This window comes from Pogona vitticeps, chromosome 2, assembly GCF_051106095.1.
Source record: "Pogona vitticeps strain Pit_001003342236 chromosome 2, PviZW2.1, whole genome shotgun sequence".
NCBI classification, from domain to species: Eukaryota; Metazoa; Chordata; class Lepidosauria; order Squamata; family Agamidae; genus Pogona; species Pogona vitticeps.
Genome location: NC_135784.1, coordinates 105126019 through 105243174, shown reverse-complemented (window position 1 = coordinate 105243174; position 117156 = coordinate 105126019). Strand labels below are relative to the sequence as shown.

Genomic DNA, 117156 nt, shown 5'->3' with positions numbered 1-117156 from the left:
GTGGTGTATTAATGGATTTCTTGCAATTAATTCATTGCCAAATGGAAGCAACATGGAAAAAAAATCCAGCCTACCATTTTCCTATTGACATGAAATTGTTTTGACTTTGTTATGTAATATGCATTTATATTCTGAAGTGAGAAGATAATACTATATGCATTTTCTAAATATTTTTAAGTGGCTTGTTGCAGTGTCACATATAATTCATTATGTTAATCAGACCTGCTAGAAAGCATCCTAATGACACTTAGGAGTCATCCTCATGTATTTTGTTATGTGGGGTTTTAAGTTTTTACCTATAAACTGGTAGTGTTTGTACTAATGGGCTGGTATATAAATCAAATAAATATACTGTACATGCGAGGCAGATAAATATTTCAGTAACTATTTGCCCTTTGTTTTCGCTAAGGCTTTCATGGCCGGGATCTAATGGTTATGGATTTTTCGGGCTCTTTGGCCGTGTTCTGAAGGTTGTTCTTCCTAACGTTTCGCCAGTCTCTGTGGCCGGCATCTTCAGAGGACAGCACTCTGTGCTCTAGTGTAGTTTGCTTGGGAGTGGAATATTTATGGCTGTGAGATAGGATTTGTCCTATTCAGGGGATGGGTGATTAGTGTGTCTTGTTGTGGGTGTATTGTTGTGATAAGGAGGAGAAATTATTATGATAAGGAGGAGAGGGACAAAAGCCTATCTCACAGCCATAAATACTCCACTCCCAAGCCAACTACACCAGAGCACAGAGTGCTGTCCTCTGAAGATGCCGGCCACAGAGACTGGCAAAACGTTAGGAACAACAACCTTCAGAACACGGCCAGAGAGCCCGAAAAACAATGCTCTTTCATTGTAATGTTATTATAGTGACTTTCCTGTTCTCATGCTAAAGAGGAATGGTACAAAGCCTACAGTGCCTAGTAGGCTGTGTTTTCACTTAGCTACCTGAGGTCCAGCAACTAGAATCAGGAGAAAAAAGCAGGGGGGAATGCATATAATTAAGGAAAAGAGTCCCTCTGAGCATATGCATAACCCAAGTGTTTGCTTTTGTACTTAATTTAACCAGACAGACTCACACACTCTATGTACTTTTACAATGTTATAACGAAATATAATATTTTTGCCCCTAAATTTGTACTGTCCTTAAATTTATAACTGTATATCTTGTCAATCTATTGTAAAACAGCCCAATTTTTACTAGTTCAAGGAAGCGAGGTGGTAAAAAATAGTGGAGTTTGCTAAGGGATATAAAATTCTGGAATGGGCATCTCCCCAATCAAAGAGAGTGAACAAACTTCAGATTTAATTAGAGAAGTAACCACGTTTTGCTGTTAAGAACATTAATTTGCTTGTTTAATCTCAAAGTTAAGACTTGATCATAGGACATAAAAATGGTCATTATCTTTCAATGGGAGCTAGAACAGCTGTAATCAATAAATGGAAAAAGATGAGTCTTGTTTGCTATACACTTTAAAATAAGCAATTTAGGCTTGTAGCCAACTATGTACTGAACTAACAATACAAGACACAGTGAACCAACAGTGGCAACTTTCCAGAGTTAGTATGAGAGTTGTTGCGTGAGAGAGGTGGTTCAAGTGTTTGGGCAACTTCCAAAATTTGTACAACTACTTAACATGAGCTTGTGCTACGTATAGCTAAAGGAATTCCTTAAGTAGTTCCTGGTGTAATTCCTTGCACAACCACATGCATAAATGGTATAATCTGCTGGAACTCTGTTGGCAGAGATTTTCATTCTAGTAATATTACACTGGATTTAAGCTATAGATTACTGTATATGATATATGATAAGTTAACAAACTCTGAGTAAGAAAACAATAGTATATACAGTGGGGTCTCGACTTACGAACGGCTCGACATACGAACGTTTCACTTACGACCCACTCTCATAGGAATATATGGTCTCGACTTGCGAACTTAGATTCGAGTTACGAAAATCTTTTTTTCCCTTTTTTAAAAGCTAAGTCATCTTAGGTTAAAAGAAAAAAGAAAAAAATATCCCCCTCTAGTGGCAGAAGGCGGAATAGCAGCTTCCCATTAGTTTCTATGGACGAAAAGAGCAGGTACGGATTAAATGGTTTTCAATGCATTCCTATGGGAAATGCAGATTCGATTTAAGAACTTTTCGACCTGAGAACTGCCTTCCAATACGGATTAAGTTCGTAAGTTGAGACCCCACTGTAATGGTGTGCGCTCAAGTCAGTTCTGACTTAGAGACTCTTTCCATGGTTTTCTAGGTAGAGAGTACTAAAAAATAATTTACCATTCCCTTCTTCTGGGGGTGCCCTGGGACTGTGCAGCTTGCCCATATCTCTGCAGACTAGCTTTTCTGCCTGGAGACAAAGTGTGGAATTGAACTTCCAACCTCTCACTCCACATCCAGATAGATGCCTAATTCACTGAGCTATCCAATCCCCCTAAGAAAACATTGAAAAGTAAATAACTCTGGAATATGCTTGTAATATTCTAGAATTTTAAAAATGCAAGGTAATGCATGCATATATTCTTCAGAGTAATATTTAGGGACTTATATTGAGATCATTGCTCATATATTCTTTAAGTGTTAGGAGATCACTGCCTAAATGTTCTTTAAAATTAGACACTAATACAGTATAGCTATCTCTTACTTTTAAAAAAATGTTGGCCAAAAACTTCTTGTGTAAATCACACTGGAGGAAGGGAAATGACATCATCTCCCCCTCTGAGTCCTTACTGCTTAAATATAATCTCATTGCATGTGATTGGTGACTTCACTTGTGACCCGGAACTGAACACAAGAATTTTTAACTATTAACAATTTAATTCATTCAAGAATCCAAAACGATAGCACTCTTTTTGGATTCCTGAATGACTTAGATTGCCACTGATTAGAGAGTGCATGTTTCAGTTCCTCAGGTCCTCTGCGATACCACCCAACTTGTACACAATGAGATTATATTGAAGCAATGAAGAATCAAAGCAAGGACCCTCATAGCAATCCACTAATGCAGGTGATGTAATTTCCTTTATACCAGTGAAATTTTTATCAGAGGATTTGGGCCATTACAAAGTAAAGGAAGACCTTCTAACCCTAGACATTTCAGTGAGAAAACAAATATAAATAAGGTTGATGAATTTATTTTCTTGGTTTAACTTTTACATAGACACCTTTGGTATGGTATACAAAGACACTTGGTGAACTGAAGGCATTAAATGAGTGTTATCACTGAATATCATATAACATGGAACATCCTGCACATATATCCCCATGCCAGTCTTACGTAGCTAAGCTACTCATGTAAACATTTAGAACAAAATAGATTTTTAACAAGGGCACGAGACAATATGCAAAATATTTATAGATATTGAGTGCTAGGTATTTTTCTCATGACTTTTTCAACCTATCTCTTGATAATTGGTTCCAAATTATTTGAAGTATAACTTTTGATGTCTTTTTTTTCAGGCTAGGAATGGCAAACCTATCATGCAAACAATTCAACTTTATTTTAATAATTAATTACAAGGAAGGACAAAGAACCAAGACATCAAAGGGAAAGAAATGAAAGCAGCTTGTCTCTGACCGTCAAGGCCAATTAATGTCCTAATCTAACCTTATGCATCTGAGACTAGCACATGGTGTGCACAGATGTTGACAGAATAGTGTCCTATTAACTCTTTGGGGTTTGTATCCATAATCTGCTTTGCCATTAATAACATGTTTTTTTAAAGACTTCTTGGTTCTTTATGCTGGGGGAAGGGGGCAACACTTCTGTGAATCATAATGGTACTTTCTATTGTCTAATAAAAATAAACTCTTTTATAAGACAATAGTTTCTATTGTTTCTATATGAAACAATTTCCTGCGACTTGATCTTTGTTACCATTTTTTCTACTAAAAGTCTAAAACACATGAAGGCATGATAATAGGAGTTCCTTACTATATAGCACAGAAAACACTTTTAAAAATGCAGCATATTTTCCTTCCACCTACGACGAGCTCATACATGAGTTTCCTGCTGTTGCAATTAGAATAATTTGAACTTTCTGTGACAACTTAGCAGGAGGAAGCAAAATCCCACTTTTTTCTATTACGACATAATTACCGAACAGTGATTGTACAGTGTTCATTTTTGGTGGGCTTGGGAACTGGGATAATAGCAGAGACACTCCAAGGAAATCAGAGCTAGGCTTTGTGTCCATAAGGAAAATGTGGAATCTTATGTGGCCTCTTGACAAGGAGAAGCCTCATATAAGCTTCAAAAGCAGTGTTATTTCCTTTTGCAGAATCTGTCCTGCTTTATAGGTTAATACAGTGTGTTCCACCTGTCCCCAGCTCAATGTGTTAATTTGCAAACACATAAATGATTGAAACATATTTCCTTCAGACACATTCCTGAAGGAAAATTATCCAGAAAAGACTGCTTTTAATTTTTTTCCTGGGAAAACAAAAGACATGGTTTGCTTTTATTTGCTTTCTTGTTTAATACAGACACTAGATGGAATGATAGACTGATGAAAAATTATGGTGCTAGCTCATAAGAAGGCCCAAGTATGGGCCCATTGTTGTATAACTTCATGTTCTCTCTCCTTGCTAAGTACCGTATTTCAACTTATCTTTGTTTCTTAAGGAAACTGTTCAGGAGGCGTAACAGAATAAAGATGCATGCCTATTTAGGTTTAAAAGAAAGAGAATATTGTTATTTCTATCCATTTAGTTTTAAACAGAATGCATATATCGACTCACACAATACTGCTGATATGGGAAGTGAATTGTCTTCAAAAATTATTTTAGAATGATTAGAAATTAAATATTAATGTGACATGTTCAGTTCTATTTTCAGTTAGGCACTTTTGGATGTTTTTTAAAAATGGGGCTAGACAGAAGAACATCACATGGATTCAGGAGTACTGCCAGATATCACTTTAACTATCTCAACATATTTGTTAGGTGAATTTCCTTTTGCTATCTATTTGAACCTAATGTACTTGTAGTTTGGTACTGTAGTTTATTTTCAGAGCAAACTGCTAACTGCAGAGAGCAGTTCTTTCTCCAGCAAAAACTTATAAATGCATTTGTGAGTTTCACAGACATTAATATTTCTATACCTGACCACATGACTGTTTTCTTTCAGCTGTTAAGCATAACAGTAACAGTCTCTGAAAAATCATTTTTAGAATCCAATTAAGCTAGTGCTAATCAAGATTTCTTATAGCAAAAAATGCTATAGGTTAAGCAGCAGAGAAGGTAAAATGATGGCAGAAAGAAGAGCCAAGAGGTGAAGTTTAACTATATTACCTGTCCAGACTATTTTGCTTCCAGTGGCAATTAACAATCTATCATTGAGCAATCACAATCAGTAAGAAAAGTTCTGTGATATTATGTCTATAGCTGGTGAACAGAATCTGTCTCAGTACATGTCAACAACCTCAGATATGCAGATGATACCACGCTGATGGCAGAAAGTGAGGAGGAATTAAAGAACCTCTTAATGAGGGTGAAGAGAGCGGAAAAAATGGTCTGAAGCTCAACATCAAAAAAACTAAGATCATAGCCACTGGTCCCAAAATAGTAGCTATGATAATCGTCTCAACTGAATTCACCCATTCCTATGTATTTTAGTTCACTGACGCCCAGGATGTCAATGTTTATTATTGCCATCTCCTTTTTGACCACGTCCAGCTTACCAAGGTTCATAGATCTTACATTCCAGTTTCCTATGCAGTATTTTTCTTTGCAGCATTGGACTTCCCTTTCACTTCCAGGCGCGTCTGCAGCTGAGCGTCCTTTTGGGTTTTTCCCAACCACTTCATTAGCTCTGGAGCTACTTGTCCTTGTCCTCTGCTCTTCCTCAATAGCATGTTGGACGCCTTCCGACCTGAGGGGCTCATCTTCCAGCATCATATCTTTTTATCCTTTTGTTTCTGTTCATGGGGTTTTCTTGGCAAAAATACTGGAGTGGTTTGCCAATGCCTGCTCCAGGTGGATCACATTTAGTCAGAACTCTCCACTATGACCTGTCCGTCTTGGGTGTCTCTGAACGGCATAGCCCATACCTTCTCTGACTTACTCAAAGGGTTACTCAAAGGCATTGTCATGGGTTGTTGACAATAGTTAACTGGTCTTGGGTGTCCCTTCATGGCATAGCCCATAGCTTCTCTGAATTACTCAAGCCCCTTCTCCACAACAAAGCAGCAATCCGTGAAGGGGCTTCTTAGATAATTATAAATATTAATTTCACTGTTCTCATAATCTTGTATGTGGACTCTATGAACAGGCAGCCATCTAGCAAGCTTGGGAACAACAATCAACACCACCAAGGGTAGAATTTAAAACCTACACTCCTGATTAGTCTTTACAATTCCCATTTTGAAATGTGATTTTAACAAAGGAAGCTGTCATGATCCAGGATTCTTAGGCTTTTTTGTTTTATTTTATTGGTGTATTTCGAAATATTGTTTTAACAAAGGAAGCTGACATCAACATCTGGGCACCATTTTGGAAATTGTTATGTACTTTCTCCACCATTCAGTTCTCTGTGGTGCCCAGCATGGCAAAGACTTGTAGAAGCTGAAAGCTAACTTCTGTTTCTTTTTTTTTTTTTTAGTGGTCTAGTCTCACCTACCCTTGCCTTCAGATTGTATTCAATGACCACATGGATTTTTAAATTTGTTTTGTTGGGGTATTTTGAAGTTCTCTATTCACTTCCCATGCTTTTTAACATGTTATTCGAACTGCTATGAAGTGTATTAATGCTCTTAGTTTTATTCTGTAAGTTGCTTAAGAATAATTTTTATTTTGAGTCATGTTTACATACACATGAATGATGAAATCCCATCTTGCACTTAGATGCTGTATACACATGCAAAGAGATGAAATATGAGTCAAGAATAAGTTATTACTGAATTTGAAATCCTACATTGATTCTTGTGTCAACAACGCTATTGTTACCTGGTAGATTAATACAGTAGTTGTAATTTATTCTCAGCCTAATAGTCCTATTCCTCTACGAACCACTGTCACCTTCCCTATTATCTGCATCTGGTCAGAAGCCCATGTGATTAAATGCCAGTTGTAGTTTCCCTGACGGAGACGGTTTTCTTCTAAAAACGAGGGCCGAATTATTAGTTTCATGTCTGAGCAAATGGACCCAATGCACAAAAGCGCGCCTTAAAATATACCAATATTTCTTGAAGGTGCCACAATGGTTTTTTTTTTTTTTTTGGTCTCTTATTTTGTTTGGCTTTGTGTCTGATATCCTGGGTTGAATGCTTCCTTATCCATTCTGAACCTGCTCTTCTCTGCCGCCTGGGTCTGGGACTCAGTCCCCCCTCATTGTCCTTGCACGTAGGAAGAGCCCCGTCCGTCGGAAGGGCGTTGTCCACGTCCCTTCACAAGCCAAGGACGCCCACTTCCCGTTTTAGTTTTTCCCCCCCCTCTTGCGCGCGTTCTCGGGAGTCTCGCGCATCCCCGGTCACATGTCCCACCCGCCCTTTCGGGCTGAAGTCGGCTCTCCTCCTCCTCCTCCCTCGGCGGCCTTCGTGGAGCGTCATGGTCGGGCCCCTCCTCCTCCTCCTCCTCTCAGCGGCCGGACGCTGCGGCGGCGGCGGCGGGGCTGTGTTTGGCGCGGGGGATGCTGGGTAATCCGACTCCACAGAGAAGGAGAGAGAGCGAGGGAAGGGGAGGAGGAGGAGGAGGAGGCGGCCGAAGAAGCTGGCAGCCCCCCCCACCCCACCCCCTCAACAGCAGCGCCACCGCCCGCTTCCGTCCAGCCGTAGCTCAGCGGCCGCCAGCCATGGAGCGGCGGGAGAACCGGAGAGGGTGCTGCTGTCCCGCCGCCGCCGCCGCCGCCGCCGCTCCTGCCTTCTCCCGGTGATCCGCGCTGGCCCGCCCTTCTCTCCGCCCGTGGCTCCGACTCCAGGGGCCTACTTGGCCCTCGTCGTCACACTAACCCGGCTGCGCCAACCGGGAAATGGTTGCGGCGTAGGAAAACCGGCAGCGGAGGTGAGTGGCGGGCGGGCGGGCCGGCTGGCCTGGCTGGCGGGCGGCTCGGGGCTCCGGCCGATGCCTGAAGAGCCGGCGGGGTGGGGTGGGGCTGGGCGGGGCGAGGCGAGGCGATTCAAAGCAAGGTAGGCCCCGTTGGCCCAGGTAGCGTGGGAGGCCGAGGCCGAGGCGGCGGCGGCGCTGGCGCTGCTCCCTTCTGCTCTCCGGTGGGCCAGGCGGGCCTGCTTGTCACGGTCTCCAACAAGGCCCGACGTCGCCTCCGGCTGCTTGCTTGCTTGCTTGCTTGCTTCCGTGCCCCATCCCGTCGGAGAGTCGTCGGGTCAACGTGTTCCTGTTTCCTAGTTTGCGAGAGCTGCCTTCCTCTCTTTTCCTTCTCCCACGGGCGGGGGGGGGGGAGGCGCTGACTTAGCCGCCGCTTCGTTTTTTCCACATGGAGGGATTTCGCCCCCCGCCTGCCTGCCTCCCCTTCTTCCCCTTCCCTTCCTTGTGTCTCTTGTGTCTTGAGGGGTTCTCCGAAGGACGGGAAGTGCCGAGATTCCGAGGCCTGCGTGCGAGATGAACCCACAAGGGGCTTTGTGGGACAGAGATTTTGTAATCAATAAACATATAATCCATGCACAGATCCAAGCAAGTATTTACGTTTTTCTGCATTTAAAAGTAGAAGCGAGGGTGAGATGACAGCACCTTTCTTTCCCGGAATTCTGGCGAAATGAGCAGAGATAAAGTACCTTTAGGTTTTTCCAGGGTGGTTTTGCTAACTAAGCCATCTCATTTCCCCCTTTTGCCTTAGTTGGGTTTAATCCTCCTCTGGTGCTTGACGTCAGTGCTTTTGTTTTTTCAGTTTGCTGTCTTTTAAAGTACTGAGCAGCTTTCTGAAGCAAACAGGGAGGGCTAGCCAGTGGCCTTTCTGACCAACTTCATTTGTTTTTCCAAGTAAGTGCAGTACTGTAATTTGATCTTCAGAAGGAGAGTTTAATCACCACTATTCCCATCCAAAACCCTAGTTTGAGGAGACTTACTGGTTATAACAGGCCTCATGCAAGTACCTGTATTCTTTTCCTAATGGTTGAATTGAGGGCAGGTTTATATAATACTTGTTTTGTGAGATGTGTCAACTGCCTTTGAGCCTGAATGGATATAATACATGAATTGGTTACATTTGGATAATTGAGCAGCATATTGGTATGACTCCTGATATTTTCCTAAAAGCTGTTAAAACTGCTGAGTGGCATATAAATATACATGAAAAGCTTTCTGATTACTTGCATAAGAGTACAAAATTGTTTTGACCAAAGTGGAGGTTGGAAAGAGGCTAAAAGATTTAAATCAGGAGTGAGCAACTTCCAGAGGCTTTGGTTTGCCCAGAACATATGGGGAAGCAACCCCTGATCAGGTTTGCTGCTTTTCTACATGTAAAGAAGAGGGAGGAGAGTACCTTATCTTTAAGGCAAATTTTGCTTCCTGAGGCCTCCAAGAAGCACAGATATTGTTTGAAACAGTTTGTGCGTCCTGCATTTATTTTAACATGTAAAAAGCTGACAGTTCCACTGCTGAGATGAATTTAGCATTAGGATCCTAGTTAAGATTGCAAAGATGCTCCAGAAATGGTGTCCTGCTCTGATCTTAAATAATGGAATTGTAGATTAATACTGTTATTATACTGAAAGATTTCTTGCTAGAAATATGTTTTCTTTATATCTACCGTATTGTCCGAGCTTCTCAGAGGCCTGGGCCACTTATATTTTTCATGCATCCTGGTATATTAAAAATGAAGGAATGCCAAAACAGAATTTTAAGAATTTGTGATATGTTTTTAATATAAGGCCCTCCAAGAATGTGAAGGCCCACACCAAGTGCCCCCTTTGTAATGGGCCCTGTCATTAGGCTACTGTACAGTAGAATCATTCTGGCTTACAATTGTGTCATCAGAGTTTTAACATGGTTATGCTTGTTGGGATCTACAGGAGAAATGCAAAAAAATAAGTATTTTTACATAGACTCATATCTTGATTTAAATTAATGTGGCTTAATTTAATTGAATATGCTCCAAATTTGAGTTGGAACAAACTCCATATTGAATAAAGGTGTCAGAACATCATTCTTTTAGCACTATGATATGAAACATGGTGAAAGAATATGAGGAGCAAAAGTTGTCTATCAAAAATATGAGTGAGTACAAAAAAATATTTATCCTCATTCATGTTTCCTTCTTTGATTTGTTACTCTGCCTTGCTTTATCTGTTTGTCCTACTGACAGTTGAGGTGGAATATTTATGTGTACATTGGCTGGTTCCACTAAAGATAAAAAGATAAAAAAAATGCAGTTTGACTGCTTTAACTATTGGTTGGTTTGAAACCTAAATTCTGTACCTTGGATGGACTTCATTTTTAAGTGTACTGCCAAATAACAACGGGCTGAATACAGATTTAACCAGAGTAGACTCATTAATGAGTCACTAGTAGAGATGGGGGTATTCACATTCATATACGAATACCCCCACACAGGTGGACATAATGAAGATCCAGACCCATGGGGCCAGACGGTCCACTCACTGACTCGCCGCAGGCGCCGTGGAGCCTTCCAATGGTTCCGGAGACCATGTTCGGTGAGCCACTCTTCGACCTAGCAGAGAGGCTTGTCGTCCCACCTCCTGCCAGAAGCTGCCCCAAACGCAATCTCCAGAGCCATTGGAAGGCTCCGCAGCACCTGCGGGAGATTGGTGAGTGGTCTGTTCAGCCCCATGGGGCTGGACCCTCATTATGTCCACCTGTGCTGGGGTATTCATATACGGATCTGAATACCCCCATCTCTAGTCACAACCTTTCCTACCACTGATTTCAACAAGTCTGCTCAACCAAAATATGAACTATCCATTATAGAATAATATCTTAGTTTATTTTAGCATGTGTATGGTATTACTCTGAGATATAGCAGCCTGTAGAATGATCAAATCTAAATGCATTCGATTTTAAATTTATTAGGATTCCCCACTGGAAACGATCTGTTGGCATATTTAAGTATATGTACAATATTACTGTAAAGTGTAACAACAGGATGTTGCTGTAGTTATAAAAGCATACCCTTCATTGTCAATTAATAAAAGTAACTTCCCTTTCAACTTGAATCCACTCCTAGCAAGAGATATTAGCTGCAGCGTAAACACCTTATATGTTAATTCAGCCTTCTTCATGTAAGGCTGTCCAGATCATTTGGATAAGAAATCCTGTCATTTCCAACATCAGGGTCTGTGGATGGTACCATGCTGGAGAAGGCTGAATTAAGTTATGTATTGTTATGTTAGCTTTGTGAATATGGCCTCAGAAGTCACTAGCCTGTAAAAATGTTTACTAACCTGGTGGGAGGAGACTAGCAGTAGAGTGATGAAGAAATCTGTGTCATGCGTTCCACTTGTATGTGAAGGAAATTTATGTAACCCACAGGGTTAGTATATAACAAGAAGAGTCCCTTTATCACCTGTCTGTTCATTTTTTGCAAGTATTTTATTGGCATTTGTGGTTCCTGGGTTGGTGCTAGTATATGCTTTCCCTTCTCTTGGAGGTAATAGTAGTTTCTAAGTGGTGTGATCTTAAATCAGAGCCATAGCAAGGATACAGAAGATTAGACAATTTATGTATTTATTGGATTTATATTACATCTTAGTGCAAAATATGGGTTTGAAGGTAGCTCACAGTAATGTTAGACACAAGAACACAATTGAAACAGGAAAGACAACTAAGCACAGTGTAAGAACCCAATTATTTTTTTGTTCATGTCAGAGGCACTGCAGTTCAATTTATAAATATATCACATAATTTGTACCCAATAATGGTAACATCAGAATCATTTGCGGTAGCTGACATCAAATTTTCCATAGTACACATTGAGTGGCAGAGAGGTCACTGGTGTAGATGTGAAGTTGTATGTTTGTTTGTTTGTTTGTTTATTTATTTATTTATTTATTTAATTATTTATTTAATTATTTAATTATTTAATTATTTAATTATTTAATTATTTAATTAATTTATTAGATTTATACCCTGCTCCATATGGCAGCCAGGCCACTCTGGCTGGCTAACAACAGGACAAACAATGCAATATTAAAATACAATAAGAATAAAATAATGCAAACATTGAACAGATACAATAACTAGTAGGATAAATTAAAGCAGGTGGCTATAAAGATGGTAGAAAGGATGATGAAAGGATGGCAAAAAGGATGATAAAAGGGAAGCAGAAATATCAGCAACGTAACGCTCAGGGAAAGCCTGATGGAAGAGCCACGTTTTCAGTGCTCGTGTTCTTCTCCATTCCTTCAAAGGACTATTGGTATGAAAACCCAGTTTCTTAGGTTTACCTTAGTTCTGCGAACTTTGGTCTGTAGCCTATGAATTGACTTCCAGGTAACTCAGTTCTGTGTATGATCAGGGGGTTAGACTTGCTTAAGTTCCATCCATTTTAAGAAATGTAAACATCTTTCTTTTCACATTATAATACTGATGTTCTCTGTTGTTCCTTCAGAATTTACAGATGTTCTGAAAAAACTTTTCTTTGATTTTAATATCATCGGAATAGGATGGCTGTTGAAGAGTATATGATGTTTTGAATTTATCACTATTAACTGCTACTTCTGTTCCTGTGTCACTAGGTGCAATGCCTGCTAGGTAATTGATTTATCAATGTGCCCCAATAAAAAAAAAGCTCAAATAAAAACTATGAGCGGAAGGTGCTGAGATCTGCTATAGCAGTGATCCCCAACCTTGGGCCTCCAGATGTTCTTGGACTTCAGCTCCCAGAAATCCTGACCAGCAGAAGTGGTGGTGAAGGCTTCTGGGAGTTGTAGTCCAAGAACATCTGAAGGCCCAAGGTTGGGGATCGCTGTGCTATAGGACTCTCATGTCATATCAGACATAGTTTGACTCTTGACTGAATTCAACTTGCAATTCAATGTGTCATGCCAGACAGAGGGATGTCTCTATTTCACTTGGATTTGAGAGAGAGCTTAGTGTTAGCAGTATATTAACTAAAACAAAAACAACAATAAGGAGATCAGAAAGTAAAGATGTTTAACTGAACAATGATAAGGACATCAGAGAGTAAAGGAGTTTTTACTGAACAATTCAAACTTGGAAAACTTCTGAATCATTAGTGATTGGTTATAGTGATTGGGATAGTGGAATATACTTGTGTAGTCTCATTCATTAAAAGCTACTTTTGATTTTACTTACATCTGCAATCTGTTTGGTGGAACAGGAAATTCAGTTCATTTTTTTATTTGCAACCAGACAGTGGAGTATGTGCATTTTCAGTTTTTTTAACTGTCTACAAATAAGTAATATGTATGGTTTTTAGTTTGAACTAACTCCAGGAGACAGTGGAAGACAGGAGGGCCTGGCGTACTCTGGTCCATGGGGTCACAAAGAGTCGGACATGACTTAACAACTAAACAACAACAATGGTTTTTAGTATATGTTTCATTTAAATTTCCCAATGATGATTATCCCAGAAAAAGTTTTCACATTTGCAACTTCTCAGATTGATTAGTATTGATCTGTTTTGTTGCCTGTGGGATGTTATGAAACACTGTATTTTTCAAAACAAATTTTTTTTGACAGAAAACAGTAATTAATTATGGACAATCAATTAGTTTCTGATTTATGGTGACAATCATGGAGTTTATCACTAGAAACTATTTACAAGTAGTTTACACGTCCTTCCTTCTGGTGATACTTTGGCACTATACATGTAGCCAGATCAGCTACTTGTGTTCTGGGAGATATCTGATGGCTTAGCTCCTAGAAAGCACAGTGAGGATTAAAATTTCATGCTCCTGGCTCTGTAACTAGCCACTCCAACCCAATGAGGTATACTAGGAATAGGCACACTTCAGTCTTGAGAGACTATGGTATCGTGCTCTACGTGGATACTTGGAACAGCGTCTAGTGTGGTTAAGGCCAATTTGAGAGTGACAATCCCTTCCACACTGAGGACAAATACAATCTGTACCCCGTCTGGCTCCCTGATTTTGCTGCTTTTGTGACTGCCTCTTTGCCTCGGCCTGCTGGACAAGGGTCTCTTCAAATTGGGAGAGGCCATGATGCACCACCTGCCTCCAGGCTGAATGCTCAGATGTCAGGGTTTCCCATCTGTTGAGATCCATTTCCAAGGCCTTCAGATCCCACTTGCAGATATCCTTGTATCGCAGCTGTGGTCTCCCTCTGGGGCAATGTCTCTACACTAATTCTCCATACAGGAGATCCTCTGGAATCCGACCATCAGCCATTCTTACAACATGCCCAGGCCAATGCAGACATTGCTGTTTCAGTAATGTATACATGCTGAAAATTCCAACTCTATCTAGGACTACTCTGTTTGGAACTTTGTCCTGCCACATGATACCAAAAATGTGTTGGAGGCAATTCATATGGAACGTGTACAGCTTTCTCTCCTGCCGTGCATGAAGGGTCCAGGACTCACTGCAGTAGAGGAGTGTGCTCAGGACACAGGCTCTATAGACCTGGATCTTGGTGTATGTCATCAGCTTCTTATTGAGCCATACTCTCTTTGTGAGTCTTGAGAACATGGTAGCTGCTTTGCCAATGCGTCTATCCAGCTTGACATCTAGGGAGAGAGTGTCAAGGTACACAAATTCATGGACAACCTCCAATAATTGCTTGGAGATGATAATAGAGGGAGGTGAGTCCACACCCTGGCCCATGACTTGTGTTTTCTTCAGGCTGATAGTCCAAAGTCTTGACAGGCCTTGCTAAAACGATTCATGAGTTGTTGGAGATCTTCAGCAGAGTGGGCAACAATGGCTGCATCACTGGCGAACAGGAAGTCCTGCATGCATTTCAGCTGGACTTTGGTCTTTGCTCTCAATCTAGAGAGATTAAAGAACTTTCCATCTGATCTAGTCCGGAGATAGATACCTTCTGTTGCAGTTCCAAAGGCATGCTTCAGCATGACAACAAAAAATATCCCAAACAGGGTCAGCACGAGGACACAGCCCTGCTTCACTCCGCTTCATATGTCAAAGGGATCTGATATTGAGCCATCAAAAACTACAGTGCCCTTCATTCCCTCATGAAAGGACCTGATGATGCTAAGGAGTTGAGGAGGACATCCAATCTTAGGAGGTATTTTAAAAAGGCCATCCCTGCTAACCAAGTCAAATGCTTTTGTAAGATCTGTAAAGGCCACTAAGAGTGGCTGTTGTTGTTCCCTGCATTTCTCCTGCAACTGTCTGAGGGAGAATACCATGTCAATGGTGGATCTATTAGCTCGAAATCCACACTGTGATTCTGGATAGACTCTGCAAGCACCTGTAGCCTCTTCAGCACAACACAGGCAAGCAGCTTTCCTACTAGCTTTCCAAAATAATACAGTACAGTAATGAAAAAAGAATATTCTGTGACATAGCCTGGCATTTTCATTAAAATAGTCAGGAAACAGAATTTAGCTTGAAGGGTTAATATAAAATGAATGTATTTTTTTATCAAGCAGTAGTTAAAAATCTTGTTGCTTACTGTAGTAAGTTGCAGCTAGAGTAGGCCTGTTGACTCATGCAACTTATGGAGGAGTTATCAAATCTGCATTGATTAGGTGGGTTTGCTCTAGTTGCAAACTGCTATTCTAAACAAGTATCGTTTGTTATGTAGTTCTGTAGGCCTGATTGTTGTCTTTAAAATTTTCAACTGTTGTCCTGCTTTTGCACTTTTTTCTTTCACCTTCACTAGCAGTCATTTTAGATCATTGCTATTTTTTGCCAATGTTATGGTGTCATCTGCATATCTTAAATTATTGATGTTCCTTCCAATTTTTACTCCCCCATCTGAATATAATCCAGCTTTCCTTATGACATGTTCTGCATATGGATTGAACAGATAGGGAAATAAAATACACTCTTATCTGACCCTTTGCCTATAGAAAACTATTCTGTTTCTGCATATTCTGTCCTAACACTAGCTGCTTGTCCAGAATATAGGTCGCACATGAGAGCAATTAAGTGTTGAGGCGCATTCATAAGATTATAAGAGGAGCCCTGCTGGATCAGGCCAAGAGCCCATCTAGGCCAGCTTCCAGTGGCCCTATCAGATGCCTCTGGGAGCACATGAGACTACCAGACACCTGTCTCCTGACACCCCTTCCCTGCACCTGGCATTTGGAGGTACCTTCCTTTTAAGTCTGGACATTATACATTCCCATCATGGCTTGTAACCTGCAATGGACCTTTTCTCCAAGAATCTGTCCAGTCCCATTTTAAAGGCATTTAGCCAGATGCCACCACCACATCCTGTGGCAAGGAGTTTCATGAACTAACAACACACTGAGTAAAGAAATATTTTCTTTTTTCTGTTCTCACTCTCTCAACACTTAATTTGAGTGGATGTCCCCTGGTTCTGGTATTGTGAGAGAGGGAAAAGAGCTTCCCTCTCTCCACTTTATCCATTTCCTGCATAATTTTATATGTCTCAGTCATGTCCCTCAGGTGCCTTTTCTCTACACTAAAGAGCCCAAAACGCTGTAGCCTTTCCTCATAAGGGAGGTGCCCCAGCCCAGTCATCATTTTAGTTGCTCACTTCTGCCCCTTTTCTAGTTAAGGTGCAGCGACCAGAACTGTACGCAGTACTCCAAGTGTGATCTTATCATTTTGTACAATGGCATTAGAATGTTAGCTATTTTCAATTCCCTTTTAATGATACCTAGCTTACTGTATTTTTCCATGGATAAGATGCCACTTTTGTCTAAAATCGTTAGACTAAAAATTGAAGATAGTCTTATACATGGAAAGACGTGTATAAGAGAGATGTGTGGAGAGAACAAAAACAAATGGAGGGGAAAGGAGGGATCAAAGCGATCATTCAGCTCTTTAATCCCTGCTTCTCCCTCCTTTTGCTAAGACTTAGCAAGTGGAGGGGAAAAGCAGGGATCAAAGTGATAGTGCAGCGTTTTGATCCCTGCTTTCCCTTCCTTTTGCTAAGCCTTAGCAAAAGGAGGGGAAAGCAGGGATGAAAGTGCTGCACGATCGCTTTGATCCCTGCTTTCCCCTCTACTTGCTAAGTCCCATGGGGCTTAGCAAAAGGAGAGGGGGAAAGGATCAAAACAATCCCGTGGTTGCATGAGGGGGAAAGGGATCAAATTGATCGTGCAGCCATGGGATTGCTTTGATCCCTTTTCCCCACCTTTTGAAGAAAGCAGGGGTCAAAGCGATCCTGCAGCACTTTGATCCCTTTCCCCCTCCACTTGTTAAGCCCTGGTTGGATTTCTTAATTTTGGGTTAGAAAAGTGGTGAGGCGTCTTATACATGGAGGTGTCTTATACACAAAAAATACAGTATTTCTTTTAGAACAACTCATAGCTTCTCATGGTTTACACAGTCAAAGGTTTTGCTATATTCTATAAAGCAGCAAATGATCTGAAAATCTTTCATATGTTTCAGTAGGCAATTTATATTTGCAATGTGATATCTAGTGCCTTTTCTTTTCAAAATCCAGCCTGAATATTTGACATATATCTCCATATAGGGTAGAAGTCTTTACCGCAAAACCTTGACCATCATTTTGCTTGCATGGAAAATTAATACACTTGTTTTGCAGTTACTGCACTCATTTCTGTTTCCTTTCTGGAGATTATAATGTATATTGAACATTTCCAATCTGTTGGCCACGGTTTTGTTTACCATATTTGTCAGTAAATTCTTGTTAGGATTTCAACATTCAATGTATCTGTAGCTTGGAACGGTTGTCTTGTTTCTCTTCTGTTCATGATGAATTATTTCCTCTAAGTCAGAGGTCCCCAACCTCTGGTCCGCAGCCCAGTGCCAGTCTGTGGCCTGAGCTGGACCAGGCCATGGAGACAGACACCCTGCCCCTGCATGCAGTCACCCCCACACAGTTGATTTGCACATGCACGCATGCTCCAGCATGCCCGTATGAGCGTTGCGCCGCCATTTGTGCATGTGCTAGAGTTGAGTGTCATTTGTGTGTTGGTGGCCCAAAAATCTCAGGGGTTTTGTGTATTAGATAGAATGGCAAATAGAATGTAAACCTGAAGAACCCCATAGGTCAACATCAGAACATCACACATAGAGACCCAAGTATCACTATCTGAGCTCACCCTTCCAGGAGGGTGAACTTTAACAATAACATAAATAAAATCCAGAGATGAGGTTCCTGTCCTTAAGAATCTGTAGCCTAGGTGAGGCCAGGAATATGGAAAAGCGGAAGTAATGGCAGGCATAGGTAGCAAGCAGTGAATGCAAATGTAGATGTACAGTGGTGCCTCGCACAACGAGTGCTTCACACAACGATAAATTCACACAACGATGGCTTTTCCTGAAAAATTTGCTGCCTCACACAACGATGTTTCCTATGGGGAATTTTCGCACAACGATGTCCCTTTTCGCTCCTGTAAAAGTGCCTTAAACTGTTTGAAAAGTGTTTTAAATGCTTGCTATCATTAGCCCACCTCCTGAAACCTATGCAAACTTAATTTGGTGTTGTTCTGAGGCGTCCTTAATTTTTGGTGATTTTTTTTTCTCTTATTGAACTGTCTCCAATGCATTTCAATGAGAGAAAAAACAAAAAAATCACCAAAAATTAAGGACGCCTCAGAACAACACCAAATTAAGTTTGCATACGTTTCAGGAGGTGGGCTAACGATTGCAAGCATTTAAAACACTTTTCAAACAGTTTAAGGCTCTTTTACAGGAGCGAAAAGGGACATCGGAAAGAGCTCTTTGATCTCCGTTTCCCTGCTTTTGAAGCTCTTTCCGATGTCAATTTTCGCTCCTGTAGAAGTGCCTTAAACTGTTTGAAACCTGTTTTAAATACTTGGCATCGATAGTCCAGCTTGTGAAACGTATGCAAACGTAATTTGGTGTTGTTCTGAGGCGTCCTTAATTTTTGGTGATTTTTTGTTTTCTCCATTGAAAGCGATTGGACAGACCATTCAATGGCTTTCAATGGAGAAAACAAAAAATCACCAAAAATTAAGGACGCCTCAGAACAACACCAAATTAAGTTTGCATAGGTTTCAGGAGGTGGGCTAACGATTGCAAGCATTTAAAACACTTTTCAAACAGTTTAAGGCACTTTTACAGGAGCGAAAAGGGACTTCGCAAACCCATTCAAATGCATTGAGTCGGCTTCAATGCATTTCAATTGGGGAACCGCGTTTCCCTCAACGATGTTTCCTATGGGGATTTTCGCTTAAGGACGGCAATCCGTTCCAATTGGAACAGATTAACCGGTTTTCAATGCATTCCTATGGGAAATGGTGTTTCACAGAACGATGTTTCACAGAACTGTGTTTTTTTGGAACCAATTAACATCGTTGTGCGAGGCACCACTGTATATGCTTTGGCTTAGTTTTAGCTGAAAATATGGACTGAAATATTATGTCAAAGGCTTTATGTTAGGGGTGGTTTGTGTGTTGAGGTTTGAAGTAAATTCAGTAGTGAGAAAAAGGGACATGAGCATCAGATGCTAACAGAGGGGGACATAGGCAGCCATTACCCAAAGTGGTAACACAGTGCAGTTGTGACAATATAGTAAGACTGAATTTTCATGGAGATGGAAAAGTAGCTAAGAGGGTTAGGTTCTTCAGGAGCTGCAATCCATTAGAAATTTGATAGTTTCCTAGAGCAGGGGTCCCCAATTCCTGGTTTGCTCATGCGCATACACCCGCGCAAGCACCCCCGAGCGCCATGCCCCTTCACGCATGCATATGAGTGCGCCCCCCCGTGTGAGCACCCCTTCATGCATGCACCCAAGTGCCTGAGGTGCCCCACCTTCCCCGCACATGGATCCTGGCCTTCCCCCGGTGACAAAAAGGTTGGGGACCACTGTCCTAAGGCATAATGGACACAGGGACTCCCAGATTCCCAATGCCTTGTAGTTCCCACACATAAAGTACTATGTAAGACCATCACAAAGAATTTAGCTTTCTTTGTTGTGTCTCCATCCTTATAGAATGGGCTCCCATTAGAGCTTCTCCAGGTCCCCTCTCTTCCAGCCTTCATGAGGATGCTTAAGACACTGCTGTTTAAAGAATCCTTTAAGGGGATCCTCAATTGAATCACAATGTATTTGAGCTGCTGGTCCGATTATATGTTATGTGTTTGAATATTTTCTTTTACTGTAAACCATCTTGAGTAGCGCCCATCAGTTAATTGGGTGGTAAATAAATAGACAGACAAACAAACTATTTCCAGTTCTTGCCGTAGTGGGTCACTCTAATGTGAACAAATAACTTTGCAAGATTTGATTTCATGGTTATCTTTACGCTAAGGTAATGGAATTACAGTGGTGCCTCGCACAACGGGTGCCTCACACAACGATGAATTCACACAACGATGGCTTTTTCTGATAAATTTGCCGCCTAACACAACGATGTTTCCTATGGGGGATTTTCACACAACAATGTCTTTTCCCTCATTTAAAAGTGCCTTAAACTGTTTGAAACCTGTTTTAAATGCTTGCAATCGTTAGCCCACCTCCTGAAACCTATGCAAACTTAATTTGGTGTTGTTCTGAGTCATTGTTAATTTTTGGTGATTTTTTGTTTTTCCCTCATTGAACTCTATTGAACTGTCTGTCCAATACATTTCAATGAGAGAGAAAACAAAAAATCACCAAAAATTAACGAAGACTCAGAACAACACCAAATTAAGTTTGCGTAGGGTTCAGAAGGTGGGCTAATGATTGCAAGCATTTAAAACAGGCTTCAAACAGTTTAAGACACTTTTACAGGAGCGAAAATGCACATCGGAAAGAGCTTCAAAAGCAGGGAAACGGAGATCAAAGAGCCCTTTCCGATGTGCCTTTTCGCTCCTGTAAAAGTGTCTTAAACTGTTTGAAGCCTGTTTTAAATGCTTGCAATTGTTAGCCCACCTCCTGAAACGTATGCAAACTTAATTTGGTGTTGTTCTGAGTCTTCGTTAATTTTTGGTGATTTTTTGTTTTCTCCATTGAAAGCCATTGAATGGTCTGTCTAATGGCTTTCAATGGAGAAAACAAAAAATCACCAAAAATTAAGGACGCCTCAGAACAACACCAAATTAAGTTTGCGTACGTTTCACAAGCTGGACTATCGATGCCAAGCATTTAAAACAGGTTTCAAACAGTTTAAGGCACTTTTAAATGAGGGAAAAGAGACATCGGAATGCCATTCAAATGCATTGAGTCGGCTTCAATACATTTGAATGGAGGAAACATTGTTTCACTCAACGATGTTTCCTATGGGGATTTTCGCTCAAGGACGGCAATCCGTTCCAATTGGAAAGGATTAACCGGTTTTCAATGCATTCCTATGGGAAATGGTGTTTCACAGAACGATGTTTCACACAACGTTGATTTTTTTGGAACCAATTAACATCGTTGTGTGAGGCACCACTGTAGTTGTACTGGTGAGTGCTATATGGTATGGCTTTTATTTCTTAGAATGGGGTAAAACATTGGGAACTGTCATATATATAAAATGTATTCAGTTCATGAATAGATCTACCATAGAAAGGACTTGGTGATTGTTCCTCTGTACAAGTACAAGAGCTAAAAATATAAAGACAGGATTCTCTGGAATGATGATTAGCCTGTTTCCAAATACGGTTGATATAATTTCTCTGTCCTGCAGTTATTGTCCTGAATGCTGTGGCTTGTAGATTTATAGGCCAAAATTATACTGTGAAATACATGTAAGGGCAGTCATACAAATGGTTTTTGTATTTTGCTGTCTATCACATAGTCAGTTGCTCAACCTGGACATGTCAGGGCTTGCAGTGGACAGCTGACAAAATTACACATACCACCTGCATGATTGCCAGTTTAGACTTTGTGATTCCAACAAATATTAGGATGCATAAATTAAGTTGAGATATGCTCCTATCACCTAACAGTGAATTTGCTGTGATAATATTGAATTTTGGTCATGCAGTGATGGCAAAATAGTAGTAGTCGTAGTCGTAGTCGTAGTCATTGTCATCCTCATTATCATCCATGTGTTTGCTTTAAAACCTTTCTTTTTTAAAAGATGAATGGAGCACCTTAAAGTTCAGATTGGCATAAAACAAAGTGTGTGTGCTCTCTTCATATCTTGTTTTAAAGCAAAAATGTCCCTTCTGTGAAAGGAAGGGCTTCTGGCCATGCATGAATTTGAGGTTTAATACAGACTCCAATTGAAGGGATGGGATAAAGGCAAATTTTGCATATTCTGTCTTCCTTCTGCATTCCACCATGATGTCTCCCACAGTGTTCCAGAGTAGGGCAAAGCAAGAATCAACTAAAGTAGTGTCTGTCATATTCTCGAAGGCTTTCACGGCCAGGATCCGATGGTTGTTGTGGGTTTTCCGGGCTGTTTGGCTGTGTTCTTAATTTTTTTTTGTTCCTAACGTTTCACCAGTGTTTGTAGCCGGCACCTTCAGAGGACAGGAGTCTTCTTCCAGCTGGAACAGTCGGTAAGCGGAATTCCACTAATAGGAATTCTGTATCCATGCTAATAGGTTTCAGAAACAATGGCTAGAGTTCAGCCCTAATAAAATGTGTGTTAAACTATAATTTTGATTACAACAGTTTCTAATATATTTTTATCTAGGAACAGTCTTTATTTTGAAAAATGTATCCCATAGGATTGAGCTACTCAGTCAGCGGTGGTAATAATTTCATGATTTTGCATTTTCAGAGTTCTTTCATACATGATAAACAATCATTTTTTTTACCAGACGTAATACATTTTTAGAAGCAAGGTTTTACAACTTTTCGTGACACAAAATATGTTATTGCCTATAGGGAAGACTAATAGCTTATTGTTTATGTCTGAGGAAGTGGACTTGTCCATGAAAGCTCACATTAAAAATAGCAGTTAGTCTTTAAAGTGTCACACAATGTTTGTCATCTTGATGATGATGATGATGTGTGGTATATATATTGTGTCTTAGTTTTTTGTAGAAAATTGAGTTTAAAGGTATGTTATTGTAGCAACCCCAGACCTACTGGAGTATCCCACCCTGTAGTTATGCTGCCACCAACCATTCGCTCTCTCAAGTCACCCAGACCAGGAATGGATTTTAATAAACAAGAGAACAAGGTTTATTGAAAAAACAAACAGGGTAAATAAAAGGATCAGGTAAATAGGATACTGGAACTTGGGATAGTCCCAATCATACACATACAACAGATTGGTTCCCACGGAACACTTTAAGGTAACGCACAGACCCTGAACTTATCCGTTCTGGCTACCTAGATAGAAACCTGAACCTATCAGGTATGTACTATCTGACGAACAGTTGTACCCAGTCTGACCCACAGACTCCAACTCCACTTCTCCACGTCAGCTCTCTTACGAAGGACTTCCCCCAAATATATACAGTACAGCTCCTCCCCCCTGATGTCCCGCCTTCCACTCCCCATAGGATGGAACTTTCCCTCCAAACCCATGACAGACAGGTACCATCAGTGCTGTATGTGACAGTTATATACAAACTTTCAGTATATATGTGGAATGTATTAATGTTTTATTGAGTCTGCTATAGAATCTGTAGCTACTTCTGCCTGTAGTTTGTGGCTAGACATCATATTGTACATGTTTGAGGATATCCAGCATAGTTCAGTGTTACAGAGAGCTAGTTATTTATAGTTGTGCTGAAAGCTTATTTATCATTCATATCCAAATATTGGCAAGTGGGAATCACATTGCATCATGTCTCATTCACTGGCATTGAATGTGATGAGCTGTTTGTTCTTTTGCTAGTGGAAACTTTTAGACAACAATCTCATCTCTAAACCCTCAGACTTCTGTGGTAGTGATTTCATCACAAGGAGATACTTTGAAAGCTGGTAACGCTGAATATGTGAATGACTGTTTCTTTTTGGCATGATACATGGCGGTCACCTGTACATTTGTTTCGGTCAGGTTCAGGCTGTTGTTAACCATGAAGAAATTAAGAAATTCTCAAAGCAGTCAAAAGTATTTGTGATGCCCAACCTGTGAGCATGTTGTCCCTTCTCGGATCCAATGACTCAGTACTCATCATGGAAAGATTTTGCAGAGGTGGGCTGAGTTTTTTTCAAAAAGTTTTGAACAGACCATTTGAACTCTTTGAGAAGTTAATTGGCAGGCTGCTGCATGTGCCAATCAACGTGGATTTAAAAAAATGATTTTTAAAAAATTCAAATTGATTTAAATTGCTGCCAGTTGCTGGTGGTTCAACGGTTTTGTGGAACCCCCGCCCCCCTTCTCTCCTCTCTGGAAAAAAACATAAAACACAGTTAATCAACTTTTCCATGAAAAAGCCCCAGGGGCAGATGCAGTTCCAGCAGAGATATGTAAAAAAACAGTAGTGATAAACTTCAACACTTGACACACCTATTTCAAGAAATGTGGGCAGAAGGTGAAATCTTCAGGACTTCAAAAATGCAACAACGATACATTTTTACAAAAGAAACGGCGACCGCCAACTTTGTGACAGTCACCGAGGCATCTCGCTCCTGAATGCTGCTGGGAAAATTCTGGCAGGAATCTTTCTGAATCACTTCATAGGGCACTTGGAAAGAGGCCTTTTACCAGAAACTCTTTACGGCTTTTGTTAAGGGACAAGGGACTTTGTCATTTGTTAGCTGCAAGAAAAGTGTCAAGCAATGTTCCCCCTAAGCTGCATGGCTGTACTTCTGCAGTTAGTGTTGTTGCTCATTTGGTTCTGATTGCCGCTGGAACTTTGCATGCACAGGGAGGGTTTCCCCTCAATGCTGGTGGAAGATTAGAGGGAACGTTGGTGTCAAGAGGAGCATATAAACTTCATACAAGTCATTCTTTGATTTAACTAAAGCTTTTGACATGGTGTGCAGAGGAGTCTGTGGAAGATTATGAAGGAAATTGGGTGTCCTGAGGCATTCACACATATCATTTGAAAAATTACATGATAATACATAAATGTCCTCTCTGATCCATTTTCTGTTACAAACAGAGTAAAACAAGCTTTTATTTATTGATGACTTAATGCAATCACACATCTGGGTTTTCATAGAATCATAGAATAATGAAGTTGGAAAGGGCCTGTGCGGCCATCAAGTCCAACCCCCTGCTCAATGCAGGAATATTCAAAGAAGTCTTGATCTGTTCTTTTCAGCTTGTAACAACTTCAGCCTGAAGATCAATACTGATGAGATGGTGGTGATGTATCAACCTGCTCCAGGTTTATCTTTGAGGAACCAGTTTTGAAGGTATACAAACATCCCTTTGTGCAATAGATAATATATATTGGGAGCACTATCTCCTGCTGTATTCTCTTTGCTGATATAGTAACCTCATGGATCTAAACCCTTTGGAATGCTTTTTCATCCTCTGTATGAAGTCAGAATCAGATTTTCTATTAAGCTGAAGATGTACAAAGCTTTTGTTCCATCCTTTCTACTTTATGGAATGGAGACTTGGACTATTTATTAATGCCATACAAAAAGGTTCATTCATTTTTAACTTAGCTGTATTTGAAGAATTCTCAGCATCAAATGGGAGGATAGACTCCCTTGCAGTGAAGCAAGCACAGATGACAGGCATCTTTACAATCTTGAACCATTTACAGCTTCATTGAACTGGCCGTTTTTGTTAGGATGTTGGGTAACCATCTCCCAAAATGTATTTTCTATGGAAAGTTGGGGGGGGGGGCTTGATTGTGTGATGTACAAAAGAAACAATTCAAGGACACGCTGAAGACAACATTGAAAGTCTGTCACATTGTCCATGTCAACTGGGAAGTTCTTACTCAAGACTGAAATGTCTGTTGAAATATTTCAAACAAGGGGTCAAAGAATCTAAACTAAAAAAAAGTCAAGGATGCACAAGGGAAAAATGAGGAAGCCTAGAATTAGCTAACCTGCCCCCACTGTTTCTGTGTCTTCTGGGCTTGTATTGGGCTAATTAGTCACCTGCATCTCCATCAATGTGCTGTTGAATGCTTACTACTTTTCCCCCCTTAATGATGAATCTGATGGATTTTTGTTTTTAAAAATGAAGTGTGGACTGCATCTATAAGGGCCGTATTGTAGAGGCAGAGTTACTTTGTATGAAAAAAAAATGTACATACAGTTTCTCAGCTACCGTCCAGGATGCTCAGACTGCGAAAGACTCTATAGAAAGCCATTGCCAATCAGTCCCCACAGTTGATGGACTGATACATTATTGATTACTCTGTTCTAGGAACAAGTAATGTAGTTTAGACCTTGATAGTCAAGGTAGTTAAATAGATTGATTTTGATGTCCTTGATTTGTGTCAAACAGCAGAGCAGGCATATTTCCTAGAGTGCTTTGTTTTGCTACATATGATAAGATTTACATCAGCTCCATTGGCTGTCAATCTGTTTCCAGCACAATTACAAGTGCTAGTTTTAACCTATAAACCTATATAACCTAAGGTTGGGTCAAAGTTATCTCAGTTATGAGCCTGCCCAGATGTTGAGATCGTCAGGAGGCTTTTCTCTCAGTTCTACCACTCTCTTGATGGGAACATGGGAGAGGGCCTTCCCTGTTGCTGCTTCCAGACTCTTGAACTCCCTCCCAAAGGAGGCCAGGCTGGCCTCATCTTTGCTGTCCTTTCACAAGCTTCTGAATCTGTTTTTGTAAGGCCTTTACCTAACATTTTAAACATAGTACTATTCTTCTTTGATATTTGAATAATTTACTGTTTTTAGCTTTCAGTGTTGTGTTTTAAATGATGAAAGATGCCTTGCAGAGTGGATTTGATTTAAATCATGATATAAATTTTAAAATTGGAAATTTTTAATGACAAACTAAAAAACCAAATCTTTTAAGTTTAAGTCATGTTTTAAATCGTGATTTTAATCAATTTGATTTTTTAATTTTTTTTCTCCACCCTGTTTGGGTCCTTTTTTAAGGAGAAAGGCAAAGAAAATTATTTAAATAAATAATAATATATAGCCTGTGAAATTGGATGAAATGCTAAGTGTTTCAGAAAAATGTTCAGTCTTATACTGTCACATAGCTTCTTTACTAAAAGTTGCTGTCATGAGTTGGTAGTGCTTATTTCGGTATTTAATATTTCTGACTTCTGTTGGAATGTAGAGTAGAAACTTCATTATGGAATTATCAGAGAGCTACTTTGAAAATACATGTTGGGGGAGGAGGGAAAGAACTTACCATTTCTATTATTGTTCTTGTCAGTAAGTACCACAAAGAGATTGTTGTTACTGTTAACAGTTTTATTCAAAGCAATATGTTATACAGTTGCTTTCACTAAACGGAAGCACAAAAGTGCTACAAGATTAAAGTTCATGCATGTGATGATACTAAGCCAGGATTTAGTTCTGAATAGACATGAGATATTCGTATATGTATCCCTGGGAATACTAATACAAATATCTGCACCACAGGTGCCCAAGAGGTCCAGTCCCTCCCACCTCCATTGGCAGGTCCAATTAATGGTTGGTGTGTGGTATGTAGGTCCGGCGTCATTCCTGTCATGCCAGTTGCAGAAGTAGTTCTTCTGGCGCTTCCCTGCCTCCCTGTGCAGCTTGACCACTCCCGCAAGGAGGCAGGATGACGTGTCCCCTTGCTCAGCTGTTGAATAGGAATATCCCATGTCTAGTTCTGAATACAGTGAATAGCTACAGTGCTTGTGCTTCATCTTCTTTTCTGGAGAACAATTTACAGTTTTGACAATATAACTCTAAAATTAAGAGAATTTAATTGAAGATAGAGATCTGGTGTGGTGGATATGACCCCAGAGACGTTGTTTTAAATCCTTGCTTGGCCACGGTAATTCAGTGGGAGATTGGGGTGGTAAATTACTCATTAAATATTTCACAAATCTTGAAAACCTTTCTCCATAACTTGGGAACAATATCATGTGCATAACATATTAAAACATATTTAAAAGGCAGTACACTTTTTTTGTAGGGGGGACGTGACAAATAAAGCTTATTATATCTAATTTTAGTTATTCTCTCTTGATAACTTTTAAAGTAATACACATTAAAGTTTTTGTTTAACTTTGGAGTCAGATTGTCACCACTCATGTTGTGTTGTTACCCAGTGTGATGTAGTGATGTAGTGACAGACAAGGACTCGGGAGATCTAGGTTCAAATCCCCTTTAGCCATGGAAACTCACAAGAGTTGGTGGTGGTTTGGAACTAATTAAAATTACTCCTTAAATATCTTACTTTGAAAACCCTTTTAGTGTCATGTAAGTTGGCTCCAACTTGGTGGCAGATAATACACATAAGATGTTGTATTTAGTAAGTGGTTCTCTTTTTAAGTCCTTTGGTAGTGTATGTTTTATAGATTATACACAGGATTTGAAATTTTAGTCTGCACAACAATTTATATGCATGCATTTTTTTAAAAAATGTATTTGATATGAAAGCCTTGTCTCACCAAAAAAGTACTGAAACATTTATAATATGACCTTACTTAGATGTGTTGTATTCTTTGTGGGTTATTTAAATTGCAATCCTATTTATTTATTTATTTATTTATTTATTTATTTATTTATTTACTTATTTACTTATTTACTTATTTACTTATTTATTTACTTACTTGCTTATTTATTTATTTATTTATTTATTTATTTATTTATTTATTTATTTATTTATTTATTTATATATATCCCGCCTATCTGGTCGTGTCAGGACCACTCTAGGCGGCTAACAACATTAAAAAGTCATACAATAAGTATACGTATAAAAACAATTTTACATAACAGAAATACTAAACAGAATGGGGAAAACTGAAGGAGAGGGAGAAGGGAGGGAAAAAGGGGCATCAGGAATTATCTGATGGGAAGGCCTGCCTAAACATCCATGTTTTTAATTAATTCTTGAAAATACCCAGCGAGGGAGCCATGCGAATCTTAGGAGGTAGGTTGTTCCAGAGGCGAGGAGCCACCGCCGAGAAGGCCCGATTTCTTGTCTTCTCCTTCCGGGCCTCCCTCGGCGTTAGGTTCCTCAGCCTCACCTCCTGGCTTGCGCGAGTGACATGGGTAGTTCTTGGCGGGAGAAGGCGTTCCGCCAAGTATCAAGGTCCTAAACTGTTTAGGGCTTTATATGTGAGCATCAACACTTTGAAGTCGATGCGGAATCGGATGGGCAGCCAATGCAATGCGGCCAGAGTGGGTGAAATATGTTGGTATTTTCTCACTCCACTGAGTAATCTGGCCGCCGCATTCTGCACCACCTGCAGTTTCCGCAGCAGCCTCAAAGGTAGCCCCACGTAGATTGCATTACAGTAGTCTAATCTTGAGATTACGAGCGCATGCACCAAGGTGGTGAGCGCCCCAACATCAAGGTAGGAAACCAGCTGGGCTATCCGCCTAAAATGAAAAAAAGGCGGTGCGGACCACAGACGCCACCTGGGATTCCATAGTGAGCGCTGGGTCCAGATGGATCCCCAAGCTGTGGACCCCATCCTTGGCGGGCAGGGTCACCCCCCCAAAGGAGAGGGAGTTTCCCAAATCCCCAACTGTCGGGGCGCCCATCCTTAGTACCTCCGTCTTGTCCGTGTTCAGCCTCAGCCCGTTCTGCATCCATTGCAGTACAGTCCCCAGGCAGCTCTGAAGGGACAGAACGGTATCTCCTGCAGTTGGTGAAAAGGAGATGTAGAGCTGCGTGTCGTCCGCATACTGGTGACACGAAGCACCACACCCCCTGATGACCCCACCCAGCGGCCTCATATAGATGTTAAATAGCATTGGGGAGATAATCGACCCCTGTGGAACCCCACAATTGAGGCTCCACGGGGCCGAGATTCTCTCCCCAAGCTGAACTCTCTGGGGGCGGTCCTCCAAGAAGGAACGGAGCCAGGACAATGCCAGGCCACCTATTCCCAACTCGGAGAGCCTCCCCAGGAGGATACCATGGTCAATGGTATCAAAGGCCGCTGAGATGTCGAGGAAGACCAACAGGGACATTTTTCCCCTGTCGGCCTCCCTCAATAGGTCATCACACAGGGCGACCAAAGCCGTTTCTGTGCCGTGGCGCGGTCTGAAGCCCGACTGGAATGGATCCAGGGCATCCTATGTACATTTAAATTGTAAATCTTGTTGCTTGATGGTACTTAATTCTTTGCCATCATGTATAACAGAAGTGGATGAAGAGGAAGATGTGACTCAACTTCCTACAAATGTTCATATTTTTAAAAAATTCAGAAAAGCCCCTTGTGTCCTTCAAGAATCACAGGAAGCAATTTTGTCATGGTTGTTGTGGGTTTTTCGGGCTCTTTGGCCGTGTTCTGAAGGTTGTTCTTCCTAACGTTTCGCCAGACTCTGTGGCCGGCATCTTCAGAGGACAGGAGTAGCACTGACCAGAGCACAGAGTGCAAAGAGTCCAAAAAACCCACAACAACTATTAGATCCCGGCTGTGAAAGCCTTCACGAATACAATTTTGTCATGTTTGCAAGGATCAAGCATTTCTCATCACAAACATATAGCAGCAGTATAGTAATTTTTTAAAATAAATGGCCACCAGAGGATTGAGTGGCATTTTCAGAGAAGAAACATTTTTAAAGAAAAGCATTTTTAGACTAGTGAGGGCATAGGAGTGTGTGTTGTCTTATAGGGTCCAGAGCTAGGCATACATGCAGTTCTCAGGCCTCTGGAAGCTGCCCACCCTGATATGTAGGATTGCAGTTATTTACCACTTTATTTCAGTTATTTTACTTGATACACGCTGGTTCCCTTAGTACAAAATCACTATCTTTGAATTGTCTGTAAAGGAAGGAAACTGTCGTATAATTGATTGCATCTTTCATTTGGGCTGTCAGACTTGAGTATGGTTATGAGTTGTGTCTGCTTTTCACACTAATGGCTTGCCATTTGTAACATCTAAGGGTGGGGTAGATGTTATGAGTGTCTCCATTGCCTAGCACCAAAATTCTCAGTACTGTATCACCATTCTCACCCTAGTTTCCCAGTGCATTGCTTTCTTTGAGCTATGAAAGCTCAAAGATCAGTTAGTTTAATACATGTAATGTGAATATATTCATAAAATACATTTACGATTACTGATATTACATGAGTTAACAATCTATACAGTTAATATTTAATTATGTTATTGTATATGTTGAGGCTATGATATCCATATTTTGAGGGATATTTAGCCCATTTGACTATGGACTGCTACTAAATTCACTAATATTATATCACATTTTTTTTAATGAATGAGAGCTTATTTATTACATTTTCTTGACTTAGGCAATTGACAGATGTGCAGGAATGAACCCAACTCCAATATAAATGTTCTAGTGTGGGACCACAATTGGACTCCAATGTTTATACTGTATATTTTAATATAGTTGACTCCCTCAGGGTAAACTTAGTGTTTGAAGGACCCTTTTATGTTCTCCAGCTCCTCTATTAGGAAAAAGAAATGAGTACAGCTTGCAGCTTGCTTTTGGTTTTGTCGTAAAGCTAATTTTGTATGCAACTATTGGCAATTTAGTCTACTGAAACACTAATTAAAGCTGCTTGTTTAATTGTATGTCCTCTAGCCATGTTTAAAGTAAAAATAAGACTGGAAGAACTTCATTGTTTCCAACATACCCTGACAGGTACACAGGTCAAACGGTTCCGGATAAGCTGTGGATGCTGCTCAAATTTTTTAATTTCATTTCTGTTTAAGAGGGAAATCATTATTATTTTATTTAAGGCAATAGGTTATGCTTATATATTTTATGCATTCATTTTAAGGAGACAGAGTTGAAATCAGTGCATTATTTACAGTTTATGCAAGGATCATTCTGCAGCTAGTAGTAAACTCACTAATGGGGTAAATCTACTGTGATATAATCTGTGTAATAACTCATTTGCCAGATTTCTGTTGTGAAGAAACTTTGAACTTGTCATATCTGGTATTTTTTCAATGGCAGTTTATAACACTCAAAATTTTACTGTGGGGCATCTATTTTTGTGTCTAGCTGTTACACTTTAAACATTGTTTTCCCTCCCCCAAAAAGTGAGTATAATGGAAAGTTCAGGTGTTATTTTCCAGCTCTTTTGAACTGCTGCCTTGTGCAAAGCAGTCAAGCAATTGAACTTTTGAGAACAGTGCTGTTACTGAAGTTGGCATACCATTGCATCTACTGTTACAGAAGAAAAGTTTATGCAATGGGGATTTCCTTCCACTTTCTCCCTACTCAAGTTTCAGTGCCATCTATTGAACATTAGGGTATCCTTAAAATTTAGAAACTTTCAGAAATTTGTCAGTCTTCCTTTTACCACGCTCAAACTTGATTGAAAATAATGAATGGGCTAAATCAGGGGTGTCCAACCTTTCACCTTCCCTGGGCCACATGAGAAGATGAAAATTTGGTTTGGGCCACACATAAAATAAAATAACACTAACAATACCTGATCATCCAAAAAAACCCCCCATAGAAAACATAGTTAACATATTAAACTTACTTGGAAATGAAGTTAGTGAGATGTTTGACATTGTTTCTCAGGGAGTGAAATACACTAGCTTTTACTGACATTCTCGACACCATTAATTTTCCCCATGGAGATGATCAAACATAAGCCCACAAGGACTTGCTTTCAGCCAATATAATCTCTTTTCTGTACTTCTTTTCATGTTAAAGTTAGTGACATATAATATGCCAGTTTAAGGGGAGGTCTATTGCCAGAAGAAAATCAAATCTAACTTTTCTGAGTTGATTTGTGGTCTATTTGCAAGAAGGTCCAGCAGCTAGCAAGGACCCGGCATCTCTGTTTGAGCTGCTTTTCCCCTCTCAGCACCATACATACCAACCAGTCTCGTGAGGTAGAGAAGACACAACCACAGATGGAAGACACAGTCAGCTCCTTTCAGGAGGGTCTTTTGAAAGTTTGCTGTAAACCAAAAGTTGAGCTGGCAGCACACAACAGTTGTACAGAGGGCCATATGTCCTCCATCATCAAAATGCCAGCTATGACTACAACCACAAACACACACACCATTTGTACATGGGCCTGACAGGAAAAATTGCCATTAAAAGTGGTGCACCAGCTGCACCTGTTCCATGAGATGTCTGACTTGGCTACAGTGCCACATGCCTTATGACATCACGCTTGGATGTCTGGAAAGGGCTCTATGCGGGGTTGCCTCTAAAGATGGTTCGGAAACTTCAGCTGGTTGAAAATGCAATAGCAAGACTACTGATTAGGGCTGGTGATAGGGAACATATCCTGCTACAAGAGCCGGACTCGCGTGCTTTCTAGTTTTTCCTTCTGGGTGTCTCCCGGGGGGGGGGGGAGTCAGAGAAGATGGCCGAGGTGGGGCTGGGCGCAGCTGGGATTCAAGCTCCGCTGGGGGGACTCCTGAGCCTTGGCATTGGCAGGGCCAGGAGAGGAGTCATCAGACAGTGAGGGGGAGCACGAGGGACCCCAGAAACTCATTCGTAAAGTGTCCACCTCAGGCCAGATCCAGAGCAAGGTGGGCGAGTGAGTGAGTGAGAGAATGGGGTGCGCTGCTGTCTTGGCGCGGAGAAAGGGGGGGGTCGGGCAAGGCAGGGATACTGGAGTGGAGCTCAGTGGAAGTGGTAGTGCTGCCCGAGCCGCGCCTGAGGTATGTAGCTCGGAGTGCTTTCCCTTGGAGTCGGTGGGAGCGAGGAGGGCACTGATGGGCAGTGGACAGAACCCGAGTGCCTTCCACTGATTTGTCAACGGAAGAAGGGGTGGTTGTTTGTCTTTTTTGGGGGAAGGGCTAGTTTGTTCCGAGAAAGACCCCGCCAATGGTCTCTGTCCAGAGCTGCCAGCGGCTTCTTGTTTTGTTTTATGTACTCTCTCCCTCTCCCCCCTTTCTTGGCCCGATGGTGAGAGACTTGGATCTCTTCCGTTCCTCTTCATCCTCCTCCGTCCAGCTGCATCCGCACCTGTCTCCCTCCCCCTCCTTGTGTGGCTGGAGCTTTGCCACTCCTGCTCCAGAGGAAAAGCGACTGCTGCAACCCCGGTGAATGTCAGTCCTGCTCGTTGTCGTTGCTTCTGTTTCCTTGTTTCCCTCCTCCCAGAGCTTGATGGAGAAACTAGCTGCAAGCTGAATCTGTCCAAACAAGCCGCTTCAACATTTCCCTTCCTTGGCTGCACCACAGTTTTGAAACTCACACTGTTGCTCAGGGGGACCTTTCCTTAGCTGAATCCTTCCCTTCCCTTTTTTTCAGAGTCGAGGTGGAGAACAGAAGAGTTTTTTAAAGAAGTGTTTGTGTTATGTGCCTTTTATTCATCCCCCTTGTCTCTTCCCAAGTGTTTGTTTTCTCTGTGTTTGGACAGTACTGGAATGAAATAATCCAGATCTGTCCCCAAAGGAATACTTAAGAAGGACATGAGGCTCATGGTAACATTTTTAAAACTTCACAGGGAAAACACTCCTTTTGTCTGCAGAGCCAAGGAGACATATCCCGCGCTCCCACGGGGCGGAGGCAAGGTCCAGCAGTGCCTTTTGTTGTTTTTCTCCCAGCGGGGAGGGAAGAGGAGGGGACGGGAGGCAACGGCTCCGCTGCGTTCTGCAGTCACGTTCTGCATTTCCTGCGTTTCGGCTTCCAAACAGCCCTGGGTGCCCAGGCAGGAAGAAGCGGCCGACCGCGGGGGAGAAGGGTTGGGTCGCGCGGCGGCTGCAGCAACGCGCCTGCCCCAGATGAGCTCAGCACTGGGCGAGGGGGCAGGTGCTCAGCTGCTAGAGGGATGATGATGATGATGACGACGATGACTCGGAAGCGCCCTTGTGGTTGCGTTGCACTGGGCCACATTATGAGCCGACCTGGGCCGCATGCGGCCCGGGGGCCGTGGGTTGGATAAGACTGGTCTAAATACTAAACAGTTGTAATGTGGCTTCTTTTCTTTGACAACAGAGAGTCTCAAGGCACCTCAAAGACTAGAGGTTTTATGTACTATAAGCTTTATGAAGAAATGAGTTATGCACTGTGGAAAGCTTAAGCCAGAAAATTTATTAGGCTTTTAAGTTCACAAGACTGTTTTTGCTCTGACAGACTGACATAGTGATCCCTCAGAAGTCTTTGTGCATCTTCTAGTTCTATGCAGAGTAAATAGCAAACTAATTGTATAGTACAATTTACAAATGATGTAAATGTAATCTATTTCTTGGCTTAAATGATTCCTTGAACTTGATGGGAATCCTATTAGACTCTTCTGTTAGATGCATGACTTATATTTAGAGCAGTAGGTCAAATAAAGCAAGGTTCTGTTACATTAGATTTCAGTAAGCTCATTATATAAGAAAATCTCTCAAATTCTTTACGCACAAAGGCCAATAGCTTTTGATTCTGTGAGGAAGCATAGGTATGTTTAGAGGTTGCTGTAATTTTGGATATGTTTACTGAAATACATATTTAGAGTAGAAATGTCATTTTTAGGGAACCTAGAAACAGCAAAGCTGACAGCATGCAACGGAGGATGGACACGAAGGAGGCTCTGTTGGGAACAGAAAGAAAGAAAAATGAGGTAGATCAAAAGTAGATGGCACTTGTTATATATGGGGATGTCTCTTTAACAGGCTGCTGGTGGGAGGTGAATGGCATAAGCAATAAAAAGAAAAGGTGGATTTTAATATTGTTTTAATTTTGATAGTGCTTTTCATTCTGTTCTCAATCTGCCTATTTTAACTATGGAGATTTGTTTTAAAAATACAGTGGGAGGGGGTTTCATACCAGAGAAATTGTAGACATTTTGCCAGTGTCATGTCAGTACTTGACATGCCTAGGCAGCATAGTTTTAAAGAAAACCCACTGGCACATGTTTAAAGAGGAGAGGGGATTCTTAATACATCTTATATACTTTCAAGGTTATCACTTACCTGCCTTTCTTGTTTTATGTAATCAAATTGTTTTTGTTCATAGCAACATGAACCGTGAAGACCGGAATGCGCTGCGTATCAAAGAAAGAGAGAGGCGCAATCAAGAGATTCAACAGGGTGAAGAAGCTTTTCCACCAAACTCTCCTCTCTTTGCTGAACCATATAAAGTTGTAAGTGCATTTTAAAAAAGTTTTACTGTACTCCAGTGATTTGAAGATGATTCAGAGTTTTCTGTAATCTAATAAAGCAGGTATTTCTTTGAAAATACTTTAAATATATGTATTTAATATTGCAACTCCAAGTCTCACACCCACAAGAATTCTGTAATAGTGAGACATTCCTAAGGGGTTGCAGAATGAGAGATTTATACCTTGTGCTCCAAATGCAAGTAACACTAGAAGGAGGATCATTTTGGTAATTAAAATACCTTTAAGGTACTTGGTCCTTTTGAAATATGCTAGTGAAATATCAAAATTCAATGTAAATGGAATTGAGGAGGCTCCCTACACTTTGCAGCCCTCCTCTGTAACTTCAAAACAAACCCTATCGTGCCTGGGGATGGTGTTGGTGCCTTTCTGTTGGGGCTGCCAGGACATATTAGTGTTCTGGTGCTGTAACCATATCAACAGATCAACAATCTGTTTAAAAGAAAGAATGAAAAATGCCAGTATGCAGTTTTCCACACTTGAAAGTAGTCTGCAATTGACAAGTCCAAATGTAAGACGTCAGAATAGAAATAACTGAAATATTTGTGAAGATTATAGTTACTGTACTTTTTATCTTTGAAACAAAAATTGCAACTTTTGTTTCAAAGATAAACTGCTCTGTAGATGATAACTGGTTGAGCTTAAAGTTTTCAGTGTATGAGGATATGATTCATTATGTGTATGATATCCATTGTGATAATTTCCATCTGCTTTGTTGATGCGATTACCTAATTGTACTAATGATAACCACATTTGAAACTAGGCTTGAAGAAAAGCTGGGTTACAAAACTTGGGTCGATATAGGGTGCATTTTGTTTTTTAGTTTATTCCATTTGTCTCTGTTTTCAGTATTCTGTTCTATGAAGCTGTAGACCAGTTCTGAAATAAAAGCTATTTACGTTAAAGTTTTTTTAAACAATGAAGCATAGTAGTTGTCATTTGCAAGACATAGAGCTGTAATGAGTATTCTTGCCACTGACCATGAGACAATTCTATATGTATGTAGGCAGGCTAGATAAACTTTCTATTTTAATGCTCAGTAAAGCAGTAGTTTGCAGTTACCTTCCTCCAAGAGATCCTGTAATGTGCATGTGGATCCCACCCTCTGTTCTTGTTTGATTTCCAGTCAGCTGCCAATTGATTATATAATCTGAACACAGAAATGTGTTAGCACTTTCCTGTTGGAAATGCAGAGGTCCTTGGGGAATGGAAGAAGCATGGGGAAGAATCAGTTCTTTTCTTCCATTTTCACTTTTCTCTAGTGCTTCTCTAACTGAGGAGGAGAGTGAGAAAGGAGAGAGGAAAGAGTACAATGTGGTGCTTCTGCTCCTTTTGCATCTTGCCCTTGTGTTTTTCAAAACAATTACCTCTCCATACAGAGTTGAAGTGTAGGATGTTCTAGAAAATGGTTTTTGCCTTCCTAAGAGAGATCATTATTCTGGTTGACCAGCAGACACTGAAGAAATGTTGTAAATCTTTTAACTGTTAAATATGTTTGAAAGAGATGACGGGAAATGCAGACGTTGCCAAAAGTAAAAAATTCTTCAATTTTTTTTATATTTTATTTGAAACATCAGGTATAATGTAGGCATGACTGGAGGTGACAGATATAGAGTGTGATTAAGCAAGAGTAGAACACATGTTACCTAGAACCAACTGTATTAATGAAGGTTATGAGCATTATAGTGAATCTTTGCAGTCCAAAGAAATACATTTTTGTCTAGTGTGTTTATATATTGTGCTTATATTTTACAGCTTTTAGGAATTTTTGAATTTTGAAGGATATTTTATTAATTTATTTTACTTTGAAGCTTAGTTTATATTTAAGTGGACAGTTTCAAGTCAGAAGTTCACACAGCATTTCTTCTGACGTAAGAAGCTTTTGGAGCCTTCGAAGTAAACCAAATATAGCTTGGCTGGCAGCTGTCTCATTGGGTTTGATTCTAGGGCTGCATAGATCCTAAGTGGACATGGCATGTCCTGAGGGTTTTAAAGGAGGGATCCTGAAAGTCCGGAAGCAAAGTTCACCTTCTGGTCTTCTGCAAAGTCAATCAGCACAGGAAGCAACAATGTATCTTACAAGTAGAGGGATCTCCTAAGACAGTTTATCACTGATTATATATCGTGACCTTATTTGCTCATTACTACAATAATAAATAGAAGGACTATTTTATTATTTTCTTTACTTTAAAGAGCTGTTACTTTATGAGATTTAAGTGTTGATAATATGTACATTTTAAAACATTTTAAAGGCATTTCATTATCTTGTTTCTAATGTATTAAATTTTTACTGTAAAATTGAAATTAAAGCTTTTTTTGAATATGTCAAAAGAGAGAAAGTTTCACAAGAGCAATATGGTTTAGAACTTTAAAAAGTAATTATTAATTGCTGGAATTTAATATATATTAAATATATTTTCTATTACACTCACAGACCAGCAAAGAAGATAAATTGTCTAGCCGTATCCAAAGTATGCTTGGAAATTATGATGAAATGAAGGATTTTATAGGTGACCGGTCACTGCAGAAGCTTGTTGGAACAGTACCATCAACACCAGATGAAAAATCAAATCCAAGTTTCTTTGGTGATCAGAGGCACAATACTGGTTCGCATCAGAGCAACAAATGGACACCTGTGGGTCCAGCACCTAGCACTTCTTCCCAGTCACAGAAACGGTCTTCAGGTTTACAGAGTGGACATGGTAGCCAACGCAGCAGTGGCAGCAGCTCTAGCAGTAGTGGTCAGAGGCATGATCGTGACACATATGGCAGTAGCGGGAGCAGCAGTAGCCGCAAAAAAGCCCAGCATGGATCTGAACACTCAAAGTCCCGTTCCTCCAGCCCTGGAAAACAATCAGCTGTTTCTTCTCTGAACCCTACTCATTCCAGATCTCATGGAAGTGATCATCACAGCAAAGAGCATCAGCGCTCAAAATCTCCACGAGACCCTGATGCCAACTGGGATTCACCCTCCCGTGTACATTCATTTTCTAGTGGTAGCCAATCTTTTCCTCCTTCACTCATGTCAAAATCTAACACAATGTTGCAGAAGCCTACTGCCTATGTAAGGCCTATGGATGGTCAGGAATCCATGGAACCAAAGCTATCATCTGAACACTACAGTAGCCAGACTCACAACAACAATATGAATGAACTGAAACCTAGTAGCAAAGCACATCTAACAAAACTGAAAATTCCTTCTCAGCCACTTGATGTAAGTTGACTTTTAAAAATGAGTTACGGAGTGGAGAGAGTTATTACATAGTCACTCTCATGACTTATTCCATAGATTAAGGAAGTTTACCAAAAGAATACCTGCACCAGAATTGAAATTCAGTAGTAATAAATGCATTTAACTGAATAGAAGAGTAAAGATTTTTAAAGCTTCAATTTCCCCCATGTTTGTTCTAATTCTTTGATGGTTGAAAGATTTATAACCTTCTCTACTGTCATTTTGTTACTGAGCATTGATAATGTTTGCACAGCAGCGTTTTAGTTTTGTGAACACATGGCTCTAATAGCTTGAAATGCACACTGGTTTTGAAGTCATAATCAATATAAAACATTACATTGATTTTAATTACAGCTCAAGTGAGCTTCTGGTCAGATATAAAATGGTGCTAAACATTAATGTGTAATATATAGTAGTTTGCTAAGAAACATGGCCTCATCTTCATCCTAGTCACAGATTACTGTAAGATGGATTCCTTCCATTCACAGAAAACCTTTGATCTGAAGGAAGAGTCCCACACACAGAATGAGGTGGGAAGAGAAAAGAATTTTCATCTGCCTCTCCTGCCCCCTAATGCCTCCTGCAGATAATGTTCCAAAGGATTGGAAAACAGTATCTGATAGTGTTGAGGGCTTCTGAGAGAGGGGAGAGTTCAGCAGGAACTGCTTCCCCATCTTCTGTCAAAAGCATTCAGAGTGGGTGCTTGTTTCAGTAGAAGGAAACTGGATCCAGCATTCCATGTTTAAATAACAAAAGCAAAATATGTCTGTATTGTTCCTCTTTGCATTAGGCACACCTCTTCTGCAAAAACTGGGGGTGTTACTTTTCAGTCTGTTACATACCCTGTTTCCCTGAAAATAAGCCCTAGTATGATTTTTCAGGATGCTCATAATATAAGCCCTAACCCAAAAATACAGTGGTGCCTCGCTTAATAACGATAACCCGTTCCAGGGAAATTGCCTTGCGAAAACATCGTAAAGTGAAATTAAAAACCCCATTGAAACGCATTGAATGGGTTCCAGTGGGGTAAAAACTCACCGTCCAGCGAAGATCCTCCATATGGCAGCCATTTTTGCTGCTGTATAGTGAGGAATCCGTCCCTAAACACAGCGGGGATCCATTTTAAGCACCCGGTGGCCATTTTGAAATACCGATGATCAGCTGTTTTTGATAGTCATAAAGCAAAAAACAGTTCCCGAAGCAGGGAACCGATCATCGCTAAGCGAAATCCCCCCATTTAGACCATTGTTTTGCAATCGCAATTGCGATAGCAAAAAGATCACCGTAAAGCGGATTTGTTGTAATGCAGGGCAATCGTTAAGCGAGGCACCACTGTAAGCCCCAGTTAAGTGAAACCCCACCCTCCACCATTGTGTAGCAAACCAGAAGATGACATGACTGTATTTGAATAAATGTAGATTGTTGTACATGAAAAAAATTACACATCCCCTGAGAATAAGCCCTAATGCGTTTTTGGGAGCAAAAATTAATATAAAAGTGTGTCATTTTTGGGAAAACAAGACATTAAGATAAAATTAAGAGATAATATACGTAATTGCAACTATAAATTGCAGTATTTATTTTTGTACTTTGAATTAAATAATTCTTTATACCTCTGGGATTTTCTTTTTTCTCTGAGGGGGCCAAGAATGAATGGATATAAAAACTGGGTTGTATCAAAATATTTTCAGTGTACCTCAGAAAGAAGGTAATGAAATCTATATTGTTTAGAATGCTGTTTTTTAGTGGGAATTTAGAAAGGGATTTTTTTCTTTTAAATTGTATGTAAGGGACATTGAATGAGAAATTAAAGTTAAGTGTGTTTGCAAATTATTAAAGGAGGTGCCACTAGAAAAGTTAAGCGTGAAAGCTGGAGTTAGAGAGAAAGTTGTGACTTCGGCATTCTTTTAAATACTGTACATCTGGGTCTACCTGCTTCTTGTACCATAAGTGTCAGTTCCTTTCAGTACTTGTTTTGGATAGTCAGTCCTGAATTTGAACTGTTTATTAGGTTGTCTTTAGAATAAGGAATTTTCTACATGTGTTCAAATATTGAAATAGAGATAAATTTGTTAGCATTGACAGTGTTTGTCTCATTGCTGATTTGCAGGCGTCAGCATCTGGTGACATGAGCAGTGTGGATGAAATTCTAAAAGTAAGTTGCATGCTTATTTTGACTTTCAGGATTTATTAGGTAAATATATGGATTTTTTTTCATTCAGTCAAAATAGATTGCTTTAATATATTACTAAAATTTTCATTCATATTTAAATATTTGTGTAGGAAAAGTATATTTGGATTTTAAAACTAGTAATGAAAAAGAAGTCAGAAAATTCTTTAGTTTGTTTGGACATTGCAGAGTTTCTGCTGTATGCATAAAAAGTGCTACCTGCCTATTGTAGATTTTATTAGATTATATTACATTATATTAGATCCAGACTTAATCTTCTGTTTGCAGAAGACTAAATTCAGCACAAGAGAATATGATGGAAAATCCTTAGACCCTTTGAATGTGCTTTTTGAGTGCAGCAAGAGAAAACAGAATCACCCTGTTTCCCTTCTCCAGTGAGGGGTAGCCTATGAGTGGATTTTTAAAATGTTATTTATTTATCAAATTTCATTCTTCAGAATATCAGAAGGCTGTAAAATGGGCTCTAGGCAGAATGACTAATACTGGTTTTTAGGAGAACAAAAGAAAGCCTTCAGTAAAATGGCTATATCTAAAGACATGAATCACTTAATACAAGGAAGGACACTCCTCCAGAAATTAAGTGTCTTGAATCATTACTGTTTCAAAGGTACAGGCAAGTACAGTGGTGCCTCGCATAGCGAGGTGAATCCGTTCCGGATTCACCCTCGCTATGGGAAACATCGCTCAACGGAACAAAAAAATCCGTTAAAACGCATTAAACCAAGTTTAATGCGTTCCATTGGGCCCTAAACTTACCGTTGAGTGAAGCTTCTCCATAGGGGCGGCCATTTTCGCGCCCTCGGTAAGCGAGGGCGCGGCGGGAAAAGTTGCGGCAGCCATTTTGGAACTGCCGATCAGCTGTTCTCCCCGCTTCGTTGTGCGAAAATCGCTAAGCGAATCGCTTAGCGATCGTCGCACAGTGAAAAAACGCCATAGGGGCCATCGCCGAGCGAACGCTCCAGCGATGGCCCGAACCCCCTCGCTATACGAATTCATCGCTCAATGGAGCGATCGCTAAGCGAGGCACCACTGTATCTTGTTTTGGACTCAAAAGCAAAACAGGCAGTCAGTGCGAGTCCTTTGAAGTTAGTGTAATATGATTTTCCCCAGCAACATATTAGAATTCTGATAGTTGCATCAAGTGAAGCAACCTAATGTGTAAGGTTTTACTGAAATCTGACTGGAAAATTACCAGGCAATCAATTACAGTGACTAAGATGTCCCTGTCTAGAAATGGTTGTAATTGTCGAGCCAGCTGAAGCTGGCAATATATACTCAATGCTGCTTCAGTTTAAGTTACCTTTCCAGTGTAGGAAGTACCCACAATCAGTGCTATCGAGAACAAGTGCCCTCATTTTCTAAATATGTGACTTAACCTTCCACAGTGCCCATCCTGTTAGGATTTAGGTTATATATTGGCCCCCATTATCAAAGCTGGATATTGATTTAGCACCTACATGAGACACCTGACTGTGGTGACAGCAAGAACTGGAGTTTGCAGATAGTCTGAATCCAGTCCAATATCTGAAATCCTGTTGGCGGAGCTGCATGTTGAAAATTGTAATTATGTCATCATTAGGCAGTGCTAATCTTTAATTTTGTTTAATTTAAAAGTTTCCTATCGCACTTCCCTCAGGTTCTGAGGCTCCCTACGGATCTCTCTTGACCTGGGGAAGCCTCTGGGAGCTTTGGGACAGTGGAAGCCTTTCATATTTGAAAATCACTGCCAAGACCAGGACTGCTGGTGTCATTTTCCAGTTATTAAAGGCTCCATTCCCACTATCTTGAGGCTCCTGAAGATTTCCTCCCTAGGGACCCTCAAAATCTGGGTAGGGGCAGGAATAGGCAACTTTAAATTAAATTAAAGGTTAAATTGCCTAATAATAATATAATTTATTGTCATTGTAAGTATATACTAATGATTACTTTATCAGCATTTATGACATTCAGTTCCGCTAATGGAATTTTAGTTATTGAATTTTTAAATTATATTTAAGAAACAATTGTTATTCCCTATCTGTTTGTCCCCTTGCCCACTCCTTCAAAGCTAAACCATTTTAGTAAGTTTTATTCTCTGAATTATGTGCTGTCAATTGGTCATTGATGGTTTCCTAGCATTGATAGTAATTCAGACATTTTTAGTATTTAAATTTTAATGTCTTAAGATGGTTCTTTCCTTTTACAATAAAATGAAAGTAAACTAATGTTGCCTATCATTGATTTATATTCACAACAGGAGATGACTCATATTTGGCCGCCTCCACTTACTGCTATTCATACACCTTGCAAAAGTGAACCTTCAAAGTTTCCATTCCCAACAAAGGTTAGTGAACATTGTAACAGTTTAATAATTGTAGATAGATCTACAGTTGGAAGTCTGCTTTTTATTAATTTCAATTTCCATATTAAGGTTGTAATCGTCTATCTTATCATTGTGTGCTCTTTTATTGGCATCAGCCTGTTTGTGGTCTTGAAAGTCCTGGCTTTTTCACTATTGGTTCTACCAACTGTAATTTTTTTCCCTAGAACAAGTTTACATATCCTTTCTAACAGGCATATATTTAATGCATTCAGACCAATAGGTTACAAATGATTTATTGACATTCTTTTTCTGTTAAGTCATTCTGGCTGTGTCTTTCCCTGTTTATAGTACTTTGTGTTCATTTAGATGTCTTCGTATCTTGTTGGACCAGTTAAACATAAATCATCAGAAGTAAATTTGTGAGGCTTATCCTTGCCCTCCTCGACATACTGCAGGTCACTAAAGTGGTCCAAAAAGATACTACAATTGTGTGGTACATTTAAAGTTGGTGTGGACTGTCTCAGTGGGACTGAGGGCCATTTTACAGGAGGAGGATGCTCCTGAGGTTTTATCTAAAGACATGAGCAGATTAATATAAGGAAAGGGACTCCTTTAGGAATTCGTGCCTGATTCATTAAGCTTTCAAAGGTACGAACAGGTATCTTGTTCTGGACTCAAAAACAAAATAGGTGGTCAATACCGGTCCTTCAAGGACTCCAAGGGCTAATTTGTTATGTACTATAAAGGGGTGTGTGCATTATGGTTGTGTATGGTGAAGTTTGCTGCAATTGAATTATGTTAGTTGAAAAATAGGTCTAACAGAAAAATGTTTTTAAATTTTAAAAAATCCTCCTAGTGCTCATTAGTAGCAAAAATAAAAAATAAAAAAATCGGGAGGAATGAAGGGGTATGGGAAGGGCATTGGTGTTGTCCCCCTTCCTTGTAAAACATGACTGTTATCTAACCATATTTTATTGCAACTAAATGAAGTACAAACAGTAGTGGATTTCTCTCAGTCATTTAATGTGGCTACTAGTGACAAGTAACCACAGTAGCTTGTCAGCTTACATCAAGTCATTTCTGTTTTCCAGGAGGGACATGTTAATAGATTCTGTGTAATCCTACACAAGGCAAATACGTATTTCATCCACCTTCTTCATGCTTAGAAATAGTCACTTGGTTATTTCAGTAAAGATTACTTTGGTAAGAGGATCTGTCATATGAACAGTGACCCTAAACATAGGAGGCAAATGATAAATTTTCAAGATTTTTGTGGCAGTGGAGTTTGGAGAAGATTCAGATTTAAGTGGCATGTTAAAATAGGAGTATGCAACTTGGTTTCCTTCAACTATTGAGGATAACGGCTTCCATCACTCAAACCCTCATGTTCTGTAGTAAGTCAAAACATCAGAAGGCTGCCAGGTTGCTTTTCCCAGGTTTAAATAAAGTCATTGTAGTTTTCATGTACTGTATGTATTATTTTAAAAATTAAATGATGAAAGAAAAGCTTTCCTTTTTTCAGTATTTTCTGTTAAAATGCTGAGTAGCTTTTTTTTTTACAGGAAACTCAGCAGTCTAATTTTGGTACTGGAGAACAAAGTAAGTGTGTGTCCAATTTCTCTGTGCTTCTAGTGATCTACACATTGCCTTTTTATGTTCTGATTCTCTTGAGATGCTGCCCTTTCTCCAAGTAAATATTTAGCAGTGGCTTCTTGGAATACTGGGCATCTTCAAGATTGTGGGAAGATTATATTCTTTCTTTACATTATTCTAGCAGTTATTGCTAATACATGATTTAAGAATATTTAGTGAAGTGCATAGTAATTATTTTATTCACCTTAAGAATTTGTTAGAGTTACAGGTTTCTCAAGATATATCATTAGTACTTTTTTAGAGTTGTGGGTATCAAAATTTTTCTTCCTCCTTTAGGTGAGAAAGATAAGTAGCAGAACAGCTACACTTCCAGCCTACTTATGTTTCCCTTATTGGGGCATAATTCAAAGCAACCAGCGCCTGTTAGAAATTTGTTTGAGCCTCTGCCAGCTCTTGCTCTTCTGTGTTATTGAGCTGCTTCCAGCTATTTAAACAAAAGTGCTGGCTTTTTCTAAAATGTTAACCAAATGTCAACTGTCGGTAAAACAGGACCGCACCATTTAATTTGTAGGATCACGCTGTATCTTTTTAAACTCCAACAGCTAATCTGATTAAGTAGGCAAAGCGGAAGTTGTTATTTTTGGAATGTGGCTCAATTCAGACGCCAGAGAACAGATTGCCAACTGTGGTCTGGTGATCAAGTAGATGCCTGCAGACTCTCAAACCTTAGCCTTCCTTCATTCTTCCTCATGCCCCCCCTTTCTTGGGATATACATGAGTAGTGTCGCATGATGGCTGAATCAAGTGGATGGTGGTTAGTACTGAGTCAGCCATCACTTAAGTTATTTGAAGCCACAAGCTGTGGTAACTGTTTTCAAATTTGAATGTTTCGAGCCTTGCTTCTCTGTGTTCTTCTTTATTCTTGGCATTCTTCCTAATGATTAATCAATCAATCAATCAATTAATCCCATTAGGAATTAGAATAGAGTAATTCTGACATTCTCCAAAAAAAATCAGAACAATAGTGTTCTGTTTGAATGTTTTCTTGCTTCTGTCCACTAGAGACTTTTCTAAGAATAGTAAGCCTACTGCTGGCGGCACTACCATGACTGCAGCAGCTAGAGAATCACTTGCTTTATTCAGTTATTTGTTGAAAGTTGCATTGCTTGCAGCCCCACCTAGTGCATCTCTTAGTGACACAGATAATCTCAGTGTAAATATTCTCTCCTTCAGGTACAAATAAAACAAATATTGAAGGTACACAATAATTGTCTCTGTTAATTCTTGCAATCCTGTTGGGTGTGGTCCAGCTGCACAATAGAAACGACATCAGCAGCTGCTTCAGTTTTCCCCCCGTTAAAGGTTTTCTTATGAAGTTTCAGGGTTTATATGGTTTTGTCACATTTTGTGTGAGCTGTGTGCATTCTAAAATCACAAAGGAAGCCTTTAGTCAGCGGCAACCTGCCATGGCTCATGATGTCATTTCCTTTGCACAAGTTGACTGCACCCAACAGGATTTCAGCTATTCTTGCTCTGTAAAAGCATATGATTATTTAATTGGGGGCAGCATGCTAGGATGAAGTGTTTTAAGTTATGCATATTACTTTTATTATGGCCGGGAAAAGGCTTCTTGCTTAGCTGTTTCAGACCAGTGATGATAATGCTGCTGGTGCAGCAAAGAGAACAGTGTTGCCAGCCAGTGCGTTACTCGGTTGTACTTTTTGTCTAGGTGTATATCTGAACTTTTGTTAAGAGAAGAATTTCTTTATATTTACAAGTGAAACAAGACATATATGGTTGTATCACTTCCTAGTCTTTGAATCGTGTCATTCTTAGTTTTTTCACTTCTAGGACTCATCTAGGGCAGAGGTGTCAAATTCAGTTTCATCTTGGACCACATCAGCATTAGGGTTGCCCTCAAAGGGCCAATTGTATCTCTTAGACCAGTGGTCCCCAACCTTGGGCCTCCAGATGTTCCTGGACTACAACTCTCAGAAGCCTTCACCACCACCTCTGCTGGCCAGGATTTCTGGGAATTGAAGTCCAAGAACATCTGGAGGCCCAAGGCTGGGGACCACTGTGTTAGACTACGTAAATGTATCTACTCTTTATCATATTAAATATAATCCTCCTCATTTCATTATTATTAGTTTTTGTAATAACGTAAGTAATAACTAGCTCTGGGAGTAAAAGTCTTTGATCCAAGTCTAGAAATATAAGAACGGGAGTGGGCAATAGCGAGGACTACATTTCCCAAGGTGCTGTATGCTGCCCAAGTGGCTGCACTTTCTGACTCTTCATTGCTTGGAATGCTGGGATTAGAAGTCCCGTTGGGTAGATTCCCAGCATCCTTGTAGAGCATTATGGGTGACTGAGTAAGTGCCTGTGTATTGTATACTATACAGTAGGTGGCAACACTGTGAGGGTCACATGAAATGGGTGGGCGGGCCGGGTTCAGCCCACGGGCCTTGTGTTTAACACATGATCTAGGGTATACTTAATTGTATAATGTGTTTTCAAGATAATGATGGTGAATTGTGTTGCTCAGGGAATTGAGTAAGAGGAACAGGAAAAGATTAATGTATCAGGATTGAGATGTATCTGCTGGACCGTTACACGGTAACACCATTGCATTGTGTCTGATGTAATGCAGTAGTATAGCACAGACTCTGTCTGACTCTAACCAAGGGGTGTCCAACCTTTCACCTTCCCTGGGCCACATTAGAAGATGAAAATTTTGTTTGGGCCGCACATACATTTGGTTTGGGACGCATGGGGGGGCAGCTCTAGCCGTCCTCTGCAGCCCCGCTCCAAGCATGCTTACCAGCAGCTGCGATCTCAGACAGCAGAGGCTGCCAGCTTCGACTCTGGTGGCTTTATGGGGCCGGGAGGGGGTCCACCTATTGACGGAGACGGCGCAATGCAGTCACGCAGCCCCCTCTCCCCGCCCCTCCCGCTCCTTCCTTCCTTCCCTCTCTCCCCCCCTACCGTTGTGATGTGCCCCAGCTGCATTCGGCCGCAAGTGCCGGCAGTGTAACTTGAAATTTTGGAATTTTTTTAAAAATAAAAAATTGCACTGGGCCGCATTATGAGCTGACCTGGGCCGCATGCGGCCCTCGGGCCGCAGGTTGGACAAGCCATCATGTTTCCAAATGTATCATTGGATAGTTTATATGCCTTTATAGGCTGGAATCCTGTTTGTTGAGGGGTGATCTAACACACCAGCATAAATGTGTCAGGCATTCCACCTCAGGAACAAGGACTGCACAAGTTGATTGCACAGTCTTTTGTGCATTTCATGTTTTGACCAGTTACATAATGTTCTAGTGGAACTGCATCATAAACAGCACTTCTGCCTTGGTGTGATTGCAGATACTGTAGGTGTAATGTCAACAAGATTTCAGCCATAGTTTAGTTTTAAATTGCTCTTAGTTTTAAGTTTCTATTGTATTTCGTTTCCTTACATTTTAGAACGATACAATCCTTCATCAAAAGCATCAAATGGCCATCAGTCTAAACCGTAAGTGTGCCATATTAGTTTCTTTCCAATGTTCATAGAATATGGCGAGTGTATTTGTGTGTGTGTGTGTGTGTGTGTGTGTGTGTGTGTGTGTGTGTGTGTGTGCGTGCGTGCGCGTGCGTGCGTGCGAGTGAAATAGAAACAGCCAGATCAGTTCCCTGGGGAGTAATTATTACAAAGAACCTGTGTAATTATATGTCTTTTACTCTTTTATCCTCAATATATGTTTAAGAGTAAAGTGGGAGTTGTTAGTACTTACATTGTTAGTATACAAAGCTGTCACTTCCATATGAACATGTAGTATCAGAGTGCACTTAATTCTGAATATGTTACTTTATATACTTATCAACCATGGCACCTGTCCTAGAAGGCCCTAGTTAAGCCAAAATTTGTCCCCAGGACTTCTCCCTGAGCATTCTGACTTGGTGCTCATAATATCTTGAAAGTGCAGCACAACTGTTGGGCCAGCCTCTTCCCACTTTCTCTAAACCTGCAGTCTAGGAAGAGAGTCGGGGAGAGAGTGGTTGTTACGACCAGATAGGCAGGGTATAAATGAAATAAATAAATAAATAAATAAATAAATAAAAATAAATTCTTTGGGAGTGGAGCTACAAAAGCACTACATGCCATTTAGTGATGCAAAATCTGAACCCTCAGTCTTTCTGTCAAAGTTTTTCTCTGTACTTGCAAGCATAGTGTTACCACAGAGCTGCTCCTATCTTTCCACCAACTGTGTGCTGAAGAGAAAGGCAGGAGATTCTTTGCATCTTGTTTCCCAGAGATGGTTGCAACACTCACTTTCACAAGCACAGTGAATGTGATTTTTTTGGTCCTTGACTAAAACTTTCAGAAGTTTGAAAAACATATACTTTCCTGTTCTTCCTTGAAATTATTTCAGATAATCCTGGGGGCTTGCAGCTGCTTTTGATTTTCCCAAATAAAGGCATGTTCAAATCTGAAAACATGACTATCAGTGTTTCATTTGGACCTTTATAAATTTGGAAGGCTAATCATTAATTTCCATTTGAGGTGTTCCCTTGAGCTGTGAATACTGAGATTAGGTTATTTGAAATCCTCCACCCACCCCAGAGCCCTTCATCATCATTTATTTTCCTTTTAGGTTTTCATGGATTTCCAGAAGTTAGAGCTAGTCTACTGACAATCTTTAGGAATGGTCAGGCTGAATGCTGGGATAGTTATATTGTCTGGTATTTATCACTAGTAATCATTGCACCATCAGTATACATGACATTTTACAAAGTTTGTTTACTCATTGGGACTTTCTTCATTTCTTATAGTCAGTTGACGAACTAAATTAAATTTAATCTTTAAGATAATAGGTCCTTTCCCAAGGAATACAGTTTAGAAGGGAGTGGTATACAAGAAGATATGATTGCACTTATTTTTCTGTATCACTGTTTTGTTTTGGGAACATGATAGGCAAAGGGTTGAACTAAAATTACAGAAGAAAGATGTTAAACTGCTGAGTGGTCAGATGTTCCTTCAGGGATGGTGGCAGAGTTGCTTTGAAAAGCTTTCTTATGTTCAAAACTCGTGGCGCAGTGGTTAAAACGCTGTACTGCAGCTAAAACTGTGCTCACGACCTGGGGTTCAAATCCCAGGTAGCCGGCTCAAGGTTGACTCAGCCTTCCATCCTTCCGAGGTCGGTAAAATGAGTACCCAGCTTGCTGGGGGGGCAATGTGTAGCCTGTATAATTAAATTGTAAACCGCCCAGAGAGTGCTTGTAGCGCTATGGGGCAGTATATAAGTCCAATAAATAAATAAAATAAATAAATAAAACTCTCTGCAAATAGAAAACTAACCTAGAAGGCAACTAAGAAGGTGAAATTTCTCCCCAGTGAAATGTTTTTGATCTGGAGGGATGTTGGTGTGTATGTGTGTGTCTGCAAGAGGCTGAATTTTTAAACTGTTGTCCTCACAAGGAATTTGAAATGGATTACATGTTCTGCTGTCTTTATTTGAATCTCATTCTGCTTCATGTGGATGTCTAACTTGAGTATAGTAAACTCTTTAGCAACCAGTGTTCATGTTTATTTGCACTGCAAAACTACCTGTTAAAGAATTGTAATCCTGTTTCTGTTTCTGTTCCAGTTGTGAACCAAACCAGACAGAGTAAGATGCCATGTTTCTTCCGGTGATGTCATGTATTGTTCTTAAATTCTTAATTTAAATTAATTCTGATGCTACTTTTTAAATACAATTAGTTACAATTTAGACAAGATGCAGGAGCTTTTTTCCAATTTAGTACTGTAATGTGTAAATTGTTAATTCACATATTAGCTAGGGCTTTCATAGCAAGAAAAGTATGAAAGAACTCAAGTATTGGCTTTTAATTTTGTTCAAAATAGTTAAAGAAATGATGAATCTAGAAATGGTTTATTCACTTAGGATGCCAATACTGTGGACACTGTATCTCCATCTATACTAATCAAGCTTCCCATTCTGCTAGACCCATATCTGTTGTGTGATCCCTTTATTCAACATTTTTCTTACCCACTCTGATTTCCTTCTTCCCTTCCCCTTTTAGTGCTGATTATATTAGTTTATGACAGCATCTAATCATGACGGCAGACTAAACTTCATTCATACCCTCTTTGCCCAGAGTATGAAGTATCAATCCATGAATTTGATACTTGCTTTTTTGAGTTAATATTAATTTATTATAGCAGCATTACACTGGTACAAGTAGAGATCCCTGACTTTATTGATATGAATAGGGTTCTGTTCAAGGCCACTGTCAGTATTCAGCCCACACTGTGCTGCTTTTCCATTGACATCTTGTATAGTGCAGTTTTATAGATGCAGTTGCACCATCCAGAGCTTTTGCACTGATGCCTTGTGGGGCTTCTTTGTTGCATCGGTGTCACGGCAACTATTTAATGCCTTCTACCATAAATTATCTTGCATTTGTTTTTGTCTGTTTTTTTCCTTCTCTGGCAAGTCAGAGTCAGACTGTTGAGTATCTTACTTCCTGTTAATGATATATGCACTTAACTTCAGGATAATTGTTCACTAGAGTACCATTCCATTGTGAAAATACTGTGAAATAAATCATTACAAAGTTTCAGTTAGTTTCTGGTAGACAATTTTAACAACTCTTTCTTTTTTCTAGCGTTCTGATAAATGACTTGAAACTCAGCAGCAGTGAAGATAGCGATGGTGAACAGGTTATTGTTGTGTTTGTTTCTTTATTTTTGTATTACCACCTCTATGACTACTGTTCTGTTTTCTGCTATTCTGTCCAGCTATGCAAAGGGATTTACAAAATAACTGAAACTGTGGAATGAAAAGTATTAACTATAGATAGGTGTAACTAAAATAAACACAACATTCTTAGATGATAACAGTGAAACAAAAGTCCCAGGCAGATACATATCAAGGAATTCTGGCATACTTCATCTGCTTTATTTAAATTGGTGGGGGGAGATGGTGGAGGACCTCCAAGCACCACAATATTAATTTCCTGATTGCCAAGTTATTTAAGACTTCAGAGGTTAAAACAGTACATTGGGTTGTACTCACAAATGTACCTGTGTCAGGTGCTTGGTAGATATACTGTAAGAGAATAAGTAGAATAATAACACAGATTTGAGAATATAGGAAAGCAGGTATTTCTGTGCATATGAAAGACATGTCAGTTGACATGCAGAGCCTACAAAAGATGTTTGAAGTAGTATGTCCCTCTTTGGACTATTCATTGATCTCATGTTGATCTCTAATTCTATTCACTTGTAAATCTGACAAATATTTTATTGCCTTCATTTTTATAGATGGGTGGTATTTATTTGAATCACATACAGTTACTACATTATTTCAGTGCCCTTAATGAGTGTTCTGAACTTGGTGCAAGGATAGTGAAATATTAATTTGGGTCTTTTATTTTAATTACAGGACTCTGATAAGACAGTGCCAAGAAGTACACCTGGAAGGTATTATAAATTAATATCCAGTTTTATATAATGGCATTGAACTGGCAGTGATGGACAGTTCAAATCCAGGGTGTAATGTTTGTATTAAAGCAAGGCTCAGTTAGGGTGTAACTGAGTGATAGAACAAATACACTGAGTTCAGAGTGTCCCAAATTCAGTCCCTGGCTGGAAGTTCTGGAGAGTCATGATTTACTAGCCACAGGTCTGATGTTTCTTGGGTACCTATAGTGTGCTTCAGCAGGCTAGGAAAAACATTACGATTTTTCTTAAGAGTTAAGGATTATTTGTGTTTTCATAGCATGGGTAATAAAGATACCAGTCTCTCTTTGTTCTGTTTCCTTTCCCCCTAGTAATTCTGAACCATCCCAACATACAAGTGAAGGAGCAGATAATTCTAGGGATGACTCAAGCAGTCATAGTGGATCTGAGAGCAGCTCTGGTTCAGACTCTGAAAGTGAAAGTAGTTCCAGTGACAGTGAGGCAAATGAGCCATCGCAGAGTGCATCTCCAGAGGTAAGGTTTTCCTGTTCAAGCTATCGGTGATACTTTGGTCCCTCTGTTCTCAATACAGCAATGATTAAAATAAAATAGAGTAAATTAATATTTGAAGGGGGGGGAAACACTTGAATGTTTCATTTCAGCTCTTTATCTAATTGTAACCCTAACCTTAAGTTTCATCTTCACTCTTTCTTTTCTAAGTTGGAACATCCAGCATAAAGTATAATTACGTTAAACATCCCATAATTTAAATGACAGTCTATTCCAACAAGTCTGTCACCAGATATGACATTTTTTATCCTAATAGCAAAAATGTTGGTTGCTGGCCTTTCATTTTGGAAGCAAAATGGGGCTACACAAAGTTAAGGTTGGATTTGTACGCATTTGTACATGGAGAATAAAAAACCCCATTTAACCAAAAGGGAGCTAGGAGAAACAAATCCCAGTAGCCCTGTGAGCATACCAGGCTTCCAGCATATTGAATGTTTTATGGGGAATGAATTATAGAGTAATTCGTTAAACTCTTTGGAGAGATCCCACAAAGTTCATATTGAGTGCCAAAAAGAGGAAGTCCTGCCTTTGTTGCCACCTTTTTGGGGGAACCAGCAATGAACTGTTAACCAGTCACAGATACGGTGGAGTGTCAACTGTTTTATAATTTGCTCTTATCTCTGTCTTCAAGAAAGGAGAGGAAAGGCCCTAAAGAAACTAGATAGCATTAATTACAGTGGTCACTGAAATTTACAGTGCGTGATTGTCAGTGTGCATGTTGGGAACTGGATTTATTTGATCCAATTACTGACAGCTTATAATAAGTCTTTGAGAGATTGGGCATGGATGATACTTATCTTGAGTTTGAAACCTTCCTTCTGTGTGGTATGAAAGGATATTTAAGGAACGAGGAATTTTAAAAATGATAGCATATCCCATCTCCCACTTCTTTAGCAAATAATGTGCTTGTGCCCACTTGAATTGGTAGTTTGCCTATAAATTGATAGGCAGCCAGTAAGTTAAAGAGCAAAAGCCTTATGTTTTAGGTCCCATTTATTTGTTACAAAATTGCCAAATATTCCATACAATCTGAAGCAACTATGCTTGTCTGGGAGAAGTGTCTTTTTTAGACAGATTCCCAAGTGGCAAGCTGTTTCTGCTACAGCTGTTTGATCAAGACCACCCAGCATTCATTAGAATTGGCAGTTACTTCTCTAGGACCACAGGAATGGGAAAGATAATAGAAAGCCACAGCCTCAAATTTGCAGGACTGTATTGAAAGGTTCCCATTTTTCATTGGCACAGCTTATTAACCACAAAAAAGAAAGAAAGAAAAAAGAAAAAGATCATAGAGGTTTTGTCATTGTTTCTTTCTTTTCTTTAGCCTGAGCCGCCTCCAGCAAACAAGTGGCAGCTTGACAACTGGCTGAACAAGGTGAATCCACACAAAGTATCCCCAGCTTCTTCTGTGGACAGTAACATCCCACCCACCCAGAGTTACAAAAAAGAAAGTAGAGATCAGAACACAGGAAGTGGCTATGGAGATCAGAGTGGATCTAAAGATTCCATTTCTTCCACTCCTGGAAGAGATTCCAAAACCAGCCAGAAAGGATCAGAAAGCAACCGTGGCAGACAAAGGTCACCTGCTCAGAGTGATAGCATGACCCAAAGGAGGACTGTAGGTAAAAAGCAGCCCAAAAAGACAGAGAAACCGTCTGTAGAAGAGCCAAGAGGGGGACTAAAAATAGAAAGTGAAACCCCATTGGATATGACAACAAACATACCCTCTAACAGGCACAAAGCAGCGACAAAGGGCTCCAGAAAGCCCAACATAAAGAAAGAGCCTAAGTCTTCTCCTCGGCCTACAACAGAGAAAAAGAAATGCAAGGTTACAGCCAAGCCCACCCAGAAGTCTAAGGAATTCATAGAAACAGATACCTCATCTTCTGATTCTGATGAGAATGAGAGCCTCCCTCCTTCATCACAAACTCCTAAATATTCTGAGAGCAATAGGACTCCTGTTAAACCCTCCATGGAGGAGGATGACAGCTTTTTGCGGCAAAAAATATTCTCTCCTATGGAAGAGAAGGAACTCCTTTCACCACTCAGTGATCCTGATGAAAGATACCCTCTTATTGTGAAGATTGACTTAAGCCTCTTAACCAGAATACCAGGGAAGCCTTACAAAGACACAGATCCATCAAAAGTTGAGAGGAAGAACGTGTCTGAAAAACATCCAAAGGAGCCCCAGAAAACATCTTCTGACAAAAACTCCAACAAGGGCAAAAGAAAGCATAAGTTATGTCAGGTCAGTTTTCAGTATCCCATTTTAGTTTTCTCAGCCAAGTGGTGGGTGAAGTTGTCTTTTAAACTTGATGGCCTTTCTGTGTAATGTAGCAGCTTCCAACCTTGGGTAACCCAAATGTTCTTGGACTGCAACTCCCAGAAACCCTGGCCAGCACATCTGATAGTGAAGGCTTCTGGGAAGTCCAAGAACTCCCGGATTGCCCAAGGTTGGGAAATCACTAATGTAATACATGGTTAACTGGCCTCATTAAAAAACACTGGGAGCTGATCTGGGGTTTTTAATTTTTGAAAGATACACATGCACTTAATAGAAAATGTTTTAACTTCTGTGAGTGTGCAGTGGTGAAGGATATTTGAAACAAAAGACATTGTTATTCATTATAATGTGAATTTGCTGTTGTACTTTGAAGGAACCAAAGGACTATTCTTAGTGACTAAAACTTGTAAATAGTGGTGTGATTAGTAGGTTGACCAAAATGTGTGTTGATATCTGTCTGACTATATATAATCTAATGAAACATGTAGTCAACAAAGAATGTGCTCAATCCACTCAACTTCAGAGACAGTGAAAGGAGACAACCAATATTGCCCAAATTTATTCTACTTCTGATATTCATCCATGCTTCCAATATCTAAACATGTGTACATTCAGAGAGTAAAGGTTTGACTTTCCATACGCAACATTGCAGTCAAACAGTAGGTAGGGTTGCTAGTCTGGAGGAATGATAATCACCAGGGCTAGAAAAATGCACCCGTCCACTCATCTGTGACAAGTGAAAAATGCTGCTCAGCAAGCCTCTCTCTCTCTCTCTCTCTCTCTCTCTCACACACACACACACTCTCTCATCCTCCCCTCCCCCCTCCCATTGCAAAAAGAAAACTGCTTGCGAGAACAGAGTTCGAGCGGCGCATAGAGATATAGATCTGCAGGAGAATGTAGAGTAGCCCCATGCTGGAGAATATGGAGATTCCCTGTTCCCTATTGCAACCAAACGAGGACACATGCTGGGGTGGGAGGGAACCGTGGCTCCTTAAGAGGCCAGGCGCTTTTGCTTTCAGTATTATTTTTGCTGGAGACATTCAAAAGAAAGGCATTCAAAATACAAGCTTTATGACCCCACAGGCATGCAGGTAATTAAGCAACCCAAGTAATATAATTTATTTTGGGTTTGTATGCATTGTTACGTAGAAATAAAAATGAACAAGTGCCTAGTTTAAATTTGTTAACATAAATTGCAAGACTATAGTCCGGTCATGCTGACTGGTGAAGTTTTTGACTGACTGTTGAGACATTCTAAAATTTTTCAAGCCCTGATAATCACTCAAAGGAAAAAGAGAAGGCAAACCTGGAGATTTTAATATGCCCCCCAAGAATATCCAATATTATATCATGTCAAGAAAGAAAAAGAGCTCCAGGAATAACTTTAGTCAAAGTTGAGGAATCAGAGCTGATCAAATCTGTTATTTCCATAACAGACTTAATAAAAATAAGAACAGACATGTTAATAAGAATGTATGTCTAAGACACAAAAGCAGTTTGAGAATTGCAGTTTTTTCTAGTAGTGTCTGCTATACTATGTGATTAAAAACAACAAAATATTAGCCTAAATAGTTTATACAGGGATCTGTGGAACTTATTAGAATTGAAGATCCAGCCCAGTAATTGTTGAGACTTATTTTCAGTGGGAATTTGGTGAGTCAACTCCACCATATGTTCCATTGATTGAGTGGCCCTACTTTATTCTGGTTTACTGCTAGATTTCAGCCGGTGTCTCAATACAGAATTAGGATTTACACTGTTTTCTCCATAATGAGACATTTGAGCTGTAACACGTTTTAAATTAAAGCTGTCATCACACAGGTTTTTTTTGGGGAAATTATCAATAAAAATTTTACCAAAAAATTTAAAAACCTGATTTAAATTTAAAAATCCAATTTAAATTAATTTTTAAAAAATATATATTTTCATCTGCTCTGTTTGTTAGCCGTAGTTTCTTGTTTTGTCCAAATGTTAAACCACTCTTGGATGAATTAGGGAGCTACAGCTAGTAAGAGTTCTTGATTTGAATGTTCATGCACAAGAGGTGCTGTGTGCGTGTACAAAAGGGTCATTTGCATTTGAGGCATAATAGATGATATAGAGTGAGCACATGAAATTAGAGTGAATTTTTAAAATTATGTTTAATTACTTTTACAGTTCATCCAAAGTTTTTTTTTAAAGTTAAAAAACACAGTTAATTGCTATGGAAATGTTTCCTTTTCATTTTAAAAGGCCTATTCCTCCACTGTTTGGGACTACATAATCAAATTTTGATGTTCAATTATTATGTAAAATGTATGTTGGTAGAAATCTCCAAGTGGAGGGGATTTGGTCTTTAATGTGCCCTATAATTATGCAAGAGAAGATTGACAGGTTTCTCAAGACACTACATTTAATATGAAATGTAAACAATCTTTGTGTTGGATGTGTTTTTGTAGGCCATAGTACAGAGATGGTGAACCTTTTTGAGCCCGAGTGCCCAAACGGCAACACAAAGCCAAGTTATTTATTTTGAAGTGCCAACACTGCAATTAAGCCTGAATACTGAGTTTTTAGTTTAGAAAAAATAACTCATGTCATTTACACATTTTGTCTGTCTGGTTCTTTATTGATTCCTCCAACTGACAGCTCTTTTAGAAAAAAGTCAAGTGGAAAATGCTACACTGAATTAAATGTACCCTATTTATAAAGCTTATTAAGTACATTGAAATCCTGAACTTGTTTCCTCCAAAGTAAGCTACCCTCAGAAAAGCAGCTATATATAGGAATGCAAATTTTTAAAGGGTATACCTACATTTTATACACTACATAAAGCGTATACACACATTTCACTTGTTTGAAATGTAGTGTTGGAAAAGAGATTTACAGATATCATGACTTGTCAGAAAGATAAGTAAAGCAAATTAAGTGTGGACTCTCACTAGAAGCTAAAATAACCAAGCAAAGGGTCTTGTACTACAGTGGTGTCATGAGAAGACAAGCTCGCTGGAAAAGGCAGCAATGCAGGAAAAAGTGCAATGCAGGAGGAAAAGAGGAAGACTGCACATGAGATGGATTGACTCAATAAAGAAAGCCACAGTCTTTTGTTTGTAAGACCTTTTGTTTGGTGTTGCAGTCAAAGCAGGACCAGGAGCAGAGAGACTGGGATTCAGATTTGGGGAATAAATTATGATACTTTTGCCTGCTTTGGGGATGAGAAACAGAGAAATAAGATTGCTACACACTTCAGAAATCTAGTCCCAGGTGTGTTGGTTGTCTTTTACTAGGTGTTTGCTGTTAGTGAGACTCTGCTGAATATTCCAGTTCTGCCCAGTTCACTTTAGTCTAAACAGAATCTTGAAATACTGTACTGGCTGTTCTAAATGCAGAACTAAATGCAGTGGAGATGAGCTTTGGAAGGTTCCTTTTTTCATGGTTTTATTTATATTTATTTATATTTAATTTATGTACCACCCCATTAGTCCCAAGGCACTATTATGCGAGGCTTACCGACTATTACAAACCAGGACTAACAAACTATGGACACTAAAATGTAACAGAAACAGCAATGACAAATCAAAACCATAAAAGCCAATGGTACCTACAAATTTACACAATAAAGAGGACCGGATGGGAGGCGCTCATACAGGGTTGGATTGAAGAGTAGTGTTTTTTAAATGTTCAGCTCCCATCTCTGTTGTATGCTTTTCTTAGAAAAGCTACTTTTGTTTTCACTTCACCAGTTTGTTTTGCAGAGTATCCCGTGACTGGTCACAACTATTATGGCAGCGTTTCTCAATGTTCCCAGTTTGGGAAACCTGGGAATAAAAAACAGAGTCTGGGGACTTTGCTGAAGCCTCAGATGATCGGGATCTAACCAGTATCTTAACGAAGATCACCTAAGGAACCTGTTAAATGGCATAACTGAATTCAATTAAAGAGAGGTGGAGGCATTCTGATATTATACTTAACCAATGAATGGTTTAAGTACTCATACTGTTACTTCGTCCTTTAAAAAGTCTGAAAGATTAATGAATAATAATTTATCAAGCCCGTCTTTCTGTAAACCTCCTGGGAATAAGCACCATTGACTACAAGGGACTTACACTTGTATAAACATGGATAACATTGCATTTTAGAAGTGTTACATCACAGGATTGCAGAGCTGCATCCCATAACATATGGTGAAGCTCTAATGATATATTTCTGATATATTTCTATCGTACTATAATTTTTCAAACCTTGACCTGTTGCTGCCATGTTAAAACTTTCTTTCTTTCTTTCTTTCTTTCTTTCTTTCTTTCTTTCTTTCTTTCTTTCTTTCTTTCTTATGCACGCACGCACGCACGCACGCATGCTACCCATCTAGCCAGGCTATTTTGGGTGGTCCACAACACAATCAAACAAAAACATAATTACAAGTATAAAATGAATTCAGCATATAAAACATCATAAAATATAATGACAATTAAATAATCACATAATAAAATATTAGATATTTAAATATTTCAAATGGTGCAGAGGGCAGAAAAATCTTTTCATCAAAGGCTGTTTTAAGACAAACATGTTTAGGCTTCTTTTGTTAATTTCCCTACTTACCAGAAAAAGATATTGCATATTTTGGATTAAAAATAAAACTATGTGGAAAATGCCTTAAAATTGCTTCCACCTCCCACTCTGTCAAACAGAAAGCAATTTGTAAGGCTGGCAAAAAAAAAAAGTGTGTACCATATAATACAATCTTACCGAAATCCTTTACTGGGTACTTTTGAATGCAATGCAATCCAGCAATTGTGAATAGCTTTTGATGCCTTTTTAATTCTTGCTATATGAGTCAAGTCTCTCTGTGTCTCTCTTTCTCTCACACACAGATACACACACACAAACACTTTGGAAAGTTCCTTTTTTCATAGTTTTACGAAAGAATCAGTTTCTCACATACAGAACCTACCTACCTCCCTAAATTTTTAGCAGTCATTTGCATCAGTTCAGTATGTCCATTTCCTCTCATTACAAGCTGATGAATCCACCCGTCCCTCTCTCACACCTTCCTTCCCACCTTAATTGGAGCCTTCCATCCTGCTTGCATCAGTTCCTTTTTTCATAATTTTGACTCAGTGTCTCTCTCTCTCACACACACACATGCCCTCCCCCCCTCTCTGTTTTCTACAATCTTACATTTAAACAAGCTTGATGAATCCACCCGTACCTCTCTCGCACCTTCTTTCCTGCCTTAATTGGAGCTTTCCCTCCTGCTTGCAGTTACCGCCAGTGGAAGTAGTAATTCACAAGCGGGATTTACTGCCCCAGGCTGTTATACAGCAGAAAACAATAAAGCAGCTTTATGTCCGATCTCTAAAAGAACTGATTTACAAGTGCTGCAGCCGAGGAAGGTAGCAGGGATAGGTGGCTTACAGTCATGTAGTTTGAGGTTCGGGTGCAGGGTGGCAGTGGGGGGGTAATGCTCCGCTTGTGTGCCCAGGGAGAGGTCTCCGCATGCCAGCTGTGCCATCACTGCCATAGTATATTTCTTAGGGTCAAGCTAGATGATATGCTTAGCACTTATACTGCCATAGTATGTTTTTAGGGCCAAGCAGATGATATGCTTAGTATGGTACATGTTTTTCCTTACTTCTGTATTTTGCATTCCATCTTGCTTTATTTTGTGATTGGTCATTAACACGTTACCATGGGCTTACTTTGCAAGTCTTGTTGCTAAGACACATATCTCTGAGCAAATTGCATTGGTGGGCCAGGAAAAAATAGGGAGGGAGATAATTTTAAGGAATCCATATTTGCACTAATGTCTATTAAACTGCCAAAAGGTTCCTCTGGGTTTTCTTTTTAATTGAAGCCAGCAGGGACAGCTGAGGAGCCTAACGCCGAGAAGCCCGGAAGGAAAGAAGAAGAAACTGGGCCTTCTTGGCAGTGGCCCCTCGTTTGTGGAACACTCTCCCAACGGAAATCCACCTGGCTGGGCGTTTTTTAAAAGCCATTTAAAAACTTGGCTCTTTAGGCAGGCCTTCCCTCCAGTAAATTAATTGAATTTTCTTTCTCAATTATCTCATCTTGATAATCTATATATGCATCTGTTAGTAGGTTTTATTATTATGTATCTTATTGTATCGTATTTTATTGTATTTTATTGCTCCTGTAAGCCACCCCGAGTAGACTTTGTCTAGAGGGGCGGGGTATAAGTCTAAATAAAGTAAAGTAAAGTAAAGATTAGTGGTCAAACTTGATGGATTTATTTTTAGGATTTAGATACTTTAGTTCAAGATTCTCAGAAGGGATTCCCATAAAGTTTTTGCCCCTGATGTAAAAAGGTTCTATTTTTATACTCATTGTTGTATTCCAGCTATGATACTTCCTAGCACCAGTCTTTCAGAGGGAATTGCCTGATTTCCAATATGGACTACTCATGCAAAGAGCAGGAAACCTATCTGAATCTCTTGGCTCATTCTGCCAAATCATATAGAAGACTTGCCATGTTAACTTTCACAAGTTCATTTTTGGATCATTGTCGATAGTATAAACCAGACTTGTCTGGAAGATCAATACTGTTATCCTTGTACTGCAAAGTGACCTCCGGAATCTGGAGCTCATTATTAGCCCTAGACAGAATAGCCTCCCAGACATTCACTGACATCTATAGAAGGAAGCTTCTGAGCATAAGAGCTGGTGTCAGGTTACAGGTTCAGCGTATGCAGCTCCATTCTCTCCTCAGGATAGGACAGATGTGTGGAAGGAGTGTCCACAATGAGCCCTAGTCTCAGTTGCTATTACATGTACTCAAAACTTCATCTGGAGTAACAAGCACCCTTCATTACTTGGTGTAGCTATTTCATGATCTGGTTTATACCACATATTGGTCCCATGTTAGTGGCAAAAAGAAAAGTCATTTCATACTTCATTTTTCTGTTTCTGTGATTATGAATTTAGTACTACATTAAAAATATCAGATTTTACAGGTGCAGAAACTGATTTTGTCTTTTCATTTTCAAAAATGTTAATCTGTGGAGGCTTTCATATCTGCCTGATAAGACCAGTTGTTGTTTTTGATAGTCCCTAGTAGAAGTAAACTGAGCGCTCTTTTTGCATTCAAGAATCTTTCTCAGCCACAGCTCAGTTTTTATAGTTTAGGAGTAAGAGATCTATAGTGTACTTACGCTGTCTGCTAGCAATCAATGAATCCTACTGGGAAAAAAAATTGTAGCATTTTCCCTACAAATGCTACACTATTGATCTTATGATGGGTTTGAATTTGTTGTGAGGGTGCATAGAATATTTCTGCAGTCATTGTGAAAAAGTCAAACTGTCCCCTCCAACAGGTATTTTATGTTTATTTATTTATTTTTAGAGTGGAGAAGAAAGCCGAGGTACTGAAAGCAAGAAAACTAAGCTGGAAGAAAAGCCTTCTTCTGTACACAGAACTTCTAGTAAAAGAGAGTGAGTGCCTTTCCTCAGTATAAAAAATCCAAAATGTGTGAAAAAGGAAAATTGCTGAAGGGCATCAAGTTTTCAAGCACAAAGGGCCCACGTGTTCCAGATTTCATTTCATGTACTCCCTTTCCTGGCAGAATTGGCAAACTTACGTGAAGTTCCCAGTTTATGACTTGTTGAAAAGGGAAATTGGAAGTACAGTATAAGTTTTTGGTGGAATTTTAATTGCTGGGAGAAACGGGGTCTATATATCTGTATGGTGAGTGTTGTGTATATTGTAACTTTTTTTTTGTAGTGGTGTTGTCCAGTTTTACCTTGAGGAAGAGCACCTCATTTCGTTGCACCCACTTGTGAGTGCAATGACAAATAAATTTCTTATGTCTTATGTCTTAATGTTCCTTGAATCAGTTGCTATGCCAAATTGTACCATCCATATCTTTTACGTTAAGTTTAAATTTCATTTTTTTTGTTTCTGTAGTAGAGCAACATTTTGCAGAAATACTCCATAGTGGAGATTAGGTGAACCATCCTGCAAAGTCCAGAGTATAATTCCATAGATTTAGATCAGCTAGTTTTTGTTCAGATTTTATGATATCCAGAACTTCCTTCTACTTGTCAAGTTGAAACTTGAGTTTTCAAACTCTTTTTTTTTTTAATTTAAAAATAATACATTTGGAAGAATAATCTGTGTGCTTAGGGTTGGTGAAGCACAGGAATGGAAAAGTATCTTTTACTTAATGCTATGATTGCAATGACATTTTTGTCAGCAGGGCATCAAAGCAAAGTGCTGCTAAAGAGAAGGATCTTCTGCCATCTCCAGCCACAACACCAATAATCCAGAAAGATTTGAAGCAAGAGCATGGGTCTCGGAAGAGAACCATCAGTCAGTCCTCCTCCTTGAAATCAAGCAGCAACAGTAATAAGGAGAGTAGCAGCAGTAAAAGTAGCTCATCTAAACAAAAGAAGACTGAAGGGAAGGCCTTGAGTAATACTAAGGAAGCAAAGGTAAGGAAGTTATATTTTAGCCATGTATTTTCCTTTTATTTTTTTAAATCTCTTGGACATCATTGTCTGAGGAGCCAAGCATGTAAGCCTTAATGCTTATATGTTGAGTAAAACACAGAAGTGGGGCCAACCAATTAGGCCTATTGGTTTAGTTTTACAGTTGTACGTGCAAAGGATTTCCTGCAGGTATCTCTGCTATGTACAGAGTGGTCGGAGGATGGAGCAGGCAGATTTGTCTCATGTTGGGCACAAAGGTAGTCAATCAGAACTGTTGACTTCTTCGTCCCCTCTCCCCAAAAAGCTGTAGGTTCACAGCAATTCTTTGAATCATGAGAATATTTGGTTCATAAAATAATATGAACTCTTAAGTAGCAGCAGAAATTGGTAGGTTATAGCTGCCTGAACTGACAGATACTGATGATTACAGTAGAGCCCCCATATCTACAGAATCAGTATCCACAGTTTCACTTATCCACAGTCTGAAAATATTAAAAGGACAAATTCCAGAAAAAACTGTTTTCACATGTATTAGCAAAAAGTCACGGGATGGAGCCAGAGACTGTGCTATAATAAGATGCTCTCTGGCACCCTCTAGCGGCCAATTCTGGTAATGCATATGACAATTTTTTTTCCTTTTACCATTAGAGAGAGAGATTGAGAGAGAGAGAGAGCATATACTATAATCCATAGTTTTCAGTATTCATGGGGAGGGTGTGTGTGTGTGGAACCAACCTCCACCAGATATGGGGGCCCTACTGTATTATGATTAGAGGAGGTGTTTTATCAATCAGAGGATAGCATTTCATTCCAAGGAAGATATTAGCTGTAAGTGAATTGCCTAATGTAAAATAAAAGTAAAAGTACTTGCGCCTGAGGAAAAACTGTGTAGAAATTAGGACAATGAGAGGATTTTGGCAAATCAAAAAGTAGGTAAATTACTCAACCAAGGAATGTAGTTACAATAGTTAACATGTATACTGCCCAGAGTGGCCTAGTAGCCAGATGGGCAGTATAGAAGATGAATGAGTGAGTGAGTGAATGAATGAATGAAATAAAATAAAATAATACAACTTCTTGAGAGTCTTACATTTTGTGAGCAAACTGGAGTTGGTTTAAAGTAGTGGATTCTTAGGGGAAATTGTCACCAGCTTGTACATATGGCAAAAGCTTGTTTTTAATAAATTTTTTGGCATCCTTTTTTCTGACCCCACACTGAGTCATATCTGGATCAATGTTTAGCTAGAATGATCAGTATCCCTTCATAGTTCTGCTAGATTTAAGATCATTTTCCAAAAAAGGATGGTTTTGTTATGTTTAATTACAAGGTTTGTCTAATCAGCTAAGTTTCAGTCTTGAAATCTTTGCATATTTCTGAAGGGTGACATTGACTGTGATTTGCTTTCTTTGCAAATATTTTCCCATGAAAAGCCTTTAAGATATGTACCAAAGCAAAAAAAGAAAAAGAAAAGAAAAAGAAAAGAAGGAAAGTCGTGCACTCCATTCAGATGGGAAAAGAGTTGCTCCTCTGTGGGAAAGAAAGAAAGAGTGGCTAAAAACCTGTGGAGAATAACTTGTCAGTTATATCTCTGTTGGTGTAATGCATCTTGCCTCATGCTGTTGTGAGTTTTGAATAGGTGAAGGAGTGGAAGAAGATTGCAAGAGGGAGGGAAGAAATAGTGGTGACTAGGGGAAATTGTTGAAGAAAAGTTATCTGTACGAAGAATGGCAGCCATACAGTTAATTTGGAAAGTGATGTTTTCTTGGTTATAAGCTGTACAGTTATATAAAGGTAAAATTAACCCTTGGCTGTGGCAGCTGACTGTAAATTGATCTTCCCTGCATAATTCTGCAGCGTATGTTGGAACAGCAGTGAGTATGGAAACCTGTCAGAGCTCTGTATATATGAATGCTAAAAGATGCAAACTAAATGACACATTAACTATTTATATGCAACTCTATCAATTGTTCTTATCTGCTGTTTTTGAAATGTATCAACCTTGTTTCTTTTAAATTGTGTGTGTGGTAAACATAAATAATGATGTTCATCTGGATAGCATTTAAATGCAGAAAGTGAACCATGTGCAACAAGCATTTGTTAGCCAAACACTGATATTTTAACTAAATGTGGACTGTCTTCTTTCAAGGAAAAGGTTTTAAATAATTCTTCAAACTGCCCTTCTGCCTCCATTGCGACTCCAGATAATTCGAAGTCCCGGAGAGCGAAGCTAGTGTTTGACGACAGGTGAGAACAAAATTAGAAAGGACTAATACATTTATATGCTAATGTTTCTATGTAGTCAATTAAAGTGTTTTATAATTTTTTATTAATATGGTAGTTGATTATTCATGTGTGTGTGCTCGCAGAGGCTACAATTGCCTAGAAAAACATGCATGGTTTTCTCTTTTCCTGTTTGAAGAACTGCTTACTTGTGATGGTAAGTGTTCTAAATTTGCCTGTGTTCTTGAGGCAGGTTGCTGTTTCAAAGAACTTTATTCTCTGACTTTAGGGAGAAGACACTACCTTGAATTACTGATACATAAATATGGCAAAGGAGTAACACAGTCTTGACTCTTGAACTTGACTCTCCACTTTGAAATAGTTCATACTCTTCTGTGTGCAGTCTTGCATATTTGGTCCCAATCCCTTTCCATAACCATAAATTTTATTTTATGTTTGCAGGACTTATTCAGCAGATCACTACCTGCAAGAAGCAAAGAAGCTAAAGCATAATGCAGATGCACTGGTAAAGAAAACACTGTTCATTGCATACTAGAGACATTGCTGATATTTTAGATTTATTTATATTTTTTGGGGGGGGGGCTATTCCTCTAACAGTAGTAATACTCCCTTTTATTGCTGATTTGTATTTTAAATATTTTATATTTCTTTAGTCTGACAGGTTTGAGAAAGCTGTGTTCTACCTTGATGCTGTAGTATCCTTCATTGAATGTGGGAATGCATTGGAGAAAAATGCTCAGGAATCAAAGTCCCCATTCCCTATGTATTCCGAAACTGTGGAGTTGATCAAGTAAGTGATAAGGAGCACTAGTAAAGAGACTTGTCAATGTAGAGAGTAGAAACTCTTGAAATCTGATTTATAGATATAATTTTGTTACTTGCTTAGATGAGTTTTTAAAAAATGAATCTTGTGGATTTTCTTTTTTAAAACCTTGACTGTCATTTTTCACCTCCTTCCCAGTGTTATGCATCTTTCTATATTATTAAGCTTTGAACACTTCAGTAAAACATTAGGCAAAATGTAATCTGATGCCTCACCTTGGAATTGACCAAAACTTTTGACACAGTGTATAGGACCAACCTAAAAGGCATCACAGCATTCTTTGTAAAAGAAAAGTGAACAAGAATGGGCAGTTCTGATGTCTTGTTGCTTACTCTGTGATTCCCCCCCCCTCCATTGCAGATACACTATGAAATTGAAGAATTACTCAGCACCGGATGCAACTGCTGCAGACAAAAGGCTAGCAGTGCTCTGGTATGTCTACATTAAGTTCAATTAATGTGATTAGACTAGCTGAAGGCAGAGTAGCTCTATAGAAATGTAAATGTTATGGAAAGGGCAAGGTGGATGAAGCTGTTCTTTTCTGCCCAGACTTATAGACACTGACTGGTAGCAGCTCTTTAGGGTCTCTTCCATAGATATCTCTTCCACTTGACACTTTTTTGTTTGGTGGTAGAACTTAACAGGATTAGAACTAGGAGCCTTCTGCAAGCTATGTATGTGATCTATCGCTAAACAAGATAATACCTTATTTCTGAACTGAATCACAACATATTTTTTTACTGATGAATGATAGAATTAAGATAACTCACAAAGCCAATAATAGAAATGTAAACCTATATTGTCATTTTGAAGGACATTGGGGTAAATCCAAGAATTCACTAGTTGACACTTAAATGTTCTTCTCTCCTTATCTCCACACTGCCTCAAAACTACCTCCAAAGGATTTCCTAGATCTGCAGATTGGGTTTTTTTTTCGGGGGGGGGGGAGGGAGTTCCCCTTCTGCTGGATTCTGCCTTAAGTGAAAAATTTAAATGGTTGCATGGGCTATATGTTCTTCATCTAAATTTTGTGGGGAGAAAATCAGGATGATTTGAGTCTTTGCTGAAGATGAACTCTTTATCCTTGGCTATCCTTGCCCTTTCAATATTGTGCACTGTGTGTTTGCTGAACACAATTTTAAAAACTATTTTTAACTGCTGTTGACAAGATTTCATACTACTAGTGTTGTTTCTTTTACTAGTCTGAGGTGCCAGTCCCTTTTATACTTAAGACTTTTCAAACTGAAGAAGGAAAGTGCTTTAAAGTATTCCAAGACACTAACTGAACATTTAAAGGTAAGTGGTTTCACTGTTTGTTTTTAAAAAAATCATTTGAAACTGTAACACAAAGGGTCACCCATTCCTTTAGTTTTCCTAAATGCATATCAGTTGCAAATGTATTATAAATAGTTTTGAAGGAATAGAAGCCAATTATTGCAAACTGTCCAGAAACAGTTCTAGAGGATTCAAATATGTACTTCAAATATGTCCATTTAAAAATATATATTAATAGTTTTACAGTATTTTATTTATTTATTTATTTATTTATTTAATTTAATTTAATTTAATTTAATTTATATCCCGCCTATCTGGTCATGTGAGGACCACTCTAGGCGGCTGTATCAGTGCTACAGTAGGCTGTAGCACTGATAGTCCTGGCTAATTTACCTATCTTTGCTATCCTATATTTCTTATTCTATCACTTATTTCCTAATGCGTTGTTTCAAAAGTACTAACAGTCAAAACCTGTTGGCCAGTCAACTATACTGAAAAGGGTATTGCTGAATCATGTGCAGCAACACAATTTATTGCAAAGATCATCTTCTATACCATTGTTCCATTTTACTCATTTGGTCACATATGTGATGTAGCCTGAGGTAATTCTTTAATGCATTGAACAGTTCAGCTGTTTTTGACCAGTACTTTCCAGTTTACCATCCTCTTGCAGTAACAATAGGATGAAATGGGACTTTTCAAAAGGATAGTTAATGTGCTGTGAGCAGACTTTGGCCTTTTAGAAGACAATGGACCATGGCTCTTAGCCTTCCTTACTGTTGGCTATACTGACCAGGCCTGATGGGAGCTGCAGTTGCACAACATCTGGAGGGTAAAAGTTTGTAGTAAAATGTGTGATCCCACATACTGATCCCACATACTAATTTACATAAGCCTTAGATAATATTTACCTGTTATTTTAAACAAGAAGTGGCCTTACTTTCTTAATTTCTTATCTCTAAGGTGAAAGGTAAAAAAAATAATATGGGATGATCAAGACCTCTCCCCAGATGACCAATTCTTTGATCTCAGAGCTTTAATTTAAACACAGCATTAGTATAATAGAAAATGTAGAGAGAATTCTCGCTATAGCATTTTAAAGGCTTTCACCTGTAACTGTTTAATTGAATTGGGCTTCTTGTAAGTTGCAATGATTATAATCTCTAATTGTTGTTTTAATTTTGTCTTGAATCAGCATCAGTCAATTAAACTCTCAGTGTTGTGTTTTTTAAAAGTGATTATTTTAAGTCACTTAATGATTTTACTGTATCTTTCTGTTTCAGTTGTACAGTTCACAATTTCCATTCAGTCAGCATTTAATTTAGTTTGTTTTTTCCTAAGCAGAATTCATATAACAATTCTCAAGCACCATCACCTGGTATGGGAAGGTAAGAATTTATTTAATGTATGTTTGTATTGTTTCCATAAACATATGATTTTAGAAGTGACAGATCTAGACATATGTATTTGAAACTCTGGTAAAGCAATGTTTCTATGTTGTTATCTTAGGGATTGTCTACATGCCCATTTTGGAGCTGGCTGGAGTGGGCTAAACAGGGTTGCTAGTAGGTCTGGTATACCATTTGATGTGAGCCTTGTATCCAAATGGCATATAGACCTTAGATGACCTGTTAGGTCTGCATATCTCTCCAGTCACTTTACAGTATTGACACTTCAAACAGGAAGGCTTGTTTTTGGTTCATTTCCAACAATTACATGTGCTGGAAATGAACCAGAACACAGTGATCCTACCGAAATCCAAAAAGTAGAAAACTGACAAGGGCCAGAAAGGTGTGGGTAGGAACAGTGTGGGGACAGGCTGGTTCCCAGCAAAGATGTCATTTGATTGCCTTCTTTAGGAGTGAACCAGCCAATCTTTAGTGGATCAAACATTGGGCTAAGTGTAGTCACCCCCTTTTATTTTTGTCACTTTCTCCAAAAGTCCATGAGCTGTTAATTGGTGCTTCTGGCTTCAGAGTTCAGTTGATCTGTGGTGTTTTCATACTACTTGATTTTTCAGAAATGTAATACAGTTTTATCTTTTGTCTTCTGTAATTCATGTTTTCACAAAATTCTCACAAATCAGTAGGAAATAACTAATGTTTAATTTGCAAAATTGTATAATAGAACAGGCGTATCACTTGTACTGCTTACTAGAATAATGTGTAATGTAAATTAAAATTTTGCACTTTTGAGACCTAATTCATTAGCAAGCTGTTAATGTATTTCTCACAATGAACACACGTACCTTGATGAAGAAGATCCTCGACATTAGGTTACATCCATAAAAATTGTGCCATATGGATAGTTAATCATACATGCAACATCCTGAATGGCACACATACATTTGTGCTGGATTGAGCCCAAGAGATAATGGATTCTACCAGTTTAAAAATTCAACTAGACACTGTAGAATTAAAGTCAGTATGCAGTTTTTACATTATATAACTAACATCTGTAACCAGCTCTATCTTGGTTTAATATGGGTGATAGCAAACTAAAGTTTGTTACCTATTTAAATTTTAGCAAACCTGTCAGCATGCCATCTCCAGTCTCCCCAAAGTTGTCTCCAGGAAATTCAGGAAATTACTCTACAGGATCAACCAACCCTTCAGGGAGCACATCTTCAGTAACTATTCCACAGAGGATACACCAGATGGCAGCCAGCTATGTCCAGGTTACTTCCAATTTTCTGTATGCCACTGAAATTTGGGACCAAGCTGATCAGCTTGCCAGAGAGCAAAAAGGTAACACTGTGCTGCATTAATTTCTGACTAGATCTGCTGGATTTTGTCACATTAGTAAACCCAGATATGTATTTCGTTCTAATTTTAAGAGATTGTTGCTGTTGATTCACTTAAGATAGCAAAACCACTATATTGGAAAATATATTGTCTTTGATTCTTGAACTTTAATCCCCTACATTTAACCTATGGCAGTTATCTGCTGAAAGCTATGGCTCTGGAATTATGCCAGCAGAAGTATACAATAGGAGTCTGGCCATTTTATTGCCGCATGGGGGAAGGGCATTTTACTTGTGCCCCCAAGTGTAACAGGGCAAGGTTCAGGTCCAAACTCTGCTAGAATCATATAATATGGCCTGTAAGGCCATCAAGGTCAATTCCTGTACAGTGGTGCCTCGCATAGCGAGGTTAATCCGTTCCGGATTAACCTTCGCTATAGCGACACATTGCTAAACGGAATTTTAAAAGCCATAGAAACGTTCAATGCTTTCCTATGGCTTTAAAACTCACCGTTAAGCGATGTTCCTCCATAGCGCCGCCATTTTCGCGCCCTCGGTAAGCGAGGGCAGGGCGCGAAAATGCGGCGCGGACCTTCTGGCGGCCATTTTGGAACCGCCAATCAGCTGTTCTCCCCGCTTCATTAAGCGAATCGCTTAGTGAATATCGCAAAGCGAAAAAACGCCATAGGGGCCATCGCTGAGCAAATGCTCCAGCGATGGCCCAGAGCCCCTCGTTAAGCGATTTCATCGCTCAGCGAGGCGCTCGTTAAGCGAGGCACCACTGTATTATGATCAACAGTCTAAGGCCATTGAGTCCAAACCCCTGCTCGGTGCAGGAATCCAAATCAAATTAGATCTGACAGATGGTTGTCCAATTTTCTCTTGAATGCTTCCAGCATTGGAGCACTTACTACCTGCCAAGGGCAATTGGCTTTGTTGTCATGCTGCTGTAACAAGACCTTTTTCCTGATAGTCAGCCGAAATTTGGGCTTCCTGTAACTTGAGCCATTATTATGTCTCCTGCACTCTGTGATGATTGAGCACAGCTCCAGCCCCTCCTCAGTCTGACAGTCTTTCAAATATTTGAAAAGTGTTATCAAATTTTCCCTCAGTCTTCTTTTCTCAAGGCTAAACATGCCCAGAACACAGCCAAGAAGCCCGAAAAACCCACAACAACCACTACTCATTTTTACTGCACAGATTCTGTTCTTTGGGTTATGAATGTGATTTACCAGTGGGTTTGTAGTTCTCTTCATTAAGAAGGATTCTGTATAATATTTTCCAATAGTAACAAAGGAAAAACTATTACTCTGTGTGAGATGTGTGTTGTGGAACAAAGGAAATGATAAGAAATTGCTGCTTTAATTAAACAGAACGGCTCAAATGTAACTTTTTCGTCAATCAGTGTGTGATTCTTGCTCAAGCGAGAACTTTTTAACACTGAACCTGAATGATAAAGTTCAGCTCAGATATTGTTAGATCTTCAGAAATATTTCACAACCTTTTTACTGTACTCTGCTTCTTTAAGAACTCAGCCCATAATGAGCATTTTAATCAGAAATTGTAATACCTGTAAGAGAATTCACCAGTTTAATGCTGGAAGATGCCGTATGGAAATATGTGTATTTCAATTGGTTATTTCTTCTTTTCTGTAGAATTCTTTGCTGAACTGGATAAAGTTATGGGCCCTCTGGTCTTTAATGCAAGTGTCATGACAGACCTAGTACGTTACACCAGACAGGGGCTGCACTGGTTGCGTTTGGATTCCAAGTGATAACTGGACTGAAGACATTTAAAGCATAGAAGATCCTTTTCTTGCTGCCTCTGATTTTTTTTTCAACACTGTGTCATAAAAAAAAGGAAGACTGCCATAATGCATTGCTTAGTGCAAGCTTAGATTAAGGAATACTTTCGTATGTCTCCCAGCATCATGTCTAAGAACCTCCAAACCATCATGTTAGTGAACTTTTTTTTGTCATTGTCCTATTTTAAAGATATTTAAGGATAGTTTAAAACTGTGCAACATTTTAATGTGAGATGGATTCACTGAAGCTGCAATGGATTGGAATTCTAGTAATTATGCCTAACAAATCTGTTTTAAATTTTATTTATTTTAATCTGTTTTTAAGAGCTCTATTTTTGGGCTGTTTCAAGATTTAGCTGTTTTTCCTATAAATTTTTCCTGATCAAGTACTTAGTGAAGATTAAATGTAGACACTTTATTTAAGTATTTTGTGGACTTTGTTATTCTGTAATGTCTTGTGGTAGAGCTTGTAAAGAGAAAGTCAGGGTTGATAGATTCTGAAGTGTAGGGACACATTTTTGTAAGTATCAGAGTCAACGACTAAATGACAGCCACAATTTTCCTGATGTACTAAATTTCATGGATCTTCTGTTCATTTAGCCATTTTATTTAAGTAAAATGTTAAAATATATATGGAAAATTAGCTTCAAAACACTAATAACTAACAATCTCAAAACATTACAGGAAGTTGCATTTAATGCAACATCAAAATAATGTGGGTCACAATGAGCTTTAGTCTGCAGGGGTAGGCTAGGAATGGTGTCAAATGGACAATCTTGTGCTTTTGTACAGCCTCTGTTTTCATTGTTAGACACTGAAGCCACTAACTTTAACTCCTGTATGAAACTAAAGTACATAATCTGAAAATGTGTGTAGTGACTAGCATGTTTGTTTTCTCTCAGACAGGATTACAGGATGTGCAACATGGGGTAGAAACTAGATCTATGATTACAGGGGCATTTTAAACTGTTTTGTCCAACTCATTTGGAATCTTTCTTTCCTGCCAATTTAAGTTACCTTCATTAATATTAAATGTTTGTGATGGGAACAGAATTTTTAACTTAAGAAAAAATTACTGTGATCAGCAAGAATTGTGTGTGGAATTCTAAATAATTGCTTTAAAATTACTAACCAAAGTACCTTTTTGTAGAAGGTGCTTCTCTGAGTGAAAGAATTTTACTTAGTGTCCCTATCATGTCTGGTGTGCCTTATGCCTTTTTAGATGAAGATTTTGAATACTGTTTACAAGTGGTTTTACATTTAAGACTTGGTATACTATATCCAGTTGGTCTCCTGCAGTACTTCAGTAAAATTCCACTTCCTTTTCATAATATTAGTGGCTGTCAGATGTTGACAATGCACATAGGTTGTTTTGTGGAGTCAAACTCTCAACCATTCAGTGTGGGATCATGGAATGCTGCTTTACCTGCCCTTGTCCCTGAACCCCTGTTCTAGTTCTGAACGTGCATGTTCAAGAAAACGATTGCACTAAATTTATGTCGAGCTCTATAGCTATGTGCCAAAATGATGGCAAACTTTACAAGAAGGAATAGAATTCAACATTAATCAGTACTGCAGTGTGTCCTTGGGACATTGAGAAATGAGGAGCTTCATAAATTAGAGTAACTTCACTAAGCAATAGCTGATTTATTCACAGAGCCTAGCATACTGACATTTTGTACTTCTAGGGATGCATGACTTTATACCATGGGTTTTGAATCAGTTGCTTTCAAATTATAATCTGTCCTGTACTCAGATTCACTCTGTTGTTTACTTCATACATCAGCCCCAAGGTTTCTTTTTTAAGGGTGGAGAAAAAAAGTCCAAGATCTTGCAGAGTGCTTCAGTATTCTCCCATTCCCACTGCAGTACACCATAGCACAGAGAACAGGCTCCAGGATCTTTTATAGTCCTCTGGAGTACAATATATATTGTCACAGGGTTTTAAAAGTACCTGAGGAACTGCATGAGGGAGGGAGGCATCACTAATTCTGCAAGACGCAGGGATCTGGGAAACTATACAATTGCATCCTGGTATTACAAAAGTATTACTAGGGACGTGGTGGCGCTGCGGGTCAAACCACAGAAGCCTCTGTGCTGCAAGGTCAGAAGACCAACAGTCGTAAGATCAAATCCACACGACGGAGTGAGCTCCCGTTGCTTGTCCCAGCTCCTGCCAACCTAGCAGTTCAAAAGCATGTAAATGCGATTAGATAAATAGGTACCACCTCAGTGGGAAGGTAACGGCGTTCCATGCCTAGTCACGCTGTCCACGTGACCACGGAAACTGTCTGTGGACAAACGCTGGCTCTACGGCTTGGAGACGGGGATGAGCACCGAGCCCTAGAGTTGGACATGACTGAACTAAATGTCAAGGGAACCTTTACCTATTACAAAAGTGATGAAATCAGTGTAATCTAGGAAGATCTCATTAAGTGCTAACTATAGTTCACTGAAATTGTGAGTGGCAAATACATATGTTTATATTAAATTTCTGCATATTCATTCTTTTGGTTGCACTGTTGTTAAGGCCAGCGTGAGCAGTTGTCATGTGGAACTTTCTTTAAGGTGCTCCCTGAAGAAGCAGTTCCTTTGCATTGTTTTGGCACACAGATTAGGACAGTTGCAGATTCTTATTTTTAAATAGAGGAAGTAATTTGTAACAGACCTCTGTAGTTCATTTCATATCAGCTCCTTGTATAAAGATATCCATGAAGGGAAACAATTGCAAAGAAGGTATATTTTCATATATCAGGTGGGAGGGACATGCGGCCCTCCATGTGATATCAGGCTCCCATTAGGCCCTGCCAGCATGGTCATGGAAGATGGGAATTATAGTTCAAGATCATCTGGAGGACTACAGATCTCTCACCCCTACCGGGTGCCAACAGGAGCAGCATAGGTTCTAGTTAAGACCCAGTGGATAGATTTCCCACCTCAAACATTTAGAAGTGCCTGACACATTTATTACACTGAAACCCCTGTACTGTCAGGCAGTAGGTTACAAGCTCCTTCCTAGGTAGTGTCACAGGGGTCCGTTGATTAGTTTGGCTTGCTTTTATGTCCAGTTAGCACAGCTGCCTCTTTTCTAAAATACCTTTATTTAAAAATAACTAGAGCACATGGCATCAGATTGGATTTCCATAGGAACCTTGAACATTTCTATGTCTGATAATCCACACCTCTCCTGTTCAGATGCAGACCTAAGCCGACACTATCCATTACAAAGTATTCCTCTCAAAGGCATTACCTATACGTCCCAAATGAAAGAGGTGTGCTTTCCCTTCCTTACTACAAACTATCAGATTTATAACCACTTCAATTGAAGTTGTCACATTTAAAACAGCTATCTTTCTGAATTTTTTGTCGCTACAGGGCATGAGTAATTTGCCAAAGTTTATTTCTCAATGAAATTATGTCATAATTTACTTTTCTTTGGAACAAAAGCAAGCTACCGTTCTGAATCTGCCCTTTAAAAATCTGGGCTGAAATTAAGTTAGTCAGGGTTCTATTGATTCCAGTGGGACTAAATCATGACTAATTTAATCTAAAATGGGCCTACTATGTGTATGTCCTTAGATTGAAAACGCTGGAATATTAGATGTATGAAGTTCATTATTGTGTATTAACACATATCAATGTTGTAGCATTATCCCAATGATAAGTGTTTTAAATAGTCAGATCAGGCTTGCTCAGGTAATTCTGAGTTTTCTCTTAGTGTTGTAGAGTTGTAAGAAAGCAATTCATGAATGGTGGTGCCGAATCTAGCAGTGGAACTGAATTGTTTCACAGGCTGCTGGTGTTGTGTGTATGATACAGTGTAGCACAAGATGTTTCAGTTACAGGGATTTGGATAAAATCCAACTGGCAGGTCCCAAACTAAAGCAAAATTCTGTTACAGTTCCTGGGAATAAATAATATGTGTAGAAACTGCTTGTGATAGATACTTGGCTACTTCATTTTGTATCTAAATGAACATCCAGGGTACCAGATCAAGATGACCCAGCGTGTTCAATTCAGTATGGTTTAAATCTCATGGCTGTAAACTAGAGCAAGTGGCTCTTGGCCTTTGACAACAGTATGCAATTTGTAATATACATGTTTCTAATACATATTATCTACATGCATATATAGATGAATGAATTCCAGTTTGTCCAAAGTTTGTTATACTTGTGTTAGATTATAGTACAGCTGACTATATCAATATATTTATGGAGTGCTGAGCCATCCTCATTTTGGTGATGGTAATAAATTTTGCATATTATGCAGGAGTGCTATCTGTTTCTTTTAGACTATTGAAGCCTGATTGCTGTGATCTTATACAAACAACCCATGTAGCATGTATTATGAGCAGCCACAGCAGGTATGAAGTGAGTGGATATAATTGCTTGCCAAAGGCAGGTAAAAAAACACAGCTGTAGGCCCATAATTATAGTTTGCCAAATTTGGCAAATAATGGGAAAGACTACCTTTGCTATGTATAGTAATATTTCCTTGCACTGTAAACTCTGCAGTATTTTTATTAAAGTATTTAGGTGGACCTGAGCAAATCAAGTCTGAATATATTTTACCCAAAAAAGGAGTAAGCAACATTCAAACCATGTCGTACAGTCCTGAATGCCAAATATTTCATAAATATTTGGGTCAAGGGCAGAATGACTTTGAGTGGAAATCAGTGTTGTGGGAGATTTGGGTTTTCAAGAGCTAAGTAAATGTTGGCTGTCTTTCAATAAATTGTAGCCAATGCTACTATTACAAAGCTCTTTAAAGGAATTTCATTTTTTTTTCCTAGGAGACAGAAAATATAGCTCAGTTGTACAAAGTATGATGATCAGTGCTGTTATTTTGAATGGGTTCTTTCATGTTTTGTGGCATTTTAAAATAACAGTGATGGGAAATGGCGTAATTATAACATTCTCAGGTGAGATTATGCTGGAAAACCCAAGCATTTTTACAAAATGCCCCCCAGCTCCCACCCCTTACTGGTTTGAGCTTTCTGTAAACCAAGTTGAAGAAATGTAAACTGTTGCTTTGTTCAGAATAATAGCTGAAACAGATCTGATGTTAGCTTGGCTTCTCAATTACACCTATAAATGAATTTGACAAAAAATTATTCTAGTAATGTAACTGTGAACAGAATTTTCCCAGATGGAGGGGTAGCTGGGATACCACCAAATTGGACTCAAATGTTGCCTTTCCCCTAGTTTGGAAATCAGATCAGTATTGCTGACAGCATTCCGACATGGCTGCATTGAGATCTCTTAAGAACTTGGTTTTCTGGGCCAGGCATAGCCTCTGCAAGCACAGTTGCTAACATTTATATCTGGGTTCCCTTTTAAATGGTTTTAAGAAGTTTTGTATATGGAGGATAAAGTGCTTATATATTTATTAAAGATCCTTTATCTTATTTGAAATTGTTTGGTAAAGAAGGTTTTTGTTTTCCTTTTGGGGACAAACGTGGGGAGGGGAGGGACTTTTAACTTATCAGTTTAAAAAAAATGTTGAGCATGCAGCTTGGTACTGATCATGAATGGCAGGATAGCTTTCTGTCGTATGCTTTGTATGTGACATGTCCATGTCTTATACATTTTGTTACATACCAACATAGTCATCTTTTTTCAACCAAAACTAAACTTTTAAAACAAAACTGTGATTTTTTTTCTCTTTTCCTTTGCAATACTTTTGAAATTTCAAAAGGGTACTTTGGGGCTCCAAATTAGGATTTCTAAGTCAGTATGTGCATTTCACGTATGTTAATGGTGAGCAAAGTATTATATACTAACTAGATTTTCCCCCCACATCTGTATAGTATATTCTATGTATTTTGTCGTATTGAGATTATAGAAAGTTTAGTGTCTGAAATATGCGTTTAATGTGTATTTTTAAACAAATTTATGGCAATTAAATATTTGGAGAAAAGGGTATCACATTTCAATTTGTAAAGATCTTTTTAACTACTGTGTCATTAAAATGCTTTGTACAATGCAAAACTGTAACTGGAGAAACTAAGTTTAATAAATATTGAATAGATTTTCTGTATTAAACTTTATAAGCACTGTGCTCGAATTAATCCTTTTGTGTGGACCTCTTTGCATGCTGGAATGGAAAAATCTGTTGTGTGAGAGGATGGAGACCAGTGTTTGTACATTCTGTTTGCCCAACTTGACACACACCGCATCTCTGCTCCCTTTTATCCACACGTATAATTGCCATTTACATAGAGCTAGTACTTCCAGAAAGCGGATCACAGCTTTACCCACTACAAAAAACAGTTTAAATGCCACAGATAATGATGAAAGATGAGGTAAACATGGGAATTTAGATGGAATCTGTGGTGATCCTGTGAGATGCTTAGGGCTGCATGGTTTTTCTGATTTTGATGATTCTTTAATTCTTAACTCTAAAATGGATGAAGTTGAAACCATGTCATTTTCTCAGCTGGAGTGTATTAGGGGAGTCAATGTCCATAATCCATTTCTACTCTCAGAACTTTCAATATAACTTCACAGAGTGTCTTTCACTTTCAGTTGATATACAAGGAAAAATGCCAAAGGATGTTTCTTATACAGATCTTTTATGTTACAAACAATATAAAAGGATATAGTCAGTTTAAGCTACCATAGCTTGGTTAAAAACCCACCTTGGAACAAGATGGAAAGATACAGTATTTATCAACATGTATGTTTGGTATATTGAAGTCCTTTGCATCCATAGAACTGAAGTATTTTAAAGATTTAAATTCATGAAAGTGAAGTCAAGAGGGATGATAATAAATAAACAGGGAAGAAGCAAGGCCACAGGTAACATCAGGCTTTTTCTTCTCAGCAAGGAATCACTCCTGTGATGTTCTTAAAGAGCAGTGTTTGTTCCTACAAAAGAAAAAGCCTGTCATTTTATTTTTTCTGAAACATGTAAAAACTACCACACATATATATCACAGGGCATTAGTATTCCGTAGTGCCACAGCTAACTTGTATCTGATGTCTGAATTCATTTTTAGAAAGATCCAAAATTAGCCGGGTTTGTGTTCTTGGGGGTAACTTATTTTTGAATGAAATAAAGTGCTAGATGATCCATTAGTTTTGCCATGTTTTAGCATATATTAAACTTCTCTCACCTTAGATGCCCCTGCAGCCATTTGTTTGCAATACTTTTTTCCAAAATGCTTTTATTCTGTATTTAGTTAATGTAGGGTTGGACTACATGAAGCTTCCCAAACCTGTGCGCCTGAAATTTTAGTAACAAACTGAAATTCTCTTTAAAGCAAGTAGGAAATGTTCATTTTAATGGGATTTGTGCAGTTTGCCTGCTTGCTTTAAAGTGTTCTTCCCAGTGTGTCAACCAGTTTTCAGGGCACATAAGGACGGTTCAGGCTGTGGCAGGTTCTGTGTTTGTGGAAATTAGCTCCAGACCTACAGAGGTTGCCCACCCAGGTATTAATTGTTCTCTGTGCTAACATGTTTCAGTGATTAAAATAAAACTACCACTGTAGTAGTTATGACGAGAGAGGCCTTGGCTATACCATTTAATTTTTTTTTAAGGACTGAGGATGAAATTACCTGCACAGTCTTGTGGCGCATTCACTGTTATCCCTGCATGATGCTCCAAGTGGCCTTGAGATTCCTCTCCAGAAGGGTGTCATTCTCTTCTGCCTTGTTAGCTGAAAGTTTGGTGGATGCAGTGAGGCACTGTGTGTCTGAAATGTAATTAGAGTATGGTCAGGTACAGTATTGAGGCCCATTTAGACTTAAAACACCCATATGTCTCTGCTTCTTTCTGTTTCTGTACAACTATTCTCCAAGTCAGCGTGCTTATCTTAAACAATCAGGTCAGGGTCTAGTATAGCAATAGGATACTGGCCAATAAGAATATAAAAACCTAACATATCTCACATGTAGAAAACACTTGTTTAGCTTGTGTACCAGTGATCTCCCATAATACACCCACCTTTTTTTACCTATACGTACAAAACAATAGTTGCTGTTTATTCGTATGTGATACATTTGGAGACCCTGTTCACTAAAGGCAAAAACAACCCCTTTACCATGACACTGAAAAATGCCAGCCCACACTTAGCAAGCTCCTACATGGGGGCACAACCTATTTATATTCAGTAGCCCTTGCAAACCCTCTATGCAAACATGCATGTATGACATAGCAATGGGTATTTTGTTAGTTACAACTAATAGTTCTCCTGATACAGATCAATAGTGCAGGTCTTGTTCTTTGGTATCTTTAAACATTAGTTCCTGTTGAAATACACACCGAAGTGCACTCAGTCATGCAAATTACACCCTCACTAGCAATTTCCTGATCTTTTGGAATACAGATGCCTTCAGCCTTCTTACCTGAGACAGCAGGACTGAACAGACTAAGATGATCACCGCAACTCTCAAGCACTGCATTGCCTTTGTATTTTCACACCGTAGTGTGTGTCCAAAAACTGGTGAAGCCTGAAGACAAACTTGCTCAAGTATTCTACCTGAATCTTTATAGAAGCAACCATTGCATCAGTTGCCACCTTATTAAAGGGACAAAGATCACATTAGAGGCAAAGAGAATTAATAAGTTAATGTCTACTGAAGTGATAGTCCAAGGTCTGTTCTCTCAGCTAAATATATTTACTTTTCCAACACTTGAACTCTGAACGGTGTCTCACACATGCCAACCGCATCTTTTTTTAAACCTAGATTTCACTTCGTGTTCATTATGAACCTGCTGAAGGGTCAATGGTCAAAGCAGAAAGAGGAGAGCTGACATATCCTTTTCTCACAATGCTTAAATCATGAGAAGTGAGGGAACAGTGTGTGCTGCTGGATTCAACAAAAATGTTTTTATTGAGTGATCTGTTTTTGCATTTGGTGGATGAAAATACATATTCAGCATACATGCACAGGTACACAAAATCTAAAGTAGAGTCCCAGACTAAGACCTTGATATATATCGAGACTTGGCTTTCTAATACGTTATAGCATTGCACATTGAATTATACTCAAGAAACAGGTGAGTAGTTCAGTGATGAGGTTCATGGTACTTGGTTCAAAATTTGCTCCCAAGCATTCTTGTAGGGTGTATTTCTGGGCAAAGCACTTTGTCACAGTCAATCTCCCCTATTCTGGAACATTAGTAGAATGTGGCCCTATTGCTGTCAACATTTCTACAATGACTAATAATTCTTCTGTATAGGGGTCATCCTTACTCTTTAATAATACTAAGGCTAAGATAGAGCGCTACATGCTCTGTATTAGTAGGCTAGTTCCAATAGCTTGCAAAGGTGAGGAAATCGCTTTTCTTTCTCTGAAATATTCCAATGTTATTTAATGTGTCATTGTGCAAAGAAAGTGAGTGCACCCACAGTACTGATTTGTTCTTATTAGCACTCACTGGGTTCACTCTCTTTAATGTGTTCTGTTCACGTGGGAGCACTATTCTAGGGATAGTTATTTATTAAATCTCTGGGAATCTAATCTTGGCTGGCTAAAATGCTCCAGGTGGAAAATTGGGAAGTTCAACTCAAATGCACTCACTGCTTTAAAATTGTCAGAGAAAAGAAGACAGCAAAGGCTTATGTGGCCTTCTCCCAAACTGTTCCTGTAGGTGTTTCTAAACATAAGACTCTGAAAATTGAATCAGAGTTTCTCCCTTGTGTTCTGCACACATTGTTACAAACAGGTAGGGGTAGTGTGAAAGTCTACAAGATTTCTGTCATAGGTAAGAGCAAAGGAAAGAAGTGTGGCATTCACATCAGCTCCAGAGCACTAGTACCCCATGAGGTTGATCAAGAGAATTTCCTTGGCAATGCCAAAACTAAAAGTTCTCCCCATCACTTTCCAGTTGTAAATGCAATACAATTAACTAAACTGAAGAGTATCTAAACTTGAACACTGTCCTACTAGGTTCTGTGATGCAAAAACGAACGGGGAGAGGGTCACCCCCACTCACTACACACATGCTGACCCTCCAACGATGAGCCCTAAGCCTTGAATGGCGAATTTGGCCTCAGGTGAAACCAGACTTGAAAAAAGTATTTTTAGCAACCAAAAGAGAAAAGAAAAAAAAAGTGGTGGTAAGTAGTGGTTTGGAGCCACATCCATGATTCTGTGCCTGAAGAAGCATGTGTCACCTCCACATGCTTTCCATCAGAGCTAGGAACCATGGCCCTCATATGTTATTGAAGGTATCCAGCTTTTGTCATCCCCTTACCACTGGCACTGTGCAACAACACCCAGAAGGCAGCCCCTTCCATCTCTGCTTTACAAATCCAGAAATAGAGAATAACCTAAAAAGTTTTTCCGTGAGAATGTACCAAGATAAATACCCACAGGAAAAAAATTGGTCAAAGTTCTGTTGTAGTTACACAAAAGGAGTAACTTTTAGTGGTGAATTGCCATGCGTTAAAAAACACTGAGTTATTCCGCATGTGCGCAACAAGTAATACGTAAAAAGATTTCTTAACTCATTTACCTCTAAAAGTTACTCCTTTTGCATAACTGTACAACAGGATTTCAACCACAGTATATTTAAAATACTAGATCAATGGCTTTTTTGCTGGATTTATTCTGTGTCCCTCAAACAGCTGCTCTGCTGAGCAAGTGGACCTTCTAAAACTGCATGGAAAGTTTGAAGGGGAGTGCACTGTTGTGGGGAAAAAGGTGACCCACTGATCTGGGTCACCTTTTCCTTATATTCATTCAAAATTAAAATAGATTTTAAAAATGCTTTGGAACAGAAAGTATTGGTTTCTGAATAAAATTGCATAGATTTACATCTTTGTACCAATGTACAATATGAAGTCCAGTATCTGCAGACGGAATAAAGTCTTCGGCAGTGAATGTATCTGAGAGGAAGTCCCTGATGGGTTTGCTTCTGAGTAAACATGCAGAAGCTTGCATGTTAGCTGGAGTCAACCCCCACTATTTTTAGTCTGGATCACAACAGACGTAGGTATACATCTTTTACGTATCTGGGAAGCAAGAAATTTAGGATTTATTTGCCACCTTTGCATGTCTTTGCCTCACACAATGTTCTCTAGAGACAGCTTACAAAATGCCATTGTTTTCCATATATGAAGGCCAGCTTGAGCAAGTGATGTGGCAATTATGCCCTTCACAATACTGTATAGGCAGAAATGATTGTGTAAATCAAAATTCAGTGACACTTGGCTGCTCTGGGAAGTAAATCTTAGGCCTAAATCCAAAATCATGGTGGCACGGTAACAAGCATCTATATGTCAGAAATAACTTCCTCTCCTCTTTCCCTGTGCAGCCTATGGTACTGCCCTCCCCACAGAAATATGTTCCAGAAGGTCTCCCAGCCCTTGAAAGTAGATTTGGGGAGATCCACTCTCTCCCAGTTCTGCTAATGAAACAGGTTTCTCGTTGTGGACTGAGGCCACAATGAGAAACCTAAAAGCTTGGAGTTGATCTATGAAATCTATATTATGCTACATTTCTTCAATGCCTTTATTCATGTGGCCACACGAAGAATGTATACCTGTCCTTGGAACCCATTTGTTGCATCTTCCTTTGCAAAGCAGGAAGACCTACCTCAAAGTAGGAAATAGAACAGAAAAAGCATGTACTGTTCTGTTCTTGTAGTAGTGTAACGGCTTTTAGAAAGTACAACTCCATTCTTGAAGAAAGTGTAACAAAATATGTTAAATACACCTGACCTGATTAACGTTTTTTTAAAAAATCTTTTGAACCATTTTAAAATAAGTTTTCAGTTCCTAGGATGATGCAAAGGAGAGACACTTAGTGGTGCCAAGTAAGGGTATCATTGAGATAAGAAAATGCAACTGTCTTTCATCTGTTATCACACTCTGTTCTTTGCCACGGTGTCCTTATTCAGTTGGGGTCACACAAGCAGCACTGCTGCATTCTGCCCACATAAGGCTTCTTGCTTATTTGGCCATTGTACCTTTGCCCCCTCTGTGGAGACCTAATCATTTTGCACCAACTTTTCCCCCCTTAAAGGCACCAAATGGTTCTTTTTTTAACTTCATGCACTAAATTGAAATACTTTAATCTCCCTACTCATGTTTTGTTGCAGAATAAGTTTACAAATTAAAGAAGAAGAAAAATCCCGCAGTTGGGCATTCTGGATAATCCTTGTATGTTTTGGATACTTTATTTATTTATTTATTTATTTATTTATTTATTTATTTATTTATTTATTTATTTATTTATTTATTTAATATCCCGCCTATCTGGTCGGTTAAGACCACTCTAGGCGGCTAACAGCATAAAATAGTATAAAAATTTTTAAACAGAAGAAACCTTAGGAGAGGGAGGAAACAATAGGAAAGGGAGAGGAGAGGGCATCAGGAATTGTCTGGAGGGAAGGCCTGCCGAAACATCCATGTTTTTAGTTGATTTTTAAAGGTACCCAGCGAGGGTGCCACGCGGATCTCAGGAGGTAGGTTGTTCCAAAGGCAAGGAGCCACCGCCGAGAAGGCCCAATTTCTTGTCTTTACCTTCCGGGCCTCCCTCAGCGTTAGGCTCCTCAGCCTCACCTCCTGGCTTGCACGAGTGACACGGGTAGATATTGGTGGGAGGCCCTAAACCGTTTAGGGCTTTGTATGTAAGCATCAGCACTTTGAAGTCAATGCGGAATCGGATGGGCAGCCAATGCAATGCAGCCAGAGTGGGTGAGATATGTTGGTATTTTTTCATTCCACTAAGTAGTCTGGCTGCCGCATTCTGCACCACCTGTGTTTCCGCAGCAGCCTCAAAGGCAGCCCCACGTACAGCGCATTACAGTGGTCTAATCTTGAGATTACGAGCGCATGCACCAAGGTAGTGAGCGCCCCAACATCAAGGTAGGACCGCAGCTGGGCTATCCACCTAAGGTGAAAAAAGGCGGAGTGGACCACGGACGCCACCTGAGATTCCATAGTGAGCGCCGGGCCCAGATGGATCCCCAAGCTGCGGACCCCATCCTTGGTGGGCAGAGTCACCCCCCCCAAAGGAGAGGGAGTTTCCCAAATCCCCAACTGTGGGGGTGCCCACCCTCAGTACCTCCGCCTTGTCCGGGTTCAGCCTCAGCCCGTTCTCCTGCATCCATTGCAGTACAGTCCCCAGGCAGCGCTGAAGGAACAGAACGGCATCTCCTGCAGTTGGTGAAAAGGAGATGTAGAGCTGAGTGTCATCAGCATACTGATGACACAAGGCTCCACACCCCCTGATGACCCCACCCAGCGGCCTCATGTAGATGTTGAACAGCATTGGGGAGATAATCGACCCCTGTGGAACCCCACAATTGAGACTCCATGGGGCCGAAATACTCTCCCCAAGCTGCACTCTCTGGGGACGGTCCTCCAAGAAGGAACGGAGCCAGGCCAGTGCCAGGCCGCCGATTCCCAGCTCGGAGAGCCTCCCCAGGAGGATACCGTGGTCAATGGTATCAAAGGCTGCTGAGATGTCAAGGAGGACCAGCAGAGACACTTTGCCCCTGTCAGCCTCCCTCAACAGGTCATCACACAGGGCGACCAATGCCATTTCTGTACCATGGCGTGGCCTGAAACCTGACTGAAATGGATCCAGGGCCTCTGTTTCATCCAAGTGCGCCTGGAGCTGGTCGGCCACCACTCTCTCAACCACTTTGCTTAAGAAAGAAATATTGGCAACGGGCCTATAGTTGCCAATTTCGTCCGCCGCCAAATTAGGTTTCTTTCTGATGGGCAGATGGAAACCTGCCCTCAAGGAGAGACCCATTAATTATTACAGTGGCCCATTCCGTTGTTATAGGCCTGGCTGCTTTGATTAGCCAGGCCGGGCAAGGGTCAAGGGAGGAGGTGGTGGCTCGACAGCGATCAAGTGCCTTGGCCGCAGAATCAGGCATGACAGGCTGAAAGGAATCGAAAGTCACCGGGCAAGACGGAGCGCTGGACATCTCTGCTCGACTCCCTGTATTCAAAAAAGGAGAGAGGTCCTTTTAAATAAATTTAAAAAAATTATTTGAAGTATCTTCCATCTTTTTTGCTTTCAGACAATGGGCACAGAGAAAACTGAATGCTGTGCTAGTATTCCATATGAGAAACATTTATTTCCCTGTGCCGTTGGATAAATCATTTACTATTCACTTTATTAAAAAAAAAACCCATACACATAAAATCCTATGAGAGGCATTATAAGTTTAGAGATCTCATTTCTACTATATATATATCTGCTACAGGATATTTATGTTATTAGAATGACCACAACTTTTGTACTTGCAAAGTGATGCTGATACTAACTACTACAGGCTTTTAAAATAACTTTGTTGTGGCTGTAGCCAGATGTCATCTGCAGAATGAATAATGTTGATTAACTGGGATGATTTGAAAGGCCATCTTGTATGTGAGTACTGTACGTGTGTGTGTGTGTTTCTTAAAGTTGTCTGAGAGATTGCAACACAATAAAATGCAGTCAAGTTTGATTGAGTCTAGCTAAGAAGACAATTATATTATGTGGGGATCCGTTTGCCACCACAGAGAAATAGGGCTACCCTGTCACAACAACTAGGTGGATTCTATGGAATCTAGAAGGAACAGCCTGTTCTGCCTAATTACTAAAAAAGCAGAAACCGAACATTTGGCTTCAATGAGATCCTTCTCAAGGCGTGCTGCTTTAGTCCCACCCTATACTGTGCCTACTGCTGGAAAGAAGGGAAAGTGAACACACGCAGGCCTCAACCACAGTTTGTCTTCAGCTGCTAATTAATGTCTTCAGATTGTCCACAGAGGTGGAGAATCGATGCTCCAAGATGCCTTCACCCATATGGGTGTTGCTTGCTTCCACCTCCTGACTTATGGCAGTCACACAACAAGTGCTGTGTGGGTTGGAGAGCTACTGATTTAAAACAAAGAGTATTTTGAACCAAAAAGTGTTGAGACCTAGCCCAAGCCGCCTAGAGTGGTCCTGAGTTTGCTAGATAGGCGGAATATAAATAAAATAAATAAATAAATAAACAAATAAATAAATATAGGAAATATTTGCCTTCCCATCTCACAAAATTGTAAACTTGCCTATCAATTTTAGTTAATGCCAGTCATGTGACATACATTTAATCCAAAGAGATGTTTCCCTTTTCAGACAGTGTTAAGTTGCTATTCATTGTCAGAATGGCAATGTACTAATACCATTATTTTAAACTGTAAAATTCCTTCACTGCTCTGGGAGAAAAATAGTAATAGTCTAGAAATGACCCACAAAGAGACACATGGATATTGCTCTTTATTTCCACTGCTGGAAAATCAAATGAAGTGGCCAGATGGGTTTAATTTCTGCAGCTGCCTTTCCTGTACAATCCCAATAGTGATTTCTAAGGAACTAGGCTCTTTCAGAGTTTTCCCTCTTGCAATGAAGAATAGGACTGGTCTACTCTTTATTGCCCTTAAGCAGAAATCGGCCTTGTTGCCAAAGAGATACCTCTATGAATACACAAAAGGAAATGTTGCACAAGCAACATTTGTACTACAGTGGACCCTCTACTTAAGGAATTAATCTGTATTGGAACGGTGGCTGTAAGTCGAAAAGTCTGTAGGTCAAATCTCCATTGACCTACAATGCATTGAAAACTGATTAATCCCACAACTGGCGGTTTTTATTCTATTTTTGTTCCATTTTGGTTTTTTTCTGGTCTGTAGGTCGATTCTCCGGCTGCAAGTCGAATCTAAATTTTGCAGCCAGAGAAGTCTGTAACTCAAAAAGTCTGTAAGTCAAGCCGTCTGTAAGTCGAGGGTCCACTGTACATTTGTCTATAAAATGTGGGTTGCATAAGTGTTAATGTGCTTGTTCAACAAAACTAATTGATAAAATGCTGTATGTAGTTCGTAGGATTTCAGGAAACACAGCTCCATTTAAAAAGAAACTTTAATTTTTTCTGCTGCCAAGTTCTGCTACAGGTCACACAGCATTTTGAGAACCATAAATTCTATTGAAAACTTCAAGTAGTGTGTTCCCTACAAACGTACATAATTGAGGTTATCAACTGAAGTGTCAAATTCAAGGTTATCTCAGGTAGTTCTTAGTCCTGAAGAACTACTAAGAGCATAATAGGGTCAGCTTAAGATAGCCACAGTTCTCAAAATAATCATAGGCACCTGGGAGCAGCACAAAAGGGGGGAGGGAGAAGATATTAAATACTGTGTTTCCCCAAAAATAAGACAGGGTCTTATATTAATTTTTGATCCAAAAAACACATTAAGGCTTATTTTCAGGGGATGTTTTACTTTACAGTCATGTTATCTTCTGGTTGCTGCACAATGCTGCACAATGGTGGAGGACAGGGTTTCACTTAACTGGGGCTTATTTTTGGGGTAGGGCTTATATTATGAGCATCCTGAAAATCACACTAGGGCTTATTTTCAGGTTAGGTCTTATTTTCAGGGAAACAGGGTATGAATGGGTAGATGGTATACATGGGGCTGCTGGTAAATCTCTAAGTAATCTGCAGTTGATTAGGAAGGATCCATCATTCCTGGTTATTTAATTGTAGCAACAAAATTATCTCCTCCCATGGTCTGATCTTAATGATCGTAAAACAAAGAAAACATGAGGTAATCAGGGATGGATTAATGTGTGGCAGAATGCGTGGCCCTCACCACTGCAGGAGTATACCGGATACCTTGCAGTTGTGGCCAGGTATATATTGGAACCACAAAATGCAACATCTACACCAGAATCAAAGAACATGAGAGACGCTACAGACTAAAACAACTGCAAAAATTGGCAGTAGCTGAACATGCCCTGAAACAAGCTGGACATGAAATTCTATTTCAAAACACAGAAGTACTGGACAACACCTGCAATCATTATGTTAAACTGCACAGGGAAGCCACAGAGCTTCAGCAAAAAAGAAGAAAGTCTAAAACTCAACAAAGCCTGGCTCCCAGCACTAAAATATACAGCATGCAAAAGGTCAACAAACTCTACCCAGCCACAAGGACCGGTGATCACTGCACACAAAAGACCAGCTAATGACACCCATCAGTCACAGTGACAGATCATCTCTCCCCCTTATCACAACAATACACCCACAAGAAAAAACCATAATCACCCAGTCTCCTGAAAAGGACAAAAAGCTGATCCCATAGCTATAAATACTCAACTGTCTCACAAACTACACCAGAGCACAGACAGAGTTCTGACTCCTGTTCTCTGAAGATGCCAGCCACAGACACTGGCAAAATGTTAGGAAGAAAAACTTTCAGAACACAGCCAAACAGCCCAAAAAAACCTACAACAACCATCAGATCCCAGCCACGAAAACCTTCAAGAATACACAGAATTGTTTCAGTTCAATAATTCCTGTGCTCAGAATTTTTTATTCTAAGGAGATGTCCTTTTGCTCCAGACCCTAGCTGGTGAACCTTGGGAGATCAATTAATAATAGAATAATTGAGTTGGAAGGGGCCTCTAAGCCCATCGAGTCCACCCCCCTGCTCAGTGCTCAATTAAGATGCAAAGTAAATCTCACCAGCCAAGAGACTAACCACTTCTGGTATAAAATAACTAGATACAATAATTAATTTGTGCACATGAAAGCAGAAGGCATTTAGCATATTTGGCAGGATCTATGTTTAAAATGGCAAAAGACAGGATGATAAGAGGATGATAAATATAGCTTGAGAACAACCAGTGTAAAAATCAATGCTACTATCTTAACAGGTAAGTCTACCACAAGTCAAAGCAATCTCTCAGTTCCTATTTAAATGCACTGATTCCAATAAATAACAAGGGCACCCAATCAGTTTAAAGTGTCTTTTTTTGGCATTTGATTCACTGATGTAAAATTGTGATACAAAGGGAGCACTCAATATGTTGCGGCTGCGGGGGGGTGGAGGGCAATTTAGGAAAAATTGTTCCTTTGAATATGATATTTAAATTATGCATGCTCCACCACTATAGAAGGGAGTTTGTCTATCTTAGCAAAAGAGAGGTAGCATAAGAGCTGATTCTCACTAACTTCATTACGAGACTTGAGTCCTGCTTTAAAAAAAGGGGGATGTTGCTATTGCTGGAGTAAAATTCCCATCAACTCGTTTTGATGCAGTCAGTGATCAGAGGGATGATGGAGGCTGCAGTCTCTCAGGTTAGAATGAACCTGGAAGAAACTGAAATAAATTTCAGTTAAAAACAAACCTAGGAGACTTTTAAACCTTCAGTCTGTATGTTGTTGCTTTCTGTACCAACGATTTCCCTACTGCCATTCATTTTAAGACGAATGTATGCATAAAGTCTGATTTTATACATTTGTTATATTGTGTTGCTAGGTTTTATTTATTGGGCTTGAGTGGGTTTATATGGCCTTTTAAAAAATGATCTCACCAGACATGACAAAGTTCTTCAGCCACTTGTATTTAAGCGAGTCTGGCCTTGAAAATACTGTAGTTTGGATGGGATTGTTTCTGGGAACCGTATATTAACTGTCCCAACCTTCCTTGGAAGGCAAGCAAGTGACAAATAGATAATGAAAAAAGCTTCCCGCCCCCCACCCCCCACATATGTCTTGAAGATTGGTCAATTGGTTTGCAGGACGCCTGGTGGTGTCAGGGTCAGAGCAGAATACTTTCAACCAGGAATTTTACAGCACTCAGGAACTAGTGGCATAAGCATTGTGCGCTGTTGTTTCCTTCTTCAGATGCAAAGTAAAGATACTGAAGGCTTGTTTTATCATCAGCTACCATTAATGTTCCCAATAATTCTTCAGAAATCAGTATCCATCCTATTTTTGTGTATTTTGGCAGAGAGAATAAAATTTGTACTTCTCAATGGAAAAATTACGTGACACTGAAGCATAACTGCTTGAAGGGAGGATTCATTGTGGCACATTCAGAGTGCCCCAAAATAATAGCTTGTGTTTCTTTGACTGTGTGGAACCTTGTGCAAAGGTCACAATCTTAGATTTACAGGAATCAAAAGCACAGAAAACACAATCATCTCCAAAATAAACAAAGTTTAAGTAAACAGAGTGAGGTCCGTTGCTAGCTAAAGCTAAACTAGGTTAACATAATGGAATATTCCAGCTTCTACTACCAAGCATAAAAACTAGGAGCCCAAGCAGTATCCTTAATGTCTGAAGATCCCTAACATTAGGGAATTCTTTTTGTAGTGGTGTGGATCTGAGATTTAATTGTCTCCAGATAATTAAAAGTACTTTAATCTCCCAGTTACACATTTTCAGTTCCTAAATAAAATACCTGGGGGGCTCCAAGGTTAAAATAAGCCATTATGGCAAGGATTGAATACTGTTTTATAATATAACAAGTCAGACTTAGTCATGCTTAGAAGAGCAGACTTGCTGAAATAAATGAGAAATTAGTTAATTTGACAAACTCCCATTGATTTCAGGAGCTACGTATTGAGAGGCTGATTCCATGGTTTTTTAAGCCCACTGTCTGTTCCACTCTAGGAACAGACTGGTTTGCTCTTAAATATGACAATCAATTTTTTTATGGGTGGGAGCGAACCAGCCCACTCCCAGAACAGTTCTAAGCTACTGTCAGGGGCTTCTACCTTTTTGGTGTGGGTAGGGTCACTGTGGTTTCGATTAGTTCTAGCACATGTGATCAATGAAACCAATCCAAAGCAAGTCTTCTGATTTAAATTTGCAAATATCGTGAAGTGGCTTAATAAGCAAGCCACTTCAATATAGTGACAAAGTAATGACTACTTCTGCTCCATGGCAGAGGGGCAATGGAAGTGAAAATATTTTTACTGTAAAATGGACTATCACTGTTGCACTTAATCAGTTATTTTAAAAAATTAAAAAAACCCTTTACCTTTCTTTCTCTTAAAGAGCTGGTAGAGAAATCACCCACAGTTGAATCCACAGCAGTGGCTTCAGCTTCAGGAAGATTTTAATTTTTTTTTCTTAGAATTGGTACTGTGCATCAGCAATAGTCCATAGTACAGTTTTTAAAAAGTAACTTCCCCTACCCCTCTGCCATTATTCTGAAGTAGCTCACTTATTAATCCACTTCACGATATTAGTAGGAGTGATTTGTGTGAACCATTGGGATTGATTATATTGCTCTAATCGAGCCCAACTGTTTAAAAGTGGTCCACATTAGCTCACTTCCTGCAGCTAATGTAGCTACACCCTGAATCTAGATCCAACTCAGTATCAACCTACATTACAAATGATACAATCTATACAATGTACTGCCATTACTTCTCTTTAAAATAGACAAATTCTAGTAGCTGGATTAAAAGTATTGAAGCCAAAGTTTTTGCAAGGATGGTGGGGCTCTAGGCTTGAGACAAATCTTAAAGAGGGCCAGTCTGAAGATTTAAAAAAATAAACTAGATTATGGTTGTTGAAATTACTACTACTACTACTACTACTACTACTACTACTACTACTACTACTACTACTACTACTACTACTACTACTAATAATAATAATAATAATAATAATAATAATAATAATAATAATAATAATAATAATAATAATAATGATGATAATAATGATAATAATAATAATAATAACTAGAGTGGTCTGAACCGGCTAGATAGGCGGGATATAAATTAAATAAATAAATAAATAAATAAATAAATAAATAAATAAATAAATAAATAAATAAATAAATAAATAATACATTGTACAAGTCTATCTCTTAGATATTATATTTAGAAAATTTGGGCAACAATGGTGTGAAAAGATGAAATTAGCAGGAAAAGAGTAAGAGTGAATATGAGATGGATTGACTTAATAAGAAACCCACAGGCTTGAATTTGCAAATTGTGACCAGAACGGTTAATGATAAGATCTTTTGGAGGCCATTAATTCATAGGGCCACTCTAACCTGGAGGCAACTTGAGAAACAAACCATAACGCAAAGTCAAAATGAATGAATGATTTATTAAATTGATTAAATTTATATTTTATAATATAAATTAATAATTTATAAATATATTTACCCCACCTTTCTCCTAAAAAAGGGGACTCAAGGCACTTACAGCCATTATCAGGACATAATAGAAATCATCTGGTCATTAGCAAGTATGAAAATTAGGTAAATACATCCTCCAGTGAACAACAACACATGACATACTACTCTGTGTCATGATTCAATGCAATGCAGTCCAATTCAGTTCATTCGCTACTTTGGGTGGTGTACAACAAATTACACATACATTGTACTGTAATACAGATATTAGGCTATTCCACACAAAACTACCACCCAAGACAGACCTTGAAGCAATTTCAGGACCACTGAAATTTCCAAGCCTTTTCCAAAGGCAGCCCCACACAGAGCGTCTTACAGGAATTCAGCCTGGATGTAACTAAGGCAGGTGTCACCCTGGCCGGATCAGACCTCTTCAGTAACAGGTGTACCTGGTGCACTAAGCTTCAACTGTGCAGAGGCACTCGTGGCATCCAGGTTCAGACATGACTCTAGGGAGTACAACTGGCTCTTCATAGGGAGTGGACATATCTATACTGTACATATTTCAATGGAGGTGCGCATGTGCACAGCGGAAGCACACCGTTGCTTCACATCCTTCAGGTACAGGACAGTAAGAGTCTGGAGTGGGGGAAGGGTTTTTTTTGGGGGGGTTCCAAAGGGCAAATGCCTGCAAACAAGCCCCTTGGTACCAAGGTCTAAGGAGGGCTAGCAGTCTCGCGTAATTTTGACGACCTGCTGCCAGCTTCTACCTTTTCCTGTCGACCACCCCCCCACCCCCATAAATCGGCTGCTCCTTTGTGTCTCCTACATGCACCGGGCCCCGTCCTTCCCAAGCTGGGATCCCTTCGGTGTGGGCAGACACCGGCGCGGCCTAGCGCACATGGCTATGTGGCTATGGGTGCGCCCTCTGCAGGACTGGAGTTGGAAGCTGACTGGTAGCGGGGGGGGGGGAAGCGGGGCGGGAAAAGGATGCTCGCTTTGCTTCTGGACAGGTTTGCTCATCTTCGGGGAAGTCGCCTCTCCCTCACCTGAGGTGCATGAAGAATCCGTTCCTCGGGCAAGCCCTCTTGTTTCAGACGGCTAGATTGCTGTGGGCACCACGGTTTGTTTTTAGCAGGGCTCGTGTTGTGCTCTTTCCGTGGGTGTTATCAGTATAAAAATACCTGAGATTTAGTACTGTATATTTCTCTCCAAAGGAAATTAACAGGTCGCTTCCTCAGACACGAGGCAGATCAAGGCAGATCCACCACGCTTCCCATTGCAACAAATGTCTTACATTTTCTCTTTTTGTTTCCATAACACCTGTTGTTGTTTTTTAAACGAGGAAAGCTTTTAGCTATAAATAATACTTCTTATTCTGGCCACTATAAGGACCTCGAAGCTTCTCCAAGTGTATTTGTTGTTGTTGTTGTTGTTGTTGTTGTTGTTTAGTCGTGTCCAACTCTTCATGACCCCATGGACCAGAACACACCAGGCCCTCCAGTCTTCCACTGCCTCCTGGAGTTGGGTCAAACTCATTTTGGTAGCTTCGATGACACTGTCCAATGACCTCATCCTCTATCATCCCCTTCTCCTCTTGCCTTCACACTTTCCCAACATCAGGGTCTTTTCCAGGGAGTCTTCTCTTCTCATGAGATGGCCAAAGTATTGGAGCCTCAGTTTTAGGATCTGTCCTTCCAGTGAGCACTCAGGGTTGATCTCCTTCAGAACGGATAGATTGCAGTCCAGGGGACTCTCAAGAGTCTTCTCCAGCATCGCAATTCAAAAGCACCAATTCTTTGGTGGTCAGCCCCTATGAAATTACTATGGCAAGAAGCCCCAGGCTTTAGAAAGGCCCAGCTCTCTCCCTGTCCTAACAGCCACATTATGTGCCTCTAGCTTTGATAGAAGGATGAGAGTAGCTAATAGCAGGACTGTTTGCTTGCTTATTTATAATAATCTTGTAATAATCTCAGTACTGTGGCAGTAGAAGTGACCTATTGACGAGACACCTTGAGTCACAGTGGGGAATCAAACTCCCAACCTTGGACTCTGCAGCCAACTTTGGACTTTGCAGCTCCCTTCCACTCTTGCTCTATAGAACTCGGGATGGCCTGTGTGGACATATCATCCTTTTCATGTATCCTCATAATGAGTCTGTGAGGTAAGTTGGGTGGACATTAGCCCATGGTCCTTCAGTGAGTTCCACAGCTGACTGGGAATGTGTCTGCCAGCCTCCCTTACCTTTTATGCCAACACTCTGTGCTTTACCTCCTATTAGCTTTTAGCTTCTTAAAAAAAAACCCAGCATAGTCCAAAATATCCCAGTCTTTCACATGTTCCCTGTTAAAATCCATCCCTTCAGCACTCTATTTATACAGGAAACCTCTCTTTGCCTCCAGAAATAAGCATAGTTGCTCAGCTCTTCAAACCCACTTACATGTTTAAGGGCAGCTGTTTCCTTTCACCCTGCCCATCTAAACTTCTTTAAATTATCTAACACCCTGCTTTGCTGAGCAAAAGCCACCCCTTCCTATATACCTATTGTCACCTTCTCCTATTATATCTCAAAGTCCTTGGTTGACAATGCTGGTGGGCTGTACTGCTAGTTTAACAAGGAAGTTGGAGACAGGTGTGTGTGTGTGGCAATACTGAGATCTGCAGTAGTATCTCTTGATATGTCTGTTTCCCATTCAATTGGAAAACATGAAAGTAGCAAAATTTATGTGAAGTTGAGAAGGAATACTATGGATAGTATCAACCATTTCTTGTCCCTCACACTACTTAATAAACCTTCCCTTAGTCTTATATTTATATAAAGCTTGGAACATCCTTTTAAAAGAGACATTTGTTTTGTTACTCGTTTTGCTTGTTATTGTTCGTAATAAGTGCCATTTAGGACATTCATTTTTATTGAACATAATTTGTTAGGAACACATTACACTTATCATTGTACCATTGGAAAATGTAGTTAAAAAGTGTATAAATATATATAGTGTATATATATGTATGTACACACACACACACACACACACACACACACAATATCCCAGTATATATATCTGCAATAACAAAATGACAAATAATAAATTGACAACATTATATAAATGCTGCCCTCTGATGGCAATATCATCCTGCAAACATTAAGATGGTTCTGAGGGGGGAAGATATTGCTAGTTAAGAAAACACCTGAATGTACTTTTATAGCCTTGTGTACCAAATAGTCTTCACAGTGTGTTCTGTCCTAGGTCTGCACAAAAGTAAATCCTGTTGAATTCAGTGGAATGTGACTTACTGTTCCTGGTGTGTGTTTGCAAACTTGAAACCAAACATCTCGAGGCACAAACAATAGGGCACTTTGATGCTTGTATAGGTGATGGCTACATTTGGACCCCTTATGCTGATTATGTACAGTAGGTGATCTCTGTAATTACAAAAGATCCCTTTGTGGATAAAAATCTGGGGATCTTTTGGGACAGTGGGGGACTGTTAAATAGTAATTCAGAAAGCAGTTAGCAGAGGGAACTCATGTATTTCAGTCAAAACTCAGCTAGCCTGGTTGATTTTGTATTAACTACGTCTGCTTTACTAGACAACGTTTTATATTGTACAGTGAGCTCATGGTCAGAAACTAATACCTAGCCTCTTTTATGTTTCGGTTGCCTCTCCAGAACTCCAGCACACAGTGGGACAGGGGATTATTTTCTTCTATAGTGGAAATTCCAGAGGCCATTAGACTGAAATAACCCCACACTCTTAAGTCAAAATATAGCAAGTTCTGAACAGCAATATTTTGCTCAAACTGAGGCTGGAAATCTTGGCAGCCAAAGGCATTAATATTGCTTGAGCACTATACAATGATTTAATTAATGGGCTAAGAACCTTCCTAATTAGGAATGTAAGAATAGTAAATTAAATGAAACTAACCAATAAAAGGTGCTTTGACAAAGAATGTGCAACTATGAAAAACCAACAAAGGTCACAGCCACACCAGGGAAATATTCTATCGATATTTTCCATATCTCTGTTGTAAAGCTTCGTGGTCACATGGTATACCTGGATGAGTGTCCCAATGTGTTTTAATGTTACTGATTCATTTTCTTCAATTTGAATCTTTATGGACTGCTACACCATGGTACCAGTTTATTTTCTCTCTTGTTTTATGAACCACTGCAACCCATTAACTTTAATTTTTAAAAATGTTGAGTGGTACATTGATTTGTTGGGTACTATTTCCTGATGGGGAAGTTTTTCTCCATTGCGCTGGAAGCAATGCATTGCATTCAATGGACCTGGTACCACACACCCCTGGCCTGTTCTGCTTGCCAGACAATAGATGGAGTGATGTGACACTTACTAATCAATGCCCTTAAAGCTGGTTTGACGCAAGTTTACCAGTGTATCGACACTCTTGATGCTGATTTTTTAAAAAAAAATTCTATAAGAGCAGGTCTCAGAAAAATCTCAGTTGATTCGATTCTGAGATTATGTAGAAAACTTTAAAAACTCAGTCCAGGTCTCAAGTTGTTAGAGAGAGTTAAAGATCTGCATACCAATACTGTGATTTTTCTTACCGTTCTGTGTGACTGTATTTGTATTAGTTTGCCCTTGCCTTTGGGGGTTTCATTCGTTCTTTTATTGTTTTTATGATTTGGTGGGTAGGTATATGGGTTTATTTGCTGTTTGCCACCTAGACTAGTAGCTTGCCTGGGATATACAGTACTGTAAATGTAATTAATGAAATAAATAAATACTTCTCTAAAGGTCAGTGTTGGCATTTCAGGACAATTGTCTAACACAGTTAAAACATCCAAAAGAATACATCAAGATTATATCTTGGTCTAGTTGCTCTTCAACTTATATATAAATAATGCTGTAATTTAGCAGGTTTCCAGTTCTTCCCAGGCAGAGCAGGTGGAAAGGCCATTTAAATACTGCATTGCACAGGTGATAATATCTCACACTCAAATAGACCTTAGAAGATTGCTGAGAGGAGCCTCGTGGCGCAGTGGTTAAACCGCTGTACTGCAGCCAAAACTGTGCTCACGACCTGGGGTTCAATCCCAGGTAGTGGCTCAAGGTTGACTCAGCCGTCTATCCTTCTGAGGTCGGTAAAATGAGTACCCAGCTTGCTGGGGGGGGGGGCAATGTGTAGCCTGCATAATTAACTTGTAAACTGCCCAGAGAATGCTTGAAGCACTATGGGGCGGTATATAAGCAGCACATTTTGCTTTTGCTTTGAAACAATTCAGCAATTATTGTAAGTGGTATCCGCTCAATGTGAGAAAACCAAGATCATGGTGTTTAATAGAAGGCCTCATCCCAATAAATGTATACTAGGGGATAGGTATTGGAACATGTGTTTCGCTTTCTCGGATAGTGTATGGAACAACAAGAAAGAGCTTGGAAAGAAGTTTACAATCATTGCAAGTCATCCCAAATAAAATTGCCTGGTCACTCTTGTCATCCCCCACTTCAACTCCTACAGCTCTAGTTAGACTGGAATTGATATTAATAGCATTAGTGACCTTAGTTTTAAAGCAGTCATTAACTGTTGGCTGAAAATTCTATTTTCTGCCACCTATCAGCTTTCTAATATTAAAACACAGTGAAATGAAATTTGGTTCAAAGAGAGGTTTTGTACTGAATCTCATTGCTAAACTTTGATTTTCAGAACAGTATGTGAGGCATATCAAATCTTCTGCAGCAAAAATTTCATTAAAGCAAAAACTATAAGACCTTTGTGTTCAAACAAATGTCGATTTATATCAGGCACGTTGAGAATAGCGCCTTTTTTTCCTAAAAAGATCTTCCATTCTTCAGACCTTATTTTACTGATATTATGGATTTCAATTATGGAACCGCCTTCAGTAAGTCATGTCTGAACATTTGCCTCTTGCTGGTTTAGAAGGCTAGTATAAAGGAATGCCATATAACTAAAGGAAGGGTCTGTTCCTGAAATCATAAATCAGCTAGGGACTTGGCATGATACAATTCACTGTCCCCCGTTTGCAGTAGAACAAACAAAACTACTGAGGTCTATTTTGATCTGATCAAGATGTATTACTCTCTCCTTAGAACATTTTCACATTCAAAATAGCAAGGTTTGTTACCATATACTGTATATAAAAACAAAGTCTACATGTTCTACAGTTAACCAAGCTGACAAATTATTTTACTCAGGATCCTTCGTATCTCAATGGTTAAGCTTACAGTAGGATGTTTTATGCAGACTTTTTCCAATGCATTGTAAGCACAAAACCCAGCTTGATTATTATATTGCAGTCATGTACTGCATTGTTTTTAATCACATAATTTGCCATGGCCTCTTGTGCCAAAGCAATAAAAACCAAATTGAATTTAATTCTCAGTGTACCTGATAGGAATAGACCGTAGCCATAAACAGTACCCCACCCTCAAGTTACAGATGTTGACTGTCCTTGGTCCACAATGTTTATCCTACTGAAGAAAATACAGGTGCTGATTTATTTTGGAATACAGTTTGGGAGATAGAAAGGAGGGAGACAAAGGCAGAGAAGAGAAGAGAGATGAGGAGGATACACAAAATCCTAAAATATGCTTTCATATCATTAGTCTAAAACACCTGGCACCTATCTTCCCATCTACTCTTCACCTGTTGAACTGGGGTTAGGGGGCAAGTAGGTCTTCAAATTGTATGTACAGTACATCACAGATGATGTGAGCCAAGATGTTATATTATTCATCTTAAATTAAATTGCCCTTTACATCTGTGTTTACGAATGATGTGCTTCCTGATTATCCACACAGAGACACTCACCCTGCCACTAAGTGTGGTGTCTGGCTTGAAGCTTAATATCCAAGCCAAGTATATTGGATTCTAAAACTTTTTTCCCATTAAATGCATCTTCTTCCGGCTTTCTGTGCTCCTCATAAGTTTGTGTGTCCATGCTTGCTTCATAGCCTGCCAACATCACTGGAAATTCCTTTTATTCGTCTGAACAGGAAACCATTGATGTTACCCATAAACTTGATTCCATCTTCCTTAGTTTCCTATCACAAATATGAGAACTGTGAAAATAGTTTTACAGTTTAACTATGCAAATAGATGGAACATGCAAAGAAAATTTTGGCTTGACCTACTGCCCAGAGGATTGTGCTGCTTTTGAGGTTTCAGGTTAAATGAGGACACTATTCCTCATATTGGCTGAAATCCTCTTGCACTATTTTACACCATACAAGTAGGATGATGTCATCATCCCAAAATGGTAATATTTAATTTAATGAATTTGAAAGGCTTCGAGTTCCCCAACTTTTTAGGTTCCAAGGTTCTCTGGGGCTGCATTTTGACCTGGGAAAGCTTTTGGGAATCTTGAAATCAGAAGGGAGGTACTTTAATATCCAAAAAATGGCTGACTTGGCAGAAGTCCCTCTCACCACCAGCATCCCAGCAGTGATTTTTGAACGCTAAAGGCTCCCCACCAGCATTCTGGCTTCTCCAGGACAAAAGGGAGCCCTAGGGAGCATTGAATGTGGAGGGTAGAGAGCTTTCAATTAATGATGGCATCCTATTTGCCTGGCATTAAGTTATTCCAACAGGATTTCTCATGACATCCAATAGTGACAGTCTTACATTTTGAACTGTGATCCCACTGGTTTAGAAGTATACATTGGAAGTGCAACATGCACGAAACCTCTTACCTTATTTTAAGGTAGCTACATTTCTTCTCCAAACTAGCAGGCAACTACCTGATCACTACAGTTCGCTATCTCAAATTCATAAGAGGGCAGAAACAAAGCCAAGTTGCAATTGCTTTACATTTATTTCCAGCAAGTGTTCAGGTTTATGAATACACTCAGGTGGCATTTCAGTTCAGCAACATAAGGCAACATTAAAATGCTTTAAGCTAGCTAGTACTTGTCAATCACACCTACTTTTTACAGATGTGATTGGAATGTAACTTTGTTTTAATTTGTATGGTGCATCTCATTCATAAGCCAAGGAAAATAGAAGATAGCAAGCATTTAAAAATTGCTGAATGCCAAATATAAGATCTCATCAATCCAATCTGATAAGGCTCACAGACAAAAGAGATTTCCCCAGTTAAATACAGTGAAATGTAGGGCCACTTCTCACATTACAAAATACAGTACTTGTGTTGAGGGCAGTTTTGCACAGAATTAGTATAAAGTATGTTATTTCATATACAAAGTGACAACTCACTATCATTTTGTACTGTTTCCATACCATATGTATGACTGGATCCACATCAGATTACAAGTTACTGCCTATGCAGAACTGTCCTCATGTAGGGATTTTGTTATGTAAAAAAAACCATACTAGTAAGTCACTTCCCAGAAATGTGTAGCTCTAGACATACAACCAGGACATGTTCTATATCATATTCTTTTGTAACATGAAAGCCTTCAGAGCAAGACAAAAGGTTATCCATTGCTTTAAAACAGCCTTTACCTCCGGTAGTCATCATAATAAAGGGCAGAAGTTGTCTCAGACAACCAGTTGCAATCACTAAAACTAAATATAAAAATTAAGTGATTGACAAGTTAGCAATAGTAAAACCTTTTGTGCCCAGACACTTGTCATAAAAATTGTTCTTAAATAAAAATATATTTTAAACATAGGAAAGACTACACAAAAATGGCATGAAAGGACAGGTATTTTATTCCTCTTGTTTTCTTTCTAGACAACAGTATTTCCCCCCCCCCCAAAAAAAACACAAAATGTTACACAATTTATGGAATATTTCTCCATCTTCAAATCAACAAGGAAAACCTCCTTACACCAACTTCACACTTTGTAAATCAGAAGTAAACAAAATAAATGGAAATGGAAATACCTGCCCCAGTACTCCATCTAAGTCTTGTTTTTCAACAGCAGGAATTTTTTAATTCTTTATTTTTATTTTTTGCAATACTAGGGAAAGCACTGGTAAATTAAGCTAGGTTTAACGACAAGTACATTTGGTAGCTATCATATCTTCATACTCTTTATACACAATGGATCTGTCAGGCTCTACCTTCAAGACACTTAGAGGGCTATATTCCGCAGGAACACAGGAGGGTCTGGGAACAGAAGAATCTAGCTTTTCATAAATGAGGTTCTGTACCATCGTATGGACAGGAGAGCCATAGCGATGCCCAACTACTCTTGGACATTTACCCTTGCAATAGTGGGGATTGTATCTGCGGGGTGCAATTATCCATCTGTCCCATTTCAACTGGCTGAATCTTAGCCAAAAGTTGTGAAGCTCACATTCATTTTGGGGAAAGAGGAACTGTTCATAGTATTGACTTAAGTCATGTATTAGAATGGGTGTATTCTCCATCCCTCCATCTCGTCGGCGTCGAAGGGCTCTTTTGGCTTGTTTACGAACTTTTTGTGGAGTTTCTTTATTGGGAACTGTGAAAGAACCCTTCCTGCGTCCAGACCACAAAGGGTTTTTCCTCCTGCGCTTGAGACGATTGTTCCTATGATAAGCTTGGTCACTAGTGTCATTTAGGTACAGAAGAAGAGAAGGTGCTACCAGTACCATATTGAAGGAGTCCTGATTCAATTTGGGGGACTGGTCATTTTTCAGGCAAGTGAAATTCACAGCCATATGAATATTTCTCTTGTTGGAAGCTATCAGAGGCTGAAGAAAAGAGGTCACGTCAATCTCAACCCACTTGCGTCTGATTTCAAGCTGCATATTAAAAGTCATTGCCTGTGACATGTTGGAACACACTTGATTAGAGGCATCGTACTCCTGTACAGTGAGGTTGCATGTGCATGTAAGAGCTGAAGATTTGGAAATGGACTTATCAAATGAATAGAGCAAGATGGACTTAAGTAAGTACTCCACATGAGTAACCCAGTCCAAGTTGAAAAGCAGGTCCACCGAATGAAGATCTCCTGCAAAAAGAAAAGAAAAATGAAGCAATTAAAAAGTAATTTCAGAACTCCGAAATCATGCAAATGATCTCAAAGAAAATTCCAACAGCCCACCTCACTCTGAGTACACCACTTATCTCCAGATAAATCCTAGATGTTTTAGAACCAAATATGCCTTATTTTCCTTCATATTCCAAACTCGAACTGTGCCAATATTAACTTGCACCAATGCCAACTTCTGCCAAAAGGTGCAATTTAATATTGTATAATGAACCCTAATGAAGCAGCAATGAGCAAAACAAACAAACAAACAAACAAACAAAAGAAAAAACACAAACAAACAAAAAAACAGACTTTAGAAATTGCTACAGATGGAAATCTTATATAATATGATGGGTCGCATTCTTTCATGTTCAGTCAGAAAATCAAAGAATTGCCACCTTGGAAACCAAATATAACACCATCCACCAGAAAGAGACCTCTATAACTAGGGCATGTGTCAATAGACAGCATATTGGGCAGTCGCTTGCCCTGCCCTCTCATGTGCTGCAGAGACCTTCTCCAATGCCTCTGTATGCCCTTTGATCCTTTTTACTGGGCCCACATTCCACCTAGTTGGGTCTGGCTACCATTTTAATGCCCCACAATGTCTCCAACATATATCAGAGTGAATGACAGAGACAATAAGTACATCCAAGCTGACACATTGTAGGACATTAAGATGACTGCTGCTAGTCAGCTGGTGTAGCTTAGGCCACTGCTCCATCTTGCCAGATTAGCCCACCACAAACCACTAAAAGAAAAGGAAAAAGAAAAAAGAAAGATCATAAAAGGAAAAAAAGCAAAAATTTAGTGTGTACTTTGTGAACCCTGCAACGTGAACCCTTTACGTACTGCATGCAAAAATATATGCAGATGAAGGCATTCTCAGTTCTTGGAAATGTTAAGGATGCATTGATACCTGTATTTCTGTTGCAATAAGAAAAGGCAACAGAACAATAACTGAGTACAGTACTTTCCTATTAATAATCAGGCCTATTTCATTGCATTTATACTATCAGCTAATTTCCATTAAATTGGAACATAGTGGCCTCTTAGCTGTATTTGGAACAAACTACTTATGTTACTTAGTCTATTCTACTAACTTCTAACTCAACTAGTCTAAAAAGGATGCTTTTTGATTATGCAACTTAACTAAGTTCTCATCTGTTCACCATTTACCTACAACTTGAAAGAGTTAATCTGAATAGTTTTCATGGATATGTTTTGCAGCATTAGTAATGAAGAGGGCAGAGAAAGAGTCTCATCCATGACCAGGTGAAGGAGAACAACAACATATGGTTGTGGTGGTGGGTTGGGGAAGACAGGGCCTGGAGTAACTCTTTTGGTTCAAATTCTCTAACTACAGCATAACACTGACATTGCTTCATAGAAGTGTCCAGAAACACAGCAAGGTGAGCAGAAAGTATGAGCTGTGGGTATCTGGGTGAGGAGACTGCAATCAGTTTTACACAAATTAGGCGGGTTGGTGATTGTAGGAGAGAAAGAAAAAAGAGAGCCAACAGTTTCAGGTAGGGAAAAAAAGGTGGCAGAACTTAAGTTACTTTTCATAATTCATTTTACAAAGAGAGGTGAGCTAATGCAAAGGGTGAAAGAATTGTTCTCTTGGATTGTGCGGTGACGTTGGATTTCTACTTTTAACCATGATCCGTGATTGTAAAGGTGGAGCAACTAATTAGGAGTGCAGGGAAATGTTCTGCCTTTATTCAGAGACACTTGAAATATTTCTTATTAAGAATGATTCAACCTTGCTTTACCAATAGATCTTTGTAACCTCACATTGTTACAAATTTTGTTATTTTGTAATAAATTTGTAATAATTTGCAATTTTTATGTATTTTGGTAAAGTAGTGGGTCTCTTTCCACTAACTTAAGTAAAGACATCTTTATATATTCACCTTTTCCAATAGAGACAAACAATAGAAGGGAAAAGCGATCCAATTCAATGATAAAATTTAACCCAGTGATTTCCAACCTTGGGTCCTCAGATGTTCTTGGACTGCAACTCCCAGAAGCCTTCACCACTAGCTGTGCTGGCCAGGATCTCTGGGAGTTGTAGTCCAAACCCATCTGGGGACCAAAGATTGGAACCACTAGCTTAACCAAACCTTTAACTAAACTGAACACTTTAGGGCAGCATTCCTCAACTTGGGACTCTCCAGATATGATGGGCTACAAACCACACCAAACCTATCCAACAGTTAATGGCAGGATTTGTAGTCTAAGGCAACAGTCCCCAACCTTGAGCCTCCAGATGTTTTTGGACTACAACTCCCAGAAGCCTTCACCACCACCTCTGCTGGCCAGGATTTCTGTGAATTGAAATCCAAGAACATATGGAGGCCCAAGGTTGGGGACCACTTGTCTAAGGCATCTGGAAAATGCCAGGTTGGGGAAACCAGCGTATAAAAAGAACCAATTTTAAAACAAACAAAATGCCATGGGGGACCATAGTAACATACACCACTTCCCTTTAGGGTTTCTTTGAAAGCTAACTAGTTAGAATCCCAACTAGTGTATTTAGAGCAGACTTGCATCAGATACGACTTTTGCTGGATAAATCTGCATAAATGCTACAAAAATTAGGCTATTGTGGGGAATATTTGGATTCTTCTAAAAATACAAGCACATATGCAATTTTAGTCATGGGTAGGAGAAAGGTCTCATTCAGAACATCACAGGGGATTTCCCTGAAAATTTAAAGTCAAGCAGTATAGGGAGACCTTTGAAATGAGCAATGATTCCCATTGCTACAAATGTGAAATAACACACTTGAATTTAACAGTTGAGTCTACTGATCTGTGCAGAATTTGCCTGGATGTGCATACACATATGGCCACAGAAGCCCAATAAGTCTTTGATATCTTTACAAAGGGCATATATAACCGTTTTTGTGATTTACAGAAGTAATTTATCAAGGAACAGAAAGGGGCTCATACAGTCTCATACATGAAAACAAAAACTTCAAATATCACCTACCTTTTACTTGGCCTTCAGATGGATGCTTGCATTGCACATGTGGGCTAAAGAGCCGGACTGTGTTATAGAGATTATTTCTGTTGACCTTTGGGATCCCTTCCTTGGTGGCAAACATTTTATATAGTCTCTTCATGTATCTCAGAGCTCTGGCATCTGGCTGTGGTCTGCGGGTGCCATCTTCCAGCCCCTGGTGATTGTGATCTGACAACACCTTGAAGAAAGGAGGCAACAAGCCACGGCCATGTTCTACATCTGAAGGAAACCACAACGTTGGAGGTGGTTCAGAGGCCTCCACCTCTGATGCCAGCCATGGCTGAGAGTCCCCTTCATCCCTAGAACTGGGAGAACACTGGACACCAAAAAAGAGTAGCCTGATAAAACAGAGACAAAAAAATGCCCCCCACAAAATCTTCATCATGGGGTTCAGTCAAGGCAAAGAAACCATCTCCCCATGACAGGTTAGTCAAGAGAATGAAAGGAACTAGTTGTGGTCTCTTAAATAAATTCCAGGTGTCATTAAGAAAGCGGTTCTACTCAAATTAAGAATCAAAGGAAAGACATACACCTGGGGGGCCATCCAGTTAGCCAATCATCTTCAGACTCCGCCTTCTGCCTACGGAGATGTTGGCTAGCGTCCTCTGCTTCTACAGCTTAACTAAGCCAGGTTGGAAGAGTAAGGCTTATGTTATAGTCCTATGTTGGAGTAAGCTCTATTCAATGCATTAGCTTGCCTATGTGTAACAATTGTTAGGCTTGGATTTAGTTAGGCCTGATTCTGAAAATACATTTGTGCTCAATGTCAGTACTGCTGTTGCAAGATTTAAATAAAAGGGTATTAAGAGTATTATGGAACTCTTTGATTTGATTTTCAGCTAAGGTGAATTTTAAAAAAATAATGAAAATAGCCCTTCTGTTTTGTTCCAATAATCTTAGGAATTATTATTTAAAAATGTAACAATAGTCCAATGCAAATCACAACTTTAAAGTAACTTTTCCTATCTGTTTGTATTTAATCCAGAACAAAGCCAGGAGGATCTCATCAGAGAGCTTTTCCTAGAGGGCTTACTGTAGAGGTAATAGATTCTTCATAAAGAAACTAGTAGGGAAGAAGACATAGAAGAAAGTATAAGAAATGTTATAGGGCTGTATGTGTTCTTGCACCTTAATGAACCAGCAGATTTATTTTTATAGAGGGCTCTTGGGAAATGTAGCCTAAACTCTTGATGTACTGAGTAGTGTGGGTTTTTTTTAAAAAGCAGAACTATGTGTTTAAATGTAGCCTTCCAGATGTTGCTTGAGTACTCTAGCCAACACAGGCAATGCCAAAGAATTATAGGAACTGTAGTTGTGCAATGTCTAGAGGGATACAGTTTGCCCATTTCTTCCACAATATAATATGTGTGCTAATGGTGAGGGTAACCACCCCAGCCCCTGAATTGTTTTCATAATACAGTACTGACTGGGTTTGGGGGACTATCCTGCTGTCAGATTGCTGCAATTTATTTCCAGGGTCAGTTTCCCCCCCCTTTTTTTTAACAGAATGCTGGTCTGGTAGGCCTTCAACTTTCAGAGATACTTTTTGTGGTCAGAATAGCTATATTAGAGAGCGTAGGAAAAGCCCTGCTAATCTGTAAAACTCTACATTTAGTGCTCTGAATTTCATCTAAGAATCCCAAAGTACACAATATTAGTGTCACGTTGGAGTAAAAGGACTGTGGATTTTAGTCACTGATGCCTGTACTGTACGTGCCTACCATTTGGTTTCCTTGTAGATGTCATGTTTTCTATGGAGCTTACACTCAGGTAAGTGTGCACTGGATTGTTCTGGACTTGCATAGCTACTTATTTTCTTCTCTCCTTTTTTAGGTTTTCAGTTTATTAATTTCTTAGTACAATAAAATTGTAGGCATGATGGTTGCTTGCTATAGATGGATAGGCTTTTCATTCATATTAAAAATTGAGATAAATCACTAAACCATATAGGTGGAGAAAAGAAAATACCCCACCCCCAAATGTAAAGCTAAAAAATTATTCAAATTTTTTTTAACTGGAGGGGCAGGATTTTTTTTTATTTTTCTTCTGTCCTTGAATAGGAATGTAATATGTTTGTTAAATAACAGAATTTCAGTTGCAAAATCTGTACTTAGACTATATCTTTCTAGCCAAAAATGTGACTCTGCCATTCAGTGAGGCTTACTCCCATTTAAAGTCATCCCTAAGATTACATAATTTCAACGTGTGTGACCACTGCAGGGCTCCAAGGTTCTTTTGCGATGGGAGACTGAATTGTTGCCCTGCTGGCGATGGCTGGTCATTATGCCTACTCAAGTAATCATATAAAATCTGATTCTTTAGCTTCCCTTTCAGCCAGTAGAGCTGCTTGCACAGGGAACTCTAAGAAGACAAACCAGAGATTGCCTTGTGGATTACGGGAAAGACAACATATTAGGATTGCATGCTGGCATTAGGTGGTGATGGGTGAGTCCAGGAACACACATAGGTAGAAAGGACACCCTTTTCCTTTTTGTTATCTTTAGCCAGAAGATGCAAGCTAGTTGCCTGTTATCTGAAATGATATTTTCTGGGATGGAGTCAGTGGAATTCAACCAGATTAGGGTGAGCAGATGTGAGATTCTGCATCTGGGTCTGGGAATATATCTGTCCAAGAGCTCTTAAAAGGACTTAAGCATGAAACAAAAATATGTTATATATCCTTAAGATCATGTTATGTGCTAAAGGCCAAGGCAGCGCCAATTCTGGCAGGAAGTTTCAGGCTGTTTAGTTTAATGTCTGTTCCAGGTACACTAGTGGAAAGCATTTTTAAAGTCTTGCTGAAGAAGAATCAATGTGGTTTCTGTTAAGTCCTGTCTTTCTAATCTTTCAGTGTTCTGCGAGTGTCAACAAGCATTTAGACAGAGAAGATATGACAGATATTGTTCATGCGCATTCGCAAAAGGCTTTTGAACAGAGTTCCTCACCAAAGGCTCTAAACCTAACAGTAATTTGATAATGGAAGGGGTCTTTTTATGGGTTAGTGACTAGTTGAAAAACAGGTAGCTAAAGGAATCAGCATTAAAATGGCAAATGCAGTTCAGCATGAACAAGTGTAAATTGAAGCACACTGGGGTACACATTTAATACTCTTGATGGATTTAAATATCAGTGAATGACTAGGAAAGGGATCTTGGGTTGAGGTAGTATGGTGAAAATGCAACTTTGTTTGAGACAGCTATGAAACTGAAATTTCTGTCTTGGGGCTCATTGGAATTCGAATGGAAAATAGAACAATTATATTGTACTGCATTTACACAAATCTCTAGTGTAACCATCCTTAACATACCATGTGAAGTTTGATTCCTGCAGCTTAGAAGGAATTGGAAAAGACTGAGAAAAGGGGAATCCAGTTTTTTTTGCAGTTCCTAGAATACTTGAACCCAGGATCATTCAATGAATCAGAACAATAGGAGAATCAGGACAAATAAAGGAAACTACAGTATGTCTTCACACAGCACATAACTAAACTATGACGTTTGCTTCCATAGAGTTTGTGTTAGTGATGGCCCCATCCTCAATAACTTTAAATCAGAAAAGACATGGATATGATAAACACTAAGGTTATCAAAAGCAATTGCTCATGTATCACTGCTATATATTACTTTCATTCAGCTGGCTAGATAGTTCAGAGAGTCGGACATCCGGCTGTGGAATCAGAGACTGAGAGTTTGATTCCCCACTGTGCCTCCAGGAAGAAGAGCCAGTCTGTGTAGCCTTGGGCAAGCTCCAGAGTACCTCCAGAAGAAGGGAATGGTAAGCCACTTTTATATACTTTATATTTCCAAAGGCCAATACTTTGGCCATCTCATGAGAATAGAAGACTCCCTGGAAAAGACCCTGATGTTGGGAAAGTGTGAGGGCAAGAGGAGAAGGGGACGACCGAGGATGAGATGGTTGGACACTGTCACGGAAGCTACCAACATGAATTTGACCCAATTCCAGGAGGCAGCGGAAGACAGGAGGGCCTGGCGTGCTCTGGTCCATGGGGTCATGAAGAGTCGGACACAACTAAACGACTAAACAACAACAATTTCTTTTATCTGTTTTTGTATTTGTTGTGTATTCTTATTGTATTTTAACGTTGTTGTAAGCCGCCTAGAGTAGTCTTCGCGACTAGATAGGCGGGATATAAATAAAATAAATAATAATAATAAATAATAATTTCCAAAGGCCACTGTACATCAGAATCAACATGATAGCACATAACTAGAAATGTGGGGGTATTCGTATTCATATACAAATATCCCTCCACAGGTGGAAATGATGAGGGTCCAGTCCCATGGGGCCAGACTGTCCACTCACCATTCCGCTGTGGGCACATGCTTGATAGAGCTTTCCTATTGCGCCATTGTCTGCAATGGATTAGCCACTCCTGGCAGGAGGCGGGATGACAAGCCTCTCTGCTGGGTTGCACAGTGGCTAATCCATTGTGGACAGCGGCACGATAGGAAGGCTCCATCCAGCACGCATCCATGGCAGAATGGTGAGTGGACATTATTTCCACCTGTGGGGCGATATTCGTATATGAATACGAATACCCCTATCTCTACACATAAGTATTAATTAAAAGAAAGCATGCCTCTGCATATGAGATGCTGTGGATCACAAACATGAGGTTACAATTTATTTATTCCAATTGTATGCTGCACTGATTAGTGATAAACACCACCCTGGGTGGTTTATATCCAAAGCTAAGTAAACATAAAGTAAAACAAATCAAAATACATGGATGTCCTCCTTATGGGCTTTATATATGTAGCTTTGCCCTTGAATTAACAGAATGCTGGGCTGAGGTGGCTACTACACGGTCAAATACTGTGGGATCTTCTGTGGGTGTAAAATGGATGGATCCACTTTGTTTTCACACAATAAAAAGGCCAGTTTGAACCAGTGTAGCCCTTTTTTCTCCCTACATAGACTTTTTTCCTCTGGGGGCTTCCACTTTTTAAAAATGTGAATGGTTCAAATGGACTTTTTCCTGTGTGATTAGTTGTTTTGTTCACTAAAAAGATTGCGGGGGTGGAGGGGAGAAATGACCATGATATTCTGGTTACATACTAAGCTGGGTGTGAAGGGTGTAAGTTGCAGGCATATAAATCATGTACAGTATTGATTGAATTTCTCCACAATCACTGAAAGTTTGTGCAGTATCCAAGTAGCCTCATTTTGCTAGATTATTCTTTAATCTTCCTACTTCTCTTCAAAGTCAATTAACTGACTTCCAGATGGTCCACCTAGAGTCTTGTCTCAAGGGGAGACATTCTTCAGCATTCATCCATTCGGCAAGGTGTTTTGTTTTAGCTCTCCATAGGCTTAGCCTTGCCTCTTCTGGTTTAATATTTGTGCAAAAAAACTTTCCTCTATTTTAGTCAAGTCAGTAAAGTTTTATTATGAGGTCATAGACGTGATTCTACAAAGATAAAATACAAAAAATAAATACATAGTATAGTATAAAACCTTGTGTAGCGTTTTGTGAGTTCTCATAGCTGAAAATAAAAACTTAGCCACTGTGTTATTATTTGATTCTCTCCAGACAACAGAAATTTCAGATAGCCTGTAAGGTAAAGGTAAAGATTCCCCTGGACAATTTTTGTCCAGTCGTGTTCGACTCTAGGGGGCGGTGCTCATCCCCGTTTCCAAGCCATAGAGCCAGCGTTTGTCCGAAGACAATCTTCCGTGGTCACATGGCCAGTGCGACTTAGACACGGAACGCTGTTACCTTCCCACCGAGGTGGTCCCTATTTATCTACTTGCATTTGCATGCTTTCGAACCGCTAGGTTGGCGGGAGCTGGGACAAGCGACGGGCGCTCACTCCATCGCGTGGATTAGATCTTACAACTGCTTGGTCTTCTGACCCTGCAGCACAGGCTTCTGCAGTTTAGCCCGCAGCGCCACCACGTCCCCAGGTAGCCTGTGGGATGTACATTTCCTCATGACTGAAACAAGATATTGAATACGTTCGATCCTATATAGGCTACATTCTAAAATCATGTGCCTTAATGTGTCTCAATAATTTCTTTCCCAAAGGGACAAATCCTTTCACCGTATGAGGTGTTATTAAAATGCCCTTTTAAAAGGGCTGAGGGAAAACAGTTAAATCTAGCCCTTGAAAAGGCAAAGCGATATGTCAGTGCTGTAATTTGGTATAAGTACAATGGTACCTCGACTTATGAACTGAATTGGTTCCAGAACTCCAGTTATAACTCAAAATGGTGGTAAGTCGAAGCACCATTTCCCAGCGGGGGTGCCAGGGTGATTTCCGACGGCAAGGTGTTCCATAGTCGAGGGGCCACTGCTGAGAAGGCCTGGTTTCTTGTTCTTTCTTTCTGGGCCTGCCTCGGCGTTAGGCCCCTCAGCTTTCATGCTAAACTACTGAAATCACCCTGGCACCCTCGCTGGGTGTTTTTAAGAGTCATTTAAAGACTTGGCTCTTTAGGCAGGCCTTCCCTCCAGTCAACACTTGATTTTTCTTCTTCTCTTGTTTTCCTTTTTCTCCATCTTGAACTTCTAAATTTGTTGATTTAATTATGTGATTGTTTTATGATGATTATTTTATGATGTTTTATAACTGTAAGCCACCCCAAGTAGACTCTGTCTAGAGGGATGGGGTAGAAATCAAATAATAAATAAATATGGAACACATAGATATTCAAGGAGATCTGTCATGATGAACTTAGCAATACAATCTCTTCCTGGTCTTTCAGTCCCTAACATTCACAATCTAGGTACACTGGAGTGCAGATCCAATTCAGATTTTAAAAGAGTATAAATCTGCATAGAGATCCATGGCATATATTCACTTTTGGTGCATGCTGCCAAAATCCCTGTTTTACGGCAATAGATGTGCTATAATGTAATGAAGTTTAGGGATAGCTGTTGTGTAAATATATTATAAGAACCAGGTCCCACCAGGGGGCACTCAATAGGCACATTCTGTTTCTAGTACAAATGTGTAATAATTTTCCCTACAACTAAAGACTTTTCTGATTGATTTTTTTATGTAAATGAAATGCCCAGATGCCACACATTTATTGTATATGATCCAGGTAACTTTCTTTGAAACAGTTTCTGTTGCAGAAAGGTCATATTTTGCCTCAACTGTAATATCCACAGTATTAAAAAGTATATTGTAAAAATCTGGAGAAATGCTGTATAAAATTTAGCATAAGTAAGACTGATCACATAACTTGCTAAAATGATTCTAAAGAAAAAAGAGAAAAAAGGACCAATAAAATGGTTTTGTGTTGCTTGGGAAGTGAAATGTAATTGTTTTACTGTTGGCATCCCTTTTAAGAAATAGCAAAGTAATTGCTATTTTACAAAATCAGGGGAATACTGGACTGCTACAGAGGTTTGGCAAATAAAAATAGCTAATGCATTTATTTAGTAGATAAATGTAGTTGCACCTGCAGTAGATAGGGGTTTTTTAAAAGTGGGAAACCAGAGATTTGTCATATTTTGTCATTGGTACTGGTGTAATCCTTGTGTCATGTGGATAGTGCAGAAAATACTGCTGTCATCAGTGAATAATCAGGTAAAAATGAAGAACAAATCCTTTGTCTGGATGAGTCTTGTGTAGTTTTGACATATAGCTCTGTTACATACTTGTTCTCCCATCACAAAGTACTTGTATCTATGCTACTTGTAATTCATTGCTTCCAAGCTCTGGGCTCTGATTGTGCAAACGTTCTTGATCAAAGCCCCTAAAAATCCTCTGACTTCTACTATCCAAGCTTCAGGTAAGAGGTAACCTTTTGTTTTCCTGGAAATATATAAGTTTGCAAGGTAGTACTGTACCATGAGAAAAGAGCTAAGTAGGGACATTGATACAGAGTAATCACTGTACAAAAAGAAGGGAAAATAAGAAGAATGTGGTGCTGGACAAAGGCAGAGAAAGATCTGACAGGAACTGGAACCTGTTGAACAAGTTTTTCTCAAGTCCAAGTGATAAAAACTGCTGTGACTGGAATAGATAAAGCAACAGGGGCAGTGTGGCAACAAAAAACCCCTAAGTCCAATATGGAATTAGGCCTGTTTAAGCCAATTAACAAGCCTGACTCTGCACTGGATTTAAGGACCAGGCTGAAAGAGTGGTCACCATCTTGGGAGGCAATGGAGCTGGGCTGAAGAAGAGATGCATGCTGGAACTGCAAATCTTGTGTGACTTTAGATTAGCATGACGAGTGTAAAGGGGAATGAGGACCCAGGATGCCTGGCTTCCTCCATGGACCTTTAATTCTTCAGGCCTCGAGGTGAGTTCTCAGACAGAATGAAGCCTCCCCTGCCCCCCTCCACCCCCTTTCCCCCAGGATAGGCTGTACAAGATGTAAGATGCTGCTCAAAGAGCGAAAGGAGAGGCCTCTTGGGTATATGAAGAGAGGAATGAGCTTTGTTCTAGGCAGCAGTGAATATAACGTCTGTACAATGTTACTGCAAATGACTGAGGTGCATTTTCCTTCCAAAACTGTGCCAAGGGTCAGACTACACAAGTATGCAGCACAATAAACATAGCTAAAGATGGAATACCATTCAAAATACTTTCTTTTTTTTGCTCTCTAGTAAATGTATGCCAGTCTTATCTGCTTCAAGACCAACAAGAAACAGGGGGCGAGCTTAAAATTTACCTACAGCCTGGGTTTTATGACCTAAAGCCTCCCGTGGAAGGAGCTCAAAAGGAGAGTGGGAATTAATTGGTGTCAGTTCCCCTCCCCTCCCCCCAATCCCAGCTTTGGCCAGGAGGCAAGGTAGCAGCAAGAACAGGGAAAAGCAAAGCGTGTGGTAGTGCTGCTTCTCCTTCAGTTTCAGGCGGTGACATCACTGTGTCTGGATGTGTGTTTGTGAGGTGGGGGGAGCAATGATGTATATGGATGTGTTTGCAGTTGGCTGCAGGTGAAATGTGGCTGTCTGTAATTTCCAAGGGAAGGGTGCGATGTTATACCCGTTGTTGCCCATCCTGGCTTTATTGCAAGTAATAATGCTTCCATTGCATAGGTCTGCCAGTGTCACAGTTAGCTTGCTTCAAGATATGATGTGGCTCAGTGAGTGACAGAGGGCTTAAGAACAAGGCAGAGACCCCTCCAGTTTCTTCCATGGACATCCAAAGTACTTGTTTATGATTTTGGAACACATTTTAACAATACTAATTCCATATTTGAAGCCTCAGTTGCTGTCACTTAGATTAAGATATTGATTATTACAAGAGAGTGCAACTAAGTTTTTGTATATCTCTACAATTGTTGACAAATGAGCTTCTCTCCTTTCACGACTTAAATTCTGCTGTTAGTTAAATAGAAAGGTAACTGCAACTATAGTAACTTGAGACATTCCTCCATACACTTCCTGAGCAGCATACAACTGCACAAAAATTCATAACCTTCAGTCTTTGTATCTGACTTAACACAGAGTTCTGCATTCATTACCTGAAGAATGTGTTGTTCAAGGCTATTGTTTCTTCTGATAACTCTAAATATAAAACTGTGTGTTGAGAAAAGGGGATATCTTATTTCTGGTTAATGGTCTACAGTTCTGACAGCAACAACTGTAGGTCAAATGGCTGACCGCAAACTATTTCATCAGCTATTGTTCTAGAAGGCTTGTGTGGCTCCAGTGTTTTCCAACACTGCAGCCACACAAACATACACATACACACAAACATACAAACATCCTCCTCAAACATACACATGAGGGGGGGAGCAAAACAACAGAAACCCACATGCACGTATGACACACTGAGCTCTCCCTGCAAAAACCAAGAAAAGCATGCAAATAATACAATCAATACAATAGAAGCTTCTAAGACCTTCCCCAACCAAAACTACTAGAATATGGGAGGTTTCTATTTTTCCTACCGCTTGATGCCTTCTGTTCTCTTCTTCTCTGAGTCCTCTGAACTGCAAAAGGTAGGCATTAAAATCCAAGTTGGGGAGTACCAGGATGGAGTTCAGCAGCAGACAGTAATTCCACTAATGAGGAAGAAAGCAGAACAATGAGCCCTCTTCTTAACGGGGCTTCAATCCATCCAGGCCATTTCATACATTCAAAATCCCCCCTTCCTCCTCCTGGATAGGCTAATTGACTGCCGATAGCAGCCCCCACAATGCTATTGGATGAAAAACTTCTTAGGTAATTTGTCAAACAGAATGAAAGAAAGGTTAAACACAAGAGGGGAATATGAAAGAACCCAAAGCTTTCATTCGCATGAATTATTTGTGTTTTGGAGGCTCTGCTTTGGGAATCAACAAAAGAAAATGAAGATCAAAAAAAGAGAGAAGCTTTTCATGCCCTACCCTTCATTAGGGAGTGACATAACAACTGAGTGGCATAACAACTACACTCAGCAAATAAATAGTGTGCAAATTAGATTTTGTAAATAAATACTTTAAATTATATCTAAATATTAAT

At 39.5% G+C, this 117156-nt stretch overlaps 2 protein-coding genes across 9 annotated transcripts; one reads left to right on the top strand and one right to left on the bottom strand.

Moving 5' to 3' along the window:
* The first annotated feature begins 7639 nt into the window (after positions 1 to 7639).
* Positions 7640 to 78967, top strand: AFF4 (ALF transcription elongation factor 4). Of its 8 annotated transcripts, none has more exons than XM_072990202.2 (24): positions 7640 to 7988; positions 25109 to 25202; positions 35334 to 35421; positions 35817 to 35943; positions 38414 to 39193; positions 41322 to 41366; positions 43639 to 43725; positions 45267 to 45303; positions 48769 to 48817; positions 50931 to 50951; positions 51952 to 52006; positions 52731 to 52768; positions 53119 to 53281; positions 54642 to 55565; positions 62944 to 63032; positions 63794 to 64031; positions 66176 to 66273; positions 66712 to 66775; positions 66924 to 67060; positions 67454 to 67525; positions 68296 to 68389; positions 69713 to 69756; positions 70895 to 71115; positions 72767 to 78967. In XM_072990202.2, the coding sequence occupies exons 3-24, from the start codon at positions 35417 to 35419 to the stop codon at positions 72883 to 72885; spliced, it is 3507 nt and encodes a 1168-aa protein (XP_072846303.2). In that variant the 5' UTR covers positions 7640 to 7988; positions 25109 to 25202; positions 35334 to 35416; the 3' UTR covers positions 72886 to 78967. The 8 variants fall into 8 exon arrangements, with proteins under 8 accessions (XP_072846303.2, XP_072846302.2, XP_072846307.2 ...); XM_072990204.2 differs by lacking the exon at positions 25109 to 25202 and adding an exon at positions 8494 to 8615 and having other exon boundaries at positions 7896 to 7988; XM_072990203.2 differs by lacking the exon at positions 7640 to 7988 and adding an exon at positions 12508 to 12650.
* A 16290-nt stretch (positions 78968 to 95257) lies between these two features.
* GDF9 (growth differentiation factor 9) lies at positions 95258 to 110792 on the bottom strand. The gene is made up of 2 exons (XM_020813677.3): positions 106701 to 110792; positions 95258 to 103682 (listed from the first exon to the last, which is right to left on the bottom strand). Exons 1-2 carry the CDS (start codon positions 107116 to 107118, stop codon positions 102736 to 102738), a joined length of 1365 nt encoding a protein of 454 aa, XP_020669336.3. The 5' UTR covers positions 107119 to 110792; the 3' UTR covers positions 95258 to 102735.
* Positions 110793 to 117156: the final 6364 nt, after the last annotated feature.

Bases quoted from the DNA above. Each gene is read 5' to 3' on its own strand.
- AFF4 (XM_072990200.2), top strand. From the start codon at position 35,321: ATGTCATTTTTAGGGAACCTAGAAACAGCAAAGCTGACAGCATGCAAC. The intron at 35,422-35,816 runs GTAGATCAAAAG...TTTTGTTCATAG, and splicing joins CAGAAAGAAAGAAAAATGAG to CAACATGAACCGTGAAGACC. The intron at 48,818-50,930 runs GTAAGTGTGCCA...TTTCTGTTCCAG, and splicing joins AATGGCCATCAGTCTAAACC to TTGTGAACCAAACCAGACAG.
- GDF9 (XM_020813677.3), bottom strand. From the start codon at position 107,118: ATGATGAAGATTTTGTGGGGGGCATTTTTTTGTCTCTGTTTTATCAGG. The intron at 103,683-106,700 runs GTAGGTGATATT...TTCTTTTTGCAG, and splicing joins ATCTGAAGGCCAAGTAAAAG to GAGATCTTCATTCGGTGGAC.